We start from the raw sequence: 144179 nt of genomic DNA, 5'->3' as shown, positions 1-144179 counted from the left end.
AGTTGGTTCCAGCCCATCTCTGCCGCTAAAGCAGGAGACAGAAGATAATTTGGGAGGTTGATTTCATGATATGCTTACAAAACAAAACATTGAATAATGTGAGGTATTAAACGAGGCCCTTTGCGCCCTGTGCTCTGGTTTGCACTGATATTTCAGCTTCAATAGGTTGGACACAGCAGCTCATTTTTACATTTACTGTCAACAGCAGATCAGAAACTGAAGAGTTAGCAAAACTAAATGAAGTCACCTCAGACCTCAATAACCATTGATGATGTACTCAGTATGTAGGACTATACGAGGTGGAAGAAACATCCAAGTGAAGTCCTACATGCAGAATTCTGCCGATCTATATTGAAAGTCTAATCGAAAACGCCTAGTAAATGTAGTGCGGAATTCAGCCGTTACCCATTGACTTTACCAGTTCACAAGAAACTGTTAGAATTCTGGATGCATCTAAACAGTCCCAAGAACACTCCAATTTGAGGCACTAAACTGAACCCTGAGAACACCCTGCTCAGCATGCCGCTCTCACTGGAGCAACATCTCTGCTATGTTGGCAATGTGGGACAGCTCACCGCACTACTTTCGCCTAACCCAGCGCTGAATTTGCAGACATGAGAAGATGCTGCTGGATGAGTGTGAGTATACAGATTTCTGATCATTTAGGCGTAAAAACACACAAGATACTGTCGTGGTCCTCTTTTTGGTCGTCTCAGGATGTCTTCTTTTAGATAACACAAACTAATTGCAAGTGATTTGCTAGAAAAGGACACAACACTTCGGAATAATTCAGCCTTAAGCAAAATAAAATGCACAGAGTTTTTAAGTTTATCTAAGCCTTTGACACAGAGCTTATACAAACTGAGTCCTCTAGAGAGACTGAATATGTGACAACCGCGCTCATCTATTTATTGGAGACCCGCGGGCATCGCTCCTCCTTCGACTTTTTTATTTATTTCATTCCCAAGACATGGTTTTCTATTGGAAGCGTCCTCTAGTGAACCCTAAGCAGGTGTTAGGCCATTATTTCAATGTGACAAACGCTCCCATTAAAACGTGAAGGATTTACAACTGATTTTTTTAAAAGACCTTCGGCCACAGGTGCAGCTGGCCTGAGGCCCCCTGCACGTGGCCTGCGGGAAAGCACCTAAAAGGCCTTGGAAAGCCCCTGTCAGACCGAATGACTAATAGAGCCCCTTTTTTGGGTTGAACATCTGCTAGTTCAGCCAGAGGACATACAGTTCAGATCAGGACACTTGATAGTTCATCATAGTTCAAATAAGGACCTAAAAATCTTCTACAGTCCCTCCTCTGGGACTCGAAAGAGTCCCATTACATCAACTATACTCTTGGGTTGTTTACTGACAAGACATCCTCATTTGTGCATTGCAATAATAGAAAAAGAAAAACACATCACTCGACTTACTGATAACTCTGGTGCGGATATGAATATAAGTGATACTTTACACGGTAAATATATTTAAGTGCAGGTGAACCTACATACTAAGGCACAAGGTGATCAATTAGCTGGATTATATCAACGCAAGGTGACATTCAAACACTGAGTTTTGGTGTAAGTCAAGGCACTTAAAATGGCCACATAAAACAAGTTACAGCAACCTCTTAATCATGGCAAAGTAAAGGCATTACATTGACATCAGTGCAACCAATCATCTTCTGGCATCTATTGTCTCACTCAACCAGAGGCTCCAACCCATTATACTTGGTTCTACATATTATTTTGTTAAAGCGTCACACATTTATTTTTTAAATGCATCAAATAACCCCTACGTTACCACTATTTAGTCAACCAATCAAGAAACTATTCTAAGGTTAGCGCAGCTATATCTAGTTAAATGATAAACACAATAAATGGTTTCCCTTCATGTCCGTCCTTAAGTCATTTGCCTTAGTCAGTCATATAATGGTTTTCATTATAGGCCATTTCTCAACATTTTCCACTTTGTTTTTCTTCTTTTTCAGCTTGTTTTCTAATGCCCTGTTTGGCCAGACGCCAAATTTAGGCGATGCATGTCTCTTGAGGCATGCTATAATTTAAGAAAAAGGGGTCCCTATGGTGCATCTTTACTACTAAATCTCCAAACACGCCGTGTAAGGGTCCCCTTTTTATAACTTTGCAATGTGATATCTATGTGTATGCATTTAGCTTTATCTGTGTTACGCAGATGATGGTAAGGACAGACATTTACCCGACCTTCGTTACTAACATATATCCTTCTTTGTTTTTATTTACACTCAGATTTCTGAAACCAGTCCGCAATTCAAACTCAAGAACCAAGATCATCGTCCGTTTTCAGTGCCATTACGTCAGTCCGCGCTCCTCAGCATTTACTCAGCGTCTGAAGTTTTGGGAGAAGTTGGGGAATATGGGGAGGTTGGCCTTTCAGGGGTAGTGGGGGAAGGATCAGGAATTCTGGCTTTCAGACAGTCGCGCAGTTCTCTGATGGATCTTTCCAGCTCCTTGTGCTGCTTGGCCAAGTTGTACAGGGCCCCCAGAGAATTCTTGCCCACATTCAGGGTGGTGGTGGCCAGCCCTAGGTGTTCCCTCTCCATATGTTCCATCATGCTGGCTAGCATGTCCATACTAGACTGAAGACCACACAGTTGAGTATGGAGGCCCTCCTGAGCACAAGTGGTGTTGGCATTGTCACGGTGTATCCTTAACAGGTATGCAGCTGTCTGACTCAGTTGTGGCATGAGTTCCTCAAATAGTCCATGGGGAATGTGATTTGCGAGGGGCAGGAGCTGCTCCAAGGTTTTTGGAACAGACTCTTGTGGAAGACAAAGCTCTCGAACCAAGATTGTCATGTCCTGTGGGGTGACCATGACCAGATTAAGGTTGTGCAGTCCAGGGGACAGGAAGTACAAGGGGGAAGGCATTTCATGTGTGGGGGGAATATTGCTGATGTCGCTTGGGCAAGTGGTTGGGACACTCTGGGCATTTAATAGCCTGTACAAAGCTCCCCTCTGTCCTGGTCGGTGAGTTCGGCTAAGGTCCACCCCTGCTGATCCTTCTCCAGATGTACTGGGCTGATCGGAATATCTCTCCTGCCTTGGGGGTGGAAAGCTGGGGACAGGTCCTAGCAATGAATTGGGTCTAGGATGCACTCAGGCGGTTGCTGCATATGGCCGACCTTGGCTGTCTCCCCTGGAGGGTATCGTTGCCACTGGCACATGTGACTGTCTCCATGGCATCTGCGGAAGGGGTGTGTTCCTGAGTCCAAAGGGTCCTTCAGGTAATGGTGGAGTCCTCGGGCCGACTCTTGCTGCAGGCAGATTCTGTGAAGCCATCATCGCCAGGTGCTGGAACGATGAAGATCCTTCTGTTGCCAACTGGTTTAGCTGCTGGATGGATGGCGGCTGTGGCGACCAGTCATGGCTCGACCGTCCCTCCAGTATATCCTCTTCTCCAAACAGTTCTGAGAGTCCAAGCAGACTTGATAGAGGCAGATCAGGCATAGGTCCCTGATCAGGGGAGTCTGGTCTCTCAGCCATACTCCTGTGTCCTATTAATATACATATACGTTCATTATTACAGCTCCATGTCATTCTTTCAGATACTGTCTATCCTATCCCTCATTGTTGTGGGTGCATGTGTGTGAATGTAAATGTGCGTGCATGTCTTCTTCCTCGTCTACAATATCACCAAGCATGGTCCATCCCAGTCCTCCCTATCTGGGGTATAGCCACAATATTAGGTAACTGGGGGCTGTCGGGGAGGATAATTGGTATTTCATCCATTTCCATATATTCTGGTTCTCTGTCTATTTCGTTTGTGCTTTCTTCTAGGACTCGGACGGCTAACAGTGGGAGCTGTCCTACTGTGGATGAAATCAATTTATTGACCAGAAATCTTATCAAGGGAATACCACAACATATTACCAGCAAGACCGCCACCCCTGTTAGTGCCAAGATTACACCTATCTGATATAACCAGTCTTTCCATGATATCCACCCTCTCCTTAGAGCCCCAAACAGTGAAAATAGTGGGCCAATATTCATTCCATTCCCTACAATGTATCCAAAATCGTCAGTTTCATTTCTCCCTCCTATGGAGTTACTTAATAGTTCTTGTTGCATCTCTTCAAGTGTGATTAAGAGCTCTGTCAAATTTCCGTCTTCCCCTGTACGCATGGGAATAGCTGTGCAACATTCGGTGGCTTTGATCATAATACAAACTCCTTGTTCATCAGCCATCATCATCTCGATAGCTAATCTATTTTTGCATTGTCATTAGCGAGGTGGCGTGCAGTTGTTCGGTTAAGGCTCCTACAGCTGCCAATGTCCAATTTAAATATCTTTGTTGATTATACCACAAGTAATTAATCCACTGCACCTCCTGGAACCTAGAACGGATTTTTGGAGTAACCCCGAACAGAGCCAATGCCCATCCCTATTTATCCGCGTCTTCATCTGCTTTAACTCTGTTACTGTCTATGGCTTCTAATTGTCGGGGTATCCCTTCTGGTATCCTGTTTCTTACTGTGATGTTGTAGTCTGTTTTAAACGTCATTATTCCTCTTTTCTTACGAAGTTTCTGTGGCATGGGTTGTATTGAATTTGGCATTTCAATTACTGTTATTGCTCCTGTGAGCATCACAGGAGCACAAAGGCCTTTCCAATTAGGGGACAGCGATGACAGGAGTTTCCCTTTTTGTCCGCATATCCAAAAGATGTCAGCTAAGGGTACCGTTCCCTTAGCTAAATTTGGAGTAGATACCCATGAAGCATGGGTGAGATTCAGTCCAATTACAGACCCCCCCTGTGGCCGGTACTATTTGTTCACACTGTATGCCTGCTGCAGGCAGGGTGTGACATACAGTAATGTTCCATGATGCTTTGGCCGGTTTATATTCTTGCTGCTTTTGCATACACTGTATGTGGTGTTTTGACTGGGTCGTCCCTACCTGCCAATCGCTTATGTATTGTGCTACTAAGCCTTTAGCTATACAGAATGGGTGTATCATCCCTTTCTCTATTTTAATCATAGGTGGAACGGTTCCTTCTGTACTTAGAGGCACTGGACAAAGTTTACTGTCGGCAGCATATTTTTCATCACCTACTGCCATTTTCATAACACATTGTGTATAGCATTCTGCTTGGTCTGAGTTATGTTGGGGGCTCCTATAACAGTTGTTGATATCAGGTAGGGGTTTAGCCTGAGGTATCACACCCTTCCGGTGACAGGCTATGCACGGCTTTTCACTGATCTGCCTAGCCGAAAATTTCAACCATTGGTAAAATAGATTGGTCTTCAACCCTTGTGTACGGGCTAGGTCTGTACTGGGATCCCATCTCCCTAAGTGACTGCTTGTTTCTAGGCTTCTAATTGGCCTCTTTTTCCTTGGTTTGATTTTTACCCATTTTGTGGCTTCATGTACTGTAACAGTTACGTCTTGCTTGGTTTCCCTGCATCCTCTTTTATCACAAATTACCTCTATGTTGAGTGTTCCCTCCTCTTCACATTTGATGCTAATGGCTTCGCCTAATATGTAATCCCCCAGCTTTCCCTGTATTCCTATGTTCTTGTAGGCTTTTGATTTAATGTATACCAAATTATATGTTTTTCCTGTGTTTAGAATGCCTTGTTTAGCTGCTATTGCGGCCATGGCCACGGCACAGTCCGTTGTATGTTTTGGACGTCTATGTTCTCCCATACAAACCACCAGTAGTATTGTCAATCCCTTAAATAATTCCTTAATCATTGTTCTGGTGACTGTTGAGATGTACTACTAGATGTGCTACTGAGTGAGCCGTCGCTAGATGAGCTGTCACTAGGGATGTGTGGTGTATCTGTGCTTTGTCTGGGTTGTACTTCCTGTGGTTCTTCTGTCGGTAAATCTACTGAGTTGCTGTCCGAGTCTGATGTCTCCTGTGGCCTGTCTATCTGTCGGTCTGTATTTCTGTCTGTCTGTTGGCCTGCGTCTCCAGTTGTTTCTGAGTCTGCATCTGAGTCTGTCGCTGCTCTATCTGGCAGGGATCCACTACTCTCTGAAGCTGTGCGTCGTCTTTGTTCAATCAGTCTCTGTGAGCGCCTTGGCCGGTGTTCGCCTGGCTGCAGGGAGGCGTGGCCTTCCCTCGGTGCTGCTTCTGGCTGCAGGGAGGCGTGGCCGTCCCTCGGTGCTGCTGTAGGGTCTCTGGCTTCTCTTGCTTCCCCCCTTGGCCCGGCGGCTCTGCCAAGACGAGCTTGCTGAGGCCGCAGGGGCGCTGGGCCACCAACCCTACAGCAGTGGTTTAAATGAAACCAAGTGTCCTTACCGTCTACTTTGACTGCTGTACGTGAGGCAAGAATAACTTTAAAAGGACCTTCTCGGCGGGGCCTGTCCCACTTCTTTTTGAACACTTTGACGTAAACCAGATCACCAGGCTGGATGCTCTGATTTTCGAGTGGAATCTCTGCTTCTCTGTCTTCTGTAGCACCTTTGACCTGCAAAAAGATAGTTTTGTGTATTTGGGTTAACTGTCTCAGATAATTATGCCATTCGTCTTGTAGCTGCTCCAGCGATGGTCCTTCGTAGGGTCCTCTCAGGTATGGAATAGGCATCGGCCGACCTGTAAGAGCTTCAAATGGTGTCAAATGGGTTAGTCGGTTAGTTTGTGAGCACATTGACAATAAAGCAAGCGGCAACGCATCCAGCCAGGTTAGTTTGCCATTGCTGTCTGCTATGATTTTTGCTAGTTTGTTCTTTAAAATGCCATTAGCCCGTTCCACCGCCCCATTTGATTGAGGGTGATAAACACACCCAAACTTCTGTTTGATACCCAATTGTTTGAATGTTTCTTGTGTAACCTTGGCTACAAAAGCCCTACCGTTGTCAGATGAGATAGTATCTGGAATGCCAAATCTTGGAAAGACATCTCGGCACAAGAATTTGGCTACCGTTTTATGGTCTTGATTTGCAGAGGCTACTGCCTCAATCCAGCGGCTGAATCTGCATATCACTACCAAAACATATCTCATTCGTTTAACTCGATTTTCAGCTCCCATGTCTATGAAATCCATCATAAGATGTCTGAATGGCCCATCAGGGACCGGAATGTGGGCTAAAGGGGCTGTGAATGATTTCCGGACATTGTACTGTGCACATACCTCACACTCATTCAACAAACGGTCCACTGTAGCTGCCATATATGGTGACCACCAGACAGCTTTTAGTTTGTTCATAATTTGGACTCGCGAACAATGATCGGGTCCGTGGGCCCAAATGATTGCATGTCGTAATAAATTGGTGGGTAACACAAAATGTCCATGACTACTGCGCCACAGCTTGTCCGCTGACCCCTGAATACGTGTCTCAATAGCGCCTCGTTTAACCCACATTCGTTTTTCTTGGCCCTACTTTGAGCCACTATCAGTGCGTCAAGTGAAACCAGTGGGGCACAATCTTGGATGGTTAACAGGGGAAACATATTTTCCCCTTGTGCTCCTTTGCGAGCTGCGTCATCTGCTAGGTTGTTACCTTGAGCTATGATGTTATTATTCTTTTGATGACCTGCACATTTAATGACGGCTACCTCAGACGGTAATTGGAGAGCTTGTAACAGTTGGGAAATCGCTTCTCCATGAGTGACAGGGGTGCCATCTGCTCTCAGGAATCCCCTTTGTTTCCAAATGTTTGCATGTACATGACATACGCCATAAGCGTAGGCTGAGTCTGTGTAGATATTAACACGTTGATCTTTAGCTATCTGGCAAGCCATAGTTAAGGCTTTGATTTCTGCCAGTTGGGCTGAACAAGGCTGATCAATTCCTTGGGACTCCAGTAATTCAAAGGTCTCGCCATCCGTGTTTAATCTAACAATCCCCATACCCGCATGCAATCCCGTGGCATCCCGAAAGCATGAGCCGTCCACGAACAGGGTTAGATCTGCATCTATGGCGTGATTATACAAATGTTCTCTGGCTCTCAAAAATTTCTCTGTCTCTGCCACACAGTTATGTGGAGTACCATCTAACGGTGTGGTCAATTTGGTGGCGGGATTCACCGTGTGACAACGTTGTATTGTTATTTCTGGAGCGGACAACACAACTTCATATCCAGTGTGTCTAGCTTGTGTTAAGACAAAACGTTGACTGGTTAGCAGGGCATGTAACTGATGCGACGTGTACAACGTTACTGCATGTCCCATGATTATGGATGATGCTTTTTGAAATGCAAAGGCAGCTGCTGCTAGACCCTGATAGCATGGTGGCAATCCTGTTTCAATGTTGTCAAGCTTTGTACTATAATAGGCCAATGGTTGTTTTCCTTCATTTGTTTCCTGCATTAGTACAGCACAAGCATATCCAGCTTTTTCAGTAACATACAAATGGAAAGGTTTCCCATAATCTGGGTTACCTAACGCGGGAGCAGATTGCATGTCTGTTTTTAGGGCCTCAAAAGCTCCCGTTGCCTTATCTGTCCAGACAAGGAGAGCTGCATTGCTTGTTTGCCCCACTGCTGTAATCATGGCACGCAAAGGTGCAGTTTTTATAGCATAATCACAAATCCACGGCCGACTGTACCCTGCCATCCCAAGGAATGAAAGCATCTGTCCCACTGTTTGGGGTTTGGGAGCCTTGATTATAGCCTCCACTTGGCTTGGGGCTATACATCGCGTGGTCCCACACAACTGTCTTCCCAAGTATTCTACTTGTTGTTTGCAGAACTGCAATTTGTCCTTACTTACTTTATGACCTCCATCTGCCAATGCATGCAATACAATTAATGAATCTTTTTCACACTGTTCTTGAGTCTCTGATGCAATAAGGAGATCATCCATATATTTCACCAATGTACTGGGTATGTCAAGGTGTTGTAAATCTTCAGCCAGGACTTTGTTAAAGATGGCTGGGGACAGGTTCAGTCCCTGAGGTAGCCGTGTATACGTTAGCTGTTGTCCCAGAAATGTGAATGCAAACAAATGTTGTGAGTCTGGGTGCACAGGCACACTGAAGTAGGCTGAACACAGATCGATTACTGTGTACCATTTTGCTCCAGCAGGGATGCTTGATAGTATAGTATGCGGATCAGGTACTATAGGTGCATCCATTTCTATTATTGCATTGATAGGACGCAGATCATGTACCAGCCGATACTCTTTGGTATTGTTTTTAGGGATAGGGTAGATAGGAGTATTGCATGGGCTTGCAGTTTTTATTAAAACTCCAGCTGCCATTAGTCCCTTAATTACTGGTTTTATGCCTTCAATAGCCTGAGGTTTTAATGGATACTGCCTTTGGTGAGGCAGTTTTGCTCCCGGTTTTACTTTTATTTTTACTGGTAAGGCTGTTTTTACAAGTCCTACATCTGTTTTGCTTTTGGACCACACCACTGGTGGTATTTGCTCTAACAATTTCTCTTGTTGGGCCGATAACACCATCTGTCCCTCTGGTCTAGGATTGAGCTCCACTTTTTGAGCTATAGCCTCATCATTTACTTTTAAGTTAATTCGTACAAACTGCTGGTCTTTTGACAGATGTACTTGTGGACTTTCCATGTTTTGCCATTCTTCAACTTCTGAGGCTGTCTTTACCATTGGACCTAGGTCATGGGATTCGTACTTTTCTGAGACTAAAAGGGTCACATGAGGCGTGGCATTCGGCACTTGATACCATTGTTGTTCAGCTGAAGTTAGCTTGACAGAAGCTGCGGCCCCTTGGGGGCCTAAATAAATTTCTGTGGTGGTTATGTGAAACAGCCGTTGATTCATCAATACATCCCAGCAGCATGCATAGTCAGTTTGTTCTTGTTTGGCATCGAACATCAGGGTGACATGTAAAGGTAAACTAGGTGTATATACTGCTTCATAGTGTTGTTCTGCCCAGGGCTTCCATTTTTCCCATTCCAGTTGAAGATTTGAATTTTCTGGTTGTAACTTCAGCCAGTATACCATGGGTTGCACAGGTCGGACCTTGTTTTCCATGTCCATAAGCACCATAATGTTGGCGAGTACTTCGTCAGGAAAGTGTATTTGCAGTCCTTGATGGGTACACACTATCTGGGTTTGTAGCTTACATAAAATGTCTCTTCCCAGCAAATTCACAGGTGTATTTTGTGAGTATAACAGGGGTGCTTCAATTGTTTTTCCTGCAATCGTTACAGGAAGTGGGCGTGTAAAAGGTATTATTTGAGTTTTCCGATGGTCTTAATTACAGACCCAGAGAGGGGGAGATGAGCGCCCATTTTCCCTATGCAAGAGTATGTTGCCCCTGTATCCACCATGAAAGGGAAATCTCTGTTTTGTATATTAACAGTGACGGTTGGCTCTTCCTTAGGTATCATCAAAATAGCCAATGCCACCGTTTCCCCCTCTGTCTTCTCTAGGCCCCCCTATTGCCAATAGGCAGAGGGTCCAACCCAAGGTCGGGCCGGACAATTTCTCATTCGATGTCCAGGTTGTCCACAGCTCCAACACTCATTAGAGGGTTGATCCGCTATTGGGGGTGTTGATCCCATAGGCGGTCCCGCTTGACTGTTCCTGGGAGCTGAGTTCTGGAATCTGCTTCCAAATGAAGGTTGGCGAGATCCTCTTCGCCACCCTCCTCTTTGACCTTGAAAGTTCCGTGACTCTCCTCTCCACCCATGACTGTAGGTGGGTCCATTCCCGGGTGTGCCAGTGCTATGGTAGTGATAGTGATGCTCCACTGGTGCTGAGACTTCTCCTGTAGGAGTGCTCCCTGCTGCTCCTAGGGGGCTCTGTGTGGCTGTTACCACAGGTGCCTGTATGGTGGCAGCAGTGTTTGCCATAAGGCCCATGCTTGCCAGCTCAGAAGGAACAGGGGTCATCATTGGAGACTCGGCTCCGCACCGTGGAAAATTCTACAGCTAGCCAGGCCCCTGTAGTCGGTGCGGACCAAGGTGGCTTAGCCGCCGTTAGTTCCCCCCTGGCAGATCCCGGGCAGTCGGGAAAGCAGGCCAACTGGGTGACTGTGAGGAGGAAGCGTAGCCCTAAACAGAAGCCCCGTGTACACCGTCAACCCGTTCACATCTCTAACCGTTTTTCCCCACTCGACGATACACTCGCCGAGGATCAAACTCTGGTTATTGGTGACTCTGTTTTGAGAAATGTGAGGTTAGCGACACCAGCAACCATTGTCAGTTGTCTTCCGGGGGCCAGAGCAGGCGACATTGAAGGAAATTTGAAATTGCTGGCTAAGGCTAAGCGTAAATTTGGTAAGATTGTAATTCACGTCGGCAGTAATGACACTCGGTTACGCCAATCGGAGGTCACTAAAATTAACATTAAATCGGTGTGTAACTTTGCAAAAACAATGTCGGACTCTGTTGTTTTCTCTGGGCCCCTCCCCAATCAGACCGGGAGTGACATGTTTAGCCGCATGTTCTCCTTGAATTGCTGGCTGTCTGAGTGGTGTCCAAAAAATGAGGTGGGCTTCATAGATAATTGGCAAAGCTTCTGGGGAAAACCTGGTCTTGTTAGGAGAGACGGCATCCATCCCACTTTGGATGGAGCAGCTCTCATTTCTAGAAATCTGGCCAACTTTCTTGGATCCTCCAAACTGTGACTGTCTAGCGTTGGGACCAGGAGGCAGAGCTGTGGTCTTATACACCTCTCTGCAGCTTCTCTCCCCCTGCCATCCCCTCATTACCCCATCCCTGTAGAGACGGTGCCTGCTCCCAGACCACCAATAACCAGCAAAAATCTATTTAAGCAAAAAAATTCAAAAAGAAAAAATAATATAGCACCTTCAACTGCACCACAGACTAAAACAGTTAAATGTGGTCTATTAAACATTAGGTCTCTCTCTTCTAAGTCCCTGTTGGTAAATGATATAATAATTGATCAATGTATTGATTTATTCTGCCTAACAGAAACCTGGTTACAGCAGGATGAATATGTTAGTTTAAATGAGTCAACACCCCCGAGTCACACTAACTGTCAGAATGCTCGTAGCACGGGCCGGGGCGGAGGATTAGCAGCAATCTTCCATTCCAGCTTATTAATTAATCAAAAACCTAGACAGAGCTTTAATTCATTTGAAAGCTTGTCTCTTAGTCTTTTCCATCCAAATTGGAAGTCCCAAAAACCAGTTTTATTTGTTATTATCTATCGTCCACCTGGTCGTTACTGTGAGTTTCTCTGTGAATTTTCAGACCTTCTGTCTGACTTAGTGCTTAGCTCAGATAAGATACTTATAGTGGGCGATTTTAACATCCACACAGATGCTGAGAATGACAGCCTCAACACTGCATTTAATCTATTATTAGACTCTATTGGCTTTGCTCAAAAAGTAAATGAGTCCACCCACCACTTTAATCATATCTTAGATCTTGTTTTGACTTATGGTATGGAAATAGAAGACTTAACAGTATTCCCTGAAAACTCCCTTCTGTCTGATCATTTCTTAATAACATTTACAGTTACTCTGATGGACTACCCTGCAGTGGGGAATAAGTTTCATTACACTAGAAGTCTTTCAGAAAGCGCTGTAACTAGGTTTAAGGATATGATTCCTTCTTTATGTTCTCTAATGTCATATACCAACACAGAGCAGAGTAGCTACCTAAACTCTGTAAGGGAGTTAGAGTATCTCGTCAATAGTTTTACATCCTCATTGAAGACAACTTTGGATGCTGTAGCTCCTCTGAAAAAGAGAGCTTTAAATCAGAAGTGTCTGACTCCGTGGTATAACTCACAAACTCGTAGTTTAAAGCAGATAACCCGTAAGTTGGAGAGGAAATGGCGTCTCATTAATTTAGAAGATCTTCACTTAGCCTGGAAAAAGAGTTTGTTGCTCTATAAAAAAGCCCTCCGTAAAGCTAGGACATCTTTCTACTCATCACTAATTGAAGAAAATAAGAACAACCCCAGGTTTCTTTTCAGCACTGTAGCCAGGCTGACAAAGAGTCAGAGCTCTATTGAGCTGAGTATTCCATTAACTTTAACTAGTAATGACTTCATGACTTTCTTTGCTAACAAAATTTTGACTATTAGAGAAAAAATTACTCATAACCATCCCAAAGATGTATCGTTATCTTTGGCTGCTTTCAGTGATGCCGGTATTTGGTTAGACTCTTTCTCTCCGATTGTTCTGTCTGAGTTATTTTCATTAGTTACTTCATCCAAACCATCAACATGCTTATTAGACCCCATTCCTGCCAGGCTGCTCAAGGAAGTCCTACCATTATTTAATGCTTCAATCTTAAATATGATCAACTTATCTTTGTTAGTTGGCTATGTACCACAGGCCTTTAAGGTGGCAGTAATTAAACCATTACTTAAAAAGCCATCACTTGACCCAGCTATCTTAGCTAATTATAGGCCAATCTCCAACCTTCCTTTTCTCTCAAAGATTCTTGAGAGGGTAGTTGTAAAACAGCTAACTGATCACCTGCAGAGGAATGGTCTATTTGAAGAGGTTCAGTCAGGTTTTAGAATTCATCATAGTACAGAAACAGCATTAGTGAAGGTTACAAATGATCTTCTTATGGCTTCGGACAGTGGACTTATCTCTGTGCTTGTTCTGTTGGACCTCAGTGCTGCTTTTGATACTGTTGACCATAAAATTTTATTACAGAGATTAGAGCATGTCATAGGTATTAAAGGCACTGCACTGCGGTGGTTTGAATCATATTTGTCTAATAGATTACAGTTTGTTCATGTAAATGGGGAATCTTCTTCACAGACTAAAGTTAATTATGGAGTTCCACAAGGTTCTGTGCTAGGACCAATTTTATTCACTTTATACATGCTTCCCTTAGGCAGTATTATTAGACGGTATTGCTTAAATTTTCATTGTTACGCAGATGATACCCAGCTTTATCTATCCATGAAGCCAGAGGACACACACCAATTAGCTAAACTGCAGGATTGTCTTACAGACATAAAGACATGGATGACCTCTAATTTCCTGCTTTTAAACTCAGATAAAACTGAAGTTATTGTACTTGGCCCCACAAATCTTAGAAGCATGGTGTCTAACCAGATCCTTACTCTGGATGGCATTACCCTGACCTCTAGTGATACTGTGAGAAATCTTGGAGTCATTTTTGATCAGGATATGTCATTCAAAGCGCATATTAAACAAATATGTAGGACTGCCTTTTTGCATTTACGCAATATCTCTAAAATCAGAAAGGTCTTGTCTCAGAGTGATGCTGAAAAACTAATTCATGCATTTATTTCCTCTAGGCTGGACTATTGTAATTCATTATTATCAGGTTGTCCTAAAAGTTCCCTAAAAAGCCTTCAGTTAATTCAAAATGCTGCAGCTAGAGTACTGACGGGGACTAGCAGGAGAGAGCATATCTCACCCGTGTTGGCCTCTCTTCATTGGCTTCCTGTTAATTCTAGAATAGAATTTAAAATTCTTCTTCTTACTTATAAGGTTTTGAATAATCAGGTCCCATCTTATCTTAGGGACCTCGTAGTACCATATTACCCCATTAGAGCGCTTCGCTCTCAGACTGCAGGCTTACTTGTAGTTCCTAGGGTTTGTAAGAGTAGAATGGGAGGCAGAGCCTTCAGCTTTCAGGCTCCTCTCCTGTGGAACCAGCTCCCAATTCAGATCAGGGAGACAGACACCCTCTCTACTTTTAAGATTAGGCTTAAAACTTTCCTTTTCGCTAAGGCTTATAGTTAGGGCTGGATCAGGTGACCCTGGACTATCCCTTGGTTATGCTGCTTTAGACGTAGACTGTGGGGGGGTTCCCATGGTGCACTGTTTCTTTCTCTTTTTGCTCTGTATGCATCACTCCGCATTTAATCATTAGTGATCGATCTCTGCCCCCCTCCACAGCATGTCTTTTTCCTGGTTCTTTCCCTCAGCCCCAACCAGTCTCAGCAGAAGACTGCCCCTCCCTGAGCCTGGTTCTGCTGGAGGTTTCTTCCTGTTAAAAGGGAGTTTTTCCTTCCCACTGTAGCCAAGTGCTTGCTCACAGGGGGTCGTTTTGACCGTTGGGGTTTTTCATAATTATTGTATGGCCTTGCCTTACAATATAAAGCGCCTTGGGGCAACTGTTTGTTGTGATTTGGCGCTATATAAAAAAAAAGTTGATTGATTGATTGATTGGTGCCTGGGTCTTTGTTTTTTCTTTCTTGCCTTTGGTTAGTTCTCCCAACTGCATCTGCACCAATTTTTTCATCAGGGATTTTGCTGCATCTTCTTCTTTTTGTTTTTCTTTCTTATAGATTTCAAGATGGTGACAAATATGCTCAGAGTATAAAGCCCAATTCATTTTTGATAGTCCCACGACTCCATCTAGGGCTTTCTGAACCTCATCTGGTAGAGCCTTTTTTTACAGTTATTTTAAACAGGATTTCAGTTGCTGGAGAATGGTTCCATGCATTTCCTGTTTCCTCCGCCCATCTTTTCTGGAATCGGTGCAGGAACTTCTTTGGGCACTCTTCAGGTGTCCACTCCTCATCATCCAATTTAGAGGGATCCAAGACCTCAGGGTACTTTCTTCTCAGTCCTTCCCACATGGAGTTTCTATAGCGATTAAAGGGGACTTCATCATGTTGATTAGTGCCCATCATCTGTGTTAGTCCAACCTTCTCTGCTAATTCTTCAGTCATGTTTTCCCATTACATGCATTAGCAAGGCTTTTATGTCACCTAAAGACAAGGTTACCCCTGCAGTGCCTTCTTCTAAGGCAGTTATCCATCTCCCAGCTCCTTGGGTGATGTCTGGCAGCCTGTTGGCCAGCCCCACCATGTCTGTCCAGCTCCATGGGGTATACACATGATGACCATTTCTAACCACCAGTGGGCATATGAGGTCTTCGTCCTCCTCTTCTTCTGTGGGGGCTCCATATTGTCTTCCAGATCGAGTGCGACTGACTGGTTCCAGGTGGTCCATCCAGTTGGTTATATCCTGTTCTAAAGCCGCTATGTCTTTGGCTACACATTGTTGTCTTTGCCTGAGTCGGGCCTCTTTTGCACTCTCAATGATGATCTCACCAGAAATCTTTCGGGTGGGTGGCTCTATAATGTGATTCCCTTGATTGGGCGTCGATTGTTGTAATATTCTTCTTTCCTCGGCGTCCCTATGTCTTTGCATTCTTTCCTTCGCTAGCCGAAGTTGCTCAGCTAGTTCTTCATTATCTCTTCTGGCCAGATCCAGTGTGTCACAGAAGCTCTTGTGCCACTCTTTGGAGCCTCTATAGCCTGAGAAGGTCCAGTCGGTTGACTTATGGTGGGAGGGGACGGTTTTCAGTGGACCTCGATGTGCAGGTGGGGCCTTCAGGTCTCTCTCTCTATCCTCATTTGCCTCAGTGTCACCGTTATATGTGGCCCCCCCTGCTGGTCGTGGTGAGCAACCACTTACTTCCGGACTTGGAGACCTTGTATGATCCATTTGACAGGCCGAGGACCTGTCTCCTTGTGGCTCTTGAGCTTTTAGTGTCAGTGTGAATTTGCCCTCCACATCCATGCCTTGGTCCTCTTCACGAGTTCCTAATACAAATTGTCCAGCTGTCCTTCCCATATCATGACATTTATATGGGGGTGGCTCTGCTTCCCAGCTCGGTGCACTGGCTTTAGTGTCTTTGGATCTTTCCTCTGTCATTTTTTCTCTTTTCTGCTGTAGCCTCTGTGTTTCCTGCTTGAACAAGGCCAAGACTTCTTTTTCGTCAGTGCGTTTTTTGTTGTTATTCACGTTCTTCTGCTGATCTTTAATTTCTTTTTTCTGTATTTCTACCGCAACTGCTTCACACATCACCGGATCAAATGATCCCTCCAAAGGCCATTGCCTGCCCCCATGTGACCTTTTGTGCCACTTTCTCATACATTGGTTGGCCTTAATGCGTTTTCCTGGATATTTTCTTAGTACTAAGTCTAGCGGGGTACTTTCCCGACCTTGATCTTGAGAGTTACCCATGTAACCCTGACAAACACTATGTGAGATGTTTCTATGGTGTTCTGGTAGTCCCTCAGGGGCTGTCCTGATCCAGACCAATAGCTTGCCGGCTGTAACACCTGTTTTGTATTTTAAACCCTTAAAAGGATTAAATTTCCAACTGTTATGCCCGTCTTCTTTTTCTTTAACTAAATATGAAAATTTACCTGTTTCCCACCGAACCTTCCTTGGGACCACAGTCAGAGTCAACCTAGGAAACAGTTCTTCACCTGGATCGGTTGGTAGTGTTATTAAATGATTTAATGGTATGCTAATTTCTTTATTAGGATCAGCACAAAGCAGCTCCAGCCACGGAGTTAAACCCTGATGCCACAGACGTCTTATCAGCAGCTCCCAATTAATTAGAGGGAATTGTTCTTTCTTTTGCTTCAGATTGATTACCTTAGTAATCTGCCATAATTTCTGATTGATCTCTTGTTCGTCCTGCCAATGTTCTGCTCCTACACTGTCAAAATAGGTCCTTTCCAGCCAAAAATGTGTCCTGATTCCCTGGGTTTCGATGTCTCCGTCAGTCAAGTAATGTTCTGGGAGTATTATTTCATCATCACTTAAGTCTCCCATCAAAGACTGTCCCAAGCATTGATCAGTCTGTCAGCTTTTTCACTATAATCAAAGCTTTAACTCTTTTGATTTATAACCAACTTTATTTATTTAATCCTCTTACAACCCTAACACTTCCTAATGTCTTTGCTCCTGACTATCTATTTTTCCTTCTAGTTTTCTTTCTTTGAAATAATATCTACCTTCTCTGTATTTACATAGCAGTCTCTTCTCCTGTCTTTTTCTTCACTGTCTCTGTTTCACACTTTCCTCTCTGCCTGTCATGCACCTCCCAAGTCCTTCTGTTGGGTCTAAACACCTCCTCCTCGTACCTACTCTTCACATTAATCTTGTATGTCAGCCAGCCTGCAAGCCCTCACAGCTTTGCCTGCAACTCCCCGATTACTCTCCGCTCTCCCACACACCAATCTTCAAAAGCTTTATACACAAAAATTATTAAAAACAACTTTCTATATATCTCTATCTAGACCTCTGCCACCCTTTACTCCACGGCTTTAAACAACCTTTTTATTCACTTAACACCAATGTGTTCTGTTTAAGCATGTATCTCTTCTTCACGTTAGACAGCTTCTCCGGCGCTGCCAGCAACTTCATATATTATTTTTTTTTTACAAGCCCTCTTTGAGCGTACAATATTTCATTTATTTCTACGCCTTACCGCGCCTCGCGTGCGTATCCTGTGCTTAATATATTTTTTTCACAAGCTCCTCTCTGAGCATACAATATTTCATTTATTTCTACGCCTTACCGCGCCTCGCGTGCGTATCCTGTGCCTTTCTGCACTTTCTTCTACTTTTTTCACTTACTGAGCTCCTCGTGAGCTTAATGTGCCTTTGCACTGAAAATACTGTCTTTTTCTTTTCTTATAAAAAACTCATATTACTGTGTACTTAATTACTTATTCTTCTCCCACGCCCCACAAGCGTGTATTTGGTGCCTTACTGCACTATTTTCTGCTTCATTAATTCTCATATATTCTGCACTAACTCTTCATTCATTTTTTTTTTTTATACTTTTTCTCTTTTCTTAAAAAATGACGTCCTTTATTGAGCTCTTTTACTTACTGTCAGCTGTGCTACTTTGCACTTTTCTCTTTAAATCTCTTTATCACGTACGGTATTTCTACTGCGCCCCCTCAGGCGCTTATCTTGTGCTTCCTCTGCACGTATTCTCTGTTAAACTCTTTTTCTCACTTATTTCACTTCAGTCTCTGTTAAACTCTTTAAATAACCTTGTATTACCTTGTATCTATTTGTCAGTATACTCCCCTAAATTAACCCCTACAGCGCATGCTATCAGCCGGCACGTTAGTAACGAATTTCAACACCAATTATTCCCCAGGCATCCAGGTTAGTTCTCCATGCACTCTTTTCCACACCAGAGTTCATGAACATTCCTGACCTTTCACTCACACAGACATTCTTTTTCCCGGGAACACACACACCTTCTGAGCATTTTATCTACAAGGCCTGATCATTTTCAATCTTATCTTTTTTAGTCTCTTATCAATTTTCTTAGTCCAGGTTCTTTTGGGTAAGAGGCAATTAAAAATATCACCTGTCAACTTGGGCGGAAATCCCGACTCACTCCTCCAGATCGTGCAGAAGTTATAAAACGTTTCTGCTTACCTTTTAGTCGTGATCACTGTTATTTACGGTCTGGAGGGATGAGCTGGACCGTCCCAGGCTGCCGGAATGCCCCTGGACCTTCCTGAAGCTGGCTCGCCAAGTTCTGTCGTGGTCCTCTTTTTGGTCGTCTCAGGATGTCTTCTTTTAGATAACACAAACTAATTGCAAGTGATTTGCTAGAAAAGGACACAACACTTTGGAATAATTCAGCCTTAAGCAAGATAAAATGCACAGAGTTTTTAAGTTTATCTAAGCCTTTGACACAGAGCTTATACAAACTGAGTCCTCTAGAGAGACTGAATATGTGACAACCGCGCTCATCTATTTATTGGAGACCCGCGGGCATCGGTCCTCCTTCGACTTTTTTATTTATTTCATTCCCAAGACATGGTTTTCTATTGGAAGCGTCCTCTAGTGAACCCTAAGCAGGTGTTAGGCCATTATTTCAATGTGACAAACGCTCCCATTAAAACGTGAAGGATTTACAACTGATTTTTTTAAAAGACCTTCGGCCACAGGTGCAGCTGGCCTGAGGCCCCCTGCACGTGGCCTGCGGGAAAGCACCTAAAAGGCCTTGGAAAGCCCCTGTCAGACCGAATGACTAATAGAGTCCCTTTTTTGGGTTGAACACCTGCTAGTTCAGCCAGAGGACATACAGTTCAGATCAGGACACTTGATAGTTCATCATAGTTCAAATAAGGACCTAAAAATTCTTCTACAGTACACACGTTCTTGTGCCACCTATACTCCTTATGTTTTTGTTACCCATGAAAACGCACTGTCATCGCAAATACAGCATTGTTTGGGAACTACTTCCGGCGCAGGAAATCAAGCACGCCGGCCGCGGGTGCGTACTAACACAGAATATACAAAAACTGTATAGTTGTTCAGCCAAAATGAGAGTGTCCACTTTTAGCTTGCCGTAAGCTAAGCTAGTGGCGCTCTTGAGAGTCCTCTGAGTCAGGTGGTACTGAAGGTCACTAACACAGTAACAAAACCTGAAAACTACCAAGCTTAGCCCAGCTCTGCTTCCCAATCACCAATTAGTCAACAAAATCATTATGTGTGATTTTGTGCTAGAATATAAGTCGGCCACTAGTGGCAGCCACGTCGTTAGTGTGCTTGGTTTCAGCGTGGAAAGTTCCTGGTTCAAACCCCACCCCTGCCATACTTCTCCATGTAATGTGGAGTTGCATCTGGTGTAAATCCTACGCCACACGCTTTCCTTGTGAAATTGACTAGGATTTACTGAATATATTTTGGCAATATAACTCATCATTTGGCGTGCTATTACTAAATCCAACACATTTCATCTGTTGCTTTTGTTAACATGTGCTTAATTTTTTGTTTAAGTTTAGTTAATTTTTAAGTTAATAGTTAATTCCATATTTTTAATCAAAAATGTAGACCTTAAAATCTTCTATTATGTGTCACTTTGTTGCCACAATTTTTTAAGTAACATTGTGTTGTGAAAGTGACATGACACGGACCCACAACAGGGGGCGTTAATGAACGGACAATGGATAAGCCAAAAAGTAACAATTTAATGTTGTGAATCGCACAACAACGTACAGACAATAACAATATGGTGGACTGTCAATCATACACCAGGTGACGTGTGGGCAGGCTCGACGATAGAAGACGCCTGGAGAGAGAAGAGCTGGATCCCCACACAGCTTCCACCACCAACGGAGCTGAAGAACACCGGAGCCACCAAGCCCTGCGCCCCAGGTGGCCGCTGTCTTCAGCAGTCAGACCCGGTACTGCTGGCAGAGAACAGAGACAGTCCAGATGAGTGTGAGTTCGCACACTCAGTAATCCCACAGTCTGTATTAAGTAAAGGAGGGAAAACCTCCACCTCCAATCACACACACTCGTACAGCTCCTGGTCAACCACTTATCTGAGTTGGGGTGTGAGGCGAAGCCGTCGCTGTCACACCAAACGCCAATCCTCCAGATAAGGAAACACTCCAGGAAAATGGCTGCAAATAGAAGTTCCAGTTATTACACACACAGCGTTAGTCAGCAGAGAAATTACCTGAATGGTAGTTGATTTCTCGGCGAGGAGGTGGAGTTGCAGTCCGGTCTTTGTAGTGGTGGTGATGGGTGGCAGCTTGTGTTGATTGATGACAGCTGTCACCTCCAGCAAAGCCGACGCCCTCTCGTGCTTGAAGCCCGCACTTCAAGCATGGCGCCATCTTGTGGTGGTGGGCCAGCAGTACCTCCTCTTCAGCGGCCCACACAACAGGACCCCCCCCCCTCAACGGGCGCCTCCTGGCGCCCGACCAGCCTTGTCCGGGTGCCGCCGGTAGAAGTCGGCCAGGAGGGCCGGGTACAGGATGAAGCTCCTCTTCACCTAGGAGCGTTCTTCGGGTCCATACCCCTCCCAGTCCACCAAATACTGGAACCCCCGGCCCTTCCGACGGACGTCCAGGAGCCGGCGCACGGTCCAAGCCGGCTCCCCGTCGATGATCCGGGCAGGAGGCGGCGCCGGTCCGGGGGTACAGAGGGGTGACACGTGGTGAGGTTTGATGTGGGACACATGAAAAACCGGGTGGATCCGCAGTGAAGCTGGCAGCTTCAGCTTCACTGCGGCTGGACTGAGGACCTTGAGGATAGGGAAAGGTCCGATGTATCTGTCCTTCAACTTTTGGGATTCCACTTGCAGGGGAATGTCCTTTGTAGAAAGCCAGACCTCCTGCCCAGGCTGGTACGCAGGGGCCGGGGCACGCCGGCGGTCTGCATGGTTCTTGGCCCTCGTCCGGGCTTTGAGCAGGGCAGAGCGGGCGGTACGCCACACCCGACGGCACCTTCTCAGATGGGCCTGGACCGAGGGCACCCCGACCTCTCCCTCCACTAGCGGGAACAATGGGGGCTGGTACCCCAAACACACTTCAAATGGGGAGAGGCCGGTGGCAGACGAGACTTGGCTGTTATGAGCGTACTCGATCCAGGCCAGATGGTCACTCCAGGCCGTCGGGTGCGCGGAGGTCACGCAACGGAGGGCCTGCTCCAGTTCCTGGTTTGTCCGCTCTGCCTGCCCGTTCGTCTGGGGGTGGTACCCAGACGAGAGACTGACGGTGGCCCCCAGTTCCCTACAGAAACTCCTCCAGACCTGGGAGGAGAACTGAGGACCACGATCCGAGACAATGTCTGATGGAATCCCATGCAGACGCACGACGTGGTGGACCAGGAGGTCTGCAGTCTCCTGGGCCGTCGGGAGCTTCGGGAGGGCCACGAAGTGGGCCGCCTTGGAAAACCGGTCCACTATCGTTAGGATGGTGGTGTTTCCCTGGGACGGCGGGAGGCCCGTGACAAAGTCCAGGCCGATATGAGACCAGGGGCGACGAGGCACTGGCAGAGGCTGGAGGAGGCCTTGGGCCTTATGATGGTCAGCTTTGCCCCTGGCGCAGGTGGTGCAGGCCTGGACATACTCCCGGACGTCGGCTTCCATAGACGCCCACCAGAAGTGCTGCCGGACCACTGCCACGGTTCTTCGCACCCCTGGGTGACAGGAGAGCTTGGAACCGTGACAGAAGTCAAGGACCGCAGCCCTGGCCTCTGGTGGGACGTACAGTTTGTTCTTCGGACCGGTCCCCGGGTCCGGGCTCCATGTCAGGGCCTCCCGGACGGTCTTCTCCACGTCCCAGGTAAGGGCGGCCACGACAGTGGACTCGGGGATGATGGTGTCAGGGGGGTCTGACAGCTCAGTCTTGACCTCCTCTTCGTGCACCCGGGACAGGGCATCAGATCGTTGGTTCTTTGTCCCGGGGCGGTAGGTGATCCGGAAGTCAAAACGCCCGAAGAACAGCGACCAGCGGGCTTGCCTGGGGTTCAGACGCTTCGCGGTCCGGATGTACTCCAGGTTCCGATGGTCCGTGAAAACTGTAAATGGTACCGATGCTCCCTCCAACAGGTGTCTCCACTCTTCAAGAGCCTCCTTCACCGCAAGAAGTTCCGATTGCCGACGTCATAGTTCCGTTCAGCTGGGGTCAACCTGCGGGAAAAGTAGGCACATGGATGGAGAACCTTGTCGGACTCCCCGCTCTGGGATAGCATGGCTCCTATCCCTGAGTCAGAGGCATCCACTTCAACAACAAACTGGCACTTGGGATCGGGCTGCACCAGAACTGGTGCAGTTGAGAACCGGCGTTTCAACTCCCTAAACGCGGCTTCGCACCGATCCGACCAGGTGAAGGGGACTTTTGTGGAGGTCAGGGCTGTCAGGGGGCTAACTACCTGACTGTAGCCCTTGATGAACCTCCGGTAGAAATTTGCAAAACCGAGGAACTGTTGTAGTTTCCTACGGTTCGTTGGTTGGGGCCAATCTCTCACCGCCGCAACCTTGGCCGGATCAGGAGCGACGGAGTTGGAGGAGATTATGAACCCCAAGAAGGACAAAGAAGTGCGGTGGAACTCACACTTCTCGCCCTTCACAAACAGCCGGTTCTCCAACAACCGCTGTAGGACCTGACGTACATGCTTAACATGGGTCTCAGGATCCGGAGGAAAAATGAGTATATCGTCTAGATATACGAAGACAAACCGATGCAGGAAGTCCCGCAAGACATCATTAACCAATGCTTGGAACGTCGCGGGCGCATTGGTGAGGCCGAACGACATGACCAGGTACTCAAAGTGACCTAACGGGGTGTTAAATGCCGTCTTCCACTCGTCTCCCTCCCGGATCCAAACCAGGTGATAAGCATTCCTAAGATCCAATTTCGTGAAAATTTGGGCTCCATGCAGGGGCGTGAACACTGAATCCAACAGAGGTAACGGGTATCGGTTTCGAACCGTGATCTCGTTCAGCCCTCTGTAATCAATGCATGGACGGAGTCCGCCGTCCTTCTTGCCCACAAAAAAGAAACCAGCACCCATCGGGGAGGTGGAGTTCCGGATCAACCCGGCAGCTAACGAGTCCCGGATGTAGGTCTCCATTGATTTGCGTTCCGGACGTGAGAGGTTGTACAGCCTGCTGGACGGGTACTCAGCGCCCGGTATCAAATCAATGGCACAATCATACGGACGGTGCGGGGGCAGCGTGAGTGCCAGATCCTTGCTGAAGACGTCAGCAAGGTCGTGGTACTCGGCTGGCACCGCCGCCAGATTGGGGGGGACTAAAACCTCCTCCTTAGCTGTCACACCGGGTGGAACCGAGGATCCTAAACACTCCCGGTGGCAGGTTTCGCTCCACTGAACCACAACCCCAGACGGCCAATCAATCCGGGGATTGTGTTTTAACACCCATGGAAAACCCAAAATCACTCGGGAGGTAGAAGGTGTTACATAAAACACAATCTCCTCCCTGTGATTCCCAGATACAACCAATGTCACTGGCTGAGTCTGGTGTGTGATTAGTGGAAGAAGGGTGCCATCTAGTGCCCGCACCGACAATGGTGACGGTAAGGCCACTAGAGGGAGCCCAACCTCCTTTGCCCATCTGCTATCCAGCAGATTTCCCTCCGACCCCGTGTCCACCAATGCTGGGGCGTGAAGGGTTAAATCCTCACTCAGGATCGTGACTGGGATTCGTGCAGATTTACGGTGTCTCCCCGCGTGGGTATTGTGACCCACCCTTAGCCCAGTCTCTAAGGATGAGTGCTGCTGTTTTGATCGTTTGGGGCATTCTCTCTGTGTGTGCTCAGTAGAGCTGCAGAGAAAACACTCTCCACGGATCAGCCTCCTTTGTCTCTGATCTGATCGTTTTTTGGCCCTGCTCGTTTCCATAGCAACATCAGCAGGGGGAGCTGTTGTCACGTGGAGAGCCCTGGCAGTGGAGCGTGGGGAAATCGGCTCCCTTTCAGACCCGGGAGGAAGAGGGACGGCTTGTGCCTGACCACGCCCTTCGTCTCGCTCCCATCGGTGTTCTGTTAATCGGTTGTCTAACCGTATAACCAGGTCGATAAGCCCATCTAAATCCCGCGGCTCGTCCTTCGCCACCAGGTGCTCCTTGAGGACCAGAGACAGTCCGTTTACAAAGGCGGCGCGGAGCGCAACAGCATTCCAGCCGGCTCGCGCTGCCGCGATGCGGAAGTCGACTGCATACTTTGCTGCGCTCCGACACCCCTGTCTTATCGACAGCAGCACACTTGAAGCGGTCTCGCCTCTATGAGGGTGGTCGAACACCTGTCGGAACTCCCTCACAAACTCAGTATAAACCGTTAGGAGCCGTGAATTCTGCTCCCAAAGCGCCGTAGCCCAGGCGCGTGCCTCTCCTCGAAGCAAGTTTATAACGTAAGCCACCTGGCTGGCGTCTGACGCGTACATGACGGGACGCTGTGAAAAGACGAGCGAGCACTGCATCAAGAAGTCCGCGCACATCTCCACACAGCCTCCGTACGGCTCCGGAGGGCTTATGTATGCTTCAGGGGAAGGTGGGGGGGTCGTTGAACGACCAGCGGAATGTCTGTTTCTGGCACACGGTCAGCAGGAGGAGGTGCTGCAGCAGCGCCCTGAGCACGCGCTTCCACCTGGGCGGTGAGAGCCTCTATCCTGCGATTGAGAACACTGCTCTGCTCGGTAACTAAGTCCAGCCAAGCGGCAAAGGCGGTTAAGATGTGCTGCAGCTCACCCAACACGCCTCCTGCCTGTGCACCTCGCTCTCCCATTGGCTGTTCAAGCAATGGTTGACGCCCCTCGGGATCCATGACGCTGGCCGAGAAATCCTGTTGTGAAAGTGACATGACACGGACCCACAACAGGGGGCGTTAATGAACGGACAATGGATAAGCCAAAAAGTAACAATTTAATGTTGTGAATTGCACAACAACGTACAGACAATAACAATATGGTGGACTGTCAATCATACACCAGGTGACGTGTGGGCAGGCTCGACGATAGAAGACGCCTGGAGAGAGAAGAGCTGGATCCCCACACAGCTTCCACCACCAACGGAGCTGAAGAACACCGGAGCCGCCAAGCCCTGCGCCCCAGGTGGCCGCTGTCTTCAGCAGTCAGACCCGGTACTGCTGGCAGAAAACAGAGACAGTCCAGATGAGTGTGAGTTCGCACACTCAGTAATCCCACAGTCTGTCTTAAGTAAAGGAGGGAAAACCTCCACCTCCAATCACACACACTCGTGCAGCTCCTGGTCAACCACTTATCTGAGTTGGGGTGTGAGGCGAAGCCGTCGCTGTCACACCAAACGCCAATCCTCCAGATAAGGAAACACTCCAGGAAAACGGCTGCAAATAGAAGTTCCAGTTATTACACACACAGCGTTAGTCAGCAGAGAAATTACCTGAATGGTAGTTGATTTCTCGGCGAGGAGGTGGAGTTGCAGTCCAGTCTTTGTAGTGGTGGTGATGGGTGACAGCTTGTGTTGATTGATGACAGCTGTCACCTCCAGCAAAGCCGACGCCCTCTCGTGCTTGAAGCCCGCACTTCAAGCAGGGCGCCATCTTGTGGTGGTGGGCCAGCAGTACCTCCTCTTCAGTGGCCCACACAACACATTGGTCAAAATGTTTACTGAGGGACTCCACCTAAAGCAAACTTATTTCCACCCAACCACCATGGACGCAAGTTCTTCTTTTACTGACCTTGTTGTTGTTGTTTTTTTTTTTTACTTTGCCGTTGCTTTGGCAACATCATATTCAAAACAGTCATGCTAAAGCTATTTGAATTAGAATAGAGAGCAGATGTTGGGCATAAATGACCCATCAACCCCAAGTACCAATTTCTTGCCTTTCCCCTGAAAATGAGCAGTAAGTTCAGTTTTGACCTGTTCCTGATTGAATCAGGTTTGCAGCCACACAGCTTCAAGTCAAAAAGGATGAGTTCGATGGTTCTTCGAAAAGTCGTTTGTTCATATAACACTGGAATCTGTCTGAGTGAAAGAAGGTTTTGTAAATATGATTACTACAAACCAGGTTGTGTGCAGTGTCATCTGTGAATATCTTGCTGCAGGCAGCCATGATTCATAAACTTAAGGCAATGCACAGTAATTATTCATGACAAGAATAATTGTGGCCGTGTGGGAGGGAGAAAATCCAGTCATGTTGACATGTTGCAGCATGCTGGGCCTCTGACTATCACGCGCGGCTCCCAGGAGTCCTGCAGAGTTTAACGTCATCAAGCTTTTCACTGCACAGACTTTTTGAGCTTTTTACAAAACAGTGCCATGGTCCTTCAGATTACTTGAAGTATTATTTCGAGTGCATGAGAGTACTAAATGGTGCTGCATTAATTTGTAAAAAATTTAAAACAAAATCATGACATCAAAATAAATACATGAAATGTCTTCAAATTGAATAACATATCTTTTCAAATTACAACCCTAGTTCCAATGAAGTTGGAACATTGTGTAAAATGTAAATAAAACAGAATACAATGATTTGCAAATCCTCTTCAGTCTATATTCAATTGAATACACCACAAAGACAAGATATTTAATGTTCACACTGATAAACTTTATTGTTTTTGTGCAAATATTTACTCATTTTTTAAATGGATGCCTGCAACACGTTTCAAAAAAGCCGGGACAGTGATATGTTTACCACTGTGTTACATCACCTTTCCTTCTAACAACACTCAATAAGCATTCGGGAATTGAGGACACTAATTGTTGAAGCTTTGTAGGTGGAATTCTTTCCCATTCTTGCTTGATGTACGACTTCAGTTGTTCAACAGTCCGGGGTCTCTGTTGTTGTATTTTGCGCTTCATAATGCGCCACACATTTTCAATGGGCGACAGGTCTGGACTGCAGGCAGGTCAGTCTCATACCCGCACTCTTTTACTATGAAGCCACGCTGTTGTAACACGTGCAGAATGTGGCTTGGCATTGTCTTGCTGAAATAAGCGGGGACGTCCCTGAAAAAGACGTTGCTTGGATGGCAGCATGTGTTTCTACAAAACCTGGATGTACCTTTCAGCATTGATGGTGCCATCACAGATGTGTAAGTTACCCATGCCATTGGTGGGCACAGTTACGCTAATCGCTAATTATTGAAGGTAATGTTTTCATTATCAGATTAGCTTTTCAGATAACTTTGAAAAACATCATTGGACCAATTATCTTCCAATAATTTTTAGACCACTAATGTATGTGGTAAACAAAGCTGAAATACTACAAACATTTATAAAATTTAAATTCTGTTGAGCACCTACCTGTTAAATGTTTTGTAGCAGATGTGTAGTACCACCCTTGATAAACAGAGCAGAGGTGGTTCCCGAAGACACTGCTCTATCCTTTGTAGACAAAGGGGAACTGTTCACAAAAAATAAAAAATAATAATTTCTTTTGACCCCATACTAATATGATGGCAATAGCACCGAAGTCATCCAGAGGCATACAGGTTTATCTTATGGTTAAAATTTTAACCAAACTAATTTCGGACAAGTTATTTAAATTAATGTCATGTCTGAGGTTTATAAAGTGAAAATATCAGCTATATGGGTGATTCTTAGACTACGGGCACTTATTATGTCCTTTGATCATATTGTATGAAAAACAGAAAAAAGGGGAAATTTCACACTTTTATAGTTATCTTTACAATGAAAGTGTATTAAGAAATTTGTTCTAGTAGTCTATGATGACTTTTTCACCTTTTTTCAGCATCATTATATGAAAATATTGCCATTTTGTGCTTGTCCCACACCCAGACTTTTGATCTTCAATGATAAAAATGAATGGTAAAGAAACATTTTTTCTAATGTTTTAAAATATCTCTGAATAAAATATCAGTAAAATAATCAAAACATAATTGGGGTATTCAATGTCATACAACTGTTGTGATTTTTTTTAAACAAAATGTAGTTGTCCCACACTATTGCCGTAATTTCCACCACAACACTGTAATGTCCCTAAACAGTTTGTATGAAAGATTGTTTGGGTAGTTTCTATGAAGATAAACAGTGACATCAGAGCACATGTATATAGCACCAAATCACAACAAACAGTTGCCCCAAGGCGCTTTATATTGTAAGGCAATGGTGTGGTGGAAATTACATTTACAAGGCCAATAGTGCCCGTGGTTAAAGAATCACCCATATGTTTTAGTTTTAAAGTAATGCGCTAATTTTGAAGGTTTTAGTGTGCAGATGCTGTCCCCAGGTGCATTATGGGTATGGGTACATTCACGACAGAAGAATGCATTTGAGACGCTCTGATCAGGCTCCACACGGACAACAGCATTAAACTCTTTGTATATTGTGCATAAAACTCTCGTGAATATATTCTCTGAGTTTATAGATGTTGTTATTGCTTTTGTGTTTGCGTTTATTAAATTCCAGGTATCTTAAATGTAGCAGACACAGATTATCTGGAATTTTGTTTTGGCAAGTTTTCACGGTCTCTACTGCCATCTACTGGCCAGTAATGTTCATGGCAGTATTCGCCGTGAAGCTGGGCAGACACTGTACAATATTTTCAATCACTGTACTCGGCCACAGCTCAAACTGTACAAAAACTCTTGATGGGAGAAATCAAAGTTTAAAAAAAAATATTACAAGACTTTACATGAGTTGAAGGGGGGGGGAGAGAAACAGAAGCTGCAAAGAGATGATCATTATTTATGCTCACTCTGGTGTTTGCACAGGCACAGTGCAAGAGGTTGGACGCTTGTAGCGCTTCAGCAGCGGGATACCCTCACGACAGCCAACCAGAATATCAAACAGGTTTGATTTCATCCAACTGTACGATTGCCGATCAGGAGGTGGTCGTGAGAGGTTAAATGCAGCTCGTTACTCTATGTATACTGCACGATGCAGGACGCGGGATTAACCTGAAACTCGGTGCGATCCAAAAACTTCTCACACTAGTGAAAAATTCTCTGAAAAAGGGCCAAAACTTGCACAGCTTAAGTACTTAATGTCTGGCACCAGTACATCATGGCAGTGTTCTATTTATTTTGACACCAGTTATATCAGATGGTTATCTAATTATAACTTGGCTTTTTGTTTTTTTGAAAATGCCTTTTTTTTTTTTTTACAAATAAAAAATGGCATATTTTACAAAAGCACATTTATCTGTAAACACCAACACACAACACCTCACATTAATGTGTTGGTGTTTACATAGAATGAATGAGTCAACCAATCAGTGTTAGTGGAGGCACATTTTACCCATAGTTCTTTTCCATCTGTCTGTTTGTTACAAAACTTCAGAATTAGTGCATTATTCAACATTAAAAGATATGTTATATTTTAACTTTGTACAAATGACAGAATTGACATTAATGGAGTTATTCTATCAGTATTCATTTTATTTATACACCAAACCATAAGTCAGCACTGCTTTATTTTCTAAGACCTCTGCCTGACGGTAGTGCTGTTATTGAGTAGAGAGTTGAGCTTGAGCTGTGCGGGAAATCATGTAGTAAACAGGAGTTTCCAGCAGGGAGCAGCGTGCACAAAGACAGAAGTGTTGACTCATTGTTTGGGTCTGTAGATGCCTTTGATGCTCCCAGAAGCGATCGTGGTGTTAAAACTCAAAATCATACTGGAATTTAACTGTTACTTGTAGCTTTGGGTGGTTTATCGGTTTAGCTTTATAAAAGATAACTTTTCAGTTAGCTGATTATCTGTTATTGAAGCAAATTTTTTTGGTTAGCTGTACCCACCACTGACTAACACACCCCCATACCATCACAGATGCTGGCTTTTGAACTTTGCGCTGGTAACAATCTGGATGGTCTTTTTCCTCTTTTGTTTGGAGGACACAATGTCCATGATTTCCAAAAACTCTTTGACATGTGGACTCATCAGACCACAGCACACTTTTCCACTTTGTGTCTGTTTATTTCAAATGAGCTCGGGCCCAGAGAAGGCGGTGGCGTTTCTGATTGTTGTTGATGTATGGCTTTTGCTTTGCATGGTAGAGTTTTAACTTGCACTTGTAGATGTAGCGACGAAGTGTGTTAACTATAGTGATTTTGTGAAGTGTTCCTGAGACCACGCGGTAAGATCCTTTACACAATGATGTCAGGTTTTAATGCAGTGCCGCCTGAGGGATCGAAGGTCACGGGCATTCAGTGTTGGTTTTTGGCATTGCCGCTTACATGTGGAAAGTTCTCCAGATTCTCTGAATCTTCTGATTATATTGTGGACTGTAGATGATGGAATCCCTAAATTCCTTGCAATTGAACATTGAGAAACATTGTTCTTAAACTGTTGGTCTATTTTTTTCATGCAGTTGTTCACAAAGTGGTGATCCTCACCCCATCTTTGCTTGTGAATGGCTGAGCCTTTTGGGGATGCTCCTTTTATACCCAATCATGACACTCATGTGTTTCCAATTAGGTGTTCTTTGAGCATTCATCAACTTTCCCAGTCTTTTGTTGCCCCGTCCCAATTTTTTTGAAATGTGTTGCAGGCATCCATTTCAAAATGACCAAATATTTGCACAAAAACAACAAAGTTTATCAGTTTGAACATTAAATATCTTGTCTTTGTGGTGTAGTCAATTGAATATAGGTTGAAGAGGATTTGCAAATCATTGTATTCTGTTTTTATTTACATTTTACACAACGTCCCAACTTTGGGGTTGTACAACATGGTTGTAGACTTTCCATGCTTTCAGAATAAAATGATGTAATTAGAAACAAACAAACAAACAAAAAAAGAAACGTGTCAAATCTGTTACTGACAGACTCAAATACAGACATTACCTCACTATATTATGATATTTTATACTGCTGTGTGAAAGTGTGTTTACATTGCACTGCATTCAAATGCTGGACGTGCTTTTGAATTGTTTTGAAATACACCAGATAAGTATCTTTTGTTTGCTGTTTATGTTAATGTATGGTGATCAACCTGTGCCAAAAGTATAAAACACAGTTCTTAAGTATCAAACCATATATACAATAACTCATAAACAACAAGAGCAATCACAGATTTCTGATGTCTGTCTGTGGTGCAAATTTGGTTCGAAGCCGTAAAGTAGTTTTGAAGTAATCCTTCAAAGCCTATATAAAGTGATATCTTGATCCAGAATCTGGATCCAGATCTGGATCACTTTCAAAATTCATTGGAGTCTTCATCCCTTAATTTTCTATCTGTGGTGCAAATTTGGTGAGAATCCGTGAAGTAGTTTGACGTAATCCTTCAAAGCCTATATAAAGTGAAACTTGATCCAGAATCCGGATCCGGATCACCTCCAAAATTTAATGTAGTCTTCCATGACCTAATAAAAATCACCAGTGTTAAATTAACACTGACAGTGAACATATGGTCCCACTCTGACCAGAAGAGGACCATATGTACACTGGCGGTGTTAGTTTAACACACTGTGATGTATCTGATGTGCAAATTTTCATTATTATTTATTATTATATTTTATTATACTTCTATTTTATCATTTGATTTTTAAGTGGACCATGATGGAAATAAGTGTTTTCACTGTCTTGTGTGCTGTGCCGGTACGGCATTCCGGCACAAATCCTCTCACCTGCAAAAGCTGTGCGAGTGGCGCTCAACATTTGCGGGAGTGTTAGGTGGCATTTGAGCGGTACTTGTGTGCTAAGCATGTGGACTACTCACGATTTTTTCCCCTATTTTTGCCACCAGTCTGTGCGACATTGGGTCCAAATTCAGACCACATGAACTAATGTGTCATAAGTACCAACTGAAAAATTCTTGCTAATTTGCCTGTTTTGTCAGAAATTTGTGTCTTCAACTACTCTCCGATAGTTGCAGCACAGTGAGATAGTACTCTAACTCAAAACACTGCTTCAAAATATTTCAAATCCTTCTTCTGGTAGGTAGTTGGAAGATTGCAACTGAGTGTGCAGACAATTCTTATCAATTAAATAAAATAAAGTAGAATTGATCTTTCTATCTTAATGAGATTAGAACAACTACCAGACCATCCACATCATATTCAAACTCTTATCTACATGTTAGCAAGACTGAACTGAATGTCTTGATGTCAGCCATGTTCTCTTTGGCTTCTAGATTTCCCTTAGCAAAAAGTAGTACACTTAAAGTTCATTTTATTAAGTATGCTTCAGAATAAGTATAGCAAGTATACTACAGACTGTATACTGTTAATATACTAGAAAGTACACAAATTTAATACTTTTTCGGACTAAATTGGAACATTTCAAGTTTATAAAAGTATATTTTAAAGTTCGTTTTAAGTTTTCAAAAGTACACTTTAAAGTATACAACAAGTACACTCATCTATATACTATCAACGTACTTGGTATATCCCTCTTGTATGCTTAAAGTATACCACACGTACACTTATCAATGTACTTGATATATCCCTCTCCTATGCTTAAAGTTTACCACAAGTGCACTTATCGATATATTGCCATTGTACTAGTTGTATACTTTGAGTCCCTGTTTTTAGTTTATTATCGTATACTGTTATACACATTGGTTATTTCACTATTTTACTTTTTATACTTTAATTTTGCTTAGCATATTACTTGTAGCTTACTATTTATATACTGAAAATATACTCCTTAAAGTATTCTTAAAGTTTACTCATACTATATGTACACAAGAGTGTGATGCATTTAAAAAAAAAATTACAAGACAGAATGTTGAAAACAAGTTTGATATATTTTCAAACATTTCAAAAACAAAGACCTATGATATCAAGTCTTTCCTTTGTGGAGAAAATTAAATGAAAAAGTGCATGTAAAATGTAAACATAATGGTCTCTCCAAGATCAAGTCCGTATTTGTATAAATGTAAACATAGCGTCTTCAACTGAGAACTAAAGTCCTTCCTTGTCAAAAAAGCTAAAAAGAAAAGATGGAACCTTTGGAACCGAAAATAAATAACTACATAGAAAAAAAACCTGTACTTTTATGATTTCTTGAGTCAATGGCTTGCATAATAAGTGTTAGTACTTTGTGGCAGAAAGACGTAAAAAGTATACTAAAGTATAAGTTTTAGTGGCTCTACCTTCATCTTTGAAGGTACGGGCACTAGATGGCACCCTTCTTCCACTAATCACACACCAGACACAGCCAGTGACATTGGTGGTGTCTGGTAATCACAGGGAGGAGATTGTGTTTTACGTGACACCTTCTACCTCCCGTGTGATTTTGGGTTATCCATGGATGATAAAGCACAATCCCCGGATTGATTGGCCGTCTGGGGTTGTGGCTCAGTGGAGCGAAACCTGCCACCGGGAATGCCTCGGATCCTCGGTTCCGCCTGGTGTGATGGCTAGTGAGGAGTCAAGATTCCCCCAAATCTGACGGCTGTGCCGGAGGAGTACTATGATCTTGCTGACGTCTTCAGCAAAGATCTGGCACTCACTCTTCCCCCACACCGACCGTACGATTGCGCCATTGATTTGATCCCCGGCGTTGAGTACCCGTCCAGCAGGCTGTACAACCTCTCACGTCCTGAGCGAGAATCAATGGAGACCTACATCCAGGACTCATTGGCTGCCGGGCTGATCCGGAACTCCACCTCCCCGATGGGTGCAGGTTTCTTTTTTGTGGGCAAGAAAGACGGCGGACTCCATCCATGCATTGATTACAGAGGGCTGAACGAGATCACGGTTCGCGATCGATACCCTTTGCCTCTGTTGGATTCAATGTTCACACCCCTGCATGGAGCAAGTATTCACGAAATTGGATCTTAGGAATGCGTACCACCTGGTTCGGATCCGGAAGAGAGACGAGTGGAAGATGGCATTTAACACCCCGTTAGGTCACTTTGAGTACCTGGTTATGCCGTTCGGCCTCACCAATGCGCCCGCGACGTTCCAAGCTTTGGTAAATGACGTCTTGCGGGACTTCCTGCATCGGTTTGTCTTTGTATATCTAGACAATATACTCATCTTCTCCCCAGATCCTGAGACCCATGTCCAGCATGTACGTCAGGTCCTGCAGCGGTTATTGGAGAACTGGCTGTTTGTGAAGGGCGAGAAGTGCGAGTTCCACCGTACTTCTTTGTCCTTCCTGGGGTTTATTATCTCCTCCAAGTCCGTCGCCCCTGATCCGGCCAAGGTTGCAGCGGTGAGAGATTGACCCCAACCAACAAACCATAGGAAACTACAGCAGTTCCTCGGTTTTGCTAATTTTTACTGGAGGTTCATCAAAGCCTACAGTCAGGTAGTTAGCCCCCTGACAGCCCTGACCTCCACAAAAGTCCCCTTCACCTGGTCGGATCAGTGCGAAGCCGCGTTTAGGGAGTTGAAACGCCGGTTTTCGACTGCGCCAGTTCTGGTGCAGCCCGATCCAAAACACCAGTTTATAGTCAAAGTGGATGCCTCTGACTCAGGGATAGGAGCCATGCTATCCCAGAGCGGGGAGTCCGAGAAGGTTCTCCACCCATGTGCCTACTTTTCCCGCAGGTTGACCCCGGCTGAAAGGAACTATGACGTCGGCAGTCGGGAACTTCTTGTGGTGAAGGAGGCTCTGGAGGAGTGGAGACACCTGTTGGAGGGAGCTTCGGTACCATTCACGGTTTCCACGGACCATTGGAACCTGGAGTACATCCGGACCGCCAAGCGTCTGAATCCCTGGCAAGCCCGCTGGTCACTGTTCTTTGGGTGTTTTGACTTTCAGATCACATACCGCCCTGGGACAAAGAACCAACGGTCTGACACTCTGTCCCGGGTGCACGAGGAGGAAGTCAGGACTGAGCTGTCAGACCCAACGGAAACCATCATCCCCGAGTCCACTGTCGTGGCCACCCTTACCTGGGACATGGAGAAGACCGTCCGGGAGGCCCTGACACGGAACCCGTTCCGGGGACTGGACCCAAGAACAAGATGTACATCCCACCAGAGGCCAGGGTTGCAGTCCTTGACTTCTGTCACGGTTCTAAACTCTCCTGCCACCCGGGGGTGCGAAGAACCGTGGCAGTGGTCCGGCAGTGCTTCTGGTGGGCATCTCTGGAAGCCGACATCCGGGAGTAAGTCCAGGCCTGCACCACCTGCGCCAGGGGCAAGGCCGACCATCACAAGACCCAAGGCCTACTCCAGCCTCTGCCCGTGCCTCATCGCCCCTGGTCTCACATCGGCCTGGACTTTGTCACGGGCCTCCCGCCGTCCCAGGGCATGACTGCCATCCTCACGATAGTGGACCGGTTCTCCAAGGCGGCCCACTTTGTGGCCCTCCCGAATCTCCCGACGGCCCAGGAGACTGCAGACCTCCTGGTCCACCACATCATGCGTCTACATGGGATTCCATCGGACATTGTCTCAGATCGTGGTCCTCAGTTCTCCTCCCAGGTCTGGAGGAGTTTCTGCAGGGATCTGGGGGCCACCGTGAGTCTCTCGTCTGGGTACCACCCCCAGACGAACGGGCAGGCAGAGCGGACAAACCAGGAACTGGAGCAGGCCCTCCGCTGTGTGACCTCCGCGTACCCGACGGCCTGGAGTGACCATCTGGCCTGGATCGAGTACACTCATAATAGCCAAGTTTCATCTGCCACCGGCCTCTCCCCATTTGAGGTGTGTTTGGGGTACCAGCCCCCATTGTTTCCGCATGGGGAGGGAGAGGTCGGGGTGCCCTCGGTCCAGGCCCATCTGAGGAAGTGCCGTCGGGTGTGGCGTACCGCCCGCTCTGCCCTGCTCAGAGCCCGGACGAGGGCTAAGGCCCATGCAGACCGCCGGCGTTCCCCGGCCCCTGCATTCCAGCCCGGGCAGGAGGTTTGGCTATCCACAAAGGACATCCCCCTGCAGGTGGAATCCCAGAAGCTAAAGGACAGGTACATAGGACCTTTTACCATACTCAAAGTCCTCAGTCCGGCCGCAGTGAAGCTGAAGCTGCCAGCTTCACTGCGGATACACCCCGTTTTTCATGTGTCAAGACTCAAGCCCTGCCATACCTCACCACTGTGTGCCCCTGGACCGGCGCCGCCTCCTGTCCGAATCATCGACGGGGAGCCCGCGTGGACAGTACGCCGGCTCCTGGACGTCCGTCGAAAGGGCCGGGGGTTCCAGTATCTGGTGGACTGGGAGGGTTATGGACCCGAAGAGCGCTCCTGGGTGAACAGGAGCTTCATCCTGGACCCGGCCCTCCTGGCCGACTTCTACACCGGTCACCCGGACAAGCCTGGTCGGGCGCCAGGAGGCGCCTGTTGAGGGGGGTCCTGTTGTGTGGGCCGCTGAAGAGGAGGTACTGCTGGCCCACCACCACAAGATGGCGCCCTGCTTGAAGTGCGGTCTTCAAGCACGAGAGGGCGTCGGAGCGACCGGGAGTGACAGCTGTCACTCATCATCCGTACCAGCTGTCACTCATCCACCACTCAACACCATCACCATAAAGGCCGGACTGCAACTCCACCTCCCAGCCGAGAAATCAGCTACCAATCAAGGTAACCTTCTCTGCGATTTATATTGAGACTAAAAATATTGTCTGTGTGCAGCCGTGTTCCTGCGGGCTCTGTCGGAGGCTGGATTGGCGGACAGTGAGAGGGCGACATTCTTCGCCTCTCACTCCATCCAGGAAAGAGACCAACAGGAGCTGCACGGGTGACATTGTTTCTGGAGGTGGAGGTTCTCCCTCCCGGAGGAACTACTCAGGGGACAATTACTGGGTGTGTCTTCACACACCCACCATTAACTGTTTCTGTTTCTGCCAGCAGTACCTGGTCTGACAGCTGGAGACGGTGGCCACCTGGGACTCTGGACTTGGCGGCTCCGGTGTTCTTCAGATCCGCTGGCGGTGGAAGCTGTGTGGGATCCGGCTCTTCTTTGGACAGACGTCTTCTATCCTCGAGCCTGCCCACACGTCACCTTGTATACGATTGACTGTACTCCTCTATTTGTTTTTGTCTGTATTCCGTTGTGCAATTCACAACATTAAATTGTTACTTTTTGGCTTATCCATTGTCCGTTCATTAACGCCCCCTGTTGTGGGTCGGTGTCACTACACCTTCCCAACATCATGACTCCAACCAACATAATAAAACTTTGCACAGTCAGTCTGTGGACCCTTTTGTTATTAAACGTAGTTTGATACAAATATAAAACAGATCTTTTAACAATTTGAACACAGAATTGCATGAAAATCAATGTGCATCTTGTTTGAATAAAGTGGGTGAGCCTTATTACACACAGAAATCTCTACAAATTCTCAAAACTTCAGAATTCTTTAGAAATCACTGTTCATCTTACAGAGCTGAGGTTTTATCAACACATTCACTCAATCATAACAAAACTTTCCACTTCCACAAATCATGTTCTATTATGAAGTCCTTCAATCTGCTTTTTTATTAATGCGAAAACTCATATTAATACTGATTGTTGCCTCACACCAAGAAAGACCAATCACATCAAAAGCCAAGGTTTGCTCTGGCTTGTGATGCTTTCAGGCCTGCCTTTTTAATTTTTTTCATTTCTGAAGTTGAAAAGGATGACTTGTCATTCGTAATGCAGGAATTTTATTTGTACATACGCAAAATTTACATAATCATAAGTCTGACTTGTGATTACCAGCCACAGTGACAGGTGTCAGAAATGCAATCATAAAATGGAGAGTCGTCATTTAAAAAGTGACATCTTACATTATAGAACTGAATGTGAAGGGAAAATTCTCTTCATTTTTCAGGAAACATCATGAATTCAATCATTTGAGGTTGTTGTCTGTCTGATGAGCACAACCCCTGCAATGCTATATTTGGAAGCTGTCCTAAATGAAACGTATAAGGAATTCTTTCTCTCTGAAATAAAAGAAGCATTTTACGTCTAAGTTGGTGAAGTTTTTGTTTCCCACTGTTTGATTGGTGAAGCTTTTGTTTCCCACTGTTTGATTTTAAAACGCTCTTTTACGGGGTTGACACAAATTTAATACCACGTCAACGTCAACGCATCGTAAGGGCCATTATTTTGAAAGGACTTCCTGGAAGTACTGCATCGTGTACTGTATCTTGCTTGAGTGGTGTTTTTCTCGTCACCTTGTGTACAACTGCGGGCGCACCGGAGGAAGGACGAGAAGTTTTCTTGTTGTTGTTTGTTTTTTTAAATTGAGAGCTTCGTCTTCTCCTCATCGCCATGGAAGCTCCGCCGCATTTCTCCAGGGAGGAAATCAACAAAACGGTGTGGGAAGTGCCGGAGAAATACACGCGGCTCAAACAGATCGGAACCGGAGCGTACGGCTGTGTGTGGTGAGTGAAACGCGGGCCAAATCCTGCACGGCACAAAACTACTCAGAACACCTCCACATCCTGTCAGCCGTTGGGACACATCTCATCACATAACACTGTGCTTAGGCGCCTCATAAATACTGCAAAGAACACCGCTGAAATCTGCTTCTACGTCCACTTAGAGGCACGTATAGTATATAGCTGAGGCTCATTCAGAATTGTGTGTCACAAAATAATGATTATTTAAAGGGGACGCATGCAGTGGCGGCGCCAGGAAATTTTTGTTGGGGGAGCTGAGGGGGTGCTGGGGGGCTTCACAAAATGTCGTCGAAATGAACAATATAGTAAATTGCTTTATAAATACCAAGGTATATGTTTTGGCAAAGGCTATACGCCCAACCGTTGGGCAAATAAATATGTCCTACCTTATTCGCCCAACCGTTGGGCAGATAAGATCTTCTAAGATCTTCGCCCAACTGTGATCGTGTATTTGACATGTTTTGTGCATCTAAACTAAGTTTTTTACACCACTTTTTAAGGCTCTATTGTGGCGTATGTTTGACACATTTAATGGCGCCGTCTTTAATTACTGCGAAAACACCACAATGGATGAAAACAGACAAACTTCATAAGCATTTTGAACGGAAGCCTGTTAACGACAAAACAGTTTTTGAACAAAATGCTGCTTGTTGGCTATAAGATGGTGTTAGTTTGACACAGTTCCCTGGGTGTGATGAGCCAAACAGAACCGTTTTAGATCACAGCCCCTCCGTGGGGTGCGAACCCTCCCGCAGCCGGCGAAAAAATGCCCGCCTTTCTTCCCTCCCGTGTTGAAACCAGAAGTGAGCTTACAAGCGCGCGCATTTGTCGGTTGTGGTTGGGCGTATATACTCGTGAATTTACTTTATTGACCCAATGGTTGGGCATATAGCCACTCTCGTATGTTTTAGTCACCCGTGCTCCTCTAAAATGTGGTATCAATGCACACACACATCACTTTGAATGGTTGCCGAATAATGATATACAGCTTCTGTATATTCTGTGTTTGTGCGTTGCTGTGGCCAACGTGCTTGATGAATTCCTGCGCAAAAAGTAGTTCCCAGATAATTGTGATATATTCCTGTGAGATAATAATTATATCTCATCTAAATCAATTCTGAAATTTACCAGTAATAAAATTATAAAGATAAGTGAAGTGGCTGTAATAAATATTTAGGAAACCTAAATTTTTTGAGTATGGAGTTAAATTTGTCTCATTAATACTTGCAAATGCACAGAGGACGATTTACACTCAACGAAAATATAAACGCAACACTTTTGGTTTTGCTCCCATTTTGTATGAGATGAACTCAAAGACCTAAATCTTTTTCCACATACACAATATCACCATTTCTCTCAAATATTGTTCACAAACCAGTCTAAATCTGTGATAGTGAGCACTTCTCCTTTGCTGAGATAATCCATCCCACCTCACAGGTGTGCCATACCAAGATGCTGATTAGACACCATGATTATTGCACAGGTGTGCCTTAGACTGCCCACAATAAAAGGCCACTCTGAAAGGTGCAGTTTTATCACACAGCACAATGCCACAGATGTTGCAAGATTTGAGGGAGCGTGCAGTTGGCATGCTGACAGCAGGAATGTCAACCAGAGCTGTTGCTCGTGTATTGAATGTTCATGTCTCTACCATAAACCGTCTCCAAAGGCGTTTCAGAGAATTTGGCAGTACATCCAACCAGCCTCACAACCGCAGACCATGTGTAACCACACCAGCCCATGACCTCCACATCCAGCATGTTCACCTCCAAGATCGTCTGAGACCAGCCACTCGGACAGCTGCTGAAACAATCGGTTTGCATAACCAAAGAATTTCTGCACAAACTGTCAGAAACCGTCTCAGGGAAGCTCATCTGCATGCTCGTCATCCTCATCGGGGTCTCGACCTGACTCCAGTTCGTCGTCGTAACAGACTTGAGTGGGCAAATGCTCACATTTGCTGACGTTTGGCACGTTGGAGAGGTGTTCTCTTCACGGATGATGCGAAGGAGATGTGTTGCACTGCATGAGGCAAATGGTGGTCACACCAGATACTGACTGGTATCCCCCCCCAATAAAACAAAACTGCACCTTTCAGAGTGGCCTTTTATTGTGGGCAGTCTAAGGCACACCTGTGCACTAATCATGGTGTCTAATCAGCATCTTGATATGGCACACCTGTGAGGTGGGATGGATTATCTCAGCAAAGGAGAAGTGCTCACTATCACAGATTTAGGCTGGTTTGTGAACAATATTTGAGGGAAATGGTGATATTGTGTATGTGGAAAAAGTTTTAGATCTTTGAGTTCATCTCATACAAAATGGGAGCAAAACCAAAAGTGTTGCGTTTATATTTTTGTTGAGTATACATATATCCTTTGATTTGTACACGTGCCTTGTGATCCACAAACACAAATTTCTGATTTGTAACGTGTGTGGGGTTTTACAAATAAATGTTTTTCGCAAAACTGAAAATTCTGTTTGTGAAGGGTGATTCAGCATTAGTGGATCACCGAACACACACATTCATTACTTTGCTCAGTTACGCAATATTGAGACATTCTCAGTGCAAAACTGTAGTTGAGATCCACAAATATGTCAGTCGCTATTCACATTATTGGCAGAATTATTGGGGGCGCTGAGGGGGGCCTGGCTCATTATTGGGGGGCTTAAGCCTCCCCAAGCCCCCCCCCCCCCCCCCCCGGTGCCGCCACTGGACGCATGGTGTAAAAACTGCTTTGGATTTGTTTTTGGCAGGATTACTTTGAAATGTAATCCAAAAGTAATCAGATTACAAGTAATCCAAATGTATGTACATACATACATGTAATCCACATGTATTCTTTCAAAGTAATCCTACTCAACCTTGGTGTTTGGTATGGTGCAGTCAGGTCTGGAACATATGCTGTTTCCACGGGTCACAGCATCCACCCCTCTGCAGAACTGACCCACGTCCTGGTTGACAACCACCCAGACAGACAATCAGTTCATGTCCATGATGTCCTCCATCTAGCCATGTCTCTGCAGCAGCTATGGAATATATTGGCGTCCCTCTGATTTTTACCTGAGGCCAAAATTCAGGTGAGCCCTGTTAACTCCCGCCATTTGGGGCCCACAAATCGGATCGCGAGTTATTTTAAACTGCAAATTTAAAAACTTAGAATGATCTTACGTTGCCATATTATAATAGTTTTGACATTTTGAACCATGATTCCTTCCTGGATGTTGATGATTTCTTCATCTGGAGTGGGTTTGGAATCTTTATTTCCTCCCCCGGCTGCCTGAGGGCTTCATCAGTGTGGAAGGTTCCTGACGAAGATTCCTGGCAGTAATAGGACTGGAGTTATGCTGAGCACAGACAGACGGATGGACGCAAAGTCTTCACAATGCCCGATGGCGATACAGGTGAGCCCGTCTGGCCATCGCACGTGTGTGTATAAATTCCGTCCCCATCTGAACCGACAGTAAGGATCTAAAGAATCTCATCCAAGAACTTTGTTTCATCAGGAATCTTCCACACAGAATTGTCCACCTTCATCGCTGACCTGCAGCAGCTGGAGGATGAAGAAGAAATTATTGTGCGCAGTGACGATCCCTCCCAAAAATGGTCAAATTAAAATTGACTTTTATAGGTAGTCTAAATTTTCAGGGTCCTTAACTTGACCACGAGTACAACCGAATATTGACTTATGCTTGTGTGAGTTAACGGGACTCACCTGTATGGCCCTCGGGTATTGTGAAGTAGGGTTACTCGAATTACTCAATTACTCCAATAATTCGATTACAAAAAATGGTCGATGCAAATTCTGTGCCTCAAAGCTTCATTTAACGTTGTAGTACATTCCGCCAGAATAATCAATAGAATACCCGACTACTAAAATGATCAATAGCTGCAGCCCTATTGTGAAGACTTCCCGTACGTCTATCTGTCTGTGCTCAGCAAAACTCCAGTCTTATTACTGCCAGGGTCTTCAAATTCACAGGGAACATTCTTGGGACACAGACTTTGGAAGTTCAAAGATGGCTAACCTTGACCTATTTTAAGAGGTCAAAAGGTCAGATTCTGTTTCCTATTTTTATGATTATATGGCTGAGGGTATTTTAGCATTGCGTTATATTTCCTTTTGCTGCCGTCCTGAGCACTGATCACCAACCTGCTGGGTCACTCAGGAAAATGTGGCACAGAGCCATAATGTCATAGTAGATATCATCTGGGTCCCCCCCGGTAACTGTAAACACAGTCATTCCAGCAATTCTCTAGAGAGTTCTACTGCAAAAACATCCCGTCTTTGTCTCAGGTCAATGACTAGTGTCCAGGTGTCATGACCATACTGTAAGGGTTCTGTCTCACTGGGCTGCGAGTCTTAAAGAGTAGTTGGAGATGCAAATTTGTGACAAAACATGTAAATGAGCAACAGAGTTTCAGTTGGTATCTCACTGAAATGACACGTTTGTGAACAAAGACCCTAGGATGGCTGCATGCTGCTATTATAATGCTATTGTATAACATGCTGTTATTATGTGAAAAGAGGCTGTGGAAATACCCCAGACTGTAGGCATGGAAAAAGAAGCACTGTAAATAATAAAATTAAACAAAATAAATAATTAAGTAATAGTAATAATAATAATAATAATAATAATAATAAATGTTTTGCTTGGTGGCAACACACTCAATGGCAAATACGTCCAGCAGAGTGACACCGCACCCTGCCTCCAATCCGTCTCATCTGTAAATCTACTTTCCTCCGGCATTGAAGGTATAGCCAGAGATGTCCTTCTCGCTTCTTGAGGATGACCAGTATTTGCTTCTCTTCATGCATGGGCTGAGGGCTTCCCGCATGACCACCTCTCTGCGCCATCTCTCTGTCCATGAATTGCTGGGGATAAAACAATAAATGATTGAACTTATTCTCGTTGTGCCCCTCAAAATCACACAATAGAGGTCTGCCACACTCGCTCAGCCAGTTCCAGAGGCATTCTTCTCTCATCATCTCCACTATTTTGTTCCCAGGGCAGCTCATGCATGTCAGATCCTCATTTTTTTTTCTCCAATCACTCACAATGTGGTTTCATCCATTGTCAACCCCTCACAAAGTTCTTTCATGATTCTCGAATGTTATGAGTCACAGAGACGACATTCAGAGGGCTTTTCAATGCCCGCGATGGCTCTGTGAGTATATGGAGAAGACCTTTGTTGCCTCGCCAACTTTGAACTGTTCAAAATTTGGGTGTGATGCATGCGATACCTTGCAACTCACACGAGAGGATAACGACACCCAGCAAACGTCACGCAAATCCCCCCCAATTCTCTTGCAAATGCTGTTCACAAGCTGTCCCAGCCTAGTGAGATGGTACCCTAACTCTTTGACCTTCAATGATATCGGCATCACCAAACACCTGTTTCCACAGGCCGAAGACCTAGAGACATGAATGTCACTGCTAAGATAAATTAGTCTCTACAAATTCAACAATTTTTACATACAGGTACATACTGATGACTGAGTCCAGGAAGCCATTGAACATCTTGAGCTTAGTTTTGATCAGGACAATAGAGCCTGCTTACGTGTGCCACCACCTAGTGGGTAAAAAAGTCATGTGCCATCGAAATGCATTCCAGGAAAAAGTTTGACAGCCCTTACATGATCCCGTCACTACAGTTTTGTTAATCTGCGTTTAAGGTGATTTACTGGTGTTAATGGTTCCCCGACAGATGGATTTCTTTTGTGAGGCTGCAGAATGTCCATCTCAAAACAGACTGAAAAAGCTGGATGTTTACCTGTGGATGTTGAGTGTCAGCTTCTCCATTGGGGCGCATGATCATGATACTCCTCATGATCACACGCCCCAACATCCTCAAATCTGCCCTCTGCCTGTTCTACAAATGCTAATACCTCTTTGTTTTTGTTGAACTCATGTATTACTGTCTGAGATAAAATTTCTTGTAGTTGTTTCCTGATTAACTTTGATAGTGGTACATCAGAAGCCATGTTGGATTTAGTGTGTTGACTAGCTGCCTGGACGAAAGTGAATTTTTACTTATTAGGCGTCAGCAGCACACATAACTCAGGCAGCCTCTATTGCAAACCGTCACACTGACTCATCCCTTAGCTTAGCAAGTGCTGCTATCTGGACATCCCTCAACGGCACAAAGATCACAACATTCAGTGTTTCCATTAGAATATTTTTCAGGCTTGGTGATACTCAAGTCAACTCTGGGAGGAGCAGGCGCTGATGCTGCACTTCCCTGCATCCATGACACCACAGAAGTGCCCTGGATCCTGGATGTCAACCACCCAGGCCGAAAACCGGTCCCTCCACACATCTCTAAAATAACGTTATATCTGCCGCAGCCAGGTGAAACATGGGCACCCCCCTTGGCCTTCACCAGGTACTCAACATTCAGGCTCCTGCATGCTTGCACAGAGAAACACGCCACATGGCCAAAGTGTCCCAGCTGGCACCCCCACCCACCCAAATTGTAAATTGTGCTGCACAGTAAACTGTCATGTGTGTTCTCAGCAATGCAAAAACTAATGCTAAGCGATTTGATCATTATTTATCCCATCACAGTTCCTGTGATCATATTCATATACGAGGTCTATTAGAAAAGAAACCAACCTTTTTTTCAAAAACTACACTCAACAAAAATATAAACGCAACACTTTTGGTTTTGCTCCCATTTTGTATGAGATGAACTCAAAGATCTAAAACTTTTTCCACTTACATTATCACCATTTCCCTCAAATATTGTTCACAAACCAGTCTAAATCTGTGATAGTGAGCACTTCTCCTTTGCTGAGATAATCCATCCCACCTCACAGGTGTGCCATATCAAGATGCTGATTAGACACCATGATTAGTGCACAGGTGTGCCTTAGACTGCCCACAATAAAAGGCCACTCTGAAAGGTGCAGTTTTGTTTTATTGGGGGGGGATACCAGTCAGTATCTGGTGTGACCACCATTTGCCTCATGCAGTGCAACACATCTCCTTCGCATCATCCGTGAAGAGAACACCTCTCCAACGTGCCAAACGTCAGCAAATGTGAGCATTTGCCCACTCAAGTCGGTTACGACGACGAACTGGAGTCAGGTCGAGACCCCGATGAGGATGACGAGCATGCACATGAGCTTCCCTGAGACGGTTTCTGACAGTTTGTGCAGAAATTCTTTGGTTATGCAAACCGATTGTTTCAGCAGCTGTCCGAGTGGCTGGTCTCAGACGATCTTGGAGGTGAACATGCTGGATGTGGAGGTCCTGGGCTGGTGTGGTTACACGTGGTCTGCGGTTGTGAGGCTGGTTGGATGTACTGCCAAATTCTATGCGATTTTGCAAGTTCTCCCACTTAGAAATCATGGAGGGGTCTGAAATTTTCATCTTAGGTGCATGTCCACTGTGAGAGACATAATCTTAAAAAAAAAAAAAAAAAAAAAAAAAAAATCTCGAAATCACAATGTATGATTTTTTTTTTTTCTTTTCTTTTCTTTTAGAATTTATTTGTATGTTACTGCTGCCAACCAGCAAGAATCCTGGCTCACACAGACCTGTTAATTTTTCTTTAAGAAGCCCTCTTATTCTGCAATCTTTACCTGTATTAATTGCACCTGTTTGAACTTGTTACCTGTATAAAAGACACCTGTTCACACACTCAATCAATCACACTCCAACCTTTCCACCATAGCCAAGACCAAAGATCTGTCTAAGGACACCAGGGACAACAGGTAGAAGACAACAACTGTTATGATTATTTATTAGAAAGTGGAAGAAACACAAGATGACTGTCAATCTCCCTCGGTCTGGGATTCCATGCAAGATCTCACTTTGTGGGGTAAGGATGATTCTGAGAAAGCTCAGAACTACACAGGAGGACCTGGTCAATGACCTGAAGAGAGCTGGGACCACAGTCACAAAGATTACATTAGTAACACATGATGCTGTCATGGTTTAAAATCCTGCAGGGCAGCAAGATCCCCCTGCTCAAGTCAGCACATGTCCAGGCCCATTTGAAGCTCACCAGTGACCATCTGGATGATCCAGAGGAGGCATGGGAGAAGGTCATGTGGTCAGATGAGACCAGAATAGAGCTTTTTGGAATCAACGCCACTTACCATGTTTAGAGGATGAGAACAACCCCAAGAAAACCATCCCAACCGTGAAGCATGGGGGTGGAAACATCATACTCTGGGGGTGCTCTTCTGCAACGAGGGCAGGACGACTGCACCGTATTGAAGGGAGGATGGATGGGGTCATGTATTACGAGATTTTGGCAAACAACCTCCTTCCCTCAGTAAGAGCATTGAAGATGGGTCATGGCTGGGTCTTCCAACATGACAATGACCCCAAACACACAGCCAGGGCAACTAAGGAGGGGCTCCGTAAGAAGCATTTCAAGGTCCTGGAGTGGCCTGGCCAGTCTCCAGACCTGAACTCAATAGAAAATCTTTGGAGGGAGCTGAAACTCCAAACTTGAAAGATCTAGAGAAGATCTGTATGGAGGAGTGGACCAAAATCCCTGCTGCAGTGTGTGAAAACCTGTTGAAAAACTACAGGAAACGTTTGACCTCTGTAATTGCAAACAAAGGCTACTATACCAAATATTAACATTGATTTTCACAGGTGTTCAAATACTTATTTGCAGCAGTAACATACAAATAAATTATTAAAAAATTATACATTGTGATTTCTGGATTTGTTTTTTTTTTTTTTTTAGATTATGTCTCTCACAGTGGACATGCACCTAAGATGAAAATTTCAGACCCCTCCATGATATCTAAGTGGGAGAACTTGCAAAATCGCATAGTGTTCAAATACTTATTTTCCTCACTGTATGTATTTGATGGCGATTCAATTCCTCACAATGCAATACGATGCGATTTGGTGCGATGCGGTTAGGGATTCGACTCTTTATCGATTTCCTTATCAGTAACTCTAGTGAATTTTCTGTGTACTAAAAGTAGGCTTTACATGTTTTCTATGTCAACATTTTATTGAGTCTTAAAGTAAATAAATATGAAATTGGTCACTGGATCCTTGATCTCTGGACATAAATAAAAATCAATAAAATCTGTACATGGTCACTGGATTCTTGATGTACATGGTGGACACAAATTGAAATAAACAGAATCTGTAGTTTTTGTCGAAAGCATTTCCTTTCAGATATTGACATAAATGTAACTCCATAGACTCTGAGCTGAGCTTTTCAGCCGGTTGGCTGCATGTCAGGATGCAATTCATAAAAACAAACACAAGACGTCTCATTTTGAGAGAAAAAAAGCTTGGTTTTGGTCGGTTGTAGTTTGTATTATAATGTTTGGAAAGAGGTGCCATTTGATTTTAAAACGGCGAGTCGCTCTGAAGTTATTCATTCTGACCGAAATCTGCGCGGCTCTTTGGACCTGTGCACTTAGCCCCACAAAACAGAGGATATTATTGTTGTTATTATTATTATTATTATTTCCTTTACCTGATGGACAACTTCAGTTTACGCACCAGCTGGTGCTCACGCCAGAGGACTTGCGCTTCTGTAAACCAGCGAAGCAGAGAACCAGTGAACAGTGGGTCATAGCGCTGCTTCGTTGCTTCGAGCTTCAAGCAGACCCTCTGCAGTCTGCAATCAACGTAGAGAAATGATCATTTTTTCGATAAACACCCTCAAAACCAACGGCCGCTCCAGTGTCTTGAACAGTCTGTGGTGCATTCATTATGCCTCAGAAAAAAATTGATGCAGGCACCGAGCAATTCAACATGATTCATTCAACCCGTTAGTTGAATCGATGCATACTGAATGAATCAATGCACTTGCATTGCGCGTTTGTATGTAGATACCGATTTGTATTGATTAATCTCCACTTGCCTAATGTATTCGACCCTAATTCCAGTGAAGTTGGGATGTTGTGTAAAATGTAAATAAAAACAGAATACAATGATTTGCAAATCCTCTTCAACCTATATTCAATTGAATACACCACAAAGACAAGATATTTAATGTTCAAACTGATAAACTTTATTGTTTTTTGCAAATATTTGCTCATTTTGAAATGATGCCTGCAACACATTTCAAAAAAGCTGGGACAGTGGTATGTTTACCACTGTTACATCACATTTTGTGTTACATGACATTTTTGAAGGGTGGTAATAAATTAAGCAAAGTTTTTATAATGATTTTAACTGAATGTGCAGGAAATGAAAATGAGATTTTTTTGTGAAATGTTTTGTGAAGTATTTATTATTTGACACATTTTATTGATGTCATGTTTTCAAGAGATATTTCCTTTGTTAGGAGCTTGTCTGGTTACCAGGAACTGATTAATGGTGATCAATGTCAATGTCCATTGTTCACCTAATATCCCTAATTTCTCTTAGTCCTATCACCTTTCTGTTTTTGCAGTGTTCATTCTTGACCCAAAATACATAAGCATACCAAACAGCAAATGTCAACTGTCCACAGTTTCTCTGTGATTTTATATATATACAGTAGTGTTCAGAATAATAGTAGTGCTATGTGACTAAAAAGATTAATCCAGGTTTTGAGTATATTTCTTATTGTTACATGGGAAACAAGGTACCAGGAGATTCTCACAAATCCAACAAGACCAAGCATTCATGATATGCACACTTTTAAGGCTATGAAATTGGGCTATTAGTTTAAAAAAAAGTAGAAAAGGTGGTTTTCACAATAATAGTAGCATCTGCTGTTGACGCTACAAACTCAAAACTATTATGTTCAAACTGCTTTTTTAGCAATCCTGTGAATCATTAAACTAGTATTTAGTTGTATAACCACAGTTTTTCATGATTTCTTCACATCTGTGAGGCATTAATTTTGTTGGTTTGAAACCAAGATTTTGCTCGTTTACTAGTGTGCTTGGGGTCATTGTCTTGTTGAAACACCCATTTCAAGGGCATGTCCTCTTCAGCATAAGGCAGCATGACCTCTTCAAGTATTTTGACATATCCAAACTGATCCATGATACCTGGTATGCGATATATAGGCCCAACACCATAGTGGTAGAAACATTCCCATATCATGATGCTTGCACCATCATGCTTCACTGTCTTCACTGTGAACTGTGGCTTGAATTCAGATTTTGGGGGTCGTCTCACAAACTGTCTGCGGCCCTTGGACCCAAAAAGAACAATTTTACTCTCATCAGTCCACAAAATACAACCCCTGGCAATAATTATGGAATCACCGGCCTCGGAGGATGTTCATTCAGTTGTTTAATTTTGTAGAAAAAAAGCAGATCACAGACATGACACAAAACTAAAGTCATTTCAAATGGCAACTTTCTGGCTTTAAGAAACACTATAAGAAATCAGGAAAAAAAAATTGTGGCAGTCAGTAACGGTTACTTTTTTAGACCAAGCAGAGGGAAAAAAAATATGGACTCACTCAATTCTGAGGAATACATTATGGAATCACCCTGTAAATTTTCATCCCCAAAACTAACACCTGCATCAAATCAGATCTGCTCGTTAGTCTGCATCTAAAAAGGAGTGATCACACCTTGGAGAGCTGTTGCACCAAGTGGACTGACATGAATCATGGCTCCAACACCAGAGATGTCAGTTGAAACAAAGGAGAGGATTATCAAACTCTTAAAAGAGAGTAAATCATCACGCAATGTTGCAAAAGTTGTTGGTTGTTCACAGTCAGCTGTGTCTAAACTCTGGACCAAATACAAACAACATGGGAAGGTTGTTAAAGGCAAACATACTGGTGGGCCAAGGAAGACATCAAAGTCTCAAGACAGAAAACTTAAAGTAATATGTCTCAAAAATCGAAAATGCACAATGAAACAAATGAGGAACAAATGGGAGGAAACTGGAGTCAACATCTGTGACCGAACTGTAAGAAACCGCCTAAAGGAAATGGGATTTACATACAGAAAAGCTAAACGAAAGCCATCATTAACATCTAAACAGAAAAAAACAAGGTTACAATGGGCTAAGGAAAAGCAATCGTGGACTGTGGATGACTGGATGAAAGTCATATTCAGTGATGAATCTCGAATCTGCATTGGGCAAGGTGATGATGCTGGAACTTTTGTTTGGTGCTGTTCCAATGAGATTTATAAAGATGACTGCCTGAAGAGAACATGTAAATTTCCACAGTCATTGATGATATGGGGCTGCATGTCAGATAAAGTCACTGGGGAGATGGCTGTCATTACATCATCGATAAATGCACAAGTTTACGTTGATATTTTGGACACTTTTTTATCCCATCAATTGAAAGGATGTTTGGGGATGATGAAATCATTTTTCAAGATGATAATGCATCTTGCCATAGAGCAAAAACTGTGAAAACATTCCTTGCAAAAAGACACATAGGGTCAATGTCATGGCCTGGAAATAGTCCGGATCTTAATCCAATTGAAAATCTTTGGTGGAAGTTGAAGAAAATGGTCCATGACAAGACTCCAACCTGCAAAGCTGATCTGGCAACAGCAATCAGAGAAAGTCGGAGCCAGATTGATGAAGAGTACTGTTTGTCACTCATTAAGTCCATGCCTCAGAGACTGCAAGCTGTTATAAAAGCCAGAGGTGGTGCAAAAAATACTAGTGATGTGTTGGAGCGTTCTTTTGTTTTTCATGATACCATAATTCTTTCCTCAGAATTGAGTGATTCCATATTTTTTTTCCCTCTGCTTGGTCTAAAAAAGTAACCGTTACTGACTGCCACAATTTTTTTTCCTGATTTCTTATAGTGTTTCTTAAAGCCAGAAAGTTGCCATTTGAAATGACTTCAGTTTTGTGTCATGTCTGTGATCTGCTTTTTTTCTACAAAATTAAAAAACTGAATGAACATCCTCCGAGGCTGGTGATTCCATAATTTTTGCCAGGGGTTGTATTCCTCCATTTCTCTTTAGGCCAGTTGATGTGTTCTTTGGCAAATTGTAACCTCTTCTGCACATGTCTTTTATTTAACAGAGGGACTTTGCGGGGGATTCTTGCAAATAAATTAGCTTCACACAGGCGTCTTCTAACTGTCACAGCACTTACAGGTAACTCCAGACTGTGTTTGATCATCCTGGAGCTGATCAATGGGTGAGCCTTTTCCATTCTGGTTATTCTTCTATCCATTTTGATGGTTTTCTGTTTTCTTCCACACATCTCTTTTAAAGCATTGGAGATCATTGTAGATGAACAGCCTATAATTTTTTTTCACCTGGGTATAAGTTTTCCTCTCTCCAATCAACTTTTTAATCAAACTACACTGTTCTTCTGAACAATGTCTTGAACGTCCCATTTTCCTCAGGCTTTCAAAGAGAAAAACATGTTCAACAGGTGCTGGCTTCATCCTTAAATAGGGGACACCTGATTCACACCCGTTTGTTCCACAAAATTGACGAACCCACTGACTGAATGCCACACTACTATTATTGTGAACGCCCCCTTTTCTACTTTCTTTTTACTAATAGCCCAATTTCATAGCCTTAAGAGTGTACATATCATGAATGCTTGGTCTTGGTGGATTTGTGAGAATCTACTGAATCTATTGGTACCTTGTTTCCCATGTAACAATAAGAAATATACTCAAAACCTGGATTAATCTTTTTAGTCACATAGCACTACTATTATTCTGAACACTAGTGTGTGTGTGTATTTTTATATAACCGTATTTTCCGCACCATAAGGCGCACCTAAAAGCCTTAAATTTTCACAAAAATCGGCCACGCGCCCTATAATCCGGTGTGCCTTATGTGCGCACTGAATTCCAGAATCTGTAAAAACGACCGACGTTGTCTTTGACCATCGGAATATCGGACCATTTTCCGCTGACACAAGGACATAATACGTAAAGTACGTACGCTAGCAACATAGAGTACGTACCCTGGCAGCGATAATCCAATCGGAGAACATTACGTAATACGTAAAGTACGTACGATGGTAGCGTAGAGTACGTACGCTGGTAGCGATAAACCAATCAGAGAAGAGTCCGTGAGTCCGTGGTACGTACACTTACCTCCGCCACTCCTCCGGTAGTTACCGTATACTACAGGTATCCTGCAAAACATTTGTTTGTCTAAGGACCCCCGAAAATGGCGCCAGCGAAGAGACATGCTTACGAGGCACAATTCAAACTGCAGGCTATCAGTTACGTGGTTGTTCATGGGAACAGAGCAGCTGCGAGAGGAAACAAGAAAATGAACTGCGTCAAGTTAAAAAGACCAAACGGAGTTTCCGCAGAAACAAAGCGAGGTGGCCACAGCTAGAAGACCAGCTGTTCAATTCAGACACAGAAGATGAGGACTTCGATGGAATTGTGACAGAACCATAATAAAAAATAATGTGAGTACCATATTGTTAAATACCGGTAGTTCAAAGTTGTTAAAAAGTTCAAATAAACTCACCGTTTTGCTTCCGAAACCTTTTTTTTTTTTTTTTTTTTTTTTTTGTAGACTATATGTTTTAGCGTGTGCCTTTTGTAAGGGTTAAGTACCTGCTAATTGAGGCTGCGCCTTATAATCCGGTGCGCCTTTTGTAAGGGTTAAGTACCCGCTAATTGAGGGCGCGCCTTATGGTGCAGAAAATACGGTATGTATGTATGTATATTATACACATCCATTTTCTTCCGCTTTATCTGGAGTCGGGTCGCGGGGGCAGCAGTTCAAGCAAAGCCGCCCAGACCTCCCAATCCACACACACCTCCCCCAGCTCCTCTGGGGGAACCCCAAGGCGTTCCCAACCCAGCCAAGAGACGTAGTCTCTCCAGCGTGTTCTTGGTCTTCCCCGGGGCTTCCTCCCAATGGGATGTGCCCGGAACACCTCTCCAGTGAGGCGTACAGGGGGCATCCGGAAAAGATCCGTTTATGTGTGATCATGCATTGTGATGAGGTGCACATAAATATTTTACCTTTTAATGTACTGGAGTAGTAGTAGACCAAAGTGGAGTCAGTCATGTACACAAACCCACACTTACACAGGCAGTGGAAGGAGGAGGATTAACGTTAATCCTTCAAAGCTTATCTATAGTGAAATCTTGAGCCAGAATCCAGATGTGGATCACCTCCAAAATTTAATGGAGTCTTCCATGGCCTAATATCTAGGAGTGGTGAAAATTTCGTCAAAATCCATGCAGTAGTTTTGACGTAATTCTTAAAAGCCTAAAAAGTCAATTTCTAAGCCAGAATCCGGATCTGGATCACCTCCAAAATTCAGTGGAGTCTTCCATGGCCTAATATCTATCTGTGGTGCAAATTTGGTGAGAATATGTGAAGTAGTTTAGACGTAATCCTTCAAAGCCTATATAAAGTGAAACTTGATCCACAATTTGGATCCAGATCACCTTCAAAATTTAATGCATTCTTTCATGCCCTAATATCTGAAAATTACTTCAAAATCCGTGCAGTAGTTTTGACGTAATCCTGCTGACAGATAAATAAAAAAAAAAAAATAACGCCAATGATTTTATTACGTCCTTAGCGGACTTAATAAAAATGTCCAAATATGCATCACCCTGACCATATGTCAATGTAGTTTTTACTGTACATGGAAAATATTTGTGCATCTTACTGAAAATGTTTAAAACGTGTAACCTTTAAAATAAGCACTTTGTGAAGAATTGAGGTCATGTCACCTCCATTATTTGACAATTTACCTCTATTATGGGTAATTTTCCTTCACTGCACATCTATTCTAAATCATCTTGTTTGAAGCTAGAAGCAGGAAAAAACACAAATAAGCCAAAACAGAAGCATTAGTTTGATTTTGGGTGAATGTTTGGATTGGATGCATTTTGCATCTGCGCAAGAGATGCATCACATCAACCTCAAAGTGATGTTTGCAGTCTGAGTTGGTGGATGCTGCTTCAAATAGCTTTCCTCCTACGATTCTGCCCTGCAGTTTGCAGCACACACACGCACAACACAAGTTGGCAAAAAAGCCACATTCAAAGCCCACATCAGTCCACCTGAGCACATCTTTGCTGTTTTGTGTGATTTCATGCAAAACAGTCGAGCAAATGAAACCTGTGATCACAGGAGACTCTTTCATCTTTCTGCCACTGCTGTAAGTTCAAAAGACTGAAAGCATTAAAGATAATAGAAGGCTCTTTTAGAGGAAGTCCTTTACTTCTTAATCCATTATTCACTGCAGCTCATCAATCAATGAGAAGACGAAAGAGAAAGTGGCCATCAAGAAGCTCCACAGGCCTTTCCAGTCAGAGATCTTCGCTAAGAGGGCCTACCGGGAACTCCGACTGCTAAAGCACATGAAGCACGAAAATGTGAGTTGTTTAGATTCTCGGCACTGACACTTTCTGTTTAAACACATTGTCGATTTTAGTGAGTAACACCAGTAACATGACCACAGTCTTCAAGACCATAAATTCATATTTATACAACAGTGTTGACACCAGAGGAGAAGAGAAGAGAGAAGAGAAGACTCCTTATCAAGTGCAGAGAGTTGCCTGGCCTTAAACAGGTTAATGTGAATTTGTGTGATATTTCAGAAAGGAATTAATTTATAACCTCACAAAACGTAGAGAAGACTCTCTACTAGAGTCAAGACAGAAGTCAGACTACCAGAGCACGAATTTTAGCTGAGGAAGGTTCTGCGATTAGAAGCGAAATGTCCTCGCGTCAACCAACCCAGTCGAGGATTCAAGCATCTCTGCCACAGACTGATGGCCAATAATCAACCATAGGGCCCAGAATAACATGTTATCATTATTATCACTCACACTACATATTCATACACTACATACATACCATACCCACCATGACTCATCAAACCACAAACATCCATTTACCCCTACAGTCACATTACCCACAACAGACAGAGGCAAAGCAACCAGATGCTATTCATTTTCAATCAGCGTAAGCGCTCTACAGCAACGTAGCATGGCGACTGTCGATCTGAGTGAAGGCAGCGTGACAACAGCATGACATACGTTGGTTGCTCTAAAAAATATTGCAAAATGGATGCGAGTAATGGAGAGTGTGGTACAGAGGTGAAGCGTGGGGTGGGTGGAGCAAAGGTGGCAGGAATGCACTCTCAGACAGCTGTATTTCTGTATAAATCTAATATGTTTAGCATTTTTTTTCTCTTGTATTTTGTAAAAGTTGGTGAGAAATAAACATTTAAAAATCTTAAAACCTTGTTTTTGGCACCAGCATCTTGGCTTTCCATGCCTTATGTACCTCCCTTTTTTCAGGTGTTCAGTACTTTTTCCCTGTGTCATTTCACGTTATTACACATAGCTTAATTTATGGACAGCTATAGTTTGATTTCTTTGTATGTGTGGATTATTTGGGTTGTTACTGACATCTGGTGAAAATTTCATGTCAGTAGCACCTGTAGAAATAAATTTACTGAGCAAAATGATGACATGTTCGATTAGGGAATAACTCCATTCTGTCTGATGCGTCGCCAGTAAAACGGATGTTTGTGACCGTATAATAATAGCATGAACGTCCACAAATCATCAGACACAAGGGGATTGTTCCCATTGTAATCCAATTCCATCGTTTGCACGGTTTGTTTTTCTGTAGGTAATTCGTTCAGGGAGGCTTACTGTGAGGCAGCGTCATTCCAACAGCTGTCGGGGCATGGAGTAATGCATCAAATGTGAAAATCCATGAAATGTAAAATGGTAATTCTGTATCAGAATCCACATCAGTACTTTCATATGTTATCTTAAATTCACCCATTTTGGTGGCGGCATCGGTACGCGACTTTCTCTCGCTCTCAGCTAACAGTGTTAACAGCTAGCAGCACGTGCGACCGGTGTTCTGTCGAATTGTGCGTCTTGTCGCATAAATTGGCAGTTCCGCGTCCTGATAATATTGCACATGCGTGTGCATGTGCAGTTGCGCGGAGGGCTGAGCTGTTGACAGGAATGACATTTCGTCAGAACACCGGTCAGGGCACAGAGTAATGCATCCAAATGTGAAATGGTCAGATATTTTGCCACCGTTAACCCGATATTATAAGGTCTGTAATCTCACACAATTAAACAGATTTGTGGAAGAAATGTAATTGGATTAGAATACGTATTTTACATGCTGTATGTTTGAATACTCATGAGGTGTTTTGCATTGACCATCTGTGGTTGAACATGGACATGTAGAGGGCAGGATATGAGGTAGAGCCACGTGTGCACAATTCCAGGTAGTGTGTAATTTATAATAAAGATTGTGCATGTACAAACAATATTATAAGTGCAAATTTGTTTTGGGGGGGTGGGGGGGTGCCATATTAGCTTTGATTCATACATATATACGTTTAGTATGAATCCTACATAGGGTTTTATAAGTGAGGTGCCTGGTCCAACTCTTCTATCTTCAGATTTCCTGTTTCTCCATTATCCAAATCCTCAGAATTTACACTCAACAAAAATATAAACGCAACACTTTTGGTTGTGCTCCCATTTTGTATGAGATGAACTCAAAGATCTAAAACTTTTTCCACATACACAATATCACCATTTCCCTCAAATATTGTTCACAAACCAGTCTAAATCTGTGATAGTGAGCACTTCTCCTTTGCTGAGATAATCCATCCCACCTCACAGGTGTGCCATATCAAGATGCTGATTAGACACCATGATTAGTGCACAGGTGTGCCTTAGACTGCCCACAATAAAAGGCCACTCTGAAAGGTGCAGTTTTGTTTTATTGGGGGGGGATACCAGTCAGTATCTGGTGTGACCACCATTTGCCTCATGCAGTGCAACATGTTGGTCCACTCCTCTTCAATGGCTATGCGAAGATGCTGGTTATTGGCAGGAACTGGTACACGCTGTCGTATACGCCGGTCCAGAGCATCCCAAACATGCTCAATGGGTGACATGTCCAGTGAGTATGCCGGCCATGCAAGAACCGGGACATTTTCAGCTTCCAAGAATTGTGTACAGATCCTTGCAACATGGGGCCGTGCATTATCCTGCTGCAACATGAGGTGATGTTCTTGGATGTATGGCACAACAATGGGCCTCAGGATCTCGTCACGGTATCTCTGTGCATTCAAAATGCCATCAATAAAATGCACCTGTGTTCTCCGTCCATAACAGACGCCTGCCCATACAATAACCCCACCGCCACCATGGGCCACTCGATCCACAACATTGACATCAGAAAACCGCTCACCCACACGACGCTACACACGCTGTCTGCCATCTGCCCTGAACCTGTGAACCGGGATTCATCCGTGAAGAGAACACCTCTCCAACGTGCCAAACGCCAGCGAATGTGAGCATTTGCCCACTCAAGTCGGTTACGACTACGAACTGGAGTCAGGTCGAGACCCCGATGAGGACGACAAGCATGCAGATGAGCTTCCCTGAGATGGTTTCTGACAGTTACCATTTAACAATGCAAGAGGTTCAGGGTTCTATCCCTGCTTGTACTGTGATGTTACTCATTGGGAAACTCAAGAAACTCCATTCCCACAGGAATTCCTCAATCATCAGTACACATGCATCATCTCAGGTTTCAACTTGCTCAGTAGCTGAGAGTGTAAGTCATTCATCTGGCACTTCATGGTTCAGTTTCTGTTTGTCACAGTGTTAGACATTTGGAACTTAATGTTTTGATTTCTGTATGGTCTTATGCTGGAAGCTGCTGTCGCCACTAATTTACAGACCCAAGTACCACAACTCATGAACTGTGCAACAGCGAGTCCAAGTGTTCACTGCGGCTGCTTGGACCATGACAATTACTGCTTGAAGTCCTGTTTAAGTGTGTTGTTTGAGCTGTGAAGGACAGAGTGTGATATCCACATGATGTCCAACAAGATAACATATTAATATGTGAACATGGACGGTTCACTTTGCAAGATTTAATGAACTTGTGTGTGTGTGTGTGTGTGTGTGTGTTGTTGTTATTGACAGAGAGAGTACGGTGACCCTTTGTGTGTAGTTGTTGTGACTTGGTGACTGTTACTCATGCTGTTCTCCACGTCCCTTTCAGCGATGTGTAATTCAGGCAGTTTTCATAAAGCTTCTGAGTACACAGGTTTGCTCAGAGTACTGAAATTCTCAGAAAATTCTGAGTCATTTTCTGAGAATTTCCCTTTAGTGTTAAGACTATGACCTTGTCAATATGTTATGCACAAACCATCTGAGCCCGCAGGAGAGCTCCTGGAGTGGAACAACTGTTCCACAGTAAATTTGCTTTGTAGGAGTAAAGAGGGGGACTTTTAGGAGTCTTAGGAGTTTTATCAGCTGATGATGAAACCAGTGAAAGAAACCAACAACACACCCCTGACAACTCTGATGGAGTTACAAACATCTGAGGCTGTGATTGAAGAAACTGCTTGCATTTGAATCGAATGGCCACTTAAAAATTCAAGATGGTGGCCATCTTGGAACATGGCCACCAAAATGACCTATCAAAAAACATTTTTCTTATAAATCATCATATTTGATCACTTAAAATGATGTCATACTCCATTTAGTTATATTTTATTTGCTATTTATGGTATTATTTATTTATTTATTTTGCTTATGTGCCAAACTTGAGTGAAGTTTAGTCTTAATGGTTTACACCCAGCATATTTTGAAAGTGTTCATCTCTGGAAATTCCTGCATGTAGTCCTATTAAAAGGTGTTGAATATGTGTAATTTTTAATCTGCAGGCAACATAGACAAATGGCAATCAAATACGTAATGACATTTTTGTGATGGAAAAACTGATTTTGGGGTTGATATGGCAGCTATCATGAAATTAAGTGCCATCTTGGATTTTACTGATGCTGTAAAACCAATCCAATCTGATAGGAGCATTTCAATGCAAAAAGTAATGTTTGAGTCAGTCATTTTGGTGGCCAGTATTTGCATGTTTTTGCTGTAAAATGTATAATATCTGCTTCACACAATTTATGGTTGTGATTCCTAAATGTTTAATGCAAGTTATCTTTGCTTTTCCTGTAGTTTTATATATTTTTTCAGTATTGAAGACACCTGGTGTCACACTCTAATCAGCTAATTAACTCAAAACACCTGCAAAGGTCTTTAAATGGTCTCTCAGTCTAGTTCTGTAGGCTACACAATCATGGGGAAGACTGCTGACTTGATGTCTTGCCTGGGCTAAAGACAAAAAGGACTGGACTGCTGCTGAGTGGTCCAAAGTTATGTTTTCTGATGAAAGTAAATTTTACATTTCCTTTGCAAATCAAGGTCCCAGTGTTGTGTGGGCCGCCAGAAGAGGAGGTACTGCTGGCCCACCACCAGAGGGCGCCCTGCCTGAAGTGCGGGCTTCAGGCACGAGAGGGCGCTGCCGCCACGGACACAGCCGGGAGTGACAGCTGTCACTCATTAATTCCTGACAGCTGTCACTCATTCTTCATCATCGCACTCCATAAAACCCAGACGTCATCTCCACCTCATCGCCGAGATATCGTACTTCTTTGGAGGTAATAGACTCAGCCGTTTGTGTTTTACAATATAATCTGTATATTGTGAGTGTTTGCAGGAGTACCGGTCCCTCTGTCTGTGGAAGCTGAGTGAGTGCTGGACGGCACTCTTTTCCCCTGAGGAATCACTGCGGTACTCTGCAGAATATTGTTAGAGGTGGAGGTGGCATTCCCACCGTTGTTGTTACGGGGTGTACACACACCCACACTTGACTGTCTTTGTTCTTCGCCAGCAGTACCAGATCCGACAGTCGGGGACGGTGATCACCTGGGAATTCGGGACTTGGCTGCTCCAGTATTCACCAGGTTCGGTGGCGGCGGAAATCGTGTGGTTCCGGCTCTTCTCAGGACAGACGTCTTCTATCCTCGAGCCTGCCCACACGTCACCTTTGTGGATTGACTGTAATCATATTCTGAGATTGTCTGTATATTCGTTGTGCACCTTCACAACATTAAATTGTTACTTTTTGGCTCATCTATTGACCGTTCATTTGCGCCCCCTGTTGTGGGTCCGTGTCACTACACTTTCACAACAGGATATCTCGGCCAGCGTCATGGACTCCGAGGGGCATCACCCGGCTGTTGAACGACCAATGGGAGAGCAGGGAGCGCAGGCATCTGCAGGAGGCGTGATTGGTGAGCTGCAGCACATTCTCACCGCCTTTACGGCTCGGTTGGATCACATGACCGAGCAAAACATCCTCCTGAACCACAGGGTGGAGGCTCTCTCCGCGCAGGTGGCGGCGAGCGCTCAGGGCGCTGCTGCAGCTCCTCCTCCTGCCGACCCTGTGCAGGATATGAACGTTCCAGTGGTGGTTCAACAACCCCTCCCACCATCCCCTGAAGCACACATAAGCCCTCCTGAGCCGTACGGAGGTTGTGTGGAGACGTGCGCGGACTTTCTCATGCAGTGTTCGCTCGTCTTCCCACAACGTCCCGTCATGTACGCGTCAGATGCTAGTAAAATAGCTTATGTGATTGCTCTGCTTCGGGGTAAAGCACGCGCCTGGGTTACGGCGCTCTGGGAACAGAACTCACGGTTGTTATCAGCATACACTGGGTTTGTGGGGGAGTTCAGAACAGTGTTTGATCACCCTAACAGAGGAGAGACCGCTTCAACAATGCTGCTGTCAATGCGACAGGGGCGCCGGTGCGCAGCCGAATATGCAGTCGACTTCCGCATCGCGGCTGCGAGGTCCGGCTGGAATAACGTTGCGCTCCGCGCCGCCTTCATAAACGGACTGTCATCAGTCCTGAAGGAGCATCTGGTAGCTAAGGAGGAACCGCGGGATTTAGATGGGCTTATCGATCTCGTTATACGGTTAGACAGTCGGTTGGAGGAACACCGTCGGGAGCGAGGCGAAGGACGTGGCCGGATATGTGCCGTCCCTCTCCCTTCCGGGTTCGAAAAGGGGCCGCCCTCCCCACGCTCCACAGCCGCAGCACTCCGTGGGGCAACAGCTCCCCCTGCTGACGTTGTTAGGGAAACGCACAGGGCCAAAATGAGGAGGCTGATCCGCGGGGAGTGTTTTCTCTGCACCTCAAAGGAGCACACACAGAAAAACTGCCCCAAACGGCCACAACAACAACCGCCCTCAGAGACTGGGCTAAGGGGGGGTCAAAACATTCACGTGGGACACACACAGATTGCCACACGACTCCCAGTTACAATCCTGAGCGGGGATTTAACCCTTCAAGCCCCAGCACTGGTGGACACGGGGTCAGAAGGGAATTTGCTAGACAGCAGATGGGCAAGGGAGGTAGGGCTCCCTCTGGTGGCGCTTCCTTCGCCATTGCAGGTGCGGGCACTAGATGGCACCCTCCTCCCTTTAATCACACACAAGACACAACCAGTAACTCTGGTAGTGTCTGGAAACCATCGGGAGGAGATCGAGTTTTTTGTGACTCCTTCTACCTCCTGCGTGATTTTGGGCTTCCCATGGATGTTGAAGCACAATCCCCGGATTGATTGGCCGTCTGGGGTGGTGGTTCAGTGGAGCGAAACCTGCCATCGGGTGTGTTTAGGATCCTCGGTTCCTCCCGGTTTACAGGCTAAGGAGGAGGTCAAAGTCCCTCCCAATCTGACGGCAGTGCCGGTTGAGTACCACGATCTTGCTGACGTCTTCAGCAAGGATCTGGCACTCACCCTTCCCCCGCACCGTCCGTACGATTGTGCCATTGATTTGGTTCCAGGCGCTGAGTTCCCGTCCAGCAGGCTGTACAACCTCTCACGACCTGAGCGCGAATCAATGGAGACCTACATCCGGGACTCATTAGCTGCCGGGCTGATCCGGAACTCCACCTCCCCGATGGGGGCAGGTTTCTTTTTTGTGGGCAAGAAAGATGGCGGACTCCATCCATGTATTGATTACAGGGGGCTGAATGAGATTACGGTTCGCAACCGATACCCGTTGCCATTGTTGGATTCCGTGTTCACCCCCCTGCATGGAGCCAAAATCTTTACAAAGCTGGATCTTAGAAATGCGTATCACCTGGTTCGGATCCGGAAGGGAGACGAATGGAAGACGGCATTTAACACCCCGTTAGGTCACTTTGAGTACCTGGTCATGCCGTTCGGCCTCACCAACGCCCCCGCGACGTTCCAAGCCTTGGTTAACGACGTCTTGCGGGACTTCCTGCACCGATTCGTCTTCGTATATCTGGACGATATTCTCATCTTTTCTCCGGATCCTGAGACCCATGTCCAGCATGTACGTCAGGTCCTGCAGCGGTTTTTAGAGAACCGACTGTTTGTGAAGGGCGAGAAGTGCGAGTTTCACCGCACGTCTTTGTCCTTCCTGGGGTTTATCATCTCCTCTAACTCCGTTGCCCCTGATCCGGCCAAGGTTGCGGCGGTGAGAGATTGGCCCCAACCAACAAGCCGTAGGAAGCTGCAACAGTTCCTCGGCTTCGCTAATTTCTATAGGAGGTTCATTAAGGGCTACAGTCAGGTAGTTAGCCCCCTGACAGCCCTGACCTCTCCAAAAGTCCCCTTCACCTGGTCAGATCGGTGCGAAGCCACGTTCAAGGAGTTGAAACGACGGTTCTCTACTGCGCCAGTTTTGGTGCAGCCCGACCCTAGCCGCCAGTTCGTGGTTGAAGTGGACGCCTCTGACTCAGGGATAGGAGCCGTGCTATCCCAGAGCGGAGAGACTGATAAGGTTCTTCACCCGTGTGCCTACTTTTCACGCAGGTTGACCCCGGCTGAACGGAACTATGACGTCGGCAATCGAGAACTCCTTGCGGTGAAAGAGGCTCTTGAGGAGTGGAGACACCTGTTGGAGGGAGCGTCTGTGCCATTCATGGTTTTCACTGACCATCGGAACCTGGAGTATATCAGGACCGCCAAGCGGCTGAACCCCAGGCAAGCCCGCTGGTCACTGTTCGTCGGGCGTTTTGACTTCCGGATCACCTATCGCCCCGGGACCAAGAACCAGAGGTCGGATGCCTTGTCCCGGGTACACGAAGAGGAGGTCAAAACTGCACTGTCGGATCCATCGGAGCCCATCCTGCCTGAGTCCACTATCGTGGCCACCCTCACCTGGGACGTGGAGAAGATCGTCCGGGAGGCCCTGGCACGGAGCCCGGACCCCGGACCCAGGAACAGGTCCGAAGAACCGTTTGTACGTCCCACCAGAGGCCAGAGCTGCAGTCTTGGACTTCTGTCACGGTTCCAAGCTCTCCTGTCATCCAGGGGTGCGAAGGACCGTGGCAGTTGTCCGGCAGCGCTTCTGGTGGGCGTCTATGGAGGCCGACATCCGGGAGTACATCCAGGCCTGCACCACCTGTGCCAGGGGCAAGGCAGACCATAAAAGGTCCCAAGGACTTCTCCAGCCGCTACCTGTGCCTCATCGCCCTTGGTCCCACATCGGCCTGGATTTCGTCACGGGCCTCCCGCCGTCCCAGGGCAACACCACCATCTTCACGATAGTGGACCGATTCTCCAAGGCGGCCCACTTCGTGGCCCTCCCGAAGCTCCCAACAGCCCAGGAGACAGCAGACCTCCTGGTCCACCACGTCGTCCGTCTGCATGGGATACCCATCGACATCGTCTCCGATCGTGGTCCCCAGTTCTCACATGTCTGGAGGAGCTTCTGCCGGGAACTGGGGGCCACTGTGAGCCTCTCGTCCGGGTATCACCCGCAGACCAGTGGACAGGCAGAACGGGCCAATCAGGAATTGGAGCAAGCCCTGCGTTGTGTAACGTCCGCACACCCGACGGCCTGGAGTAAACATCTGGCCTGGATTGAGTATGCGCATAACAGCCAGGTGTCCTCTGCCACCGGCCTCTCCCCGTTTGAGGTGTGTTTGGGGTATCAGCCCCCATTATTTCCCGTGGTGGAGGGAGAGGTCGGTGTGCCCTCGGTCCAGGCCCACCTGCGGAAGTGCCGTCGGGTGTGGCGCTCCGCCCGTTCTGCCTTGTTGAAGGCCCAGACGAGGGCGAAGACCCATGCGGACCGCCGGCGATCCCCGGCCCCTGCTTACCAGCCCGGGCAGGAGGTGTGGCTGTCCACAAAGGACATCCCCCTCCAAGTGGACTCCCCTAAGTTGAAGGACCGATACATTGGACCATTCAAGATCCTCAAAGTCCTCAGTCCTGCCGCAGTGAAGCTCCGTCTCCCGGCTTCACTGCGGATCCACCCGGTCTTTCATGTGTCCAGAATCAAGCCTCACCACACCTCACCCCTCTGTGCTCCCGGTCCGGCGCCGCCTCCTGCCCGGATCATTGACGGGGAGCCGGCTTGGACAGTGCACCGGCTCCTGGACGTCCGTCGAATGGGCCGGGGGTTCCAGTATTTGGTGGACTGGGAGGGGTATGGACCCGAAGAACGCTCCTGGGTGAAGAGGAGCTTCATCCTGGATCCGGCCCTCCTGGCCGATTTCTACCGTCGACACCCGGACAAGCCTGGTCGGGCGCCAGGAGGCGCCCGTTGAGGGGGGGGTCCTGTTGTGTGGGCCGCCAGAAGAGGAGGTACTGCTGGCCCACCACCAGAGGGCGCTCTGCCTTAAGTGCGGGCTTCAGGCACGAGAGGGCACTGCCGCCACGGACACAGCCGGGAGTGACAGCTGTCACTCATTAATTCCTGACAGCTGTCACTCATTCTTCATCATCGCACTCCATAAAACCCAGACGTCATCTCCACCTCATCGCCGAGATATCGTACTTCTTTGGAGGTAATAGACTCAGCCGTTTGTGTGTTACAGTATAATCTGTATATTGTGAGTGTTTGCAGGAGTACTGGTCCCTCTGTCTGTGGAAGCTGAGTGAGTGCTGGACGGCACTCTTTTCCCCTGAGGAATCACTGCGGTACTCTGCAGAATATTGGCATTCCCACCGTTGTTGTTACGGGGTGTACACACACCCACACTTGACTGTCTTTGTTCTTCGCCAGCAGTACCAGATCCGACAGTCGGGGATGGTGATCACCTGGGAATTCGGGACTTGGCGGCTCCAGTATTCACCAGGTTCGGTGGCGGCGGAAATCGTGTGGTTCCGGCTCTTCTCAGGACAGACGTCTTCTATCCTCGAGCCTGCCCACACGTCACCTTTGTGGATTGACTGTAATCATATTCTGAGATTGTCTGTATATTCGTTGTGCACCTTCACAACATTAAATTGTTACTTTTTGGCTCATCTATTGACCGTTCATTTGCGCCCCCTGTTGTGGGTCCGTGTCACTACACTTTCACAACACCCAGAGTCTGGAGGAAGAGAGGAGAGGCACAGAATCCACGTTGCTTGAGGTCCAGTGTAAAGTTTCCACAGTCAGTGATGGTTTGGGGTGTTGTGTCATCTGCTGGTGTTGGTCCACTGTGTTTTCTGAGGTCCAAAGACAAGGCAGCAGTCTACGAGGAAGTTGTAGAGCACTTCATGCTTCCTGCTTCTGACCAACGTTATGGAGATGCAGATTTCATTTTCCAACAGGACTTGCCACCTGCACACAGTGCCAAAGCAACCAGTACCTGGTTTAAGGACCATGGTATCCCTGTTCAGTTGGCCAGCAAACTCGCCTACCTTAACCCCATAGAAAATCTATGGGGTATTGTGAAGAGGAAGATGCAACAAGCCAGACCCAACAATGCAGAAGAGCTGAAGGCCACTCTCAGAGCAACCTGGGCTCTCATACCACCTGAGCAGTGCCACAGACTGATCGACTCCATGCCTCGCTGCATTGCTGCAGTAATTCAGGCAGAAGGAGCCCCAACTACATATTGAGTGCTGTATATGCTCATACTTTTCATGTTCATACTTTTCATTTGGCCAACATTTCTAAAAATCCTTCTTCTTTTTTTTTTGTATTGTCTTAAGTAATCTCATTTTCTGATATACGGAATTTGGGATTTTCATTAATTGTCAGTTATAATAATCAAAATTAAAAGAAATAAACACTTGAAATATGTCTGTGTGGAATGAATGGATCTAATATACAAATTTCATTTTTTGAATGGAATTACTGAAATAAATCAACTTTTTCATGATATTCCAATTATATGACCAGCACTTGTATATGTTTTTAATAAACCCCTTGAGTTAAAGTTGAAACTCCACATTAAAATTGCATTTTAATTGTTTAAGTTCCATTGTGGTTGTACTCAAAGATAAAATTACAAAAAGTGTCACTGTCCGAATACTTATGGGTCTGTTTCCCTGGTTGTCAAATACTAATTATCAAATGCAATACAAACTATACTTCCACATTGTTTTTAGCAAATCAGTGAACATATGAAACAAACTGGTGGTTGCTGTTAAATGTATAATACAGTAAAACAATTATTTTATAGGCGTTTATTCATAAATATTAGTTATTTAGATTTTGATTATATATTGCCTCTGTCCACCTTTCAGAGATGATTCTAGACCATTCAAGAATATGTTTTATCATTTTGTTTCTTTCCATCCAGGTGATAGGACTTCTTGATGTCTTTACGTCTGCTTCAAGCTTGGATGACTTCCAAGACTTGTAAGTATTTATTGAATGACACATTAGCAAATCCTTCAGGAAGGGAACTCCTCTGATGATGTGTGCATTCTTTGTTTGCCTGTAAAAGTGGCTGTGGAACAGCACAGCTGTTGGTAATACAATGTGATTTCTGTTTACAACCCCAATTCCAGTGAAGTTGGGACATTGTGTGAAATGTAAATAAAGACAGAATGCAATGATTTGCAAATCCTCTTCAACCTATATTCAATTGATTACACCACAAAGACAAGATATTTAATGTTCAATGTTTAATATTCTGATAGACTTTTTTGTTTTTGTGCAAATATTTGCTCATTTTGAAATGGATGCCTGCAACACATTTCGAAAAAGCTGGGACAGGGACAACAAAAGACTGGGAAAGTTGACGAATGCTTAAAGAACACCTGTTTGGAACATTCCACAGGTGAACATGTTAATTGGAAACAGGTGAGTGTCATTACTGGGTATAAAAGGAGCATCCCCACAAGCAAAGATGGGGCAAGGATCACCACTTTGTGAACAACTGTGTGAAAAAATAGTCCAACAGTTTAAGAACAATGTTTCTCAATGTTCAGTTGCAAGGAATTTAGGGATTCCATCATCTACAGTCCATAATATAATCAGAAGATTCAGAGAATGTGGAGAACTTTCTACACGTAAGCGGGAAGGCCGAAAGCCAACATTGAATGCCTGTGACCTTCGATTCCTCAGGTGGCACTGCATTAAAAACTGACATTGTGTAAATGATCTTACCGCGTGGGCTCAGGAACACTTCAGAAAACCATTGTCAGTTAACACAGTTCGTCGCTACATCTACAAGTGCAAGTTAAAATTGTACCATGCAAAGCAAAAGCCATACATCAGCAACAACCAGAACCGCCGCTGCCTTCTCTGGGTCCGAGCTCATTTGAAATGGACATATGCAAAGTGTAAAATTGTGCTGTGGTCTGATGAGTCCACATTTCAAATTGTTTTTGAAAATCATGGACGTCGTGTCCTCCAGACGAGAGGAAAAAGACCATCCAGATTGTCACCAGTGTAAATTTCAAAAGCCAGCATCTATGATGGTATGGGGGCGTGTTAGTGCCCATAGCATAGGCAACTTACACATCTGTGATGGCATCATCAATGCTGAAACATACATCTAGGTTTTGGAGCTACACATGCTGTCATCCAAGCAACGTCTTTTTCAGGGACGTCCCTGCTTATTTCAGCAAGACAATGCCAGCCACATTCTGCACGTGTTACAACAGTGTGGCTTCGTAGTAAAAGAGTGCGGGTACTAGACTGGCCTGCCTGCAGTTCAGACCTGTTGCCCATTGAAAATGTGTGGCGCATTATCAGTGGTGGGCATAGATAACCAAAAAATTAACTTCGATAACAGATAATCAGATAACTGAAAAGTTATCTTAGATAAAGTTAAAACAATAAACCACCCAAAAATGTATTGGAAGTTACAGATAACTGATAAATTCCAATATTGTCTCCGGTACATTTACAGCTACTAAACAAGCTGATTTTGAGTTTTAACACAACGATCGCTTTTGGAAGCATCAAAAGCAACAGCAGACCCAAACAATGAGTCAGCACTTCTATCTTTGAGCATCCTGGCCCTTGCTGGAAGCTCCTGTTTACTACAGGACTTCCAGTACAGAAGCAACTGAGAGGAGGCGCAAAGCTCAAACCTCTACCCAATCACAGTGCTGCAGTCAGGCCGAGGTCTTGGAAAATAAAGCAGTGCTGAGTTATGGTTTGGTGTATAAATAAAGTGAATACTGATAGAATAACTCCATTAATGTCAGTTCTGTCATTTGTGCAAAGTTAAGATATAACATATCTCTTTTAATGTTGAATAATGCACTAATTCTGAAGTTTTGTAACAAACACAGACAGATGGCATTCTGGGTAAAATGTGCCTCTGCTCACATTGATTGGATGATTCATTCTATGTAAACCAACACATTAATGTGAGGTGTGTCATGTGCTGGTGTTTACAGATAAATGTGCTTTTGTAAAATATGCCATTTTTTTTTATTTGTAAAAAAAGGCATTTTCAAAAAAAAAGCCAAGTTGTAATTAGATAACCGTCTGATATAACCGGTGTCAAAATAAATAGAACACTGCCATGAACTACTGGTGCCAGTGCGAGTTTTGGCCCGTTTTCAGTTGATTTTTCATTCGTGCAAGAATTTTTTGGATCGCACAGAGTTTCAGGTTAATCACACGTCTTGTTGGGAAAGTGTAGGTACACGGACCCACAACAGGGGGCGCAAATGAACAGACAATGGAATAGGTCAAATAACACTTTACTGTTGTGAATGTGCACAACAGATTGCAACAATAGACAATAGTCAATTCTGTTGCAGGTGATGCGTGACAGCTGTCACCCTGGCTGCTCCTGTGAGGCGGCTGCGCCCTCTGGTGCCTGGAGCCCGCACTCCAGACAGGGCGCCCTCTGGTGGTGGGCCAGCAGTACCTCCTCTTCTGGCGGCCCACACAACAGGACCCCCCCCTCAACGGGCGCCTCCTGGCGCCTGACCAGGCTTGTCCGGGTGGCGGCGGTAGAAATCGGCCAGGAGGGCCGGGTCCAGGATGAAGCTCCTCATCACCCAGGAGCGTTCTTCAGGTCCGTACCCCTCCCAGTCCACCAAATACTGGAAGCCCCGGCCCATCCTACGGACATCTAAGAGCCGGCGCACAGTCCAAGCCGGCTCGCCATCGATGATCCGGGCAGGAGGTGGTGCCGGACCGGGAGTACAGAGGGGTGAGGTGTGATGGGGCTTGATCCGGGACACGTGGAAAACGGGATGGATCCGCAGTGAGGCCGGAAGCTGAAGCCTCACTGCGGCTGGACTGATGACCTTGATGATCGAACACTGTTCTGAACTCCCTCACAAACTCATCATATGTCTGAAGGAGCCGTGAATTCTGCTCCCAGAGCGCTGTAGCCCAAGCGCGTGCCTCACCGCGAAGCAGATTTATTACATAAGCTATCTTGGTGGCATCAGTCGCGTACATGACAGGACGTTGTGCGAAGACGAGCGAACACTGCATAAGGAAGTCCGCGCACGTCTCCACACAACCTCCGTACGGCTCTGGAGGGCTTATGTATGCTTCCGGGGAAGGTGGGAGGGGTCGTTGAACGACCTGTGGAACGTCACTGTTACGCACAGGGTCGACAGGAGGGAGAGCCGCAGCAGCGCCCTGAGGGCGCGCTTCCACCTGCGCGGCGAGAGCCTCCACCCTGCGGTTAAGGAGGACGTTCTGCTCGGTCATTAAATCCAACCGAGCCGTGAAAACGGTGAGGATCCGCTGCAACTCACCGATCATTCCTCCTGCGGACGCCTGTGCGCCCTGTTCTTCCATTGGCCGTTCAACAGCCGGTTGACGCCCCTCGGGATCCATGACGTTGGCCGAGATATCCTGTTGGGAAAGTGTAGGTACACGGACCCACAACAGGGGGCGCAAATGAACGGACAATGGAATAGGTCAAATAACAACACTTTACTGTTGTGAATGTGCACAACAAATACAACAGATTGCAACAATAGACAATAGTCAATTCACAGGGTGTCGTGTGGGCAGGCTCGAAGATAGGAGACGCCTGTCCAAAGCAGAACCGGAACCACACGATTTCCTCCGCCACCAGACCCCGGGAATACTGGAGCCGCCAAGTCCCGAACTCCCAGGTGGCCACTGCCTCCGCGTGTCGGATCTGGTACTGCTGGCGAGGAACAAAAAGCAAGTGAATGAGGATGCGTTTGCACCCAGGAATCAGCATGGCAGGAAAGCTACCTCCACCTCTCGTTGGAAAAACAGTCCAAAAGATAATGCACAAAAGTCACAAAGGATATTGTCAAGCAGACAGCTGAGGTACGTTACCTTCCAGGTAGAACGATATCTCGGCAAAGAGGTGGAGATGTCGTCCTGCTGATATACTCCTGCCGATCAGATGATTGGTAACAGCTGTTGCAGGTGATGCGTGACAGCTGTCACCCTGGCTGCTCCTGTGAGGCGGCTGCGCCCTCTGGTGCCTGGAGCCCGCACTCCAGACAGGCGCCCTCTGGTGGTGGGCCAGCAGTACCTCCTCTTCTGGCGGCCCACACAACACGTCTTGCATCATTTAGTATAGATGGAGTAATGAGCTGCGTTTAACATCTCACAACAACCTCCTGATTGGCGATCGTATGGTCGAATGAAAATCAAACCTGTTTGATATTCTGGTCAGCCATCGTGAGGGTATCCCGCTGCTGAAGCACAATACAAGCGTGCAACCTCTCGCACTGTGCCTGTGCAAACACCACAGACCTGTCTTGTAATGTTTTTTTTGTTGTTGTTGTTTTGTTTTGTTTTTTAAGCTTTGAGAGTTTTTGTAAATTAAGTTTGAAAAAAGCTTCTGTTTACATTTTGCTTCTGGAAACACGAGTCCGACATGTGGTTTTTGAACATACGAGTACAGTGATTGAAAACATCAGCCCATCTTCAGTTTGAATACTGCCATGAACACTACTGGCCAGTAGATGGCAGTAGAGACCTTGAAAACTTGCAAACACAAAATTCCAGATAATCTGTGTTGCTACTTGCTACGTTTTAAGATATGTGGAATTTAATAAAAGCAAACACAATAACAACGTCTGTAAACCCAGAGAATATAGTCACATGAGTTTTAGGCACTAGAGTTTAAAGCATGTCAAAATACTTGAAGAGATCATGTTGCCTTATGCTGAAAAGGACATGCCCTTGAAATGGGTGTTTCAACAAGACAATGACCCTAAGCACACTGCAAAATCATGGTTCCAAACCAACAAAATTAATGCCTCGTAGATGTGAAGAAATCATGAAAAACTGTGGTTATACAACTAAATACTAATTTAGTGATTCACAGGATTACTAAAAAAGCAGTTTGAACATAATAGTTTTGTGTTTGTAGCGTCAACAGCAGATGCTACTATTATTGTGAACACCCCCTTTTCTACTTTTTTGTACTAATAGCCCAGTTTCATAGCCTTAAGGGTGTGCATATCATGAATGCTTGGTCTTGTTGGATTTGTGAGAATCTACTGGTACCTTGTTTCCCATGTAACAATAAGAAATATACGCAAAACCTGGATTAATCTTTTTAGTCACATAGCACTACTATTATTCTGAACACTACTGTACATGACTTTGTCCATCACAGTAATTATTAAATGAAGGTTCATTATGGTACTAAGACCAAAACCTGAAGTAGCAAAATGAGGCTACAAATACTAAATCATATTGTACAGTAAAGAGGAAGACAAGTGAAACCATTATGTAAATGTGATGGTTATGTAAACATACAAACAGTATTTTTAGGCCTGAGCTCAGTGAATGTGACAATGAAAAAGGAAAGCATGATGGCGCTGTGAGGGTGAGATGACTGAGATCTCGACTGTGTAACTGTGATTTCAACTGAATGAAACCCTTCTCAATTAGGCTCTTTTGAGATCCTGATTTCTCTGACGAAAGGAGCAGAAAATGAATGATTTCTTTCCGGCTCCTCTGACTGACAATTAGAGTGCTCTCAGATATGGAACACCTCCTCCTGCAGAAACTAGCACAGGAGGAGGTGAGGAGAACTTTTTCTTTTTGTCTGTCCAGGGAACTCCCTTGGTCCTGGATGGCAACACCCCATACAGACAAATGAATGTGGTATGCAGAAATCATATCCTGCTGTCGTCCAAAGTAGGGCTGCCACAAACGACTATTACGACGACGATTATTTTTGCGATTAGTCGACTAGTCGGATCATATGAGATTTCCTAAATTAAGGCCTGCAGCATTTTCCGAGAAACGTCAGGGGATGAAAACATGAACATTTCCAAATCAGTGACCATTTCTTAGACTTCATTTATATCAATCATTCAGAAATACAAACAGTGTGGTACTTTATAATAAATCTGTGTCAGGTAGACACTTCTCAAAAACTAAATGTCCATGCTGGAAGGAGACAAGTGAGGGAAGCCACCAAGACACAGCTCTGTGAGTGGAGAAACTGGGAATAGAGCAACATTTTTATTTTCATCTTCATTTTACATATAGTCCCAACTTTTTCTGATTTGTGGTCGTTTCTGTGTCATTTCTGAAATTACAGAACTGCTATAAAAAAAAGTGTGAACATTTTATTGTGTTTTAAAACTTTGTGGAGCAAATGTAAACACCAAACTCTTATAAAGATGGAAAAAATACAGACATGTGCAGGAAAACTTTGATATAAACTGAACAGAGCAATGCAGGCTGCAGCTTATAATAACTTTGAAAAATAACAAAAATCAGCAGCTTGTATTTTTATTCTGACTCCAGTTCATTTAGTGTGATGAAGTAATTTTTAAAAGTAATTTTTCTTTCTCCTCATCAGTCACTTTTTGTGCTTGAACACTACATTAAGCTTAAGATTGCATAAATACATACCTTTGGAAAATAACAGCTGTTAGAGTTCAGCGTTCTCACCTGCTTTTTGTGATCTGTGCCTCTCAGGGTTTTATTTTTAACCAGTGTATGCGTAATTTTTGCTCAGTTCATTTATATATTTTCATTTTTAAGGATATTTGACCATTTATTTCATGTCATGATCTCATAAATTCAGTATACGACGCGCACATGGTGTGAACAGGTCGGTGCCGTCAGAACCGCGCGGGTAGAGAAAGTGGAAAGAAGTAAAGGCAGCTCCACGTTTTGGTTTTGTTGTGTGTGTGTGTTTTTTTTTTTTTTTTTTTAACATGTTCTCTCGGGTTAAAATCCTCTCTCTCTGCTCCGCGCTCGCTGTCTCAAGTGCACTGATGGTTCCCTCGCTCGCAGTCTGCAGCCAGTTGACTCCGTGCGTGCGTGCGCGCACACACACGCACACACCGACAACTCGATCGGTAAACTGCGCATTTTAAACGCCTTTGAACATGACGGCCACTGTTTTAATCGGCCGTCTTTCCAAAAATTTGAACGTCCAAATGGCGGCAGGACAGGTCGCTGCCTAAAACTATGAATTGAGAGAAAAACAAAGACTTCAATAAAATAAACAACTCGTCAACTAATAAATTAATTGTCGACGGTTCCAATAGTTGATGTAGTCGTGACTAGTCAACTAGTTGTGGCAGCCCTAGTCCAAAGTGCGCTCCTCAGCGATCGTCAGGGTCTGGTCATGAAACGATTCATACATTTCAGTTGGTTCACCAGTTGTTTGTGTGTCTGCATGTCCTCCAGTCAGATTGGATGCATCCCCACAAAGCAGACTAATCTTGAACTCTAGCCAGATTTAATCTTGGACACTTTGCACACAACAGCCTGCAAGACTTCAACTGAAACCTGAGAGAAGCTACATCTTTGTGGTCAGAGTTCACAAATCAGCCACTTCTAAAGACTACCTTTCTACATGTTGGGCAGAATATTCCATGATGCTTGTCCTCGGACCAACTTGATGATGCATATCTGATAAAAAATGAAGGTCTACATGTCTCCACCTGGAGCAGACATGCACCATGAAATATTCTGTTCTGTGCTAATGCTGACACAAACATCCATCACAAGGTCTTTAACACATACCATTCAGATGAACAACGCAAACATGTTATCCGCACATAAGGTCAAACGGAAACACTTTTTCACCCAGTCACATAGCTCCACTGATCCACCCAGCAGGGAAGGCCTGCCCACTTGGAGGTTGGCCAAGTGCAGGCTTAAAATGCAGGCGAGCCCAGAGGTTGTGGCTGTTGTTAGCAGTGGTGCATGTGACATCTGTTTTCAAGATCCCAGCGCTGTATTGGTGACTCTCTTATTCAATGAGGGCATCTCTTTAATACAGCATTTGGTTTTCTAAGTCCGTCTCTATTTGAGTCTTAAGTTCGCTCACCACATTAAGTTACCGGGTGGGGAACTGCCAGGCAAGAAAATCCCCAACATGCAGATGTTTCCAACATGTTCCCACAAGAACATGATTAAAGGAGACCTGCATTGAAAAAAATGCAGTCAGATTTTTTTGAACAAAAAATGACTTACATTTACACATGAGATCCTTCTGAATGTAGTAAAGTAAATCTGCAAGCCCAGATCTGTCATTCAAAGGAGAAATCTTCATTTGAAAATGACAAATTTACAGCTAACATTTAGCCCTCCGCAAATTGTCCCTCTCATCATGGACGCTGCCGAGACATCATGGACAAGACCATCTCCCAGCATGCATTGCGCCAATTGTAATTTGTGGATTTACGTCAGTTTGCATCTGCACCTTTTTCTTGTCTTATACGGAAGGATCTACTTTTTTAAAACTTCATATTGTCTTGCGGCACGTTTGGTGAGTACACATTTCTTTGTGCTTGAAAATTATTTTGGGGGACTATTTCATACGCCCGTTTGATTGAGTGGTGTCGCAGTGAAAATCTACTGTCTTTCGCCTCCGGTACCATTGCGGGATATGGAGGCGAGACCCGCAAAGAATCCCAGTCATTAAAAATATATAAACCTCTCTCAGCGTCCATGGAGCTCTGGGGCTCTGATTGCCGAGACGTGCGGTGCTGTGGATTTTGCCGCAAGACGTCTGTCCTTGCAGCAACAGGTGTACCGGCCACTTCGCATTAAAACAGCGAGCGTAGCGGAGGCAGAGAGCGGGAGAGGAAGAACGGCGCCAGCTGTCGATGTCGTTGCTGATCTGAGCACACAGATCTGTATCTCACATTCATTGCAGCTTACTTTTGGATGTTGAAACCAGGACGTGTATAAGTAACATTACTAACAGATAAAATCATTTTCAATGCGGGATAGGACTGAAGGCGGGAGCGCGTCGTCTTGTCCCTGACGTCATGGAAATGATACGGCTGTACAAACTGTTTTCACAGAGGGCTAAATTTTAGCTGCAAATTTGTCATTTTTAAACGAAGATTTCTCCGCTGAATTTCAAATTTGGGCTTACAGATTTACTTTACTGCATTCACAAGGGTCTTATAAATACATATCAGCTATTTCTTTCTGAAATCTGACCACATTTATTTCAATGCAGGTCTACTTTAACATCCTTTGCAGCACGACTGGTATTAGAATAGTGTGTCCAGCAGTGCCACTATGGATGTCCTTGGATGTGGTCATGTCTGGAAGCATGTGCTGGTATCACGTTTCTCTGCTTCCATGACACCAGGTAACTCCGTTGGTCCTGGATAGCAACACCCCAAACAGACAGATGAATATGGTATGCAGCAATCCTGTCCTGTTCGTGTCCATAATCTGATTTGTTATTGTCACCGCAGCAATTGCAGGAAGTTGAAATTTTTTAACTTTCCATAACGCATACCCTCGAGGTGAACAGCTACTGCTCTCACTGCCAGTGCTGGTGGGATGTTCTGTCATCCTGTCTTTGCAAATAATGAAACATCTAGTTTACGCTCCACCAACTACAGCCAACATGTGAATGCAGTATCAGATGTACCTTTTTATGATTGTGTATGTCATATTCATGGTTGTTCATGCCATATTTTCTGTTGATGTGCAATAATGAAATGGAGCAGGAATACACCGTATTTACTCCATTAAAGGCATCCTCCCTATGAAACGCCTCAACTTTTTTCCAGCAAATTTCATGTAGTGAAATTGTGAATTCCTGAGAGAACAAAGCAAGTCTCTGCATCATTTTCACTTTCTTCCACGTCTGACTTCAAATACCAGCCACTCGAGACTCTGAAGTTCAGGTTTCCATGTTGCTTATGGAGCCACAGTGCCTCGTATTTCAGGCTCTTCCCTGTCATGGAAATGCCTGCTGTTCTCCTTTTGTGGAGCCATTTTTGCAGCTCTTTTCTCTCCAATGTCATCATAACACAATTTCCTCCTCTCAACAGATAGCCGTTTTACTGTTTTGGCCAGGTTTGTAATCTTACCCTTGTTCCTACACCACTCCTGGTTGTTTCCTATCGACTAGGAAAATCCTAGCAGCCTGGTGCTTCCCTTCTCTTCCACTTCTTTCACGACTTTTAGCTTTAATACTGCAGAGTAGCAACGTTTGTGTGGAGCCATTACATATAATTGTGTCACAGCTGCATACAGAAAAACACTTGTTTTGAGTCTGCGCCGCTTCTCTTGCGTGCAGTACGCATGTCCATAAGTACCATAAGGCCGAACTGTGTACAGCATGCGCACAATCACCAATCAACATCTCCTTTTCGAAAATTGCTCCTGGGGCGTTTAATAGAGTAAATAGGGTAGGTTATCCTGAATAGCAGTTACAATTGCATGTAAAAGTTTGGGCACCCCTGATGATTTCCATGATTTTCCCTTATGGTGCGTTTACACATAGGCAAGACGCGTTACGAATGTCATATTTGCATCATTCTTGGCACATTCCTGACATTCTTAACGTGACTTAATGCATCTGAATAGGTTTCTTAATAGTGCGTGTTAATCAAATAATCTTCCACGAATGTCACGCACCATCCTCATGTCGTGGAAGTCGCAACTGAGCGTGTTGATCCGTCTTGATGAGTGGTGATCCTTAATAGAGCGTGACAGCATTCTTCTCTGACAGGCACACAGTTAAACCCTGCTGCACCTCATTTACAACCCCTGGCAAAAATTATGGAATCACCGGCCTCGGAGGATGTTCATTCAGTTGCAGTCTAAAACAAAACTGTACACCATCTTTCCATGTAAAGTGATGCTGTGTTTGTGTTGCGCACTGACAGGATATCCCCGGAAGTGGTCAAATCCCACAGGGGTTCAAACGAGACTGCACTGCCTCATTGAAGTAAGCGGGTATACAACCCCTGGCAAAAATTATGGAATCACCGGCCTCGGAGGATGTTCATTCAGTTGTTTAATTTTGTAGAAAAAAGCAGATCACAGACATGACACAAAACTAAAGTCATTTCAAATGGCAACTTTCTGGCTTTAACACTATAAGAAATCAGGAAAAAAAATTGTGGCAGTCAGTAACGGTTACTTTTTAGACCAAGCAGAGGGAAAAAAATATGGAATCACTCAATTCTGAGGAAAAAATTATGGAATCATGAAAAACAAAAGAACGCTCCAACACATCACTAGTATTTTGTTGTACCACCTCTGGCTTTTATAAAAGCTTGCAGTCTCTGAGGCATGGACTTAATGAGTGACAAACTGTACTCTTCATCAATCTGGCTCCAACTTTCTCTGATTGCTGTTGCCAGATCAGCTTTGCAGGTTGGAGCCTTGTCATGGACCATTTTCTTCAACTTCCACCAAAGATTTTCAATTGGATTAAGATCCGGACTATTTGCAGGCCATGACATTGACCCTATGTGTCTTTTTGCAAGGAATGTTTTCACAGTTTTTGCTCTATGGCAAGATGCATTATCATCTTGAAAAAATGATTTCATCATCCCCAAACATCCTTTCAATTGATGGGATAAGAAAAGTGTCCAAAATATCAACGTAAACTTGTGCATTTATTGATGATGTAATGACAGCCATCTCCCCAGTGCCTTTACATGACATGCAGCCCCATATCATCAATGACTGTGGAATTTCTCTTCAGGCAGTCATCTTTTTAAATCTCATTAGAACGGCACCAAACAAAACCACCTTGCCCAATGCAGATTCAAGATTCATCACTGAATATGACTTTCATCCAGTCATCCACAGTCCACGATTGCTTTTCCTTAGCCCATCGTAACCTTGTTTTTTCTGTTTAGGTATTAATGATGGCTTTCATTTAGCTTTTCTGTATGTAAATCCCATTTCCTTTAGGCGGTTTCTTACGGTCACAGACGTTGACTCCAGTTTCCTCCCATTCGTTCCTCATTTGTTTTGTTGTGCATTTTCGATTTTTGAGACATATTGCTTTAAGTTTTCTGTCTTGACGCTTTGATGTCTTCCTTGGTCTACCAGTATGTTTGCCTTTAACAACCTTCCCATGTTATTTGTATTTGGTCCAGAGTTTAGACACAGCTGACTGTGAACAACCAACATCTTTTGCAACATTGCGTGATGATTTACCCTCTTTTAAGAGTTTGATAATCCTCTCCTTTGTTTCAATTGACATCTCTCCTGTTGGAGCCATGATTCATGTCAGTCCACTTGGTGCAAGAGCTCTCTCTCTTTAGATGCAGACTAACGAGCAGATCTGATTTGATGCAGGTGTTAGTTTTGGGGATGAAAATTTACAGGGTGATTCCATAATTTATTCCTCAGAATTGAGTCCATATTTTTTTCCCTCTGCTTGGTCTAAAAAAGTAATCATTACTGACTGCCACAATTTTTTTTTCCTGATTTCTTATAGTGTTTCTTAAAGCCAGAAAGTTGCCATTTGAAATGACTTTAGTTTTGTGTCGTGTCTGTGATCTGCTTTTTTTCTACAAAATTAAACAACTGAATGAACATCCTCCGAGGCCAGTGATTCTTTTTGCCAGGGGTTGTAGTTTCATTGCTGCAGTATGCTGAAGGAGTACAGTGATGCCAAGTTGGCTAAAAGTTTTGTTCCAATGCTCCTCAGCGATCTCTTGCAGGTGTTCCACCTGCTGCATGTGTGTGATGTTTGGGGAAAATCAGTGAGATGAAAACCGCGTGGAGTCACACATCTGGCTGTCTGTCTCCTCCTCCTCTCTCCGCCACTCCATGGCACGGAGCCCAACTAAACATGCAGTCACAAAGTTCTTCTGTGGAGCAAACTGGAGCGATCTGAATTGTTCAGCAGCTGATGGATGAATGTGTGTGTGTGTGTGTGTGTGTGTGTGTGTGTGTGTGTGTGTGTGTGTGTGTGTGTGTGTGTGTGTGTGTGTGTGTGTGGGGAGACAATTCACCTCATTCACAACGTGACAGAACTTAGAGATAGCACGTAACACCGTGCAACAATGCAGAAACTTATTCTTGACTTATTCTTGTGTAAACGCACCATTAGAAATCATTGGTTGCTTGGATCAGCAATTTCAGTTAAATATATCATATAACAGAGAAACAGTGATATTTGAGAAGTGAAATGAAGTTTATAGGATTTACACAAAGTGTGCAATAATTTGTTAAACAGTATTAGGCAGGTGCATAAATTTGGGCACCCCAACAGAAAAAAAATACATCAATATTTAGTAGATCCTCCTTTTGCAGAAATAACAGCCTTGAAACACTTCCTATAGTTTCCAATGAAAGTCTGGATTCTGGTTGAAGGTATTTTGGACCATTCTTCTTTACAAAACATCTCAGGCTTGTTGGTTTCCAAGCATGGACAGCCTGCTTAAAATCATACCAGAGTTTCAATAATATTCAGGTCTGGGGACTGAGATGACCATTCCAGAATGTTGTACTTGCTCCTCTGCATGAATGCATGAGTAGATTTTGAGCAGTGTTTCAGGTCATTGTCTTGTTGAAAGATCCAGCGCAACTTCAACTTTGTCACTGATTCTTGAACATTGTCATCAAGAATCTGCTGATATTGACTGGAATCCATGTGACCCTCAACTTTAACAAGATTCCCAGTACCTGCACTGGCCACACAGCCACACAGCATGATGGAACCACCTCCAAATTTTACTGTAGGTAGCAAGTGTTTTTCTTGGAATACTGTGTTCTTTTTCTGCCATGTATACCACCCCTTGTTATGTCCAAACTCAATTTTAGTTTCATCAGTCCACAGCACCTTATTCCAAAATGAAGCTAGCTTGTCCAGATGTGGTATAGCATACCTCAAGCGACTGTTTGTGGCCTATATGCAGAAAAGGCTTCCTCTGCATCACAGCGTCATACAGCATTTCTTTGTGTGAAGTGCACTGTACAGTTGAACGATGCACAGAGACAGACACTGCAGCAAGATCATGTTGTAGGCCTTTGGAGCAGGTTTGTGGGTTGACTATGACTGTTCTCACCATCCTTCACTTCAGCTTATCTGAGATTTTTCTTGGCCTGCCACTTCGGGCCTTAACTAGTACTGTGCCTGAGGTCTCCCATTGCCTCACTATGTTCCTCACAGTGGAAACTGACAGCTGAAATCTCTGAGATAGCTTTTTGTATCCTTCCCCTAAACCATGATGTTGAACAATCTTTGTTTTCAGGTCATTTGAGAGGTTTTAGAGGCTCCCATGTTGCCGCTCATTAGAATAGATGCTAAGAGGGGAAACATTTGCAAATGGCCACCTTAAATACCCTTTCTCATGATTGGATTCAACTGTGTAAGAAGGTCAAGGGTCAATGAGCTTACAAAACCAATTTTGTGTTACAATAATAAGTGCTAAATGTATTCAAAACAAATAAAATGACAAGGGTGCCCAAATTTATGCACCTGCATAATTTTGTTTAAATAATTGTTGCACACTTTCTGTAAATACTAGAAACTTCATTTAACTTCTCAAATATCAGTGTGTTTGTCTATTTGACATTTTTAACTGAAATTTCTGATCCACACAACCAAAAATTTATAAAAGAAAATCATGAAAATTATCAGGGGTGCCAACTTTTGCATGCAACTGTATGTGCCACCTGTTGTGTTGGTAGCATGTTTTACTCTTTATCTGAAGTACCACTGACATGTCATTTCTCTCTATTTTTCTTAGTTACTTGGTGATGCCTTACATGTTTACTGACCTGTCAAAGGTACGAGGTCATCTCTCAGAAGACAAAGTCCAGTTTCTTGTCTATCAGATGCTCTGTGGACTCAGGGTAAGACAAATTGTATGACCTTTCAGTTACAATGCTCTCATGGAGCATCAAGTGAAAACTACTGAATACTGAATTAAATCACGAGGTCATTACTTCCTCAGTCAGTGCAAAAGATAATAATGTAACATCTGTAATCCCAAGACTGTTCATCTGAATTGGAGGAAGGAAACCTCTAAAATAACTGCCAGTAGGATGTAGTACTCCTGTTTGTTTGTTGAAGTGTCCTTGGGCAAGACACTGAATCCCTAAACTGTGTAAAAACTGCAAAAGGAACTGAATCAGATTCTAAGGCCCAATCTCAATTATCTTTTGTACCCCTTCCCCTTCCCCTTGGCCCTACCCCTACCCCTTTAAAACAAGGGGTAAGGCGAAGGGGTATGCCTCTAGCCCTATGAATTGAGACACCCCTCTGCCTTAGGGGGAAAAAAAAACTGCCCAGCTCAAACTGCCGTCTTCACTGTTTGTCAACATGACAACTGAAGCGCAACTTGTCGCAGTAGCCTGTTTGCTCTTTTTATTTTCTCGCCTATCTGCATAAATGCAAAGAAATAGAAGAAGTATGTAATAGTAGTAGAAGTATGCATCGCAATCATGTCGGAGAATTTTGTGGTATTAATAATTAATTATTTCATAATTTATAATAATAAATAGTTTTAATAATTAATTAGTAATTAATGTTAATGATACTGATAATAATTAGTCATTAATAATAGTAATATTGTTAATTGATCATTAATAGATTGATTACTAATTAATGAATGAATTACTTAATTAGTAATTAAAATAAATAAACACTATATCGGTCTGTGTGGAATGAATGTGTACATAATACAAGTTTCACTTTTTGAATGGAATTACTGAAATAAATCAACTTTTTCATGATATTCTAATTATATGACCAGCACCTGTATGTATTTCAAATTCTCCCATTTTTTTGCATCCAGCACTATTTCCTTTAGAAATTTCCTTGACAAATAATAGCAGGACATCAGGTTATGTGTTACACATATACGAGGTCTGTTAGAAAAGAATCCGACCTTTTTATTTTTTGCAAAAACTATATGGATTTGAGTCATGTGTGCTTGCATCAGCCAAGCTTGAACCTTCGCGCGCATGCGTGAGTTTTTTCATGCCTGTCGGTTGCGTCATTCGCCTGTGAGCACGCCTTGTGGGAGGAGTGGTCCAGGCTCCTCGGCGGATTTTCATTGTCAGGAAATTGGCTAAGCGACTGCCGCTTTACTGCATCAAAATTTTTTCAGAAACTGTGATCCCTATAAGATCTTCACCAAAAGCCATCTGAATTTTCCAAATGGTTTCCACCTGGCTGTCTCTCACAGTTTCTGAAAAAATTTTGATGCAGTAAAGCGGCAGTCGCTCAGCCAATTTCCTGACAATGAAAATCCGCCGAGGAGGCTGGACCACTCCTCCCACAAGGCGTGCTCACAGGCGAATGATGCAACCGACAGGCATGAAAAAACTCACGCATGCGCACGAAGTTTCAAGCTTGGCTGATGCAAGCACACGATTCAAATCCATATAGTTTTTGCAAAAAATAAAAAGGTCGGATTCTTTTCTAACAGACCTCGTACATGTGTGTGTATATATTTTTCAACTTCTCCTCATTTTCTGCCTGAAAGCTTATTAGGAGACGAGTGTGCTCAGGGCTTCCTGTTTGTTTACAAAATACATATGCATTACAGACCTTGAAATCCAACAGCAGGGATCGCTATTATCCAAAGATTTCTGAACATACAATTTAACATGCTTATCCTTTATCATGATTTTCTCCATTGTGAGATATAAAAGTGTTTTATCATAGCGTTCTTGTGTATATGCATTATAACGCCTCAGAACGCTACACCTGTATTCTTCAGAACGACAATATACGCAACTTGCATCCAGCAGCATACACGTTGTTGTCGTAGGCAAACTGCCTGTAAAGTTTTTTGGCAAGTTATAACTTTCTAAACAGCATAATTTGTAATGAAAGCTACTTCCATTTGTGCAGCTCTTTCGGCGCCATGTTTGTTTCTGTGGAGACAGTGGTAAGCTCCTCCTATTCCTCTAAACGGAGTGTGTATCCAGAATCACTCCGTTTGAAGGGGTTTGAAGCCCTCTGCCTACCCCTCCACCTCGCTCCAAAATGAGAATTGAAACACCCCTCTGTCTCTCGTGCCCGCGCAAAACGGAGGGGAAGGGTGAAGGGGAAGGGCCGAGGGGTAGAATTGAGATTCAGCCTAAGGCATGCAAGGAAGAGGAATTTTGTCTCAATGAATTCTAAAAAACTTTGGGACTCCATGAAAGTGGCAGCTAACATGACAAACAAAAAAGGAAAAGCCTTGTAACAGGCGATGATCAAAAGAAAGGTGTATGAGCTCAGTGGTTTCTATTTGAGATGTGAGACTCAGGATTTTTCTTTGGAATGTGCTAATATTTTAAATTCCATTTCAGCTACTGTTTTGTGCACTAGGTTAGTAGTTGATCCATGTAAAGTCAGGTCACTCTTTAGTGGGGTTCAGAAAAATAAGTCTGCTGGCCCAGATGGCATCTCAGCTTTTCTTTTAAAGACTTTTTCAGAGGAGCTCACACCAGCCTGGTGCCCAGTCTTTCAGCAGTCTGTAGACCAGCACACAGTTCCTTTACTCTGGAAAAAATCAGTTACTGTTCCAGTCCCTTAAAAAAAAAACCCTGCCCAACAATTAACAATGATTTTAGACCTGTGGCTTTAACTTAAGTTGATATGAAATGCTTAAAAAACTATATTGTGTCTATTTTAAAGTCAGAGATAAATTTCCATCTAGACCCTCTGCATTTCACTTATACAAGAGGGCGGGGCACAGACGATGCCATTAATGGCATCACTCACCTGTCATTAAAACATCTTGAAGACCCAAAGGCCTATGCATGTCTTTTATTTTTGATTTTTAGTTCTGCTTTTAACACAGTACCACCTCATTTACTGATCCACAAACTAATTCACTTGTCAGTAATCCCTGTAATTATAAAATGGTGTTATTATTTTTTTAACAAACAGAATTCAAAATGTCAGCGTGAGCAACACCATCTCTGATCCAAAAAACATCAGTACACATGTACCTCAGGGCAGTGCCAGTTCGCCTATCCTTTTTACTCTTTATACTAATGACTGCACTAGCCACTTTCATGGAAACCATGTTTTTAAGTTTTCTGATGACACTAACATCCTCAGCCTGCTTTACAAAGCGTCAGAGCCATCACTGTACTTTAATGAGGTGCAGTCTTTTTTCCACTGGTGTGATACTAACTTTCTTACCATAAATGTAAAGAAAACTGAGGTGATGGTAATCGACCCTCACTCAGTTGCTGATCATACCCCCCTGGTAATCCATGACGAAGAAATCGATCAGGTCAGTTTTTGCATGTATTGAGGCATTTACTTAGATAACCAGTTTAGCTGGGAAACATGTCAATAATTTATGCTCCGATTTACAGCAAAGGCTATATTTTCTGCGCAGACTCAGGGTGTTTGGGGTTGATGAAAACATCTTGTTTCTGTTTTATCATGCTATTTGGGAAAGCATTATCAGGTATGAGATGTCAACTTGGTACGGTAATCTCTCTGTCCAGTTAAAATCTAAGCTTGCTCGTCTGGTGAAGACTGACATGAAAGTTGTAGGGAGGACCGAAAACTCTTCCCTGCAGTTCATGTACAGTTGTATGTAAAAGTTTGGGCACCCGATAAGTTTAATGATTTTCCTTTATATATCAGTGGTTGTCTGGATCAGAAATTTCAGTTAAATATAGCAGATGAACACACTGATATTTGAGAAGTGAAATGAAGTTTCTAGTATTTACAGAAAGTGTGCAATAATTATTTAAACAAAATTAGGCAGGTGCATAAATTTGGGCACCCTTGTCATTTTATTGATTTTTATACATTTGGCACAAATTATTGGAACACAAAATTGGTTTGGTAAGCTCATTGACCCTTGAGCTCCTTACACAGGTGAATCCAGTCATGAGAACGGGTATTTAAGGTGGAAATGTTTCCCCTCTTTGCATCTCTTCTGATGAGTGGCAAGATGGGAGCCTCTCAACACCTCTCAAATGACCTGAAAACAAAGGTTATTCAACATCATGGTTTAGGGGAAGGATACAAAAAACTATCTCAGAGATTTTAGTTGTCATTTTCCACTGTGAGGAACATAGTGAGGAAATGGAAGACCACAGGCACAGTACTAGTTGAGGCCCGATGTGGCAGGCCAAGAAAAATCTCAGATAACCTGAAGTGATGGATGGTGAGAACAGTCATAGTCAACCCACAGGCCTGCTCCAATGACCTACAACATTATCTGGCTGCAGATAGTGTTTCAACTATACAGCACACTTTGCACAATGAAATGCTGTAATGCAGAGGAAGCCTTTTCTGCGTACACGCCACAAATAGTCGCTTGAGTTATGCTAAAGCACATTTGGACAAGCCAGCTTCATTTTGGAATAAGGTGCTGTGGACTGATGAAACTAAAATGGAGTCATTTGGACATAACGAGGGGCAGTATGCATGGCTGAAAAAGAACACAGCATTCCAATAAAAACGCTTGCTACCTACAGTAAAATTTGGAGGTGGTTCCATCATGCTATGGGGCTGTGTGGCCAGTGCAGGTACTGGGAATCTTGTTTAAGTTGAGGATCACATGGATTCCAGTCAATATCAGCAGATTCTTGAGAACAATGTTCATGAATCAGTGACAAAGCTGAAGTTGCGCTGGGGCTGGATCTTTGAACAAGACAATGACCCTAAACACTGCTCAAAATCTACTAAGGCATTCAAGCAGAGGAACAAGTACAATGTTCTGGAATGGCCATTTCAGTCCCCAGACCTGAATATTGTCGAAAATCTGTGGTATGATTTTAAGTGGGCTGTCCATGCTCGTAAACCAACAAACCTGAGATGTTTTGTAAAGAAGAATGGTCCAAAAAACCTTCAGCCAGAATCCAGACTCTCACTGGAAGCTATAGGAAGTGTTTAGAGGCTGTTATTTCTGCAAAAGGAGTATCTACTAAATATTGATGTATTTTTTCTCTTGGGGTGCCCAAATTTATACACCTGCCTAATTTTGTTTAAAGAATTATGGCACACTTTCTGTAAATGCTAGAAACTTCATTTCACTTCACAAATATCAGTGTGTTCATCTGCTATATGATATATTTAACTGAAATTTCTGATCCCGAAAACCAATGATTTATAAAGGAAAATCATGAAAATTATCAGGGGTGCCCAAACCTTTGCATACAACTGTATGAACAGTCTGTTCTCAGACAAGCACAGCGAGTTTTGTCTGATCCTTTCCACATCCTCTACCCCGAGTATGAACTCCTACTATCTGGTAGGTGATACAGAGTCCCTTAATGTAGACTGAATCACTTTAAAAACTCATTCGTGCCAACGTCAATTTTAAACTTCTAATGAGTGGCAACATGGGAGCCTCTAAACAACTCTCAAATGACCTGAAAACAGAATTCTTCAACATCATGCTTTAGGGGAAGGATACAAAAAGCTATCTCAGAGATTTCAGCTGTCAGTTTCCATGGTGAGGAACATAGTGAGGAAATGGAAGACCACAGGCACAGTTAAGGCCCGAAGTGGCAGGCCAAGAAAAATCTCAGATAAGCTGAACCAAAGGATGATGAGAACAGTCATAGTCAACCCACAGACCTGCTCCAAAGACCTACAACATGATCTTGCTGCAGATAGTGTCTCTGTGCATCGTTCAACTATACAGCGCACGTTGCACAATGAAATGCTGTATGGTAGAGTAATGCAGAGGAAGACTGTTCTGCGTACATGCCACAAACAGAATTGCTTGAGGTATGCTAAAGCACATTTGGACAAGCCAGCTTCATTTTGGAATAAGGTGCTGTGGACTGATGAAACTAAAATTGAGTTATTTGGACATAACAAGGGGAGGTATGCATGGCTGAAAAAGAACAGAGCATTCCAAGAAAAACGCTTGCTACCTACAGTAAAATTTGGAGGTGGTTCCATCATGCTGTGTGGCTGTGTGGCCAGTGCAGGTACTGGGAATCTCGTTAAACTTGAGGGTCACATGAATTCCAGTCAATATCAGCAGATTCAACAATATTCAAGACAACGACCCTAAACACTGCTCAAAATCTACTAAGGCATTCAAGCAGAGGAACAAGTACAACATTCTGGAATGGCCATCTCAGTCCCCAGACCTGAATATTATTGAAAATCTGTGGATTTTAAGCGGGCTGTCCATGCTTAGAAACCAGCAAACCTGAGATGTTTTGTAAAGAAGAATGGTCCAAAATATGTTGAACCAGAATCCAAACTATATAGGAAGCGTTTAGAGGCTGTTATTTCTGCAAAAGGAGGATCTACTAAATATTGATGTTTTTTTTTTTCTGTTGTGGTGCCCAAATTTATGCATCTGCCTAATTTTCTTTAAAGAATTATTGCACACTTTCTGTAAATCCTATAAGCTTAATGTCACTTCTCAAATATCACTGTTGGTCTGCTATATGATATATTTAACTGAAATTGCTGATCCAAACAACCAATGATTTATAAAGGAAAATTATGGAAATCATCAGAGGTGCCCAAACATTTACATGCCACTGTACAATTTACACTGGGATACCAATAAAATAAGTACAAATTGAAAAGAGAATAATAACATCTCAATAAATTATAGTAAATATCGACTGTATCCCTGTAGAAGTGCAGACGCCAATAAATTTAGCACCGCGTTTTGGACAAGAAAATAATGGACTAGAAGATAAGCTAGTCTTTTGGACCAGAAATCATATTTAAAAAAAAAAAAAAAAAAAAAAAAAAAACAAGGGTGGCGTGATTCTCTTCCCTTAGCTGACAGAATAAAATTGACTTGAATTGTCTTTTAAAACTTGCTTTGCAAGATCTATATTTTATATAAGATATATTTTATCTGAATAATAACCAATGTGAGGGATATGTGGATTATATCTTGTTCTTTCCACCTAACCGGTTGTTTGCAAACCTTCGCAGCAATAACAGTGCAACACCGACGAAGCATTTTCATTTTGAGAGCAGCGTGACTTTGTGAGCTATAATCAGGCAACCACAAAATGTAAGGCTTGGTAAATTATTTAGATTAATTGATCAAAACCTTTAACTTTATTTTGTGATGTTTGATATTGTTGATTCCTAGCAGAATATTAGAGTTTATAATACCTGTGAGCGAAGTGCTAGCTGCAGAACAAAAGACCCAAAGTGAAGAACCCCAAGTCCTCTCGCGCATGTGCAGCACAACCATGAGGGAGATCCCTGAGATTAGCAGTTGGTGTTCCTAACCTGCATGTCTTTGGTTGTGGGAGGAAGCCAGAGCACCCGGAGAGAACCCACGCAAACACGGGGAGAACATGTAAACTCCACACAGAAAGGCCACAGGCGGGAATCGAACCCATGACCTTCTTGCTGTGAGGCAGCAGTGCTAACCACTAAGTCACTGTGCTACCCATCATGACATCATTATTTAATTTTAATTATATAATAATGCCCTTCCTGACTCAACTCCACATTACATGGAGAAATGGGCAGGGGCAGGGTTTGAACCAGGAATGTGATGGTTCGGCGTTGGTGGAAGACGAACCCAAGAGCAGGGAGCAGAGAACGGTATGTTAGAAAATGGATTTATTACAAGGAGCTTAAGTACAGAAGATGGAAAAAAATGAGCCAGTGTGCGTGGCTATCTAGCCGTGTGGAGACCAGCCCGCTCAGCGGTGGAACCAGGGGACCCGCAGCCCAGATGTCTTCAGTTCCGTTGGGATGGATCCAGAGCCAGGTGGCCGCCTGCAAGCTGTCGACGTGGCTGGGGAAGAGAGACAGATGAGTGAGTGCTGAGCCGGTCACTTCCAGAAGTGATTCTCACAGTCAATCAGTGACAAACTATCACAGCTGGTCCAGATATGCAGGCAGTTAGACATAATGATTCAGTTCAGTTTCTGCTAGTAGTTCTTATCAGGAAAAGTTCACAGTTCAGTTCGTATGATTATTCCAGGCAGTGTTCAGTGAGCAGCAGCTCATATGAGCAAAAGGTGAGCAAACACTTAGCTGGTAGATGCAGAGTGTGAGAGCTCCGTGCACAGGCTGCAGGTGAAGCTGGTCTTGGAGCAGGAGCAATTAGGAAGATGTCGGCTCTGAGCAGAGGCTCAGACAGAAGGTGTGTGGAAACACCAAAAAAGTCAAAAATATTCTATTTTGGAAAATAGAGAGGCCAAGCTTACCGTGGAAGATTAGCTGAGATTCTGGCGAGGATGGAGTGAAGAGCCGGGGTTCATATACAGGTGCTGATGATATGTGGATCAGGTGTGTCAACAGCTTGAGGCGTGCCACCTGTTCAGAGGAGAGAGAGAAACAGCAGCAGCAGCAGGAACATAGCAGACAGCCCACAACAAGGAATCTTCCACACTGAAACCAAGCACATTAACCAATTGACCTCTACAAAAAGTGCAAGGATCTGTAAATAACATTCTTATGAGTAGAGCTCCAGTCTGCACATTGCTGTCTTCATCTATTCTGGTCTGTGGGACAGCAGCCTTCAGCACTGATGGGCTGAACCTGTGAAACCTGTGCTGTGGGAGGGACTTTGTTACAAACAAGAAAGAGTGAAATGGGCTAACAGTCCCTCAGTCCCTGAAGTCAGGAGCCATTGGTTTGATGTAGTGCATCCAGAAAGTATTCACGATGCTTCATTTTTTCCACATTTTTTAATGTAACAGCTGTATTCCAAAATAGATGAAATTCATTTTTTCCTTCAATATTCTACACATGAAAAAACTTTTTTTTTTTTAGGTTTTTGCAAATTTATAAATAATAATAAAAAACAACAACTAAGAAATCACATGTACATAATTATTCACACCCTTTGCCATGAAGCTCATAATTGAGCTCAGATGCATCCTGTTTCCACTGATCATCCTTCAGATGTTTCTGCAGCTTAACTGGAGTCCACCTGGGGTGAATTCAGTTGATTGGACATGATTTGGAAAGGCACACACCTGTCTACATATAAGGTCCCACAGTTGACAGAGCACAATCCAAGCATGAAGTCAAACGAATTGTCTATAGACGTCTGAGACAGTATTGTCTTGAGGCACAAATCTGGGAAAGGGTACAGAAACATTTCTGCTGCTTTGAAGGTCCCAATAAGCACAGTGGCCTCCATCATCCGTAAATGAAAGAAGTTCTGATCCACCACTGAGTGATCGGGGCGAAGGTCCTTAGTAAGGGAGGTGATCAAGAACCCAATGGTCACTCTGTCTGAGCTCCACCTTTCCTCTGTGGAAAGAGGAGAACCTTCCAGAAGGCCAACCATCTCTGCAACAATCCACCAATCAGGCCTGTATGGTAGAGTGGCCAGATGGAAACCACTCCTTAGTAAATGCCACATGGCAGCCCACCTGGAGTTTGCCAAAAGGAACCTGAAGGACTCTCAGACCACGAGAAACTAAATTCTCTGGGCTGATGAGACAAAGATTGAACTCTTTGGCGTGAATGCCAGGCATCATATTTGGAGGAAACCAGGCACCATCCCTACAGTTTAGCATTGCTGTGGCAGCATCATGCTGTGGGGATGTTTTTCAGCGGGATGAACTGGGAGACTAGTCAGGAATGAGGGAAAGATGAATGGAGTAATGTACAGAGACATCCTGGATGAAAACCTGCTCCAGAGCGCTCTTAACCTCAGACTTGGGCGACGGTTCATCTTTCAGCAGGGCAATGACCCTAAGTATACAGACAAGATATCAAAGGAGTGGCTTCAGAACAACTCTGTGAATGTCCTCAAGTGGCCAGGCCAGAGCCCGGACCTGAGTCTGAGTGAATGTCTCTGGAGAGCTTTGAAAATGGCTGTGCACAGGCACTTCCAAAGTTCAAAGTTCTTTACTAGTTGTCTCCTTTCAGAGAAATTTAGTTTGGTGCATGAGGGGGCTCACCTGCACATACAATAAAAACAGGACCAGCCTTTACACAATAAAAGCCACAAAAATAAATATCACCAACAATAAAATAACATAAATAACTAAAAATAACCTTAAAAATCGCTATAATCAACCAACTATATACTACTAAAACCACACAGCCATTTACCACTCACCATACAACTGAAAAACGTGCTAAATTTATCCTATGACATTAGTACAATTTAAGCTTGTTCATTAATAAGCTTAATAGACAACGGAACAAATGAGTGTTTGTACCGATTACATTTGCACAAAGGAACACGATATCCCATCCAATCTGATGGAGCTTGAGAGGTGCTGCAAAGAGGGATGGGCAAAAGTGCCCAAAGTAGGTGCACCAAGCTTGTGGCATCATATTCAAGAAGACTTGAGGCTGTAAATGCTGCCAAAGGTGCATCAACAAAATATTGGTAAAAGGGCGTGAATATTTATGTCCATGTGATTTCTTTTTTTTTTTTTTTTTTTTTTAATAAATTTGCAAAAAAAATTTAAAAAGCTTTTTCATTTTGTCATTATGGGGTGTTGTGAGTGAAATTTTGAGGGGAAAAAATTAAGGAAGGAAGGCAGAACCTGGTGACCAGTGAGTACCTGCATGCAGCACTGCAAAAATAAATTGTCATAAGTTGCCTGTATCCTCAAAATTGCTGAATGTCAGTTGACCCCTATATATATATATATATATATATATATATATATATATATATATATATATATATATATATGTGTGTATATATATATATGTGTGTATATGTGTATATATATATGTGTGTATATTGTTGTGGCTGGCATGCCTGGCTGGCTTTTGTGTGTCTTCTGTTTCTGTCTTTTGGTTTTCCTCCCAGGTGGTGCGCATTTGGGACTGAGTGGCTGTGTAGCTGAGTTTATCAGGACCTCACCCTGATCACCTGAGGCTGATCACCTGCGGCTCGTCAGGACTCACAGCTGTGGTGCATCTACATGGATTGGAACATGGTGGCATTTAAGACTGGAGTACACAGTGTGTATTTGCCAGAGACTCTACCTTGTGACCAGACGGGTGAGATCGTCGTCTCTAGAGCCATCTCCCATCAGTGGATGCAGAGAACGTCCAGGTTTGATGCATGGTCTGTGAAAGAGGAGGGGGTGAGGTCTCACGCTCGTCAGCACACTTCCTGAGGTACGTTTGGTTTTGTGACTAACATTTATACAGTCAGTAAATGTGGTGTCCCTCACACCTTATTATATTGAGCTGTATGTTAGTCGTTTAAATCAGCTTCCACTGCAGTGGAGTTTTGTGAACGGGGTGTTCTATGCCTGCAGGGTGGGAAGCTGATTTGCAATTAAGCCGGGAAGTGTTTGCTGTTTGTACACCTTTGAGTGGTCTCTCTGTGTGTTGAGTGTGGACTCACATAATGATTTCTTCTTTCATAGACTCGGTTTGTCGCGGCCACCTGGGGGGTGTCGGCGGGGTCCTTGGGTCCGAACAGTTTTCTGGCTCCGGACCGTTAGCGCTGCTGGGAGCGCACCGCAATCCACCACGCCAGACCGCGCACTCTTTTGTTGTTTTCGTATCACTTCACTGTTATGTTTATTAAACTCTGTTATCCTTTGTACCGTGCTCTGCTTATTTTATTCTGGGTCCTTCAAACGCTGGTCGGTTCTCCGGGCTGCGTCCGACACATAACATATATGTGTGTGTGTATATGTGTGTGTATATATATATATATATATATATATGTGTGTGTATATGTATGTATGTATGTATATATACAACCCCTGGCAAAAATTATGGAATCACCGGCCTCGGAGGATGTTCATTCAGTTGTTTAATTTTGTAGAAAAAAAGCAGATCACAGACATGACACAAAACTAAAGTCATTTCAAATGGCAACTTTCTGGCTTTAAGAAACACTATAATAAATCAAGAAAAAAGATTGTGGCAGTCAGTAACGGTTACTTTTTTAGACCAAGCAGAGGAAAAAAATATGGAATCACTCAATTCTGAGGAAAAAATTATGGAATCACCCTGTAAATTTTCATCCCCAAAACTAACACTTGCATCATATCAGATCTGCTCGTTAGTCTGCATCTAAAAAGGAGTGAACACACCTTGGAGAGCTGTTGCACCAAGTGGACTGACATGAATCATGGCTCCAACACGAGAGATGTCAATTGAAACAAAGGAGAGGATTATCAAACTCTTAAAAGAGGGTAAATCATACGCAATGTTGCAAAAGATGTTGGTTGTTCACAGTCAGCTGTGTCTAAACTCTGGACCAAATACAAACAACATGGGAAGGTTGTTAAAGGCAAACATACTGGTAGACCAAGGAAGACATCAAAGCGTCAAGACAGAAAACTTAAAGCAATATGTCTCAGAAATCGAAAAATGTACAACAAAACAAATGAGGAACGAATGGGAGGAAACTGGAGTCAACGTCTGTGACCGAACTGTAAGAAACCGCCTAAAGGAAATGGGATTTACATACAGAAAAGCTAAACGAAAGGCATCATTAACACCTAAACAGAAAAAAACAAGGTTACAATGGGCTAAGGAAAAGCAATTGTGGACTGTGGATGACTGGATAAAAGTCATATTCAGTGATGAATCTCGAATCTGCATTGGGCAAGGTGATGATGCTGGAACGTTTGTTTGGTGCCGTTCCAATGAGATTTATAAAGATGACTGCCTGAAGAGAACATGTAAATTTCCACAGTCATTGATGATATGGGGCTGCATGTCAGGTAAAGGCACTGGGGAGATGGCTGTCATTACATCATCAATAAATGCACAAGTTTATGTTGATATTTTGGACAATTGAAAGGATGTTTGGGGATGATATCATTTTTCAAGATGATAATGCATCTTGCCATAGAGCAAAAACTGCAAAAAACATTCCTTGCAAAAAGACACATAGGGTCAATGTCATGGCATAGGGTCAATGTCAATGAGCAGATCTGATTTGATGCAGGTGTTAATTTGGGGGATGAAAATTTACAGGGTGATTCCATAATTTTTTCCTCAGAATTGAGTGATTCCATATTTTTTTTCCTCTGCTTGGTCTAAAAAAGTAACCGTTACTGACTGCCACAATCTTTTTTTCTTGATTTCTTATAGTGTTTCTTAAAGCCAGAAAGTTGCCATTTGAAATTACTTTAGTTTTGTGTCATGTCTGTGATCTGCTTTTTTTCTACAAAATTAAAACAACTGAATGAACATCCTTTGAGGCCGGTGATTCCATAATTTTTGCCAGGGGTTGTATGTGTATGTATATATATATATATATTAAGCCAGAAATGCATATCCAAGCAGAAATACTGTATAATTAAAATGTATAGATAGACATTGACAAAAAAAAAAAAAAACTTTTTAAACCTGTTTTTAAAAGTTTTAACTTATAGGTTCTTCTACAACCCCTGGCAATAATTATGGAATCACTGGCCTCGGAGGATGTTCATTCAGTTGTTTAATTTTGTAGAAAAAAAGCAGATCACAGACATGACACAAAACTAAAGTCATTTCAAATGGCAGCTTTCTGGCTTTAAGAAACACTATAAGAAATCAAGAAAAAAAATTGTGGCAGTCAGTAACGGTTACTTTTTCAGACCAAGCAGAGGGAAAAAAATATGGACTCCCTCAATTCTGAGGAAAAAATTATGGAATCATGAAAAACAAAAGAACGCTCCAACACATCACTAGTATTTTTGTTGCACCACCTCTGGCTTTTATAACAGCTTGCAGTCTCTGAGGCATGGACTTGTTGTGTCGGCTAAAACTTACCGACACAACAGCCCCATTTGGGGAAGTGATGGTCTAGTGGTTAAGTGTTGGGCTTGAGACCAGAGGATCTTCTGTTCAAACCCCAGCCTGACTGGAAAAATCAAAAAGGGCCCTTGGGCAAAGTCCTGAATCCCCAAGTTGCTCCTGGTGTGTCATGAGCACCTTGCTTAGCAGCACCCTCACATCGGTGTGTGTGTGTGTGTCTGTGTGAATAGGTGAATGTGAGGCATAATTGTAAAGCGCTTTAAGTGTCTGATGCAGATGGAAAAGCGCAATATAAATGCAGTCCATTTGCCTTGTCTTCCCTTCTCCACTGGGAACCGAAAAAACCTGTACTTTTCACAAATGCTTCGGTGACTGCAGCCTAAAACAAAACAGTACACCATCTTTCCATGTAAAGTGATGCTGTGTTTGTGTTGAGCACTGACAGGCTGTCCCCGGGAGTGGTCAATCAACGGCCTCGGAGGATGTTCATTCAGTTGTTTAATTTTGTAGAAAAAAGCAGATCACAGACATGACACAAAACTAAAGTCATTTCAAATGGCAACTTTCTGGCTTTAAGAAACACTATAAGAAATCAGGAAAAAAAATTGTGGCAGTCAGTAACGGTTACTTTGTTAGACCAAGCAGAGGGAAAAAAATATGGACTCACTCAATTCTGAGGAAAAAAATTATGGAATCATGAAAAACAAAAGAACGCTCCAACACATCACTAGTATTTTGTTGCACCACCTCTGGCTTTTATAAAAGCTTGCATTCTCTGAGGCATGGACTTAATGAGTGACAAACAGTACTCTTCATCAATCTGGCTCCAACTTTCTCTGATTGCTGTTGCCAGATCAGCTTTGCAGGTTGGAGCCTTGTCATGGTGATTCCGAGGCCGGTGATTCCATAATTTTTGCCAGGGGTTGTATATTTATTTGTATAGTGTGTTTCAATAGCTTAGCCGTAAAATATTCACTTTGTAAAATGTGGCTTGCTAGTTTGAGGCACTGTCAAACTTGCTTTGATTTTCTATAGTGTGATAATTATAAAATTTTCTTTTAAAACACAGCTCTCCTCATACACATACCTAATTATTAAGTATTCATCCTGTTTTTTAATCTGATTCATATCATAATTAAAGATTTGGTGTATATTACTTTGTCTACAGTGGGATGCATGTAGAGATGCTGCATTTATAGATTATTTTAGGCTGTTTGACACCCCCCCCCCCCCCCCCCCCCCCCCCCGCCGACCCATGTGTTCCACAGGTAATTTCCTTATTAATTTTCATTAAAATAGGTGGGTTTTACAGTCTGATTTGAATTTCTGAGTCTAATCTGGCAACACTGGTTGAGTGATGGCGTGGATACAAATGCCCCAGGTTTGTAAAACATTCCCACACTGTGTTTCTTTGTGTGATATGATTGGCCTGAAAACACCGATTCCAACTTAGTAACTGGTTTTAGCAGTTTGCACAGTCAGTTCAAAGTGCATAGTCAGTTCAAAGTGTCCACGTTATTTTTTTCCCAGCAGAGTGGATATATTTCTTCTTCAATTTCAGTTCCAATTCTATTTCAATTTAATTTTATTTAAAAAGTGCCGAATCACAACAGAGTTGCCTCAAGGCGCTTCACACAAGTAAGGTCTAACCTTACCAAACCCCAGAGCAACAGTGGTAAGGAAAAACTCCCTCTGAGGAAGAAACCTCAAGCAGACCAAACTCAAAGGGGTGACCATCTGCTTGGGCCATGCTACAGACATAAATTACAGAACAATTCACAAAACGAATATACAGGAAATGCTGTTGGTGCACAGAACAGGAGGGTCGCCAGCACAAATACAACTCCCATCTCTGGATGGAGCTGCACCGTAAACAGAGAGAAAAAAACAGAATCAGGCATCAGAAAGACAAGAAATACAGTATAATTTTCCAGCATTAAACAGCAAGAAAACAGAAGAAATACTAAGGTGATCGCCGCCCACTAGCCCTAAGCTTCACTAAAAGACCCAGAATTTAGGTAAAGAGGCCGCGGCACGCTCCGTTTCCTAATAACATTAATTAAAAGAGTAAAAAGTGTAAAACAAAACTATACCAGTATGCTAGCCATACAAAAGGGAAAATAAGTGCGTCTTAAGTCTGGACTTGAAAGTCTCCACAGAATCTGACTGTTTTATTGACGCAGGGAGATCATTCCACAGAACAGGGGCACGATAAGAGAAAGCTCTATGACCTGCAGACTTCTTATTCACCCTAGGGACACAAAGTAGTCCTGCACCCTGAGAACGCAAAGCCCGGGCCGGTACGTAAGGTTTAATTAGGTCAGCTAGGTAGGGAGGTGCCAGTCCGTGAACAATTTTATAGACTAGTAGCAGAACCTTAAAATCTGATCTCACTGGGACAGGAAGCCAGTGAAGGGATGCCAAAATGGGTGTAATGTGGTTGAACTTTCTGATTCGTGTCAAAAGTCTGGCTGCATCATTTTGAACCAGTTTCTTTCTTCTTCTTGACTGCTACAACATTGCTTTCCCAAACACATTTAATACCTACAGTAGTGTTCAGAATAGTAGTAGTGCTATGTGACTAAAAAAGATTAATCCAGGTTTTGAGTATATTTCTTATTGTTACATGGGAAACAAGGTACCAGGAGATTCAGTAGATTCTCACAAATCCAACAAGACCAAGCATTCATGATATGCACACTCTTAAGGCTATGAAATTGGGCTATTTGTAAAAAAAAAAAAAAAAAAAAAAAAAAAAAAGTAGAAAAGGGGGTGTTCACAATAATAGTAGTGTGGCATTCATTCAGTGACTTTGTCAATTTTGTGGAACAATCAGGTGTCACCTACTCACCTATTTAAGGATGAAGCCAGCACCTGTTGAACATGCTTTTCTCTTTGAAAGCCTGAGGAAAATAGGATGTAGTTTTGAGTTTGTAGCGTCAACAGCAGATGCTATTATTATTGTGAACACTAATAGCCCAATTTCATAGCCTTAAGAGTGTGCATATCATGAATGCTTGGTCTTGTTGGATTTGTGAGAATCTCCTGAATCTGCTGGTACCTTGTTTCCCATGTAACAATAAGAAATATACTCACAATTTGGATTAATCGTTTTAGTCACATAACACTACTATTATTCTGAACACTACTGTAAGTGTTGCATCAACTTTTTTTGCAACTTTTCTCTAAGTTTTATTTTAGATGTTGACTGGTTTTGAATTTTTGTTTTTTTTCTTCTGTCTGCAGTACATTCACAAGGCCGGCATCATCCACAGGGTAAGTGCCATTTGAAATGACATTGTAGAGAGCTAAAAATAGAACTCATGATTAATGACACATGTCTCAGTCTGTGGGGAATTTGCCTTTCTCAAGGAACTGGTTTGCATCTTTCAGTCTTATATTGGAGAAGTGCACTGCAGTGTGCTACAGAGGAACTTGAAAATGTTGGGTTAATTCATCATTGTTATTTTGTCAGAACAAATCTTGCGCAACAGGTAGGATGAGTCGGCTCACCTGTAATGTCTGCTTGCATGTCTAGAGATGTTTGGCCACACCTTCCTGCCAGACGTGCTGCTCATTCCACAGAATAGAAAAAAACAGCAGTGTGTCAGCACATGGTGCAGATATGCTGTTGACTGTTATATTTTTTTTTGAATCCTAAAGATCCTTGGCAGTAGCACCTCTGACATCAGGGGTCGCCAGCCCTGCTCCCTGCAGATCACCTGCCCTACGTGTTTTTTTCCAACTCTCCCTTCTTCACCCACTGCTAATTAACTAAGTCAGGTCTGCTCAGCCAATCAAGATTTTGCAAACATCAGACTTGATTAATCAGCACACATGGAAACCATGTAGGGCAGTTGATCTGAAAGAGCAGGATTTCTGAATGAAGCTGAATTAGGTTTTTAAAAAATAATCAGACATGTAAAGTATCTGATGTAAATGACACAGTCATTGAATTTTGTCCTCAGCAGCAGACAGTGAAAAGCAGCACATGGCTCACTATGTCCATTACATGTTTGGCTTTGAAGCTGCATACAGGAACTTTTATCATCAGTATGATGGTTGTAGCTGAGATATTTTAGAGTTATGCTACTTATAAAGTTTCAAGTTGGTGTGTTCCTAAGACTTTATTTAATCAATGAGCATAATTATAATTAATTCTGATCAGAGCAGATACAACCCTGGGAACTCCCTTTGATCTTTGCACCCAGCATAGGGATTGGACCCTATCTTGGGAACCAGGGTATTGTAATATCAAAAATTACAGGTATTTTTACCAGATATCTTGAATAGCTCAAACTGGGGATGGGCGAAACAACCTAAAATAATTTTTTTTTTTTTTTTTTTTTTTTACTTTTTGGAAGGGGATACATATCATGGTATTACTAGTTTTGCACCATACTATATGACCCCTTTAATGACTAGGGTATCTTTGTTTGAGCATACTAGTTTAACCTGGTCTGGTTTCTTTTTCAAATGTGTGCTCCTTCAAAGATAAAATCTGGGTGAGAAACAATCATATAATTTTACAGTTTCATATACTCATAAGGTCTGTGGCTGTGTTAATTAATGATTGTTCAGACTTAAATTCACAGTGCAAAAAGTCAGCTGCTTCAGATTAACCATTTCCATGACTACTATTTGTTGTCACTGGGCCCTTAGGTTGAAAGTGTATGTGCGTGAACACACACACATACGGACGCACACACACGGTCAGCCTTATATATTAGGTCACGACCTGCTCACTGGAGCCTTTATTTTTCCAGTTCATGTGGTACTCAGGTCAGGTAACAAGCATCACACTTTACTTACTACGTAGTAGCAGCTGGCTATGGTGCACTTTAATTACAATCCGAACAGGCCAGTGCATGCCGCGTCTGAGTTAATGTGTGTGTTTTTCAATTAAAATGTGCCTGCTGTGTACAGCATGCCAGAGCCTTGCAGTGATATGACATACTATCACTTCTTATCATCATTCACTTGAGTCTCATGAATGTCACAAATTGCTCTATGAAAATTCATGATGACAACATACACACAATGCAATGCAGCTTACTACACCTTAACTAAAATGTCGTGAAATATACAATGACATAGTAAAATTCATCTCTTTTGGGAGGGAGTGCCAAGATGGCGACGTTGTGTCTGGCTGCTCGTCTGCTGCTCTCCAGTCTGTTTGTTATTCTCTTGTTTTTAATTTATGCTGTTTTTGAATCAGAGGCACTGCGGGTGTATGATCGCCAAACTCTGCTGGATCTCCAGCCCCCGGTTTGTGGTGCGGTGTGGTTATCGGCGGGTGGACAGAACTTTCCGCCCCCATTTTTATCGGAGGTGCCGGCTTTTCTGTGCCATGCTCCTGCGCTGCCTTTCGGCTGAAAGCGCAGTCGTCACCGCGGGAGACGAAGTGGACATCTGGTGAAGGTGAAGCACTGTTTGACCTGCTGTTTGGCTTCCGGCAGGATCTGTGCTGCCCTGGCGCCTTGTGGATCCGGTTAAAGCCTGTGTGGTGCCGCTGGTCGGCTCTGATGACTGCCGTCCACGTCTTCGCCAGATTGATGTGCGCCAGAGGCGCTCTCAGAACCTGGGCTTGCTTCGCCGGGTTCCAAACAGTGAGACTGTCATCCCCACTGAGGTCCTTACCCTGGGTCTCGTGAACATCAGATCACTGTCCTCGAATTCATTGTTGATTAATGATCTAATCATGGATCATCATTTAGATATGATTGGCTTGTGTGAAACCTGGCTCAAACTCTCCTTCCTCTGAATGAGGCCTGTCCACCAGCGTACACATTTAGTCACGTTTCTTATGATGTGAAGCAAGGCGGGGGTGTTGCTTTTATTTACAGATCTGGTTTTCTTTATTAGCTGTTGGGGGTCACAAATATAATTCCTTTGAGCATCTGACTCTCCGTTATGCCCATGATGCTAAGTACTGTCAGGGTCATAAAACTGGAGGTCAGCTATGTTATTTTGTCACTGTATATAGGCCCCCTGGCCCATATTCTGATTTCTTAGATGAACTTGGTGTGTTCATCTCTAGTTTGCCAACTAGTGCAGATAACATTTTGATTATTGGTGACTTTAACATTCGTATAAATAAGCCCTCTGATCCCCTCTACAAATCATTTATGCAAATTCTGGATGCTTTAGGATTCCAGCAATGCATTCAGGACCCAACACACATTAGTGGAAATACCCTGGATCTGGTTCTTCCACGTGGGTTTGCTGTCACAAATATTGACATTTTTCCTCTCGCATCTATAGTCTCTGACCATTATCAGGTTTACATTTACCTTGCCACATTTAGTGGAACAACAACCTTGTCTACAACTGCGGCGTTGTATTAAACCCTTAACTATGACTTAACTTGAGGCCAGACTACCTGATGTTTTAGCTTTGAGTCTGGAGAATGCTAAATCAGTGGACAGCCTTGCGGATAGCCTAAATTTAGTGCTTAAAACTACACTTGATAAGATCGCGCCTCCTCTTTTAAGGTCACGCCCTCCTAGGGCGCAGTCACCATGGTTCAATGATTATTTGCATGACCTCAGGCAGAAGGCTAGAGGTTTGGAACGGAAATGGCATTGTTCCAAATTAGAGGTGTTCCGCCTTGTGTGGCGGGATGCTATTTTAGATTATAAGCATGCACTACTGGCCACGAAGTGGACCTATTACTCTGATTTGATCAGTAAAAACAAACATAACTCAAAGTTTTTGTTTGACACGGTCGCATTTCTTATTCACGGGTAGCCACCTGTTAGTCGTTCTCCCTTTTCAGCACAGGATTTCTTGGATTATTTTGAGAAGAAAATAGAAGATGTTAGGCTGAGCATATCTCAGCACGCCTCAGCCCAGCCATTAAAACCTGCTGTGGAGGTGGGCACTACCATTGAAGTGTTACCTAGATTGACAGAATTTAATAGTATTTCATTAGGCGTGATGACGAAACCTGTGGCGTCTACAAAAAGCACAACCTGTTTATTTGATCCCATACCAACAAAATTGTTTAAGGACCTGTGGCCCACTCTTGGGCCGACTGTGCTGGAAATTATTAATCTGTCATTAACCTCTGGATCTGTTCCAAAATGTTTTAAATCTGCAGTGATTAAACCATTACTTAAGAAATCTAATCTTGACCCTAGTGTATTGAAAAATTACAGGCCGATATCAAATCTATCATTCTGTTCCAAAATTTTAGAAAAGGTGGTTTCACGGCAGCTTATAGACCACCTCACTGAGAATGATCTTTTTGAGCCACTGCAGTCTGCTTTTAGGAAATATCACTCCACAGAGACAGTGCTCACTAAAGTAGTGAATGATCTTCTGCGGGCAATGGACTCAGACACCAGTATGGTTTTGGTGTTGTTAGATCTCAGTGCTGCGTTTGATACTGTGGATCATCATATTTTGCTCGATAGGTTGGATAATTTTTTGGGGATTACTGGAAGTGCCCTTGCCTGGTTGACATCATATCTGTCCAGTCATTCTCAATGTGTCTTGTATAATGGCACTAATTCTGACCTTGCTGATATGAGATTTGGGGTTCCACAGGGATCTGTTTTAGGCTCCTTGCTTTTCTCCCTGTATGTGGCACCCCTTGGGCGTATACTGCGGAGTTTTGGGATTGCCTTTCATTGTTATGCTGATGATACTTAGTTGTACATGCCGATAACTGCGGGAAATATCACTCCCATAAAATCCCTGGAGGACTGTCTTCTATCAGTGAGAAGTTGGATGTCTAGTAACTTCCTACTTTTAAACTTTGATAAGACTGAAATGATGGTTCTTGGTCCAGCGAGACATCGGCATCAGTTTGACCAGCTGGCGCTCAACCTGGGTTCGTGTGTCATACATCATACAGACAAAATGAGGAACCTTGGGGTAATTTTTGATCCCATGTTGTCTTTTGACCTCCACATCAGGGATGTTAATAGGACTGCTTTTTTCCATCTGAGAAATATAGCGAGGATCCGTCCCATCCTGTCCATGGCTGATGCTGAGACCCTGATTCATGCTTTTGTTTCTTCTAGACTAGATTATTGTAATGTTCTATTTTCAGGGTTACCACAGTCCAGCATTAGGGGTCTTATAAGCTGCTATTCAAACAATAAAAGACAAACAGGATTGTTTAATTTATACTGTATATTAGCCAAAGCTTTGGAATGTGTTGATATAATATACAAATAATGAATGTTTGAGTTCAGTGTTGCAGCTGGTCTGCTCTGTGTCAGCCTGATCCCGTCAGATCTCAGAAGCTAAGCAGTGCAGCATCTGGTTAGTACTTGGATGGGAGACCTCTTTGGAACACCAGCAGCTGTGTGTGTTTCTCCAGTTAAAACTGGAGTTGCATCAGGAAGGGCATCCGGCATAAAACTTGTGCCACATACCAATGCGGATCTGGCTCTATCCGCTGTGGCGAAAAAAAACGGGAGTAGCCGAATGGACAACAACAACATGAGTTCAGTGGTACAAATATTTCGTGAGGTGAAAGATGGAATGTACCATTCAATGAGGCTTTGCTTCATTTGTTTAATTGAAAGAATGTAAAAACATTATTTGTTTTATATAACGGCTAAAATAGAAACTTTACACACACACACAAGCTTTAAAGACAGATAGTTCAAAAATAATTCTGACAATGTAGTCTGTGATGCCATGCACAGATTTTGTGCACTTCTAAAAAGAAAAAGACTTCAGTCCAGCGATAAATCACATCAGAAATTAGTTCATCCTCTTCATCCTAACAGCTCTTCATACCTCCAGGTGACTTACGGCGTAGTGAATTTGTTTATTGCGCGCGTGTGTGCATTTAGAAGAATTAGCACCATCAATTAGCTCCTTCAAATTGTCATTCATCAACAAAATAAACTCTGCCATGTTTAGCTAAATGCTGCCTCCCGCTAATGGCCGGCGTTCGCAGCGTGCAGTGGTACAAAACGTATGGAACCATATTTGCACGCTAAATGGAACCAAATTTGCACACAAAATGCAACGCAACACAAATTGGAGGAATAATCCATGTCACATGACATACAAAGCACCAATCAAATTACAAGGATCCACTCAGCCGTTCGATAACGTGTGTGTGTGTGTGTGTGTGTGTGTGTGTGCGTGCGTGCGTGCGTGCGTGCGTGCGTGCGTGCGTGCGTGCGTGCGCACATGTACCCTATGGAACACGCTGACTGAGACGTCTGCTGAAGTGCCGCCCTCCTCTCACTGTTTTAAATGCTGAAGCAGTGACTGTGTTGGACACTCCGTAACAGTCAAACACCTTTCATTTGTTCCATCACACTGCTGAATGAGTTTCAGTGAAGAAATGCTGTTTTACTCCTTCAAAGCTTCATAGCTTCTGATTAAAATGTCAGTATGAATGTGATAAAACATTGGACCTAAAGCAACTGAAGCTTTTCTTGTTGCAGTTTTTGATGTCTTTTGCTGTTCATCACTGTGTGCTAATTCTGTAACCGAAGTGCTTCTCTTGCACAGGATCTGAAGCCTGGAAACTTGGCTGTAAACCAGGACTGTGAACTGAAGGTTTGTACATGTGAGGGTTCCATCAAAACAATGCAGCTGCTGCTAAATACTCATAATGAGCAAAATCAGCATACAACAATAAAATAAGAAAGTGCATAAAGACAGCACAGGCTACCAGAGTGGTACTCATTAGAGTGTGTACTTCTGTTTAGGCCCGTGTGGCACAGTCCCGTTTTACAAATAATGTACAAATAATGAATGTTAAAGTAGACCTGCATTGAAATAAATGTGGTCAGATCTCAGAAAGAAATAGCTGATATGTAATCTGTAAGCCCAAATTTGTAATTCAGCGGCGAAATCTTTATTTAAAAATGACAAATTTGCAGCTAAAATTTAGCCCTCCGTGAAAACAGTTTGTACATCCAGGTCATTTCCATGACGTCGGGGAGAAGACGATGCGCTTGCACCTTCAGTCTGATCAAAAAAAAAAAAAAAAAAAAAAGCCTTCAGTCCGATCCCGCATTGAAATTGATTTTATCTGTTAGTAATGTTACTGTTATACACATCCTGATTTCAACATCCAAAAGTAAGCTGCAATGAATGCGAGATACAGCTCTGCATGCTCAGATCAGCGGCGACATCGACAGCGGGCGACGTTCTTCTCTGTTTTGATGCGGAGTGGCCAGTAACACCTGTTGCCCGCAAGGACAGACTTCTTGCGGCAAAATCCGCAGCGCCGCACGTCTCAGTAATCGGAGCCACAGAGCTCCGTGGCCGCTGAGAGAGGTTTATATCTTTTTAATGACTTGAATTCTTTGCAGGTCCCGCATCCGTACCCCGCGACGGTAACACCAGAGGCTAAAGACAGTACATTTTCAATGCGACACCACTATGGAAAAAGTCCCCAAAAATCATTTTCAAGCAACAATAAAAGAAATGTATACTCACCAAATGTACCACAAGACAGCGGAGGTCGGTCTTGAAGTCCTGAGAGATTTCTCTCACCAGGCACTGGAAGGGCAGCTTGCGGATCAGCAGCTTGGTGCTCGAGGACCACAATGTAAATAAGCATCTGTATTGGAAGCGTTCTTGTGTTATCCTCTGCGGTATTTTTATGTATTGTTATAAAATGTTATTGCCGAATAAAATAAAATTCTGGGAGCAGTGGATTTCTGTTAGTGGCGGATCTCTAACAGCGCCACGGTGCCGTGAGGCTTCTTCATGCTGACGTTGAAACTTCTGCAGTTGTTCACCAAATGCACGAAGTGTAATCACAGCGGCCACCGCGTTGTAATCCAGAATGGCCACGGGACACAAAATGACGTGACCAATACATCACATGAAAACCATCTATAACACAATAAAAAGGTGCTTTTGCAAGAGATGCAGACTGACGTAAATCCACAAATTACAGTTGGCGCGTGCAATGCATGCTGGGAGAGTGTCTTCTCTCTGACGTCTCGGCAGCGTCCCGGATGTGCTGACAGTTTTGCGGAGGGCTAAATTTTAACTGTAAATTTGTCATTTTTAAACTAAGATTTCTCAGTTGAATGACCAGATCTGGGCTTGCAGATTTACTTTACTACATTCAGAAGGATCTTATGTGTAAATATGTCATTTTTTTGGTCCAAAGATCTGACTGCATTTATTTCAATGCAGGTCTACTTTAATGAGTTCAATGGTACGAATCTTACACCAAATTAAATATTCGTACCATTGAAAGAATGGAAAAACATTATTTGTGAATATAACTGCTAAAATAGATCCTTGTCATTTGATATTATATTAATTTATAAACAACTGCAAAGGGACTTACATTTTGGTGTTCATCAATGGTGCTTTGACTTCAACAGTTCAACACAAACTTTAAATAGGAGTCTGAAATTGTTCTCAGTCAACTTGCAAAAACAGATGTAGTCCAAGTTTACTTTCTCAGTCCAGCGAAAAATTGTGTCCGAATTTTGTTGTGGTTTTCATCCTAATAGCTCTTCGTGCCTCCAGACAGCTTATGGCGTAGTGGATTTTTTGTGTGTGTGTTAGAAGAATTAGCACTTTCAGTTAGCTCATTTAGGTCATTGTCCATCAGCAAAACAAACTCCACCATGTTTTGCTAAACACTGCCCCCATAGTGTGTGCGTGGGCGGGATTTGCAGCGTGCAATGCAAGTACAATTAATGAAATATGAAATGTGCATCATATTTTGATTAAATTGGTTCAAGTTGTTTATCTCTTACAAGAGATTAAAAAAAAATAACGCAGTGCTAAAATACCCTCGGCCATGTGAGCATTGTGTTTATAATTTGCTGTTGTTTAATTAATTATTAGGTTCAAAAATTGAGTTTGCAGCTAGCAACCAGACTGTGACGTCATGCTGCAGCTCTACTCTGATTGGCTGGCAGCCCCGCCACTCAAAAATGAAACAACGCTAATGTCTGCTAAATGTCTTTTAGATCACTTCAGAGGTATTATTGGGTCTAAAAACAGCATTTTCAGTTTTAGAAGTGTGCGTGCGTGCGCTTTTTTTTGGCTTGCTTTTACATAATATATGACAAAGAAGATATATTTACACACAAACGAAACAGAGTTTTGCTACCAACATGTGACGTCACCACACTAACGTCCGCTAAATGTTTTGTAAATCCTTCAAGAGGTGTTATCAGGTTACAGACACAGCGTTTTCAGTTTGAGAAGTGTTTATTTCTCACTAGCTATTACATAATACAACCCCAATTCCATTGAAGTTGGGACATTGATTATAATCTATCATTCTGAGGAACATTTGATGTTACTTGGTAAGCATTCTGAGAGTATTGTTCAGGTATTTGTATACAACCCCGATTCCAATGAAGTTGGGACATTGTGTAAAATATAAATAAAAACAGAATACAATGATTTGCAAATCCTCTTCAACCTATATTTAATTGAATACACCACAAAGACAAGATATTTAAAATTCAAACTGATAGACTTTATTGTTTTTTTTGCAAATATTTGCTCATTTTGAAATGGATGCCTGTAACACATTTCAAAAAAGCTGGGACAGTGGTATGTTTACCACTGTGTTACATCATCTTTCCTTCTAACAACACTCAATAAGCATTTGGGAACTGATGACACTAATTGTTGAAGCTTTGTAGGTGGAATTCTTTCCCATTCTTGCTTGATGTACAACTTCAGTTGTTCAACAGTCCAGGGTCTCCGTTGTCATATTTTGCGCTTCATAATGTGCCACACGTTTTCAGTGGGCAACAGGTCTGGACTGCAGGCAGGCCAGTCTAGTACCCGTACTCTTTTACTACGAAGCCACGCTGTTGTAACACGATGATTGATGGTGCCATCACAGATGTGTAAGTTGCCCATGCCATGGGCACTAACACACCCCCATACCATCACAGATGCTGGCTTTTGAACTTTGCACTGGTAACAATCTGGGTGGTCTTTTTCCTCTTTTGTCTGGAGGACACAACATCCCATTTTCAAAAACAATTTGAAATGTGGACTCATCAGACCACAGCACACTTTTCCACTTTGTGTCTGTCCATTTCAAATGAGCTCGGGCCCAGAGAAAGCGGCAGTATTTCTGCATGTTGATGTGTGGCTTTTGCTTTGCACTGTAAAGTTTTAACTTGCACTTGTAGCGATGAACTGTGTTAACTGACAATGGTTTTCTGAAATGTTCCTGAGCCCATGCAATAAGATCCTTTTACACAATGATGGCAGTTTTTAATGCAGTGCCGCCTGAGGGATCGAAGGTCACAGGCATTCAGTGTTGGTTTTTGGCCTTGCCGCTTATATGTAGAAAGTTCTCCAGATTCTCTGAATATTCTGATTATATTATGGACTGTAGATGATGGAATCCCTAAATTCCTTGCAATTGAACGTTGCGAAACATTGTTCTTAAACTGATGGACTGTGATGCTTTCACACTGTTGTTCACAAAATGCTGATCCTCACCCCATCTTTGCTTGTGAACGGGTGAGCCTTTTGAGGATGCTCCTTTTATACCCAGTCATGACACTCACCTGTTTCCAATTAGGTGTTCTATGAGCAGTGTTGCCACAGTTACTTTGAAAAAGTAATCCAATTACTGATTACTCCTTGAAAAAGTAACTTAGTTACTTTACTGATTACTCAATTGTAAAAGTAACTAAGTTAGATTACTAGTTACTTTTTTAGTTACTTTCCCCAGCTGCCGACAACAACCCACGTCAACATGACAATGATACCTGTTTTGCCAAAACTCACTTTATAGTCACCCTTTCTTGACTTCAATGAAAATAAATACTTGTTTTATAAAAAGTAAAATAAAGACCTCTTTCTTGACCTCATATTTAACTGTTGACAGCACTGTAACAGTAAAACTTGCAATTTCAAACCTACATTGTTTATAAATGTAACTATTAAATTCTAACATTTTTCTAACATTTAAATTCTCTCTAAACATTTTACTTGTCGAAATTATTATTATTTTAAGCAATATTAGTAGTTGTAGTAAAAAACGGCTTCAAAACTGACCTTTAATCTAGGGTGTTGTGGGGGAGGGGGGCACATCCTTGCCCCACGCCTCCATTCCATCTGGATTCGCCCCTGCTTTGGCGTTTGAGCACAAAGAATGGATAACATTTATTTATGCAGAAAACAGGACCAGATTTACAGGTAAGAAAGTTTTATTGCGTTTTCACATCATGTGGTCTTCAGAAAGAGAGTTTAGGTGCATTTGAGTGGAAAATAGTGTTAGTTGTTGATGCGTCGCAGAGTATCAGCTGTTTTTAATGAGATGATACGGAGCGGCTCAGCTCAGAATTCTAAATAAAGGAGGGAAAAAAGTATAAAAATGTCTTTGTAAAGCTCAGTGCAGGTGTGCTGATCACCGCGCTTTAAGAGGTGAGGACGAGTCGAGCAGCTGCAAAAAACCGTGGATGAAAAGCTCACAGCTCGCTTAAAGTGGGCAGTTCAGTCAAACCCCGACCTCCTGCCCACAGACCAAGTTTAATGCTGCTATCGACCCACAATGAAAAATAATAGTAACGCACAGTGACATGAAGTAACTTTAATCTGATTACTGATTTGGAAAGATTAACACGTTAGATTAATCGTTACTAAAAAAAAGTGGTCAGATTAGAGTAACGCGTTACTAAGTAACACGTTACCGGCATCACTGTCTGTGAGCATTCATCAACTTTCCCAGTCTTTTGTTGCCCTGGCCCAACCTTTTTGAAATGTGTTGCAGGTATCCATTTCAAAATAAGCAAATAATTTGCACGCAAACAACAAAGTCTATCAGTTTGAAAATTAAATATCTTGTCTTTGTGGTGTATTCAATTGAATATAGGTTGAAGAGGATTTGGAAATCATTGTATTCTTTTTACATTTTACACAACATCCCAACTTCATTAGAACTGGGGTTGTATACGAGAGGTTATTTCTAGCCAAAAAAGGAAGCAAAGTTAGTCCTGGTTTGGGTAGTTTGTTTATTTTCGCGGTGCCCTCAGTTTGTTCACAACCCATTGGGATGTTGAATTTCAGTATTACCTTCGATCATTAAAGCACCTTGGTTTTTTGCACCTTACTCTTGTCATGGCTAGGGATGGATATTGATAAGATTTTATTCATATCAGTGCCATTGTCAATTCCGCTTATCGATCCGATTCTTTATTGATTCCCTTATCAATACCTCTTGTGAATTTTCTGTGTACTAAAAGTCGGCTTTACGGGTTTTTCTATGTAAACAACATTTTATTGAGTCTTAAAGTAAATACATATAAAATTGGTCACTGGATCCTTGCTCTCTGGACAGAAATAGATGTTATGACCGGGCCTAGGGGTGAACCAAGGCACAACATAAAAATGACTACCCCCTTCCCAAGGATGACCAGACTTCCAGGTCTGTAGTCCAAAAAAAAAAAAAGTTTATTAAATAAAATTTCAGGGTGAGAAAGAGGCCAAAATAAATAAAACAAGCTACCCAAAACCCTGTTCTTACCTAGTGCTCAAATAAAACAACCAAACAGTGGTCTTACCTAAGCAAAAACAGGAGAAAACTATCAAAACAACATGGCTTCTCACCCCTACTAACAAGAAACATTGGACTGCTTTTCAAGACAATTACAAAATGAATACAAAAAAAGATTAACAAAAGACAGACAAGTGTCCTCAGACACACATCAGTTGGGAGCTTGCTGGTACGAGACAATGAATCAGTCACAACATTCTGATTTCCCTTGATGTGGTGAGCCTGGATGTTAAATGGTTGCAATAATAATGACCAGTGCATGAGCCGCTGATTGCTGTTACACATGCGAGACAAACACAAGTGGATTATGGTCAGTAAACACCTGGACAGGAACAGAACTCGAACCAGCATAAACTTCAAAATACTGAAGAGCCAGGAGAAGCGCAAGGGCCTCCTTCTCAATAGTGCTGTAATTAAGTTGATGTTTACCAAACTTTTTTGAGAAGTAACACACTGGGTGTTCAATGCCCTGATCATCTTCCTGAAGCAAAGCCACCCCTGCCCCATGAGCACTGGCATCTATCTCCATTTTAAACGAACACTCAAAATCCAGCGCTGCCAACACTGGTGCACTACACAAAAGTGCCTTAGCAGACTCAAAGGACTCCTGACACTCAGGGGTTCATCTGTAGGAATTACAAGGGCTGGTCAAATCAGTAAGTGGGGCAACTACACTAGCAAAGTTTTTACAAAAACCCCGATAATACCCACACATGCCCAGAAACCTGCGAAGCTGTCGTCACGTTTCTGGCACAGGAAAATCCAAAATGGCCTGAACTTTGGCCATCACCGGGTGTACCTGCCCCTGCCTAGCCTGTTTCCCCAGGGAGGTTACCATAGCCTTCCCAAACTTACACTTAGCTAAATTGAGAGTCAAAGATGCCGTCTGCAACCGGTTAAACACCTTGTGCAAACTCTCAACATGCTGAACCCAAGTGGGCGAGTAAACCACAATATCATCCAGATACACCTCACAGTCCTTAACACCAGCCAATACAATAGACATCAGCCTTTGGAAGGTGGCAGGAGCATTTCTCAGTCCAAATGGCATAACTGTGTATTGGAGGAAATGATCCGGAGTGACAAATGCAGATATCTCAGAGGCCCGCGATGTGAGGGGCACCTGCCAGTATCCCTTCAACAAATCCAATTTGGTGATAAATTGTGCTGGACCCACCCGATCAATGCAGTCATCCATACGCGGTAATGGAAATGAATCCAGTTTTGTGACAGCATTCACTTTACGATAGTTATTACAAAAACGTGGAGTTTGGTCAGACTTGGATACCAACAATGAAGTAGAACTCCACGGGCTTAAACTGGAGACTGCAAAACCGTTCTCCAGCAAATATTTCACCTCATTCTGCATGACTATTCTCTTAGTGGGATTTACTCGATATGAATGCTGCTTGATGGGTTTGTTATCACCAACATCAATATCATGGCACAACACCGTGGTCTGAGTAGGTTTATCACCAAATATAAACAGGTGGCCAAGAATAAGCTGGAACATAGCCGTTCTGGCTGCCTCTGACAAGTATGACAAATGTTCCTCCAAATCTCTCAAAATTCGCGAGTTTTCCAATCGCGCACTTGGGACCGAACCTGCCGCTTCCCGTAACCCATCCTCCTCCAGACAGTAAGGTGGGGACACCACGGTGACCACAGAAGTGGCCGCCACAGGGCACATGGGTGACATGCCAGCACCAACACAAACATACATACTGTTAACATATTGACATGACACACCCGACTCTTTCTTCATGTCTGGTGTTTTAATCAGATAATCAGTGTCACTCATCCTGCTTTCCACCATATATGGGCCACAAAACTTTGCCTGAAGACTGGATCAGCAACACCAACACACAGTCACCTGACTGAAAATTACAAGTCTGAGATTTCCTGTCATAACTTCTCTTCATTTTCGTCTGAGCACTGGACAGGGAACTGCGGGCCAGTTCACAAGCAGAGTGCAGTTTCTCTCTAAATGAACTCACATAATCCAAGATGTTATGCATGGGGCTCGGTTTATCTGCCAGCCACCTCTCCTACAGCAAGCGCAAAGGACCGCAAACGGTGTGCCCAAAAACTAACTCAGCTGGACTAAATCCTAGAGACTCCTGAGTAGTCTCATGAATAGCAAACAGCAACAGTGGTAGCCCCTCATCCCACTCCCTGTTTGACTCACAGCAATACTTCCGAAGCATAGATTTTAACGTTTGATGAAATCTCTCCAGTGCGCCCTGACTCTCTGGATGATACGCACTGGAGACCTCATGTTTAACAGACAGTTCACACATAACCTGCTTGAAAACTTTGGACATAAAATTTGTTCCTTGATCTGCACTTAGGCAATCCAAAGAGGGAAAAAACTTAACCAAAGCTTTCACCACCGCTTTAGCCCGTAATGTGCACATTGGAAAAGCCTCAGGAAAACGAGTTGCTGCACACATCATAGTTAAAACGTATTGATGTCCAGCCTTCATTTTTGGCAACGGTCCCACACAATTTGTGAGTACATGCTCAAATGGCTCTCCAATTACCGGGATAGAATGTAATGGAGCTGGAGGAATAACCTGGTTTGGTTTTCCTGCAAGTTGGCAAACATGACAAGATTTACACAACTTTACCACATCACATTTCCCAAATGACCACATCAGAAAACGGTACAACCCCACCACGAACCAGAGTGTGTTTCGCACCAGTATCATGCAGGATAGTGACCGGCACCCTGTCTGTCTCACTACCAGACAATGACGTATAACCCTGCGTAATAAAAGGTTTAAACTCATCAGTTACTGTGTGAATGTCAATTGACAAATTCTCACTACTGAGGGACTCACTCTGAATTGAGCCCACAACAGAGGGGATTTTATTTCCAGTTTGTTCTCTCTTAAGATTAGGACACAGAGCAATGAATTGGCCCAATTCATGGCAGTAAAAAAAAACTTACGCTCACCCGCAACAGCACCGTTACGCCGTGATGATTTTGGAGACCGTTTCTTATTCTCCACAGTTACTGGAACTTCCTGGTGTACAGAGGCTGAAAAAACACCTTTATGGGTTAAAACAAACTCATCTGCACACACAGCGGCCTCAGCCAGAGCAGAAACTTTGTGTTCATTTAAATACAAGACTATGCGCTCAGGCAGACACTTCTTAAACTCCTCCAATAAAATGAGCTCCCACAGCTGTACAAAATCCTGTATTTTGCTGGTCTGGCACCACTTGTCAAACAACGCGCTTTTCTCGCGTGCAAACTCCACATACATTTGAGTCTGTTTTCTCACAATTTCTAAACCTCTGTCGGTATGCCTCAGGTACCAACTCATAGGCATGCAACACTGTGGACTTAACAATATCATAATTTAGACTGATCTACTGGGAGAGCAGCACACACCTCCTTAGCTTTTCCCACCAATTTACATTGCAGCAGCAAAGACCACACATCCTTCGGCCAGTTTAGCGTGGCCGCTACATGCTCAAAGGTGCTAAAATAAGAGTCCACCTCCGACTCCCTGAATGGAGGCACGAACACAATGTGCCAACTCATCAAAATTCCCATGGGAGGAGTGTGGGGCTTGTGGATCAACCGGTGGACTGGGAGCAACTCTGGGCTGGTGCTCCAGCTCCAAGGCTCTCACCCGAAGGTGCATTGCCTGTACCTCCAGCTCTTGACTTTTCAACTCCACGTCTTTAATACGGAGTGTCAGCTGGAGCTCTTCCACTGATGCTCCTGCCTTAAGGGGAGGACCTGCAGGGTGTGGCATGATGGGAGACACAGTCTCCTGGAGGTCCACATCAGCTTCTACCACACCCTCCACTAAAGGCAGGCTTACCAACAAACCCTGTTTTCCCAACTCCTCCTCCAAGATGTCTCTTAGCTCTGCCTTTTTAGCACTTAAGGGTGCCTGCACATTAGACAGGTTAGCAGTCAACAACAGATCCACCTTCCTGCACCTGTGGATGTTTAACAAAGCTATCCAAATCAAGTTCCATTGTCCACAACAGATAAAGTAAGAAAAAGTGAGGAAATGTACCAACTGATGACCACACACAGGGAAAAAAAAAAAATGCTAATAAGAGTCCTGCAGTGGATCGGACAAGCCCCCAATTTATATTATGACCGGGCCTAGGGGTGAACCAACACCTAACATAAAAATGACTCCCCCACTCCCAAGGATGACCAGACTTCCAGGTCTGCAGTCCAAAAAAAAACCAAGTTTATTATTGTTAAATAAAACTTCAGGGTGAGAAAGAGGCCAAAATAACAAACAAAACAAGCTACCCAAAACCCTGTTCTTACCTAGTGCTCAAATAAAACAACCAAACAGTGGTCTTACCTAAGCTCCTAAGCAAAAACAGGAGAAAACTATCAAAACAACATGGCTTCTCACCCCTACTAACAAGAAACATTGGACTGTTTTTTTTAAACAGAAGATTAACAAAAGAAAGCCAAGTGTCCTCAGACACACATCTGTTGGGAGCAGGAAGAGGGTGGAGCACTGGAGGTTGGTTTCAGCCTTCATTGCTGGACCAATCAGCCGATGCCATCTGTACAAGCTCACCTACAAGAGAGACTCACACACAGAATAAGCAGCACCTCACCTAGGTGGGGAGGGTAAATACACTCATATGCCACAAACAAAAGTACATATGACCTCAGGGTCATAACATAGAAATAAAATCAGTTGTTTTTGTCAAAAGCATTTCCTTTCAGATATTAATGGCAGAAATGTAATTCCATAGACTGAGCTGAGCTCTTGCAGCCGGTTGCGCTGCACATCAGGATGTAATTCATAAAGAATGGAGCATGTCTCATTTTGGGAGGGGAAAAAAAACAGTTTTGGTCGGTTGTAGTTTGCTGTCTGTACAACGTTTGGAAAGAGGTGTCATTTGATTTAAAACAGCGATTCCCTTTGAAGTTATTAATTCCGACCGAACTCTATCCAACTTTAGCATTCAGAGCTGTACACTTCGTCCCACAAAACGGGGACAGAAGGATGATTTTCTTTTCTTGCCTGCAACAAGACAAGAGTCCCAGTTAGTGACTTAAATCTGCACAAAAGTAACTCACGATTGACTCTTTAAATAGCTTTGAGGGGGTTAATAAAGAAATTGTGGAGCTGCCGCTTCTGAAAAAAGCGAAGCAGAGAACCAACGACGCAGCAAGTCCAAGTGTTGCTTCCCTGGTTCAAGCTTCAAGCAGACCCTACTTACGCAAGGGTGCTGATACAAATTTTGGACTCTACTAAATATTATATGTCATAACTTGGTATTTTATATGGTGATATGCCACAACGTGTCGTACAGTACATGTTTCCAGTTGGGTTTTTAAATAATTTATTTAAATAAATGTGTAGTTGTTTGTACAGTGAAATCTCTGTGACGTGTGGAATTTTGAAATAGAAAATGTGTAGGAACCATAAAAAAGGTTAAAAGAACGGTTATGAGTATGTACTTATGCAGTTGTTTTCAAGATGTTTAAATAAATTGCTGTCAGTTGTTTGTGTTACAGTGTTTATTCTATTTCCAGTAATATAAGTGCATTGTTATGTTTTCTATGTTCTATGAGGACATAGTATAATACCTTGAGCAGTATGTGAATTTTGTAGAGGCCTGTTTCAGTCTGTGTTCATCTTTTAAATTGTGATCAGGGTCTTTGTTGCCCATGCAGATCTTGGACTTCGGGTTGGCTCGCAGTACTGATGCTGAGATGACGGGCTACGTGGTGACGCGTTGGTACCGGGCCCCAGAGGTCATTCTGAACTGGATGCACTACACCCAGACTGGCAAGACAATCGTAGCTGTTACATAATCTTACCTCTGTCCTCACTGCAGTAACTGTGTGCTGCTTGTCATGTGACAATCTCCAAGTCCGGTGCATGGCTTTATCTTCACAGTGGCTTTAATGGGTCAGCTGTTTTGTTGCAATGTTGCCAGTGTTTGAAGCAGCAGTCTGTCAGTAACAGTCACTTTGTCAGCTGTCATTGCACTTTTTTTCAGGGTCTCTGATATTATCGTATTTTCTGAAGTACATATTGCATTTGTTTTTTGTTTTGTTTTGGTTTTTTTTCTTTTTTTTAGTAGTTTCAGTGGTCATGCAACACGCTACAGTAGAAATGAGAAACACAACATTAAACTGTCTGTTTTGTTTAAAAAACCAGAGATCGGTAAACTTTGTAACAGGTAGTGGTGTGCACACCAAAAAGTTAGCTTCGATAACCACAAATCCGCTAACTGAAAAGTTCATTTTTTTATAGTGCTAAACCGATTAAAACACTAAAAAAATTTGCGGAAATTGTAACTAACCACTAACTGCTAACTTTTAGTATTGACTCTGGTACACTGTCGGAGGCCCAGACCGCTGCTCACATACTGTGTGAATGTAAATTCCTTTGCCGCCGATGATTTTAGGCTTTACACGTTTTTGACCGTTCAGCTTTACTAACTATGCCAGCAAAAAGAAAATGTTAGCGGACTAAAAGTTAGCAGAACTAAATTTAGTGGAAGCTAATTGATCTGCTGATGGTTTTAGAAGTTATCTGAAAAGCTAATCTGCTAACAAAAAGTTAGCTTTGCTAATTGATGGATCGCGGATTAGCGGAACTGTGCCCACCACTGGTACCATGGCTCCATTAGTTTAAGCATGAATTTAAAACTGAGTCAGGTCACACTTAAAGTGTTTGTTTTATGTGCGATCGTGATGGTGTCACTACTTTAAGCTTTTCAGGGCTCTGGACATAAAATACATTTCGCAGACACCAACAGAGTAAGAGCTGATTAAATGGAGGAATGTTCCCGTGCAGTGCTGCAGCGCACAGCAGAGAAACCGAACATAAACAATAACGGCTAAACACCACGGTAGCTGGGTTTGCAATGGACTCACCTTTTTCTTGGACATTCACTTCGAGAAATGTTCTACTTTGAACAGAACTCCACAACCGAAACTGGAGTTTTTCCCAAACAGCAGAGTCTGCACTGTTAATGGGCTCAGATCATCTGATCCACATGTGATAATCCATCATCAAGCGGAACATTCCCAAACAGCAGACTTCACAGTGCGTACACAGACTCGAAATTCAGTCTGATCATAAAAAGTTGTCCCAGTTACTTAGGTTAATTATATATTAGCGAAGGCTACCTTCTTCTTCTTCATCTCCTTCTAAGACCCTCATCACACATAACTTGAATGAGGCCGGATGGCACCCAAATGAAAATCAACCCACAGTCGGGAAGCATCAAGGTGCACTTGGAAAACGTCGGACAGCATTCTCAGAGCAGTCTAAATAGTTCGGCCCATTCGAGTGGCCACTCCAAATGTTTTTGCTCATGTTCAAAATGGTCTTGGCACAGTCGAGGTGGAACAACCATCGTACGGCAGTCAATGTGCAGTCTGACCGCTGTCTGACTGCATTTGAAACAATCGGATGGTGTGAAAACAGCATTTGCAACATTCTGATTGCGTTTGGGTGGGACATTCGACATGCTTTCACCCTGGCTAAATTTCCCGAATTTCCACATCTTTTACAAATGTACTACAAATGAGTGTTCAAATGTTTAATTGGATTGTCCAGTTCAACCTCACATATGAGCTTCTGTTCAATGGATTAAAGAAGCAGTTTATTCATGCTTTGCTTCTTAACACCTTGTGTGCCTTATATAATAAATGTTGCATGAAGTGGTAAATGCGACTTTTGCTCTGGTATGATTTATATATGCTGTTCTCTCTCTCTTAAGGAAGCATTTTTGTCCAGGTGAAACTTGTACTGTAGAAAATATGGTAGTTTTCATTTTGTGGACAGAATTAAGCATCCATAAAAATTAAATTTAGCACAGAAAGAAACCTTGGCAGGTTTATAACCTTCAGAGGGTTGTATGACTATAGATTTACTTCCTGGAATAAATAAATAAATACTTCACTTCACATTCATGAATAGGAAGTTTGTTTTGGCAGATGCTACGTTTCTCATTTCTGCAGAACTGATCAGAGGTGTTGTCACTGATGTGTATTCTGATTTTGTTGTTGCTGATTTTACTTTCTGTGGTGTGTATTCCAGTGGACATCTGGTCTGTTGGCTGTATCATGGCAGAAATGATAAATGGAAAAACCCTTTTTAAAGGGAAAGATTGTATCCTTTCATCTGCTTTGTACCTGTGCTGGCTTTGTGTTTTATATATATATATATATATATATATATATATATATATATATATAATGTCTTTAAAGATATGACAGGTGTAAAAGTCACGAAAAAGGAAAATAAAGATCATAACAAAGGGCAAAAAATTAGTTGTTCCCCCAACTGTTTGACAAAAAAAAAAAAAAAAACTGATCTGAAAGTTGACTGGAGGAGGAAAGTGTGTCAGGAAAAGATGCACAAGCAACAGGGACAACCAGAGCCTTGAGAAGATTATCAAGCAAAACTGATTCAAGAACTTGTGGGAGCTTCACAAGGAATGGACTGAAGCTGGAGTCAGTGCACCAAGAGCCACCACACACAGACGTGTCCAAGAAATGGACTACATATGTTGAATTCCTCATGTCAAGCTAATCCTGAATCAGACACAGTGTCAGAAGTGTCTTACCAAGGCTGAAGAGATAAAGAACTGAACCTTTGCTCAGTGGTCCAAAATCCTTGTTTCTGATGAAAGTAAATTTAGAATCTAATTTTGAAGTCAAGGTTCTGGAATAAGAGTAGAGAGGAACAGAATCCAAGTTGCCTGAAGTCGGTGACGTTTCCACAGTCAGTAATGATTTGGGGTGCCGTGTCATCTGCTGGTGTTGGTCAACTGTGTGTTATCAACTCCAAAGTCAACACAGCCGTCTATCAGGAGATTTTAGAGCACTCAATACTTCTATCTGTTGACAAACTTTGGAGATGCTGATTTGCTCTTCCAGCAGGACTTGGCACCAGCCCACAGTGCCAAAACTACTAATAACTGGTTTGTTGACCATGGAATTACTGGACTTGATTAGCCCCATATGCAAGTATTGTAAAGTGGAAGATGAGAGTGACACTACACCCAACACTTCAGATGAGCTAAAGGCAGCTGTCAAAGCAGCCTGGGCTTCCACAACAACTCAGCAGTGCCACAGCCTGATAGCCTCCATGCCACACCACAGTGATACAGTCATTTGTGCAAAAGGAGCCCCAACCAAATTTTGAGTGCACAAATGAACATACTATTCAAAGGTTTGGCATTTCTGCCTTACATCTTCTGTTTTTATTGATCTGAGGAAATATTCTAATATTTTGAGATACAAATTTTCTGTATTTTTGGAGATGTACACCATAATTGTCAAATTTAAAAGAAAAAATGCTTGAAACATTCAAATTAATATGTAATGAGTCTAGAAAATATACATTTTTCACTTTGTGAAATACATGTCAAAAAAAGTTTTGTAATTTTTTGAAATGAACCTGTGTAGTAGCTCTGTTTTGTACTTTTCAGGGGAGATTTTAGCCATTTTCCACTAACAAGAAGAAAGTATTTCTCTTAAGGGCCCCTTCACACATAACACGATTAGCGCACGAAGAAGGAATTGCATGCCAGTCGTGAAAAATCGGAGCTGCGCAACCCCCCCCCCCCCCAAAAAAAGCAAGATGCCTTTCGTCTGATCACAGAGCAACACCTTGGTCTGTGCACTGAACGGACAGGGGGCATTGAGATCTCTGGTCCTGGACGTGTTTTGACGGACAGGACCTTACAAATGTTCACTGTAACGTATGTGTGTGCTTGCTGTCCTCATGTGGAAATACATAAAAACATATGTCGCTTTTGTGACGGGCTGGAGAGCACGCACAGCACACATTGACAGGCTCTACTAACTGAAACGGACCGTCAGTTCATGTGGACACACAGCAGGCGATCTGAATGTCACGTTTGTCTGACAGGATACGGGTGTCCTGTGAGCGGCGCGCCGCAGGTAAAAGTCAACAGTGTGACAAATATGCCACTTTCAGTCACGTATCAGAAAAAATACGTCATTTGGGCAGTTATTATGGCGCTTTTGTCACCGTAATTAAAGACGACGAAAATCTCCTCTTTTAGGCATTTTACGCTCCCAATATAAGACAGCGATTGTAGTACAGTGGTAAAGTTTCCGTCTGTTAATTAGTGCTTTTATAAATTGCAGGTTCAAATCCTGCGAGTGACATTTATTTTGCATTTAACCAGGGTTATTTAACCGCAGGGTTCTGTATTGCATCCGATTTTATTTGTTGTTTATATCAATCCACTATCATCCAGTGATTTTCACTAATTATACACCAATATCTGTTCTATCAGTTTCCGGTGATTGTAGTAATTATTTATATACCCAGCTGGACATAATAAGACATAATGAGAGCGCACTGCTTCATTCATGTCATTTCATGACTGTACTTCTGTGACCATGGATCATATACAGAGGAACAGATGGTTCATACTTGTATTGTCCGCTCGATAAGAGGGATTCAATAAATTGCAGTGTGTTTTAATGGTGTGTGAATTTTTATTTTTTCTTTCACAGCAGCGGTGCGAGGTGGTTTCACACATTCCAGCTGCTTGCACTGTGTTCATGTATGTACAAGAGCATGCACAAACCATCGCCGGTGTATCGTGCACACCTGTCCGAACATGCGTCCCTCCCGACAGCAGGAGGAATGTTTCATGATTCGCGATTTCGTTCTTGGTTCACGGATTGTCTTCTGGTTTCTGTGTCTTTCATGTTATGTGTGAAGGGGCCCTGAAGAACCAGTTCTAGCTCCAGCTCTAGTTACTGTTGTTTACTTAATTATCATCCCCGTTATGATCAGATATGGACCAGCTGACTCAGATCATGAAAGTAACTGGAGTACCTGGACTAGAATTTATCCAGAAGCTAGACAGTCCAGAGGTAAGACATTTTTTCAGGATGTTAAAATGTATTTTGATATATCCAGACATACAGTGTGTTTATGATGAACTTCTCTGACCCACATTTTCAATTCAACTTGTTTAACCCCTGAACCTAATTGATACGAAAATGTGTTGCTGGCTGTTATGTAACTCTTGGACTATGCTACATTTAGTTGATGACAGGGTAGAAGAATTTTAAAGAAAAGAGTAAAAATATGTTGTGGGATCCCATGCAGAAAGTCTATGAATAGTACAGTGCCAGTGAACCGGAGGAATATATTCATTCATTTTCTATAACCCTGGCAATAATTATGGAATCACCGGCCTTGGAGGATGTTCATTCAGTTGTTTAATTTTGTAGAAAAAAAGCAGATCACATACATGACACAAAACTAAAGTCATGTCAAATGGCAACTTTCTGGCTTTAAGAAACACTATAAGAAATCAGGAAAAAAAAATTGTGGCAGTCAGTAACGGTTACTTTTTTAGACCAAGCAGAGGGAAAAAAATATGGACTCACTCAATTCTGAGAAATAAATTATGGAATCACCCTGTAAATTTTCATCCCCAAAACTAACACCTGCATCAATTCAGATCTGCTCGTTAGTCTGCATCTAAAAAGGAGTGATCACACCTTGGAGAGCTGTTGCACCAAGTGGACTGACATGAATCATGGCTCCAACACGAGAGATGTCAATTGAAACAAAGGAGAGGATTATCAAACTCTTAAAAGAGGGTAAATCATCACGCAATGTTGCAAAAGATGTTGGTTGTTCACAGTCAGCTGTGTCTAAACTCTGGACCAAATACAAACAACATGGGAAGGTTGTTAAAGGCAAACATACTGGTAGACCAAGGAAGACACCAAAGCGTCAAGACAGAAAACTTAAAGCAATATGTCTCAAAAATCGAAAATGCACAACAGAACAAATGAGGAACGAATGGGAGGAAACTGGAGTCAACGTCTGTGACCGAACTGTAAGAAACCGCCTAAAGGAAATGGGATTTACATACAGAAAAGCTAAACGAAAGCCATCATTAACACCTAAACAGAAAAAAACAAGGTTACAATGGGCTAAGGAAAAACAATTGTGGACTGTGGATGACTGGATGAAAGTCATATTCAGTGATGAATCTCGAATCTGCATTGGGCAAGGTGATGATGCTGGAACTTTTGTTTGGTGCCGTTCCAATGAGATTTATAAAGATGACTGCCTGAAGAGAACATGTAAATTTCCACAGTCATTGATGATATGGGGCTGCATGTCAGGTAAAGGCACTGGGGAGATGGCTGTCATTACATCATCAGTAAATGCACAAGTTTACGTTGATATTTTGGACACTTTTCTTATCCCATCAATTGAAAGGGTGTTTGGGGATGATGAAATCATTTTTCAAGATGATAATGCATCTTGCCATAGAGCAAAAACTGTGAAAACATTCCTTGCAAAAAGACACATAGGGTCAATGTCATGGCCTGCAAATAGTCCGGATCTTAATCCAATTGAAAATCTTTGGTGGAAGTTAAAGAAAATGGTCCATGACAAGGCTCCAACCTGCAAAGCTGATCTGGCAACAGCAATCAGAGAAAGTTGGAGCCAGATTGATGAAGAGTACTGTTTGTCACTCATTAAGTCCATGCCTCAGAGAATGCAAGCTTTTATAAAAGCCAGAGGTGGTGCAACAAAATACTAGTGATGTGTTGGAGCGTTCTTTTGTTTTTCATGATTCCATAATTTTTTTCCTCAGAATTGAGTGAGTCCATATTTTTTTCCCTCTGCTTGGTCTAACAAAGTAACCGTTACTGACTGCCACAATTTTTTTTCCTGATTTCTTATAGTGTTTCTTAAAGCCAGAAAGTTGCCATTTGAAATGACTTTAGTTTTGTGTCATGTCTGTGATCTGCTTTTTTCTACAAAATTAAACAACTGAATGAACATCCTCCGAGGCCGTTGATTGACCACTCCCGGGGACAGCCTGTCAGTGCTCAACACAAACACAGCATCACTTTACATGGAAAGATGGTGTACTGTTTTGTTTTAGGCTGCAGTCACCGAAGCATTTGTGAAAAGTACAGGTTTTTTCGGTTCCCAGTGGAGAAGGGAAGACAAGGCAAATGGACTGCATTTATATTGCGCTTTTCCATCTGCATCAGACACTTAAAGCGCTTTACAATTATGCCTCACATTCACCTATTCACACAGACACACACACACACCGATGTGAGGGTGCTGCTAAGCAAGGTGCTCATGACACACCAGGAGCAACTTGGGGATTCAGGACTTTGCCCAAGGGCCCTTTTTGATTTTTCCAGTCAGGCTGGGGTTTGAACAGAAGATCCTCTGGTCTCAAGCCCAACACTTAACCACTAGACCATCACTTCCCCAAATGGGGCTGTTGTGTCGGTAAGTTTTAGCGAGATTTAATGTGAATAATGATAATGGGGCTGTCCCCGGAAGTAAAATATTTGCATCATATGCTCTTTCTTTTTGCCCCTTTATTGCCCACCCACAAACAAGACTACATGCCAAATTAAGTGTCAAGGGGGCACTGGAGCCTATCCCAGCAGTCATAGTCAGGCGTCAGGCTGGGTACACCCTGGACGGGACGCCACTCTGTCAGGGACACATATAGACAAACAAACATATTCACACCCACACCTACGGCCAATTTAAAGTTTTCCAGTTCACCTAACATGCATGTTTTTGGATGTGAGAGGAAGTCTGAGAATGCAGACATGGAGAGAACACGAAACTCCACACAGACAGGCCACAGGTGGGAAGTGATCCCACGACCTTCTTGCTGTAAGGCAACAGTGCTAACCACTAAGCCGCTGTGCTAGGAATACAGCAGTGTAGATGAAATTAAACAATCAGAATTAACTTGTAGCTTCCATTCAAGGGGTTGAACAGAAATATTGCATTAACCATTAAGGCGTTACAGACATATTTCTAGAGTTCCTCCATTTTAAGGGACATAATTGGACAAAGTAACATAATGATAAATATTTTGATTAAAGCATCACTTTTGCAGCCAGGTTTCTGGAGACAAGTCAGGGGATGGATACGTGAGAATTTCCAAGTCACAAAATATGTCTTGGACTTCATTTATCTCATTCATTAAGAAATGGGCATAGTGCCGTTTTGTCTGTTGCATTACCAGTTATACTCGTATATCTTCATAGTGGATTGGAACAAAGGAAGCTTTTCAAACAAGAAAAATCCGTGCTTGAGTCTCCCATGTGACTTCTGGCAAACTGTATATGTTCATGACCGCTGGGATCAGCACCAGCTCTCGTGTGACCCTTAGTTGGAATAAGCTGGTATAGAAAATGAATAAATGAATATCTCCCTTTTTAGAAAAGCCTCAAGCTGACCGCATACATGGTTTATATACAGCGAATTTCACTTCTGCTTTGATACAAGCTTTAATCACCCTAAATGGCAAAGAAATGATGCCTGTCTTCTCCAGAAATATGAGGTCTTATATCCAACTTTACAGCCAGACTCAAGTCAAGTCTGGTAGCATGCACCGGTGCTGCGCTTTGCTTCATCCACGACACCACGGAGCCGCCTTGGGTCCTGGATGGCAACCAACCCAGGCAGACAACTGGTCCATCCCCACATCTCTAAAATAACCATCTATCTGCTGCAGGGAGGTGAACCTTGGGCATCCCCTTGGCCTTCGCCAACAACTGGGGTCCTCAACGGTCTGGCACTTATGTGCTGGGTCATGCACATAGAAACGTGCCACATGCCCAAAATGTCAAAACTGACGCTCCCTCGAGTGATACTCCTCATCTTAGTCTCTCAGTAATTGATCTTTTGATACAAAGTCATTCCAGCTGAACCCAAGAGTCCTCCGAGGAAACCTTTTACCAAAGTCATCCAGTCATCAGCTTTGGACACTGGTTTGCATCCAAGTCTCACAACCACATAGACATGTAGCACAAGGACCCATAGAAGTTGGATCTTTGCTGTCCTGCAAACACATCTGCATCACCAAACATCTCTGTCCAGTGACCTCATGACTCCAAAAGCTCTTTCCAGGTGCGTCTTTATCTCAAAGGCTGAGGACACAGATACATGTATGTCATTGGTGAGATAAGTATAAATAGCTTCACAAGTTCAACACTTTCACCACATACAGATACATTCCTGATGGTTGAGCTCAGGAAGTCATTAAAAGCCTGAATCTTATACCCCCGTAACACTAGAGCACAAATGAGCCCAAATGCCATACGAATGAGGATTTGAGCCACATTCAGGCAAATTCAAGCTATATTCCAACACCTCGTACAGCATTCTTACAGCAATCGGCACATTCCTGCGGCCAGAGCACATGCAATCTACATTCATGTTGCATGCATGTTGGAAAACAATCGAACTGCGATAGAAGTGCAACCATACCGCCATGTGACTGCAGTCGTAATATTCATATGGCAATTTGTACGCAATGTGAAGCAGGTGAAGAGCATCAGAGGGGCTGTTGGAATTGTTCGAGCACGTCGAATCCTGGCCGATTGTCTTGACCGTGCCTTCACGCACCTCCCTGTCACTAGAGCACGAATAAGCCCGAATGCCGCATGAATGGGCATTCAAACTACAGTTGGGCAAATGCGAGCAGGATTCGAAATCCTCGTACAGCGTTCTTGAGTGCATGCCACACAGTCGGGCAAAATTGCACGGCCAGCCCAAATGTAATGCACATGCACACCACTGTCGAGCTATGTTCGAAATGGAGAAAGCTTGAACAGCGGTCAGAGTGCAGTCTGATCACAGTGTGACTACATCCTGTTGGCGTCAAAACAGAATTTGGAACAGTCTGATCACGTTCAAGGGCAAGTCGCCATGGTCAGGCATGGCAAGGCCTGCTCGCTTGTCCCCATTGTGGCACGGATGAGCCGTGTGTGCACCTCCATTGGATCCCGTTCAGGGAGCGCAAACCAAATACTGTCATGTGCAATGTCTGTGGCACGCATTCTCATCAAACCAGAAGCACCATGTGTCACTGCAGGTCAATGTGTCTCAGAGCCACGGCACAGCACGCACATCTGAAGGGGCTGTCATACCCATGATAAACCTTACAGATACATTGTCATTCCCTCCCATGGATTAGATAATGTATGTGAACTAATATGATCATCACAGCTGGAACATGGCGTGCAAGTGCGCCACATCCTGCTGCTGCTCCATAGCGAGTCTATGCATATCACAGGCACGACATGGGGCACCCCAACACAGCTGAACGGAATGTGACAGCTGTAATACACCTATCATGATATGGACACCATATACAGTAGTGTTCAGAATAATAGTAGTGCTATGGGACTAAAAAGATTAATCCAAGTTTTGAGTATATTTGTTATTGTTACATGGGAAACAAGGTACCAGTAGATTCAGTAGATTCTCACAAATCCAGCAAGACCAAGCATTCATGATATGCCCATTCTTAAGGCTATGAAATTGGGCTATTAGTAAAAAGAAGTAGAAAAGGGGGTGTTCACAATAATAGTAGCATCTGCTGTTGATGCTACAAACTCAAAACTATTATGTTCAAACTGCTTTTTTAGCAATCCTGTGAATCACTAAACTAGTATTTAGTTGTATAACCACAGTTTTTCATTTCTTCACATCTGCGAGGCATTCATTTTGTTGGTTTGGAACCAAGATTTTGCTCGTTTACTAGCTTGGGGTCATTGTCTTGTTGAAACACCCATTTTAAGGGCATGTCCTCTTCAGTATAAGGCAACATGACCTCTTCAAGTATTTTGACATATCCAAACTGATCCATGATACCTGGTATGCGATATATAGGCCCAACACCATAGTAGGAGAAACATGCCCATATCATGATGCTTGCACCACCATGCTTCACTGTCTTCACTGTGAACTATGGCTTGAAGTCAGAGTTTGGTGGTTGTCTCACAAACTGTATGCGGCCCTTGGACCCAAAAAGAACAATTTTACTCTCATCAGTCCACAAAATATTCCTCCATTTCTCTTTAGGCCAGTTGATGTGTTCTTTGGCAAATTGTAACCTCTTCTGCACGTCTTTTATTTAACAGAGGGACTTTGCGGGGGATTCTTGCAAATAAATTAGCTTCACACAGGCGTCTTCTAACTGTCACAGCACTTACAGGTAACTCCAGACTGTGTTTAATCATCCTGGAGCTGATCAATGGGTGAGCCTTTGCCATTCTGGTTATTCCTCTATCCATTTTGATGGTTGTTTTCCGTTTTCTTCCACGCGTCTCTGTTTTTTTTGTCCATTTTAAAGCATTGGAGATCATTGTAGATGAACAGCCTATAATTTTTGGCACCTGCGTATAAGTTTTCCCCTCTCCAATCAACTTTTTAATCAAACTACGCTGTTCTTCTGAACAATGTCTTGAATGTCCCATTTTCCTCAGGCTTTCAAAGAGAAAAGCATGTTCAACAGGTGCTGGCTTCATCATTACATAGGGGACACCTGATTCACACCTGTTTGTTCCACAAAATTGACGAACTCACTGACTGAATGCCACACTACTATTATTGTGAACACCCCCTTTTCTACTTTTTTTTACTAATAGCTCAATTTCATAGCCTTAAGAGTGTGCATATCATGAATGCTTGGTCTTGTTGAATTTGTGAGAATCTACTGATCTACTGGTACCTTGTTTCCCATGTAACAATAAGAAATATACTCAAAACACCAGCAGGAGCTGCTGCCTGTGGTGACCACCCTCTCATACTGGCAGCGCTGTAAGCTGCCAACATCAGCTCACAAATGCCTTGTCCACTACGAAATAGAATTCTTATATGGTGCAACGCCTCGTTGCACATCACGGCACGTAGCACATGATCGCAAGCTCCACACATTCTGAAGCATTGACTGATTGCCAGGGCACACACGTGAACCACAGTGCAGTCAGTTCATGGAGAGAGGAAGGCGTGGGCTCCCTCATTTGCTCAAACCACTACGTGCGTGAGGCTGCAACACATGCTCACTCAGCTGCGCATACATGTGCTTATAACAGCTGATCGAACTGCTGCGTATGCATGAGGCTGGATCATCCACACACCCCGCTGTGCATGTGTGTGGTCAGAACAGCTTATCGAACCACTGCATGTGCATCAGACTGGATGTTTTAATCATCCGCTGCGCGTGTGTGTGCACACATATCATCTTTAGCACTCATGCATGAACCCGTCTGGTCAGCAGGGCATCTGCCTATCTGCTACACAGCTGATGCCCAGTGAGAGAGAAAGAGAGAGGGAAAGGGAGTGCGTGCAACGGGGGAGGGGGCATCCAACCCATGAACCGATCTGTATTCAGTTCATGGGTTGGATGTCATTCGACGTCCAGCAGTGGGTCACGGCAGGTCTTTAGAAGAGCAGACCACAGTGCTCACTCCGCCATGCCTCTCCCCTTGCTTGCCTTCCACTACATACCTTGAGTGGCACATATGGCATTGAAGGTGCATTCTGCATATTCCTGCTTTATTCTGGGGTTTCATGCTGTGTTCTTTTTATTCTTTGTCTTTTTATTTATTTTGTTTTATTTTCTCATGTTTCGTGCTGTGTTGTCTCTGCATTCGACCTGCACTCTGTGTCGTTGACCTGGCTTTGGGAGCTGCTGCACTCCGAATATGCGCAAATCATTCACACCGTTCATCCACAGCTGTACGAATATCTTTCCCTCACGAATGCAGCTCGAATTTTGGCTGTTTTTCCCATTCGAACTGATTCGCGCTTCATTCATGCTCATTCGCACTAAGTGTGATGTGGCCCTTAGTCTTGATCCAGGACAATCTCAAGCCCAGACACTTTGATTCCTGACTCAGCTTCATGACTGCTGAAATCAGAGTATCCATCACAGCGTCATCCGTGAAGTAAAGGTCAGTAAATCTTTCCTCGCGAACAAAAGCATTTAATTCACTGGTTTTGACAACCCTACCCAACACCCAGTCCATGCAAACATTCAATTGTGTTGTTGTCGTCCATTCAGCTGCTCCCGTTTTGTTTGGGGTCACCACTGTGGATACAGCCAGATCCGCATTGGTATTTGGCACAGGTTTTTACGCCGGATGCCCTTCTTGACGCAACTCTAATTTTACCTGGAGAAACACACGCAGCCACTGGTGTTCCAAAGAGGTCTCCCATCCAAGTACTAACCAGATCCTGCACTGCTTAGCTTCTGAGATCTCTTGGGATCAGGCTTCACAGAGCAGACCAGCTGCCAAACATTGAATAGTGTAGGAGCCAGAACAACATCCCTGACAATCACTAGTTTTCACTGAGGAAAAACTGCGTCGCGGCTTCCACTCTGCACAGCACTCACAGTATCTGTGTACTGGCTGGCGATAATGTCTAGTAACTTCATTGGGATCTGACAAATTCACAGGATGTCCCAGAGAGCAACAGCTACTGATATGAGCTGTTAATGTTGGGGACAGAATTTATTTTTGTATATCTGCTATGCTTACAATGCTTTTATTGAAAATGTCTAATGTATGTTTGGTTTCCATAAAACAGGCAAAAAGTTATGTGAAGGCTCTTCCTCGCTATCCCAGAAAAGACTTCTCACTATTGTTCCCCAGAGCCAGTTCAAAAGGTGAGTTCACCAGTAATGTAAGTTAATCTTCATTAAGTTAGTTGTGGTATCTTTGAAGAACATTTTGCTAACATGTTGGCATTAGCGTTCTTCAGTTTCCAAAGACAAATGCAAACCAAAGCAACTACTAAATGACACAGTTTGGACTCTATCTTGATTATATTTTTGAAAAATGTCTTTAAAATATAACCGGTGTAAAAGGCTACAAAAAAGGCAAATAAAGATCATAAAAAAGGCCAAAAAATTTGTTGTTTCCCCAAATTTTTGACAAAAAAAGGGTCAGTAGGTGTAAATATTCAATTACACTTTAGAGTTTCCAAGTCACCTAACCTACATGTCTTTGGATGTGGGAGGAAGCCAGAGCACCCAGAGGGAACCCATGGGGAACACATGTAAAACTGCACACAGAAAGGCTGAGAAGCGATCCCACAACCGTCTTCCTGAGAGGCATCAGTTCTAACCACTAAGCCACCATGCTGCCACTTCAGTTGAAATTCAGAGCATAATTTATTCTAAAAACAATTAGGTGGTTCTTATTTTGGAACATGGAACACAAATTTTTCTGACAATGGCCTTCACTTCTAAAAACACGACATCAACCTGCTGCATACTGAAACTAGTGTCTGTATCATCAGTTTTAGCAATCAGTCTGAAAGTAGACCTTTTCAGTTTGGTGGATGCTGCTGTTGGATCCAGTAGTTGCAGTATTGTGTGTCACTGTCCATTTGCAGGTGTTGACCTGTTGGAGAAGATGCTTGTTTTGGATGGAGATGAGAGGCAGACAGCTGAGCTGGCTCTGGAACACCCGTACTTTGACAGTCTGAGGGATTCTGAAGACTTTCCCGAACCTAAACCCTACGATGACAGCCATGACAATGCCACAATGTCCCTGAACGAGTGGAAGCGTAAGTGGAAAAAATAATAAGAAGCAAGGGTTTGTCTGTTTCACTCCACCATGAAGCTGTGACTGGTGGTACAGCAGTAAATAGTTGCCCTATTGCTAGTTTCTCTAATCCAGGGGTCACCCTGTTCCTGGAGAGCCCCTGCCCTGTATGTTTTCCACTCAACCTACTCAAGTCACACCTGTTTTTTTATGAAATGGTGACTTCGAGCTGTTGATTGGCTGAGCATACCTGAAAGAGTTCATTGCCTGGGAGTGGAACAGGAAGAGTTAGAAAGCATGCAGGACAGGTGCCCTGCAGGAACAAGGTTGGTGACCTCTGTGTCTAATCACAGTCACAGAAGCCTATAATTCCTTCAGAGTTGTCTGGGTGTCTTGATGACTTCCCTCACTAGTCTCCTTCTTGTTCACTCACTCATACTAAGTCTACACATACACTAGTATTCTTAAAACCAGGGATTTTGCACCTTGTGTTATAAATATCTCTATCTATAAGAAAGTGCGAAACACATTATAAAGTGCTGTCAAGCACGTTCCAAAGCAACAAGTGGTGATATAACCCTAATGCTGCATTCCCATGTTGGCTTTAAGTGGCAGAATGAAGAGAAAAGACATACAGTGTAGGATGGATTATTTAAGTGCAGAGAGTCGCCCCATTTTAATAAGCTAAACGTGAATAATTTGCGATATCACAGAGAGAAATTAATTAATCTGTACAACCAGAGCCAGGGCTTTCTGTTTTAATACGACACTAAAAAACACTTCATCGCTGTGTCTGTGTTGTTAAGAATGAAAAATGACAGCGCCTCGAGTCAGACAGCGCTGATTCTGCTGTGGTGACTGACAGTATGGTTTTTCTATAGTCAGCATGTGAATGCAGCATTACCGTATAGCCATGTTGGCCAATCAGAAGCCCAGAATAGAGACAAAACCTCTGTTTTCCATTTTCAATGCCCTAGAACTGAGTTTTTCTGTGGGTGAATGACCAACACACAGAAATAGCTACGTTTTACAAAACAACTGTGTATGTGTGGACTAGGCATCAGCTTCTGAGGACTGCCTACTCCTTGACTTGGAAAACGTGTTCATCCATCCCCTAACTTGCCTCAAAAAACCTGGCTGTAACAGTGAAGTTTTTTTTAAAGTCATCCTTGTATTATATTGAGCAGTTCAGTGTGTAAATTTGAAAGATATTGTACCTTACTGTATGTGCATTTCCATAGCTGTATGTCTGTTATCGTACATTTTCAAAGTGGATAACATTAGTGAAGATGGACGGATGAGTCCTCTGTCACTGAACTGTTCGTTAAAATTGTGTATAAATGTTTTTTGGGTTTTGTGTTGAACCTGTTACTACAGACACGCCCCTCAAAGCCAACGCTCTGCGATATTTTCCTGCAGGGTTATGTTTTAGAGAGGTGAAAAGTTTTGTGCCATTCCCACGACGAGACTCCAAGAGGAAAAACACCCTGACGATGTCTCAGTGAGCAAGTGAAGGTTAAACGCTGAGGCCCCGATGCCGCACACCACCGGTGCCCAATCATGCAGTCACGCTTTCATTTTTACCACATTTCCTTTTAGGTTTTAAATAAAGTCACCCTGCTGTAGTAATCTACAGTGTTGTGCAAATGTTTTAGGCACCACAGATCCTTATCTGTGGGAGGTGAAAACCAGTTTGAAATGTCCCAGCATTCCTCTTCCAACAAAAAAAAAAATCTAATGTCACTGTTTTTTTTTAAACATTATTATTATTTCATTAAATAAACCCATTATTTATCTTTTTTTCTTTGCAGGTGTACGTTCTTGTAAATACGATCATATCATGATTCTAAAAACCTCATTAAATACAACCAGACTTGGAGACAAACCTAAGGGTCCCTTCACACATAACACGATTTAAGCCGACTAGCGCACGAAGGTGGAATTGCATGCCATTCGTGACAAATCGGAGCTGCCTCCAACGCGTCATACATGTGTCACTACAACTATTTGCACACACCAGCGGCTGAAAGACAGAGAGTGCCCTGTGAGAGCCCATTCGATCCCTTTCACGGCAGGTGTTGGCCAAATTCCAGGTGTCACACACAAACATCTAGCACCGCTCGCCTGACACTTAGAAAATGTGTGGCCATTCGCACTGTCAGCACGAAAACAGTCAGCACTTTCGAGCAGGATGTGAAATTTGTCTAAGTGCCCCCACGAGTGTGGCGTTGCAAAAAGCAACACACATGTGGTGCATGTGTCTGGCGCGTGTTTCGCGCCTCTCCTCCCCTGCTCCCCCCACACTTATGACATGCGGGGGGGCACACTTGTATAAAATGCGTATATGTATGTACAGACATGATCACATGCAGGGCAGACAGCCATGTCTGAACGCACACAGGGTGGGGAGGCGCCTCCCAGCTGCTGACCAGAGACACAAATGATGGCTCAGTGCACATGACATGTCACATTACAAACACAGAGACCAAAGCCAGGACAGGTATATTAATAAGTAGTACACTACCTACATACACAATTACATAACAAATAACGAAAAAAAAAAAAGATCACATAACAGAGAGTGACACGGTGTGTGCACTGAACTGACAGGGGATGTGTCCTCTGACTGCAGCAGCTGTTGAGATCTCTGGTTCTGGACATCCCAGCTGGGGAACACGTACCATGTTCCGATGGACATGAACTTACAACTGTCCATTGTGACACACGTGTGTCCGATTGCTGTCCTCATGTGGACATACATAAAAACATATCGCTGTTGCAGTGGGCTGCAGCAAGCGAGCGCACGGCGCACACATTGACAGGCTGCCCCAGGTGAAATGGACCGTCAGATCATAACACTCAGCAGGCGATCTGAATGTCACGTCACCCACATGAGTTCTGTTCCACATGACGCGGTGTCTGTCCTGCGCGCACTGTCCACAGAACACTCGTCGGGCTGGACACATGCGCTGGGCCGGTCCGTGGCCATGGGTCATCTACAGAGGAACAGACGGTTCATACTTGTATTGTCCGCTCGATAAGAGGGATTCAATAATATGCGACGTTTTTTATGGTGTGTGGTTTTATTTTTTATATACAGTGGTCCCTTGCTATCACGGTTCACCTTTCGCGGTCTCACTGTTTCGCAGATTTTTTTAGTGCAATTTTGCATGCTTCTTTTTTTTAACTGTCTGCTGTGCTTAGTTGCAGCCAAAATCTGGCAACAGGTCCAGAGACTACACTCGCTGTTTTGATGCAGAGCGCTCCAGCAGCCTGCAAGGATAGAATTCAGCAGCACTGCATGGTCTCGGTGGCCACTGAGAGAAGTTTGTATCTTTTTAATGACTTGGATTCTTGCGGGTCCCGCATCCGTCCCGCAGTGGTAACACCGGAGGCAGTGAGTGAAGAAACAGCACGCGCATTGTGTTCTGCGTGTGTCTGTTTATAAGAATCTTCTCGCTCAGAAGATTAAAAGAGCGCCAGCAACTACCCATAACTGTGTTCTTCACTCGGAAGACACCTGCCCCGAGGTGGAAAAACACGCTGCCCAGCGACGTCAGGACGAAGAGGCACGATCAGAGGAACTGTGAAATACTGGTCAGTCACTATTAATAATTTCTTATGTGTCCAACCTCGTAGGTTGATCGTTAAAATTAAATTTGTTAGTTCTAAAAGCCATCATAATTATTTATAGGAAAACATTCTATTTTTATTTCTCAAACAAATGTTTGGGCCTGAAAACAGGTTTTGATCTTTGGTTTCATTCTGTAATACTGGACTTATTTTTCTACTAAGGTTTAAACTTTGAGAGTGTTTACACAGGAGAGAAAAGTGAGAAAGTGTGTGTAGTGAGGGGTTTTACAGCCTTAAAACATCTATAATAATTGTAAAAAATACCACTGACTACTTCGCGGAATTCACCTATCGCGGGCTATTTTTAGAACGTAACTCTCGAGATAAACGAGGGAACACTATATATTTTTATTTCCTTGATTTCAGCCATTTTTCGCACCTTTATAGGACAGTGATGGTAGCAGAGTGATAAAGTTTCTGGCTGGCAGTCAGAGTTTTTGTAAATTGCAGGTTCGAATCCCGTGGGTGGCATGTATTTTTAATTTTTTTTGTGCGATGTGGTTACACATGCTCCAGCTGTTCGCACTGTGCTGCAGTGGGATCGTTCACGCCTGCCCCACCGTGTGTCCCTCCTGATGTCGGCTCGATGTTTTCATGCGGCCTGTTTCGCGTGATTCGCCCTGATTACTACTTATTCGTGCTGTGTGAAGGGGCCCTAAAAGAAATTCAGGACTTTAAAAGATGAAATATCCTCAAGATCTTTCACTGAATGATATTTTGTAATAAATAACAAAGGTTTATCTTGTTATTTTTTTTTGAGCTGTTGCGCAGTACTGTATTTTTTTCAATGTAAATTGTTGTTTTGGTATGTGTTTCCAGGCAGATTTTGTTTTGTGACAAAATGTCACATTTTACTGTATATCTTGCTGTAATACTGAATTTTCAAATTAAACAATAATTGTGTCTGTCTGAAGTTCTGCTTTTGCAACAAAGAGTTACAAACAAACACTAAATTCCACTTTTGTTGGAATTTTTGAGTTGTATTCTTCTCATTCATTTTCTGTTGAATGTATTCCCAGGGTGACATTTTTGCCTCAATTTTGTATTTGTTAATGTTGCAGTTTTTATTAAACACTAATAGAAATACCCATTTCTTAGAATCATAAGCTGCAGGTTAGAATGCGTAATGCAAAATAAACTAGAGCACCGTGCTCGTACAGCACAAACCCTGCCAACACTAGTTTCCAATTCCACAACTTTTTACCTTGGGGAAAAAAATTCAAGGTCAAAGATGTGGCTATTCATAAGCTAAATTTGATGTGATTAAATATCATGAGTATGTATTTAGTTCATGCATTTGGAATGTGAATATTTGAATGACGGGGCCATTCTTTGTTGCGATATAATGCAAAATGTACATCAAATAGGCCACAAGTCCGGCTCAGACAAACTTGTATAGGTTGACAGCGAGTGCTAGGCTGCTGCTTCATGTCAAATATCATTTTGTCAAATATCAAAATGATAGAGGCATTTTTGGAATGATAGTACAAAATGTAAAGCAAATGGATTTTCCCATGATAAATTTAAATGTCCACAAAATCTGCAATCTGGACTAGATCTGGACAAATTTGTACAGGGTTGAGATGTAAAGCAAAATATAGATCAAATGGGGTTTTCAATTTTAAAATCAAATGTCCACAAAATCCACAAACCAGATCAGATCAACATCAAACTTTTTTCTGTCGAGAGTGCCAGTCTACTTTTCAAATATTAGAATGGTTGATGCACTTTTAATTGAGATATAATGCAAAATATACATCAAATGGGAATTTCAGTGTTAAATTCAAATAGCAACAAAAGCTGAAATCTGAATCAATTCTGAATTGACTCAGAATTGATTCCAATTCTGAACTGGAAGCTGTAGAGTGTACACAAAAAAACAAGTGAAAACATTACCTCCGCCCCAACGGTAATGAATAAATGCAGTGACCATATTATAATAGAGAAGCTTGAATTTTCAACTGGACTGGGTTGCTTGACGCAAGGACGTTTCGCTTCAAATTGCAGAAGCTTGCTCAGCTAAAATTCTTGCTCTGGTAGTCTGACTTCTGTCTTGACTCTTGAAGAGAAGAACAAACAGAAGCCACAAAAGCTGGAGTTTTAAACCTAACCAGACCCCTCCTACTGAGAGTCAGACTGCTATTGGCTAGTGACTAAACAATTGCTATAATTAGCACCTATTGTGCTCTAGTTAATCAATCAATCAATCAATTTTTTTATATAGCGCCAAATCACAACAAACAGTTGCCCCAAGGCGCTTTATATTGTAAGGCAAGGCCATACAATAATTATGTAAAACCCCAACGGTCAAAACGACCCCCTGTGAGCAAGCACTTGGCTACAGTGGGAAGGAAAAACTCCCTTTTAACAGGAAGAAACCTCCAGCAGAACCAGGCCCAGGGAGGGGCAGTCCTCTGCTGGGACTGGTTGGGGCTGAGGGAGAGAACCAGGAAAAAGACATGCGGTGGAGGGGAGCAGAGATCGATCACTAATGATTAAATGCAGAGTGGTGCATACAGAGCAAAAAGAGAAAGAAACAGTGCATCATGGGAACCCCCCAGCAGTCTACGTCTATAGCAGCATAACTAAGGGATGGTTCAGGGTCACCTGATCCAGCCCTAACTATAAGCTTTAGCAAAAAGGAAAGTTTTAAGCCTAATCTTAAAAGTATAGAGGGTGTCTGTCTCACTGATCTGAATTGGGAGCTGGTTCCACAGGAGAGGAGCCTGAAAGCTGAAGGCTCTGCCTCCCATTCTACTCTTACAAACCCTAGGAACTACAAGTAAGCCTGCAGTCTGAGAGCGAAGCGCTCTATTGGGGTGATATGGTACTACGAGGTCCCTAAGATAAGATGGGACCTGATTATTCAAAACCTTATAAGTAAGAAGAAGAATTTTAAATTCTATTCTAGAATTAACAGGAAGCCAATGAAGAGAGGCCAATATGGGTGAGATATGCTCTCTCCTTCTAGTCCCCGTCAGTACTCTAGCTGCAGGATTTTGAATTAACTGAAGGCTTTTTAGGGAACTTTTAGGACAACCTGATAATAATGAATTACAATAGTCCAGCCTAGAGGAAATAAATGCATGAATTAGTTTTTCAGCATCACTCTGAGACAAGACCTTTCTGATTTTAGAGATATTGCGTAAATGCAAAAAAGCAGTCCTACATATTTGTTTAATATGCGCTTTGAATGACATATCCTGATCAAAAATGACTCCAAGATTTCTCACAGTATTACTAGAGGTCAGGGTAATGCCATCCAGAGTAAGGATCTGGTTAGACACCATGTTTCTAAGATTTGTGGGGCCAAGTACAATAACTTCAGTTTTATCTGAGTTTAAAAGCAGGAAATTAGAGGTCATCCATGTCTTTATGTCTGTAAGACAATCCTGCAGTTTAGCTAATTGGTGTGTGTCCTCTGGCTTCATGGATAGATAAAGCTGGGTATCATCTGCGTAACAATGAAAATTTAAGCAATACCGTCTAATAATACTGCCTAAGGGAAGCATGTATAAAGTGAATAAAATTGGTCCTAGCACAGAACCTTGTGGAACTCCATAATTAACTTTAGTCTGTGAAGAAGATTCCCCATTTACATGAACAAATTGTAATCTATTAGACAAATATGATTCAAACCACCGCAGCGCAGTGCCTTTAATACCTATGACATGCTCTAATCTCTGTAATAAAATTTTATGGTCAACAGTATCAAAAGCAGCACTGAGGTCTAACAGAACAAGCACAGAGATGAGTCCACTGTCCGAGGCCATAAGAAGATCATTTGTAACCTTCACTAATGCTGTTTCTGTACTATGATGAATTCTAAAACCTGACTGAAACTCTTCAAATAGACCATTCCTCTGCAGATGATCAGTTAGCTGTTTTACAACTACCCTTTCAAGAATTTTTGAGAGAAAAGGAAGGTTGGAGATTGGCCTATAATTAGCTAAGATAGCTGGGTCAAGTGATGGCTTTTTAAGTAATGGTTTAATTACTGCCACCTTAAAAGCCTGTGGTACATAGCCAACTAACAAAGATAGATTGATCATATTTAAGATCGAAGCATTAAATAATGGTAGGGCTTCCTTGAGCAGCCTGGTAGGAATGGGGTCTAATAAACATGTTGATGGTTTGGATGAAGTAACTAATGAAAATAACTCAGACAGAACAATCGGAGAGAAAGAGTCTAACCAAATACCGGCATCACTGAAAGCAGCCAAAGATAACGATACGTCTTTGGGATGGTTATGAGTAATTTTTTCTCTAATAGTTAAAATTTTGTTAGCAAAGAAAGTCATGAAGTCATTACTAGTTAAAGTTAAAGGAATACTCGGCTCAATAGAGCTCTGACTCTTTGTCAGCCTGGCTACAGTGCTGAAAAGAAACCTGGGGTTGTTCTTATGTTCTTCAATTAGTGATGAGTAGAAAGATGTCCTAGCTTTACGGAGGGCTTTTTTATAGAGCAACAGACTCTTTTTCCAGGCTAAGTGAAGATCTTCTAAATTAGTGAGACGCCATTTCCTCTCCAACTTACGGGTTATCTGCTTTAAGCTGCGAGTTTGTGAGTTATACCACGGAGTCAGGCACTTCTGATTTAAAGCTCTCTTTTTTAGAGGAGCTACAGCATCCAAAGTTGTCTTCAATGAGGATGTAAAACTATTGACGAGATACTCTATCTCACTTACAGAGTTTAGGTAGCTACTCTGCACTGTGTTGGTATATGGCATTAGAGAACATAAAGGAATCATATCCTTAAACCTAGTTACAGCGCTTTCTGAAAGACTTCTAGTGTAATGAAACTTATTCCCCACTGCTGGGTAGTCCATCAGAGTAAATGTAAATGTTATTAAGAAATGATCAGACAGAAGGGAGTTTTCAGGGAATACTGTTAAGTCTTCTATTTCCATACCATAAGTCAGAACAAGATCTAAGATATGATTAAAGTGGTGGGTGGACTCATTTACTTTTTGAGCAAAGCCAATAGAGTCTAATAATAGATTAAATGCAGTGTTGAGGCTGTCATTCTCAGCATCTGTGTGGATGTTAAAATCGCCCACTATAATTATCTTATCTGAGCTAAGCACTAAGTCAGACAAAAGGTCTGAAAATTCACAGAGAAACTCACAGTAACAACCAGGTGGACGATAGATAATAACAAAACTGGTTTTGGGGACTTCCAATTTGGATGGACAAGACTAAGAGTCAAGCTTTCAAATGAATTAAAGCTCTGTCTGGGTTTTTGATTAATTAATAAGCTGGAATGGAAGCTTATTAGCACCCTCCTAATGACAGGGTAGCTGTTCCCCCTAACGATGGGACTGACGGCTCTCCTGACGAGTCTATTGATGATGTGAATGACTCATTACCATGAACAAAAGACTGAAACTGATTTGACCTGAGTACCCCATTGTACACAGGGGACAAAGCGTGTCTCAGACCCCCTCCCTGGAAGTCAGACCAGCAGAGCAAGAATTTTAGTTGAGGAAGCTTCTGCGATTTGAAGCAAAACGTTCTTGTGTCAAGCAACCCAGTCCAGTCAAAGATTCAAGCTTCTCTACTATGGAAACCACTTGGACAACTGAGAGCCTACACAGAAACATTGTGACCATATTAAATTAGTCATAGAATGAATTGTTTGAAAAAGACTGTAAATACTGCCCATGGGTGCTGTCATTTCCAGTATTGCCAGGAAAACAGAAGCAAGTTGAAGAAACATCTTCAACTTGCTTTTCTCTCATGCCCTCTGGGCGGCGCTATTATGCAGCCCCAAGGAAAATGAACAGATACTCCAACTCATTTATTCCGTCACCTGTCAGGCTGTTAAATGCTGCGATGTAGGCTGAGGCTGATTGTGGCCTGTGCTGAATTTGGAGTCTAAGGAGTGTTTTACAGGCAAACATATTGTATTTATTTATTGTTGATCCTGCTAATCTGTGGGTACTAACGGGTGAGGGCAATTGTTTGTATGCTGTTATTGAAGTCTTCTACTTATTTTGTTTGTTCTCTAGTTATTTAGACAGTTCAATAAGGTGAGTAACTGCAGCTGGTCTGCTCTGTGTAAGCCTGATCCCGTCAGATCTCAGAAGCGAAGCTGTGCAGCATCTGGTTAGTACTTGGATGGGTGATCTCTTTGGAACACCAGCAGCTGTGTGTGTGTTTCTCCGGGTAAAACGAGTCAGGAAGGGCATCTGGCGTAAAACTTGTGCCAATTACCAATGCGGATCTGGCTGTATCCGCTGTAGCGACCCCGTACCGAGATGGGAGCAGCCGAAATGACAACACAATAAGGCGAGTAACTATGAATTGAATTGCCCCTTGGGGATGAATAAAGTTGTCTAGTTCTGATTAATCTTAGATCAAAAATCACATGAGTAAATCCTGTGTTAATAAATATGTATTTGTTGTCTTTCGGACATCATCATGTTCATTATCGTGTTCACTATGCAACAAATCCCAGTTATCCGAACACGTGAGGGGTTTGGCCGCTTTGAGTGATAGCTTGTGTGATTTATTTTTCAAGGTCAAAGGTCAATGTTAGGAAAAACCTTGGAAAAATCCCTAAATTATAGCAAATGTAACTTTTGACCCCTGCACAAAGTGAAAGTCACCTTTGTCACCATTCTTGTTGTTTTTAACCCCATAACATTCACTCATAGATATATCCAAACTATACCTTTTTAGACTCTATGTATGTGATTCGATCTATGATTCGTGGATTGATTGCTATATTTCACTTTATCCTAATTTTTCCCCGCTAAAACCTTGAAGAGCATATGTCTGAGTAATATTTAATATTTTTATGTTAAACCGACCTGTTATGGTCTTCTGAAACAGTTGATAGATGTATTTAATAACTTAAAAACGGGACCGATGCTAACGCGTTAGCATGTCTATGGCATTTTCAATGTTAAAGTTAGCATTAAGCTGTTCGTATCAGCACGTTTGTGTTGATTTGTTTTCTCTATAATTAATGGCTCAGCGTTCGTTGTCGTAAAAGAGTCAAATTGTAATTTTTTTAATTTATTTTTATTCATATATTATAGCAACAATAGTCTACATAATAGACAATAATAGTCAATAATAATAGACTAATAATGTTACAAAACAATTTTAGAGAAAGAGACAAAAAGAACCTAATGAAACAAAACAACAGAAAATATAAAACCATGTAACAATGTAAATAAATACATATAGAAATAAATAACTGTTTCCTGTGAACACCTAGTGAGTGGCCTACTCTCATTTAGGTTTTGAAACCTTGTTTCTGAAGTGTTTTTGTGTGATGTGCACAATTTTCAGTATTTTGACAAATACTACCAGTCATTTACAAGCCTAGATGAACTTTATATATAAAAAAAAATCAATCCGTTTTTTATTATTAACATTTACTTGTACTTTTTCAGTACTTCAGTACATTTAGTTGTACATTACTTGTCATACTTAAATACAATAAATACTAGATACTTTAAGACTTTTACTTGAGTAGCATTTCATCAGTGACTTGAACTTCTACCAGTCATTTTTTTTAATGGGTATCTGTACTTTTACTTAAGTGTGATTTTCCGGTACTTTATACAACACTGCTTGTTTCAAGAAATGAACAGCTGTAATCTGCTTCACTAGCAGGTTTCTGTTCTTTGCAGAGCTCTCACTCTGATTACGTCACCTATCAACTTCAGCAGTGGCGGAGCTACTACCACCTAGTGGTGAGAACTGAGACTGTGCACAAGGGTGTTTGATGTTTATTTGTTTCCAAAAAAATAACAATTTTGATCATAATGACCTACAGTTCAAAATAAAATAAATAAATAAAGATGCATCTCAAAATATTTGAATATTTATTTTCAACTTAGATTAACTCACTATTTCAGCAGTATAAATACCACAAATATTTCGATCTGGTTCAGTACACAAAACCACAATCATGGGAAAGACTGCTGACTTGACACACACACACTGACACTGTCCACAAGGAGGTTAAGCCACAGAAGGTCACTGCTGAAAGGGCTGTCACAGAGTGCTGTATCAAAGAACATTCATGGAACGTTGACCAAAAGGGAAAAGTGTGGCAGGAAAAGATGCACAAGCAACAGGAACAACCACAGCTTTGAGAGGATTGTTAGGCAAAGGCAATTCAGGAACTTGGGGCAGCTTCACAAGGAGTAGACTGTGGCTGGAATCAGGGCACCAAGAGCCACCACACACAGACGTGTCCAGGAAATGGGAATTGAAGCATTCCTTGTGTCAAACTAATCATGAGCCAGAGACAATGTCAGAAACGTCTTACCTCAGCAAAGGACTAAAAGAACTGGACAGTTGCTCGGTGGTCCAAAGTCCTCTTTTCAAATAAATGTAAATTTTGCATTTCATTTGGAAATCAGGGTCCCAGAGTCTGCAGGAAGAATGAAGAGGTACAAAACACGAGCTTCTTAAAAGTCCAGTGTGAAGTTTCCACAGATGATTTTGGGTGCCGTGTCATCTGCTAGTGTTGGTCCACTGTATTTTATCAACTCCAAAATCAACACAGCCGTCTACAAGGATATTTTAGAGCACTTAATACTTCCATCTGCTGATAAGCTTTATGGAGATGCTGGCTTCCTTTTCCAGCAGGACCTGGCACCTACCCGCAGTGCCAAAATGTCTATTAACCGGTTAGCTGATCATGGTGTTACTGTACATGATTGGTTTTTAAGGTGGCATCATGGATTAGTGTTTAGCACTGCTGCCTCACACCAAGAAGGTCGTGGGATTGCTTCCTGCCTGGTCCTTTCTGTGTAGAGTTTACATAATGGATTCCCTCCAGGTACTCTGACTTACTCTTGTTTCCAACACATGTGGATTAGGTGAATTAAAAATTAAAAATTGACTGTAACTGTGAATGTGTTTGTCTG

At 43.1% G+C, this 144179-nt stretch overlaps 1 protein-coding gene across 1 annotated transcript; it reads left to right on the top strand.

Moving 5' to 3' along the window:
- The first annotated feature begins 38860 nt into the window (after nucleotides 1–38860).
- Nucleotides 38861–133644, top strand: mapk13 (mitogen-activated protein kinase 13). Its single transcript, XM_034171991.1, has 12 exons — nucleotides 38861–39097; nucleotides 55217–55346; nucleotides 67379–67437; nucleotides 81945–82050; nucleotides 99047–99076; nucleotides 105287–105334; nucleotides 116965–117079; nucleotides 119348–119419; nucleotides 122090–122169; nucleotides 130691–130769; nucleotides 131501–131674; nucleotides 133072–133644. The coding sequence occupies exons 1-12, from the start codon at nucleotides 38985–38987 to the stop codon at nucleotides 133155–133157; spliced, it is 1092 nt and encodes a 363-aa protein (XP_034027882.1). The 5' UTR covers nucleotides 38861–38984; the 3' UTR covers nucleotides 133158–133644.
- The last annotated feature ends 10535 nt before the right edge of the window (nucleotides 133645–144179 follow it).

This window comes from Thalassophryne amazonica, chromosome 6 (assembly GCF_902500255.1).
Source record: "Thalassophryne amazonica chromosome 6, fThaAma1.1, whole genome shotgun sequence".
NCBI lineage: Eukaryota > Metazoa > Chordata > Actinopteri > Batrachoidiformes > Batrachoididae > Thalassophryne > Thalassophryne amazonica.
The sequence above is the reverse complement of the archived record's forward strand: the minus strand, read 5'-3'. Positions and strand labels throughout refer to the sequence as shown.

What these genes read in the sequence shown, in the direction of transcription:
- mapk13 (XM_034171991.1), top strand. Translation starts at nt 38,985, where the DNA reads ATGGAAGCTCCGCCGCATTTCTCCAGGGAGGAAATCAACAAAACGGTG. An exon ending in ACCAGGACTGTGAACTGAAG is followed by an intron (nt 105,335 to 116,964) that starts GTTTGTACATGT and finishes TTGCCCATGCAG; the next exon opens with ATCTTGGACTTCGGGTTGGC. An exon ending in AGAAGCTAGACAGTCCAGAG is followed by an intron (nt 122,170 to 130,690) that starts GTAAGACATTTT and finishes TCCATAAAACAG; the next exon opens with GCAAAAAGTTATGTGAAGGC.